Source organism: Thermobia domestica, chromosome 15, assembly GCF_964235325.1.
Source record: "Thermobia domestica chromosome 15, izTheDome1.hap1.1, whole genome shotgun sequence".
In the NCBI taxonomy this organism is placed as follows: Eukaryota; Metazoa; Arthropoda; class Insecta; order Zygentoma; family Lepismatidae; genus Thermobia; species Thermobia domestica.
The window spans coordinates 190,083,144-190,185,875 of NC_137468.1; the positions used below are offsets into that span (position 1 = coordinate 190,083,144).

Here is a 102,732-nt window from a genome sequence, read left to right on the forward strand (position 1 = left end):
TTATCCGTGTCTCTTCGCCTGAGTTGTTAGTCTAACGAGCACCAACCAAGAGTAAGTGAAACTAAAGTAGTAACTTACTAAGAGAGAAGGAAATTGGCAACTTCCAGTTGAGAGTACTGAACTAAAGGAGTAAATTACTACAGAAGTAAAATTTTCATTTACTACTGTAGTAAATTTATTTACTCCACAAGTAGTGGAGAGCACCATCAAAGAGTACACTTAGTAACTTTAGGGGTAAATAAGACCAAAATTTACTCCTAAGCACTAGTAGGAGTAAAGTTAGAGAGTAAGATGAGTTCTTTACTCCTACTAGTGCTTAGGAGTAAATTTTGGTCTTATTTACCCCTAAAGTTACTAAGTGTACTCTTTGATGGTGCTCTCCACTACTTGTGGAGTTAGAGAGTAAGATGAGTTCTTTGGTTTCTGCGTGTTAAATATCGAATTCTATGGATTACCTGGTCTACGAAGAATATAATGAGATGGCAGAAGAGGTACACATCCCAAGAATGAGGCTTTTAATGAAGAGAAGAGAACCATTTGCGATGTATAGCGACAATGATTTCAAAGAACCGTTTGGGTTTCGTACGGAATCTTTCGAGTCGCTGTTTGGTATGCTGGAGCCGTAAATGTAGCATAATTCTGACAGTAACTGTGCTTTGTCTCCTAGCTGCAACTTCTTTTGCGGCTTGCAAATATTTCGCACTGGTATATACTTATTAAATTGTAGCAGGGGATCTCATTAACTGCCGGAAGAGCTTTTAACAGAGTGGTAGACAGTTTTATTGCCTTAAAGCCACTGTATGTATGCATGCCACAAAACCAAGAAAATATATCAACGAACAAAAGGGAATTCTATCGAATTGGTGGATTGCGGAATGTCATAGGGATCATAGATTATGTATATATATACCCATACTTTGTCCTTCTGGAGCACAAGCAGAACTATATAGAAATAGCCAAAATTTCTTTTCTATCAATACACAAATCATTTGTGATGCCAATATGAAATTTTTGAACATGGTAAGCGGTTGGCTGGGTTCTACACATGATGCATGCATTTGGGACAATAGTAGTTGCTGTAGAATTTAATAATGGACAATATGATGGGTTGCTTGTTAAGGAGACAGTGGACATGCTCTCTTCAAACACCTTATGACTCCTGTATTTCTACCCCACATAGGAGCCGAAGGGCGCTAGACCAGAGCCTGTTTTGCTACAAGATATGTAATAGAACGTACATTCGTTGTTGGAAGAAACATTTCCAAATTCTTACTAAAACGATGCGAAATAAGCAGAACACATGTGGGAATGCTGCAGCTCTACACTACTTTGGAATAGAACTGAAAGCGTGTTTCACCTTAATGCTGTGGATGCGAATGACATCAACCAATATGCATTTCATACAGAAGCAGATGCTGCAAGGCAATCTGTCAGAAGGTCTATTATACTTAATTATTTTTAATTAAAATTATACCTAATTTTCTAGTAAAATAACAAGTTAGTGTAAAGACTTTTTTTAAAATGAATAAATAAGGCAATTCTTTTATTTACGTATAATTTTATAGTTATGTTTCTCTGTCTTTCTTTTCTTTTTTGCAATTAGGGAATTAATATTTTCTTTTTATTTCTTACTTCAGTACACAAAGTTATACAATAAAAGTGTTTTGATAATGAAAAACAAAATGTCTACTTTTATAATTTTGCTAACACGAATTAATATTAGAATGTGGTAATTAGAAAAATTAAATGTACTAATATTGAAATAATATACACAAATATTATGTCATGTGGAAAACAAAAACACATAAACCACTAAAAAGTATCAAACATATAAAATATGTTTTATACATATCAAACATATTTATATTTATTTACAAAAACCTAAACTTTTCGAACATATTGCCTGAAGAACCGGGACCTGAAGTTTGCTCCATTTCATTCTTGAACTTTCCATTTAAAGTTATGCTCTTCTTCCATGATTTGTCTTTGTCTTTCAATTAACAACATTTTTGCATCATATTCCTCTCGTATTAAACGCATTTTTAACGAATGAAGCTCGTTTGTTTTTGCCAACAACTTCCTGTCCTTCACTACAACCCCATATTCTCTGTCTTTCTTCATAGGCGCATCTTCCGATAAGCTTCAGGTGCCGATAGAAAACGAAATGCACGTGGCAGCAGTGTGCAGAAATGGCTTACTTCTTTAGTAAAAAGGCGTTACTACTTTAGTTATAACTAAAGAAGTAAATAGAAATTGAGCTCTCCAACAGTTACTAAAAGAGTATATTACTACGGAAGTAATTTACTAAAGTAGTCCAGACTAAAGAAGTAAGAGTTACTACAAGAGTAATTTATACTAGTTTGGTGCTCGCCACCCTAAATTTCATTTTTATATTTACAAACATCAATCGCATCCTGCTAACAATAATCTCTTTCCTCACCAGATTACACTACTGCTGTAACAACATTGATGCTTTTAGTGCCATCTGTGGCCATTCATGAAACTACATAGAAAAAGAGTTACAAATGGAACTTCGTGAACATTGGTGGTATGCTGCAAAACAGATGATGTAATGTAAACAAATCTTTATTTGGTGAAAAGTGGAAATCGTGACTATTCAAGATATTGTACTATGTAAGTTCAAGGCCAGAGTTAGATGCATAAACTTTCTTCTGCCTCGGTTCCACTCACAATCACAGACGATTTTCTCTTTCTTTCTCTCTTGTATTAGAAAAAAGTGGGTAGCATGTCCCTAGGGAAGCATTATTACATCAGTTTCAGTGGTTTTTACTTTTTTACTCTTTTAAGAAAATGGACCAACGTGATGGGCACAGATCCTAGGAGGGGTGAAGACCCCGTTCCCTCTACCAGCGTCATTTCAGATTTTTCTTCGGTGAGGGGTAGTTTTAGGATTTTTATTCAATTTTGGGTGGGCCCGTTCCCTCGCTTATGGATACATATACGCATTTGATTGATTAATGACAGTAGGAAATTACTTTTACAGTTGTGGCTGATGCTATTTGTTAAATAATTATTAGACCAACCCACATTATGCTTTTTTTTTTTGTTTAGTTATGCTTTATTTTTTTTAAAGAAATTATGCTTTATTATTAATTTCAATCATTGTTGTACATTAATCGTGTATAATGTATAATATTTACTATACATTAAATATTCTAAATATATTGATCTATTTATTAATATTTTATGCTGTGTACTATTCATTGTTGGCGGAAAGTTTTCTTCTTCTTCTCCTCATTTTTTTCTTTTCTCCACGTCAAAAGATTAGACCAAAAAGTTTACAGAAATAAAAATAAGCTTTTCATTGTGGAATTGTTATGTTCTCAATGATTTTGCATTGTAAATATTGGTTTTAAAAAATATTAATACAGTATGTTAAACTTGCAGTTAAACAAAATTTTCCAGGAATTGTGCTATATCTTATAATTATGCTTTATTATGCTTTTAAAATTAGTTTCTTCTGGACCCTTAGGCAACTACAACCATGTACAAGATACCAACCATATGTGTAAATAGCTATTATGCCTTTTATGCTTTTGGGTTGCTCTAATAATTATCTACCATTAATATAAATAGTGGAAAATATGTTTACTCTTTATTGTATCTTTTAGCGTTTATATATTTTTCAAAATTTTTGAGTAGGCTTGTGCCTACCCGTGCTACCTGCCAAAGCCACCATTGGGCAAAACCCTACATATCAGTGGATTTTTAGGTTTTTTATTTGTTTATTATTATCATAAAATAAAATTTATATAAATATCAAATTCCCGCTAAATTTATTTGCCCTCTCTCCATCAGTGTCGACGCTTGAGGAGGGCAAGGGGGCGACGTCTCCCCCAATGGCATCATCTATCCCTTTTCCAACTGCTCTTCCAGACCATGTTCGTACCCAGAATTATTTCATTAGAGGCACACCTTCTTATTGGAGACCTACTAAAATTTATTTTCCTGATATAATGAGTCAATGAGTCAGAATGAGTCAAAAGTTCCTTATCACCCCTTATAAAATAAAAATTGAGTGTAGATACCCGGAATTGGTAATTGTAGGGACAGGTTAGACCGAGGAGTAACCTTTATGGTGCGTGTCCGATGAACAGGCACGATCTTGCTGTCCACCATGTTGAATCTCGCTCAAAAAGTTGAAATGGGAAGGGGTCATGTGATATATGAAACAGAGCTAGTATTATAAGGGAAACTCATGGTGTAACCGGATTTCACATAACTGTAATAACTTTTAAGTTATAAACACATAAAACTCAAATTTATCTCTTATTTCCATGTGTTAAACCATGCCATTAGCAAAATCCTTCTTTAGAAAGAGCTTCAAAGTTGGCAAATACTCGGCAGAGCAGCCAATCCAGTTGAGTTGGTTGGTTAATACTCGGCAACGCGGACAATTACAACTTAGGGCCAACGTTCGTAATTAAGTTGGTTGGAAAATGCTGGGCAAGGTGGTCGGTTATAACGTGTGGCCAAAGTTGACAATGAGTTGGTTGGCAAATGCTCGGCAAAGAGGCCAATTATAATGTAGGGCTAACGTTGGCGTTTAGTTGGTTGGCGAATGCACGGCAAAGTGGCCAATTATAATGTAGGGACAGCGTTCCCAGTTGTGTTGGTTGGCAAATACTCGGCAAAGCGGAAAATTACAAAGTAGGGCTAAAGTTGGCTATGAGTTGGTTAGCAAATGTTCGGAAAAGCGGCTAATCACAACGTAGGGCCAACGTTGGCAATTGAATTGGTTGACAAATGTTCGGCAAAGCGGCCAATCATAAGGTAGAGCCAACATTGGCAACTGAGTTGGTTGGCAAATGTTCCACAAAGCGACCAAATTAGAACGTAGGTCAAATGTTGGCACTTGATGATATTCCAGTGTTAACAACCGAATAAGACACGATTTAGAATATGACCAAATGCAATATGGATAGTTTAAATGTTTTGAATAGACCCGTACCGTCGATTGATGGGAACTCAGAAGAAAGTAGATACATTGCGGAGTCAATAATAAAAATTTCAAAAATGAAACGAAATGAAATATTTAAGTTTAATGTCCCACGATTATGTCCGTTTGGCTAATGGAAACGATGATTAAGGCAAGAGAATGATGATGGGAGATTTTTTTGGTATGATAATGTGGAAGGAAACGAAAGTAGCTCGAAAACTCATGGACACGATGTCCACCACGAACTTACTTAGCCGAAGATCGAACCAGGGACCCTATGCACCAGAGAGAAGCGCTCTACCACTGAGCCACCGAGTCCCCCATGATACTTCCATATCCAGCATCAATAAACTATTTGGCGCCAATGTTGGCCTTTTCCTATCAGTGATAGTGATATTTCGCTATAAGTTCATTATTAAAAAAAAAAAGTTTAACGTCCCATGGTCATGCACTGAATCTGAGGGAAATGGTGATAATGAGATGGATGATAACGAATGGAATGGATAAAATGGGAGAAAACGGGAGAACCCAGAAGAAACCTACGTATACGGTGTTTGTCAACCACAAATCCCACAGCTGAGGTCGAACCAGTACCCAAGAAGTGAGCCTTCTACCACTCACTTGCCGCAGTACAACCATACTTTCTTTTGTTTAAAAACTTACGATTAATTTTCGAAGCTAAGGGATACGGTAATAACATGGGCGTCTGAAGGGGGCAGGGTACGCCCTGTTACCCCAGGCTCTCGAAAAAGTATACGTAATGTAGCAAACCACATATATTAAATACCAGAAATACTGGTACCATACGTAATATAGTAACTATGGAGATGGCCCCTCCTAGAAAATTTTTTTCGTGCGCCCCTGGGTAATAATGCTAATGAACGAGATGGTAAAACGAAGAAAGTGTGAAGAAATTGAATAGCCTCGAGAAAGCAATGCACACAGTGTTCTTATACCACAAAGCCCATTCGGCGCGAGTTGGGATCGAAGCACGGACTCCACGCACTTGTGGCAAATGCTTTACCACTGAACCACCGCGGCACATTTTGTCATAGTGTACAGTTATAAGAGTGCCTCACAGAATGATGGTTCCTCTCTAAATATTTTGAATTCAAAAAAAAAAAAAAAACTAAAAATAACAAACTAGTTATATTTCAGAAGAGCTCAGTCTTACCTTGTATCTGTCATGCCTTCTCACATATAGGACCTGGGGCAACTGCCTCACTTCCCCCACTCACGGCCCAAGTTTTCAAAAAAAAAAAAAATACATGAATAAGAAAAGCAGCTAACGAATATCAGTTGAAGAAAATGGTCGGGGCCTTCATCCAGCAGTAAATTTATAACGCTTTAAATAATGCTATTAGGAATTCAATGGGAATAGGAATTGAAGAGTATTCCTTACTAAAAATACAAAAATCAATACCAGAATTTGTAAGTGTGGATTTGAAGTTGTATTTATTTTCATCGGTCTGCACTGATCATGAATTCCTATTCGTTCTAAGTCTTCTAATGTTATATTCCTGTTCGTGTGGAAGTACTGCTTCTATCAAATTGTAATCACAGGACAATTACATTCATAGAAGGAAAGAGAAAGGAAATATCGCAACATCAAACTCGATTTGCGCATGCGTAATAACAGCACAATATTACTGCCTCACTCCAGTTGTTTCATATTCTTGATCCAAGTGAATGTAGAAGTGCGAAGTTATGTAAATGCGTTTTATTTATATGTTACGCTATCATTCATGGGAACCAAAGCTTTAAGTTATTACAAGTTATAAGAATTCCGTGTGTTAGAATCGGTAAGTAACAAGCTTTGACAGTACGTTTTTACATTAGGTTCTTATATTTATGTATTCCTTTCCAACATAGAAATGTCATCCTATTCAGAAAAATTATCTTAATTCGACTGTTATTCTTTTTTTTTTCTGTCTCTTTTCTTATATGGTGCATGCTTCTAAAGCCCATTATCAACAGAATGAGTGAAATGAAGCTGTAAGCACAGTAAGTATGAGTTCCCTATTGGCTATACGGTTACCAAAAACGACTCTGACGCGGGAGTCTCGGGTTCGAATCCTGAGAGAAGCTCATCATATTAGGATCCCACGTTAAGCTGTAAGTCCATATAGCCACAGTGCTAAACTGCATAACAGCATGCTTAGTGATGGGCAGTGGGAATATTCACGGTGGGAAGGAATTTTAAAAATGGGAATATTCCCGGGTTTTTTCCCTGGCATATAAATTCCCAGAAAGGAATTTATTTCCATTCTTTTACTTTATCTTCCAAATTATAAGAATCATATGACTAATTATTTTAATATATTATGATTTACTTCTACACTTTAAATAATTTGGAGGTTAAAAAATTTAAAATTCTTTTAAACTTTATAAAATATATATGATTGTTTCAGTTCCATTTCCATTTGCACTAAAAAGTAGCAAAGAACTAATTTACTCTTTTACTAATGATGAAAAGAAACAAGTTTGTAAAGTAATGTAGAATTATGTAGAAATAGAGATGAAGTACTATTAATAAACCCTGTACCACCGTTAGACCCAGACGTCGGTCTGTCTCCTCTCTCTGACTCGAATTTCTGAAGAGGTAGTCGGACTTCTCTTACATGTGAATTAACGCATGAAATTTCGAGAAATGGGCAGGAAGAAGGCCGTGTGTAAAAATGTTACGTGCAAAATTACAAAGATAATAAAGTATCTTGTAAATATTCTGAGCGCAAATGTTGATAAAATAGTGGGGCATATGTCTTCTGGCAGTTTCCCAACCTAATTTGTTCATAACATTTAAACATTTAATATGTTTATAATATCAGTAGTAGAGTCAAGTTTGGAAAATCCACTTACAGATAAATTTAAACTGTTTAGCGGTTTAAAAGTATGTTGACTTACTATACCATTTTTGACACACATTTACTTTCATAAAACATATTGTCCATTTATGCGTACTCTCTAAATATAATAAAATGTTAATAAAATAACATAATACCGTTCAGAATATACATTTTAAAGACTCCTAGTAATAATTTACTGTGAAATAAAAACGAATTTAATTTAGAAATCATAATATAGTAATAGAATTCATTTTTTGTGATTGTACATAAATTCCCGGAAAAATTCCCATTTTGGGGGATCTTCCCAGGGAATATTTCCGAAAAATATCTTCCCGGGAATATACCCATCACTAAGCATGCTAAACTTCAAAATAATTAAGCTGGATCCTGTATATATATTTGTATGTGTGACTAGGAGCGCAGTCAGAGAGGGTTTTAGGAAGACAAAGCTTTACCTGATGTGTGGAGTGACGCAAAAGGACAAAATTAAGAATGAAGTGATCCGGAAAACAATAAAGGTGAGACCAGTAGTAGAACAACGACAAGAAAGTAGACTGAGATGGTTTTGACATAAGAAAAACACCTTTAGAAATGTAACTTATCGACTGGCTGCTATAGAACTGGGTGGGAAGTGGGCCCGGGGCCGTCCAAAGGGGAAGCAATTAGATTGTGTTAAGAGCGATATTCTGTAGTGTTGGGTCACAGCAAATATGACAAAAGACAGAAACAGGTGGATGACAGCGAGCCAAAAAGCCGACCCCCAGCTGACTGGCGAAAAAATAAAGGCTTAGAAGATGATCATTACCGGACTAAGTGAAAGGCTATCCATGCGTTTGCAACGCGTTTCTATGGCTCATGCGTACGCTTCACGGCTGCATACGCGAAAACATGCGCAGAATATGTCGACTCGAGCGTATTTTGAGCGTTTCAGAACAATAGACCGCCTCCTGTTACAGAATCAGTAAAAGATGTCTAAAGGAAGGGGGAAAAAAGAGAAAGACATGTTGCCAGTGAAATTCGCCGTGCTGTAGTCTTTGTCTATTAATGAGATCTACTTTAAATCTGCATTTTTTTTTTAACATAAGGAGAAACTGCAGCTAAGAGCAATACTTTTTCGATAACCATCATGTCTTCTTACAAGAAACCAACAGAAGCAGGTAATTCTGATTCTACCCTTCCGGCGCGGGAAATAATAATAATAAAAAAAGACCTGGAAACACAGGCTGGCTCACAGTATGATTTATAACTCTGGCGAAAGTAAAATTACCTATTAGCCACCTAGGTCGCGTTCGCTAAGGGGGGGGAAGTAACAGGCCCGTATCCAGGGGGGTCTAGGAGGCTGCCCCCTAAATTTTTACTCCCTAAAATTTTCACGGCAGGCTTGCAAGTGAACTATAATATGGTGATGAACTATAATATAGTTGGATCGCCCCCCCCCCCTAACTTCAGCCGGGCCCCTACATTTTTGGGTTGGCTACCGGCGTGGGGGCTAACGATCGGAAACGGATCCTCGAGTAGGCATAGACTTAAACACGCGCACGAGTCTCAATCTACTCTTACAGGTATCTTGGATACGTTTCTTTCCCCTTTCCAACTTTTCACGTACCTAGTGATGACATGGCACTAATCATGGATAATGTTAAGGAATCACATTGTTATTTGTCTGCTTTGTCAGATGTTCTCTTCCTCTTGAATAACTATTTCTATGAATCCACTGGAAACAAACAGGCCTACAAAAACAGGTTTATGATAGTTGTTCATTTTTTCACGCATGATCTCCTGTTTCATTATTTTTCAATAGTAAAAGAATTATAAATGTCATAGATGAAGTTTCGCTACTACTGCTGCTTTTAGTGTATTTGGAAGGACCACAAATACCGAAAACTCCAACTGCAACGTAAAATGTTCCGTTGCTGGTTGATCGCTCGCTGTCTAGTACAAATTCTAAAATTTTGGTTACTATCTGGTCTATTTTTTAAAATGGATTTTTATTTCACATTTCACTCTCCCTAACACGTTTTTAAATGGTAGATTGATTCTTTTACTTTCATAAGTGAAAAGTTATCTGGATATAGATCATGCTTTGAGTTTCATTGACATTTTTCTAATCGTCATATAGTAATGTTTCGTAAAATTTGCAGATACAATTGTACAACTTCTTGCTTTGGTAGTTTTGTGGCTTTCTTTGTTTCTTGTAACCATGTATTGAATGTTCATATCTCTTGTGGGTGTTATTTCGTCACTTCGTACAATTTTGATACACATTATATTTATTATCAGAGGTTTAAACGTAATAAAGACAGCTACTTGTAATTTTGCCGTGTACAGCAGACTATAACCCACGCATATAAATAACATATGCACATTATTTATAGACTATATGAAAAAAATATTCAAAATTAAGTTACCGAATAGCGAATTAATTAGAACAAGGAATTGGTGTACGTTGGCATGCGCTTAACCACAATAACCATACATAATTGTGAAAAAAATAATTTAAATAGATTGACTATTATTATTATTATTATTATTATTATTATTATTATTATTATTATTATTATTATTATTATTATTATTATTATTATTATTATATGTGATAGATAGACACTTTTTCTTGTTTAGTCACAGTGGATTTGCAACTTGTACTGCAAGTTCAAGGTTACAAGACCTCTGTTTGCTTTTATAGTAGATAACATTTGCAATGTCATGTTTGCGTCATTGCAGCAAAATTCACAGTCACTAAAGTTTTTAAAAACACGCCAAAATAATTTTTCTATAATTTTTGTCTTTGTTGTATTTTTCTTGTTCTGCTGAAACACCTGGTTATTTCTTTCTGGTGCAAAGCAGTGCACATGTCTTTATTTTAAGCATATTTCAATTATTTTCATGAGACTTTGTTTTAAATGTAACTGACTTTTCTGGTACCACTGAGATCGAACCAAGCCCCAGACATTAGCGCTCTGCAACTTGAGTCACTATGCACTGCTTTTAAACCTGAGTAGAAAAAATGAAAACAATCAAGTCTGCTTGTTCTACGTCTCATGTTCATGAGTGCCCGCATAGTTTTTTTTTTTTTTTTTTTTTTTTTTTTTTTTTTTTTTAGGGTGGGAGAGGGACAATTTTTGATTGGAAATAGCACAACCAAATTTTAACTATAGAGAGTGTTTCAAAACAACAACAACAACGTTTGGGAGATGATTTCTGACACCAAGATAACACAAAAAGTATAGACCAACTTGGGTGCACAAATGCTTCCTTTCGGAGTTATAGGCTGCCGAAACATGAAAAAAATAATCTTTAAAGGTCCATAGCTCCAAAACTATGGGACCTACCGTAGTCACGTCAAGACTTCACTTAGAAACTAATATGTTCCCTATCCAAATATCCATGTTTTAGAATTTTAAGGTACTCACGCAACAATTTTTATAGAGTGGGTTTGGTTACGGGCATATAATTTGAAGTACTCACGAACTACCTCTATAAAAATTGTTGCGGAAGTGCCACAGGATTTTGAAACATGGATATTTGGATAGGGCACATACTAGGTCTTAAGTGAAGTTTTGACCCGAATACGGTAGTTTCCATAGTTTTGGAGCTATGGACCTTTAAAGTTCATTTTTCCATGTTTTCAACAGCCTATCAGACGTGCCGGCTCAGACGATGCTCGGTTGTTTTTCGGCTTCATTGAGTTCATATGATGAAGATACGTATGGGTAGATCCTCTATTTTATAACATCCTTGGAAAAAATGCTGTTCCCACAAGCGGCAATGGATGTTTCTGCTTAGTAAATGTGACTTCAACACATATAACAGAAATTGTTTGGACTGCATTGACGATGCATGTTGCTCTTTTTAATCATTCAGCACCCTTGAATATACCTGAAAGGAAACAAGAAAACCATCATTATAAAAACAATTTGTGGGTTGTCACTTTAGTTACACATTACTACATTTCAGTATACTTAAAACATTATTATTATTTTTAACTGACGGGACCAAGAATAATGACGTCACAATATGCAACTAACAATATGTGATTAATACGATTTAACAATATGTGACTAAACTCATTTCAGAAACATTTTTGCAGTTGATGGTGTAATTAGTTAAAATCGAGACAGACTGTACCAATCAACACCTCCAGCGGTGCAATAATGTTCTGTGCTATATAAAGTCCATTATAAAAAGTAATAGGTATCACTATTAGAATAGATATTATTATTATTTATAATAAAAATATCAAACAAAGGGTTAACTACCGCAGATGGCGGCCCCCAAACACAAAATTTACGGAGAAATGAACAGAATCATACGAAATGTGATATATATATATATATATATATATATATATATATATATATATATATATATATATGTGTGTGTGTGTGTGTGTGTGTGTGTGTGAATGTGTGTGTGTGTGTGGGTGTGTGTGTATAAGCGATGTTCAAAATATTTATGAAGTTGAAAAACAATGCAGTGAAGAATCAGGGAAGCAGAATTGTCTTCAGTGGCGTATTTAGGAGGCTATCGGGCTCAAGCTCCCCCCGAAATAAATTTGTTACTTTTTCACATTCCACGTACAACAATAATCCTTCTTACCATTTCTAAGAATTTCATTGACTTCCCATTCTCCTTTCCATTCCACTTTCCATTCCATTGACTTCTTATGCTGTTTGTTCAGAAATAATACTGTATTTGTCAAATTTCATTCCATGTAAGAACTTCGTGTTTTTTTCTTTCTTTCGTCCTTTCTATTTTTCTGTTTCTTTTTCTTGACGTTACTTTATTTCCTTTCGCCTATCATATACTTTATCGTCCGTTGTCAGTTGTGATCCAAGTCGGCCGTCATCTGTAACACAAAAACTAAGAGGAGTTGATAAGCGAAACTGGTGTTCCACACCACTTGCGCGGATATCAGCATAACGGGACTTTTATTATAGCAAAGGAAAAAACTACATCGTTTAGTTATTTTAAAAACAAGGAAATATTTGAATGAAAGAAAATCAAAACAGGGGAATAATTAGCCCGAAAATTAGGTAGGCCAAGAAGGTGCTTCCTTTTTCTTTAATGAAAAGAATAAAAGGTTAGATTCACTCCTTTTTTTTTTTTTTTTTTGATTATATCATATAGGATTTATCGGTCTGCAATTCTTGCCATTAAAACTTCAATTTATGCATAAATTAAAATACATTTAATTCTCAAACTCAGGTGGGCAATTGCCCACTTCCTTCCCTATGCTTGGCATTGTCCCTCGAAACAAAATCCTAAATACACCACTGATTGTCTTCAACATTGGGAGGTAGGCAGATTTGAGACTTATTCCAGAGAAGGGAGATGAAACTCATATTACGGTAAAGGCGCCGCGGTGGCTCAGTTGACAGGAGAACCCCGAGGAAACCCTCACACACGGTGTTTGTCCACCAAGAGGAGGAGTTAAGATTTCACATCAGATTACGTCACTCACAGTCGCATTCTTTCATTTTCATTAAAAATGGGAATGCCAAGATAAATCAATTTCATCTCACTTTCCTTTGTGGCAGTCGGAAACAAATATCACATTAAATCCAAAAAGCACTTTTCATGTCAGATTATTGGGTTAGACAAGTTTGGGGGAACATGACCCCCTCATCCCCCCGGGATTTGCATCAGTGAGGTTAACAAATGTTAGAAAGGTCATCGCTGTAAGGTGATTCATAAGGGAGAAAACTTAAATTATGGACTGTATGTGTTCGCGGATTGATGCGATATGAGGCGAGGTGGCAATAAAGCGTAAAATGACAGTGTTTCAAACCCACTGTTATTAACTAACTTACAATATGTATGCTGTTGTATTATCATGGGAGTCAAGGTGGAACAAAAAGATCCCTGCGGGACTTCTAAACCCGTTCGCTCGCTGACGCTTGCTCAGCTACGTTTCGTAACGTAAGTAATTCACTTTTTTTATCAATAAAGTTGTGTTCAAAGTAGACTAAATATCACGTGACATTGGTAGCGCAACTTCATGGAAAATTTAACCTCACCCTTTGGGAAGACATATTTAATCGGTCGCATTGTAGTTTGCAGCACTTAACAGTACCAAGGTATTAATTTTGTGCAATAATACTATACTGATGTATACAGGTGTAGGAACGATCAAAAGAAGCGTGAAAATAATAATATATTTCTGATTAATAATAGTGACTAGTGAAGGCCAGAAATGAAACCAGGGTAATTGTAGGTAAGATATATAAAAGTAAGAACAGTTAAGTTGTAATATAACGTTGAAAACAGATTTATGTGGCTTTTATCCGTGGCAGTTTAGTCCAAATTAATGTGTCGCGAAATCCTGGATGTTCAGTAAAATATCGTCAGTCAAAAAAGGTTGAGAACCACTGCACTGGACTTAGTTGGGTATATGCTGTATGCTCCTGTATACACATTGTTGTACCATCACATCACTGATGATGGTATTCGTGCGGCTTTATTTCCCTTACACACTCATTTATGCGTGGACAATTAGTTCTTTCTTATTTTCTTCAACGTAGTAACATAAATAGAAACTCAGTTGATTTTTTGGACTATTAAATTTGAACAGCAAAATTTCGAAAATTCATTCCGTTTAATGGCAAATGCGTACCCAACTTTCTTATGACTTATCTACATAAAGTATGAATTAGATTACGTAATACTTCCACGCCATATGTTGCAACATGATGCAATTCAATAGGTATACAAATAAAACTACACGTGTTATATAGTTTTCGAGATCCCGCAAGGAAAAAACATATTAGTCCAAATGAAATTATGATCAGAGGTTCGCGCCAGAAACAGAAACAAAAAATCATTTCTTTTAGGAAGAGAGGAAGAAGAAAACGAAGGTGCTATGTTGAAGTTGATTATACACAATTTTAGAACTCAGTGCCTCTAGCGCTTTTGTTGTAATAAGTGTTCTGGATATTACACTGTACGCAATTAACACGAATAATTACGTAACACAGTAAGTTCTAAATTCTTTATTGCCTTAAATAGAATAAAAATAGGTAAAATGTCTGTCAAGTAAGGTTGCCAACCACGGACGGCGCCAGAAGCGCCTGATAGGGTGGGCGGAAAGAGGCGGACCTATTTGCTGGGTGGGCGGACAATGAAAATGAGAACTGGGCAGTGTAGACATGTTTTTAACAATAATTAAGTTTCATTTTTATACTCTTTAGTTAGCTAAGGCTCAAACCGAAATAGGGGAGGAACAAGGATGTGGAAAACAGCTGTCTTGGCCTTATAGAAGGTACAATTCCGGCATTCACCTGGTGGAACTGAAGAAATGCAGGACTTAGGATGGGCTGCGGGAGTACGTGGCTATATGCTCGACCTACCGAATTTCGTCTGGCAGACACGCTATCTCTATTTCCAGTTAGTAACGTTGTGTACTGTGTAGTCGATGAAGTTCAAGACAGCTTTATCTCCTCTCCCTCCTAGAATGCACATGAATGCATAGAGATAAAAGAAGATTCAAACAACACAGACTAACAGATAATACTCCACCTTTCGTTAATAAAATAAAATACACAAGTAGGTAAAGTAAAACAAGATTTTTTGACGTGATCTCTATATGCAGCAGCAAAGACCTATGTTACTAAAAGAATAGGGAAATTCGACAGCATGATTGTTTGATCATAGCTTACATAGATATCTTTGAAACTAAAACTCAAGTTAGCAAAATAATAATAATAATAATAATAATAATAATAATAATAATAATAATAATAATAATAATAATAATAATAATAATAATAATAATAATAATAATAATAATAATAATTTTAAAAAAATGAATAAACAAGTGAATAGCAAATTTACAAAACTTCTTCATGATCCACAGAAAGAATTTATGCATTAATGTATTTTAATGTATTTTAAACTATGAAGGACTGATCACATGGTACGAACAGGCTTACAATAAACTTTCATACCTGCACTTTAATGAAGAGCAATGTGTCGATCTTTATGTCCAGCATCGAATGCATTACCACATCCTCTACAGCAATATTCATTACAATTTTTCTTTCTACTGAGAGGAAACAAAGATCGCTTAGGCGACCGTTTGCCATTCGATTTTTTAGATGTTTTAACCCTCTAAGACACGAGAAAGAACGCTCACATGGTGAACTAGATACAGGAATGGTGACAACAATTACGGCTAATTTGTGAATTTCATGAAAGCCATTTTCAAACGATCCATTCCTTCAGTAAACTGAGAAACGGAGGTAATTTTGCATTGCTTTTCCTCCTCATAACGTTTCAACATTTTAGGAAGAAGTTTCAGTTTCACCTCTACACTATCGACATCACATCCATAATGATGTGCAAGTGGTTCAATTTTCTCAAATGAAAGTGTTCATTTTTAGGGTGAAGACAGATTATCCCACATAGAATACCTGTGTTTTCTATAAAACGCCTACTCATTTCTGCAAATATTCTGTCGAGTACAGGAAGAAATATTCTAAGTTTGTAGTCTTCTTGGGATTGGATATCTTCTTCCTCAACCGGTATTTGCTCGTCAGTCATAATATACTGACGTAAATGATGGGGCAGTGATCGTGTTCTGGACATTGGACCCATTAGAGATATACAGTTAATTTCAGCAAGATTCAAAGACTCATTCCAAATTTTTTCGAACTCCTCGACTGAGTTTCGAATTTCGGTAAAATAACCCACTACACCCTTTGTAACTAAAACAGCATTGGCCAGTGTGCTCTCCTTACTTTGTAGATGATCTGACAATCTCTGACAATCTTTTCAACTTTCCAAGAAAAAGTGTGAACAAGTTGAGTTCGAACACAAACTGAAAATTAATTTCACTCAATAGACGTCTTTCTTCAGAAGAGCGACTGCAATTTTCATTACTTATCTCAGCAAGTGTTAGAGTAACTTCAATAAACGTTCTCTTTATAGCCACAGAAGCTGCAACCTAAGATAAACGAGTAAAAAATATTTTGTTAGTAGTTCAGAAGACACTTAATGCCATAAATAATACTATATATTGAATATCATACAAAGATAGTACAGGGTGTCCGAGAAGTCCTTCCCTAATTACAGAAATTGATAACTCAGGCTAGAAATAAGATAGAAATATGAAACTGGTGTTGAATTGTTTACAAACTATAAAAGTTTTTGTCTGTGTTAGGTTTGTTCTGTTTTACCAAGTCTCATTTTTTTTTGTTTTTTTGTTTTTTTGTTTTAGGTTTGTAGTACGTAAGTAAGAAGCCCAAGAAGCCATGCCAACCAACCAGGAGAGGCACAGTGTGTCCTGTGGTACCATGAGACACGATCACCAACCACGGTGCAGAGACAGTTCCAGACAACATTTGGGAGGACTCCACCTGATGTCAAGAGCATTAAAGCCTGGTATGAGAAGTTCAAGAACACAGGGTCGGTTGCTGACCTTCCGAGGTCTGGTCGACTAAGAACCTCAGCAGACACGGTGGAGGCTGTGCGGCAGTCGCCTAGATGTGCTACGTGCTACCAAGGGTGCTCATGTGGAAGTGTACTGATGTGACCAAAACTTTTATAGTTTGTAAACAATTCGACACCAGTTTCATATTTCTATCTTATTTCTAGCCTGAGTTATCACTTTCTGTAATCAGGGAAGGACTTCTCGGACACCCTGTACATTAGAAGCCGTCATTTTCTGTGTAGTATCACTGACGACACCTCAGCAATATACAAAGGACGCGATGACCGATTAGTGGAAGCTCATTATGATGATGCAGTGTCCTGTCCGAAAGTCGATCTTTGAAATCCCTGGGCAAAGTGAACAAATGATGGCATGGCATAACCTTCCATGGAACACTGATAACGTCTTAAGAACGGGACCTAGAGTAGGATTCAAATAACTTATATTTCCACTGGGAATCGAATCTAGAACTCAGCGGGAACACTGGAAGGTCAATAGAAGTAGCATTATTTCGCATCTGTTTATTTTCATGGTAACTGTTCGGACAAAATGTGGACCAGTAATAATTTTCGATAACTACAGCGGGAAGCGCGCGATAATCCGAATATTTGCTTGAGCTTTTCGGGTTATTAAATTGTTTGGCGTAAAAAGGGAGTTTTCAAAAGTCACAAATCCAGTTACATTTGGCAAGGTTTAGTTCTAATCCAAAACATGTACAGTACCGTATATGTAGTTAAACATTCAAAAGTCATTTGAAACAGTCTTGTATTCAAGAAAAGTCCAAAGGCACGTACGCTAACCGCTTAGCCACGGAGGAGCTTAATTTTGTTCTATATGTGACCATACAAATAGCATTTTAATGTCGATTCTTTTAATATCAGCAATTAAATGGGTTGAATTTGTTAATGATAGATTTTCTTTTATTACTCTTAAAAGTCGATGGTGTAATATTATTGTTTTAAATATACGTACATGCTCCAACAGAAGATAAGGATGACGATATAAAAGACACTTTTTAAGATATATCACGGGTATTCAACCAAGTCCCGCGATACCATGTGAAAATTCTATTAGAGGATTTCAATGCGAAGGTAGGACGACAGAATATTTTCAAACCGGTCATAGGGAAAGTCTGCATAAGGAAAGAAATGACAACGGCGTTAGTTTCGTGAACTTTGAAATATTCAAAAACCTTATCATGAAGAATACAAAATTCCATATCGCGATGTTCATAAATAGAGATGGACCTCGCTAGATGAAAGAACACAGAATCAAATTGATCACGTTTTAGTAGATAGAAGAAGACAGTCTAGCATAATTGATGTTCGCTTGTTCAGAGGACCCGACTGTCACATTGACCACTATCTGGTGGTAGCGATAACAAGAGAGAGAGAGAGATTATCGTTGAATAAAGAGAATACTCAACATCTGATAACGGAGAGGTTTAGTTTAAAGAAATTAGAGGAAAGCCAAGCGAGTGGGGGAATACCAGATTGAAGTGTAATAGATTATCGTTTTTAGAAAGTTTTAAGACCACTAATGTTGAGGATACTACGGTTCAAATTAGGGATAGCATTAAAATTTCAGCAAGATTAAATTGAGGCACGCAGAAATAGGTAGGAACAAGTCATAGTTCGACCAGACATGCACCAAACTAATGGAGAAGGGAAAATAGGAGAAATGCGTTGGCTACAAAATCCGAACGATATAACTACACTAAATTTCTTTGACATTAGACAAGAAACTTCCAAAATGTTTAGGAGAGAGAAACGAGATTTTTGAAAGCTTAAATTAATAAACATGAAGATAATAGTAAACGAAAAATCGATACATGTTCAAGAGTATCAAACCTCGCGTGTATATATTAAAGAGAGACGACGGAACAATTCTTACTGATACAGTTAGCATCATGAATAGATGGAATTTGCTTAACACGCAGCCAAAAACTAATGTTCGTGGGGAAAGGGAAATGCACAGCAGAACAAATTTCAGAGCTTAGCCGAACAGAAGTAGAACTTGCTATAAATGAATTAAAGGAACACAAATCTCCGGGCATAGATGAAATTCCGGCTGAGTTAATTTTAGCTAGAGGGAAAAATTGTTGATCAAGATACATAAACTCATTCTCCTTATCTGGAACAAGGAGAATTTACCAGAGACGTCTGTAGAAAATTTCGCAAGGGGATCAAAAAGATTAGCTTGCTTTATATGATTTTTGTCTTGTTAGAATTCAGATTACACAAACTCCAAGGCCTATAAAGATCAATATGTTGCATGCATTCCAGATTATTATTATTATTATTATTATTATTATTATTATTATTATTATTATTATTATTATTATTATTATTATTATTATTATTATTATTAGAAAGATAAAAATCGAATTAATTGTGGTCCGGAGGATTGAGAAAGATATTTAACCATTTAATGTGCTCCCGCATTTTCGAAAAAGAAGTCACGACCTCCTTTCAGAGGCGTCGTTTAGGGGGCAGAGGGCAATTTCCCCTCCCTCAGTTTGAGAAACAATATACTTTACTCAACTATCTACTAATATACTAGTAAAACTCCTGAAAATCTTATGTCGATGGGGGCTTTCCCCTCCCCCCAAGCTAAATCTGAAATGATCTAAAATGACACCCCCTGCTTCCTTCCCTGCTGAATAAAGTAGCATTTTCCCTTTTCTATTACTACAAAACATGAAAATATTTATTTTGATGATACTATTATTATTGTAAAACTACGAAAGACAACAAATACGAAATAAAATTAGATGACAAAACGGATTACTAAAATTAATCTACATACATTGTACAGCAAGATTGTACAGTCTACTTCAAAATTTTTGTAGCACAACCTTTCCCAGAGTCCTCTTCTAAAATATTTCTTTCTTTCTCTTGTCATTTAACAAATCAATATGACATATGCACTTCGAATCAAATGGAAATACGTTTTATTCATATAAGAGCAACATGAACTTTTATCAACGCTGAACAGAAAATTTAAAAGAAAAAAGTATATATTACTTACCAATAGCAGGAGAGACCATATTCAGGATTATCACACTAAAGATCACTATCAGTCTGCCAACGTCCTCATATTTCTGGTAACTAAAACCATTTTAGATTTCACTCGTACAACTAAATTGTTTACTAAGTTTGATTTGAAGTACGAATTTTTATCCTTTATTAGTCATTTTGCGAATCACAGTTAACGAAATACTACTAATGCAGAAATTTTGCATATCTAGGAAGTTTGTTTGATAACGGCTCTTTTCAAAGTCACGTGGTTAATTAAAAGCACTAAATTTGCTTCACCTAAATTACTTTAATAAATATTAAAACAAGATTCACATAGCACACGAATAATAACCAATCTATACTTTATATGAGTTACTTTTTGAACAAAAATTGTACACGTCTTGGCTCATTTCCGAAGGCATCCGACCCAGCAGATATAAATTCTGTTTTGTTCTTTTGTACAGTTTCTCGGTGGAGACTTGTCATGCATAATTCTGTTAATAGTTCTTCAGACATTGTAGATCTCACGTCATCATTCGTATCAAGGAGCCGAACCTCTCTTGTGTCAGTTAGTGTGCTAGCTAAGACCAAGTGTTGCAATACGCATTTGTGAGCTAAAGCATACATACAGCACTTAGAGGGTGGACGGAAGTTTTCACTTTCGAAGGGCAAACTTGCTTTTTGAACCTCATCATCATCTTTTCATTCATTTTCATCTTCCTTTGGGCTTCGGCCCCAGGCTATTCCATAGTGATGGCGGACTCTGGCAATGCTAACGGACAATCGGTTCTCGGTCGACATACAGGACTACCAGTTTCTCTTCCGACAAATATGGGCACTTCGCGTGCCCAAGCTGCACCCACTGGTACTACTACTCGCACTCGACATTTTTCATGGGGTAGCCAACCTGCAGCGAGTACGTCTAAAGAAAGACATCCATCTACTGACTCAACCCAATCTGCAAAGAGATTTCGCGGTGGATCTCAATCTTCTAACGTCCAAAAAATGGACATTGGATCGCTACCTTCAGAATCATCCTCTGTAATTCCAGAACCTGTTTACAATTTTCTCCTTACCGATTTTGACACGAAATACACCCATCCTAAGATGATCTTTCTCCAGATCATTAAATACGTTCCTCGCGCTAATGTTGAACAAATAGTCCAGACTAGAAATGGACACATTATAAAATCAAAAGATCCTAATTTCGGAACCTATTTACGTAATAAAGCATCTTACGAAATCTTTAGGAAAAACGCAAAACTAACAAAAAAGTCAGACTCTAGGCCGAAACAACCACCACCTCCTAAGAAATCGCCAATGTTATCTGTCGTTATTCGTGGTGTTCTCCCAGAGTTCACGAACGACGAAGTGCGCGAAGAGCTTATTCAAGAGGGCATCAACATTGAGAAATGCATACGCATAAAAAACAATAACGGACCGACATATATGGTTCGCGTTTTATCACAAAAACCAACAGGCTATTGATTACCTTCTGGCGCATGGTGCCCCTATTTATAAGAAAATCCATAGAGTTGAGCCTTCTAAAACTCCTGGGCCAGTACCTCTTAGGTGCGAGAGATGTCAATCCTACAACTCTCATTTTACTAACAACTGTCCTAATCAACCGCGATGCGAATATTGTGGCAACCAACATGAAACTAGGTTGTGTCAAAATCAACAACAACCTCCCAAGTGTTCCACTTGCGGAGAGGCGCACCCCACTTACAGCTACCGTTGCAAGGCTAAGCCCTCAGCAGAACCTACTCGCCCGGAGTTTACTACACCTATTCGAAGTAGCGATAAAACAACACCTCCAACCCAATCTATCCTACATCCGCTCAGTATCGAAGATTTTCTTCGCTATTTCACCATAGTGCTCCAGAACGTGATGCCATTTCAACGCGATCATATACTTCGCACCATTACTGCCACTGCAAAATCGTTTTTTAACATCAATATGCATGGTACATATTCAAGATAATATGCTCATTTTCAAATCGCGCCTCTTGAAACTATTGCTTAAATCTATGTTGTTATTGCTTGTAGTTATGAATTTCTTATTTATTAATATACGATCTTTCCAGCAACACAAACTCCTCTTAGAGCATCTTTTACTCGAGGAACAAATTGATATTTTTGCTCTTAATGAAACTTCCCTCAAACCTGATATCGCAGCACGCCTCACAGGTTATCTCCTTCACCGACATGACTATAGAGAAGCTGCTGCCAGAGCTCAAGGTGGAGTTGCAATAGGTTTCTCACCAAAATTACCATTCAGACAATATCACTTACAGGCTTGTGTCAATCATCCAGAACATCTTCTTTTCTCCGTTTACTTTCCCTCCATCGTCATAAACGTTGCTACAATTTATATTCGGCCGAGACATCCAATCCCATTTGATTTTTTTTTAATTATATTGCCCAAAACTTTCGAAATGTCGTCATTATGGCTGATATCAATATCCATAGTCGAAGCGACCGGGAAAAACAACATTTTATGAACTACGTAACTCAACAGTTACATTTGCATATCCATGACTTACCTAGTCATACCCGGCCGAGTAGTCAAACAACACTTGATGTTGTAATTACATTACTTAATCTAGTCGGTGACTGTACAATATAGGTTCTTGACACGATCGGTAGTGATCACTGTCCAGTAAAACTAACACTCAACAAGGGACATCGTTGTCACACTGCTCCAGTGTTTCGGACTGTTAAATGTTATGATAAAGCTGATTGGAATACATATAGAACAACTATTGAAAAAGACATCAGACCTCTCACAGCATCAACTACCGAACCTGAATTGTATCACACTATTTCACGACTTACAGATACCTTAACTACAAATGCTCAAGTATCCATTCCTGAGGACAAAATCTACCCACACAGGCCAAAGTTGCCGCCTCAATATCTGGCCATTGTAAAACGTGCAAGGCAGCACATTCGAGAGTATCATCGTACTGGAAACGAGGTACATCTTCATTGTCACAGACAATGGCAACGGGCAATTAAAAACTATCTCATTGCCTATAAACGGAGGCACTGGATAAGTGCGTGTAATAAGCTGAGAGACCAGGAACATCCTACCCGCTACTGGAAGAAATTTAATCAATTAACGGGAAAAAGCACTGTTACAACATATCCGCTCCATGTCAATAATATTCCGCTTCTTTCAGATGCAGATAAAGCGAATGCTTTCGCAGACGAACTGCAAACAGTTTTCACTCCAACCGAGTCTCCATGCCAGAGCGAACGCATTGATATTTCAAGAATACATTCTTTACAACCTTTTACATCACATCAAACAGACATTAATCATCCTCTTACCAGACCAATCACTGCTCTCGAATTACATTCCGCTCTCCGACGGAAACGTAACACAGCACCAGGAATTGATAGTGTCTCGTATAGGATGCTGAAAGAATCTCCACCTCTATTTATTTCTTTGTCAGTATCTATTTATAATTTCATACTCAACACTGGTTATTATCCAGTACATTGGAAAGTCTCAAAGGTTTGCATGTTTCATAAACCAAACAAGCCTATTCATGATGTTTCTTCCTACAGGCCCATTCAGTTAACTTCTGTCTTCAGTAAATTATTTGAAAAGATTCTCGTCAACAGACTACATGTTTATCTTAAAGAACACGAATTATTACCAATACATCAAGCAGGTTTCAGGCCTACCTTTTCTATTAACGACCAATTGCTACGCCTAACTACTGTCCTTACTAATCAGTACAATAAAGCTCTTCCATCATGTCTAGTCCTCATGGATTTAGAAAAAGCTTTTGATAAGGTATGGCACTATGGCTTGCTGCGCAAACTACAGTCACTCCAACTACCCACTTGTTACATCCGTCTCATTTACTCTTTTCTAAGTAATTGCATAGCGTATGTTTCAATAGGAAGTGCCCTCTCTAGACCTATTTTTCCTCATACAGGCGTACCTCAGGGCTCCGCACTTAGTTCATTATTATATATCATATATGCCTCAGATATGCCAAGGCCACCGCCTAATTCTATATTTTCCAATATGCTGACGACACAGCATTTTTATCACTTGGGAAAACAATGCTTCAGATCAGCAGAAGCCTACAATTCACACTCGACAATTTTCTTATCTGGTGCAGGAAGTGGAAATTAACTGTAAATTCGGAGAAAACACAAGCCCTTGTTTTCCTTGCACCTAAACGTAGAAGTAAAAGTACGCAGAAATCCTACTAATCTTTGTGTATCAGTTGACGGGCATTTTCTTCGACCAACCGCCTCTGCAACATATCTTGGTGTGGTATTCGATACGAAACTCACCTGGAAACCTCCCTTTAAAAAACTGGCGCAAAAAGCATCAACTCGATTAAATCTTCTACGCCGCCTTACTGGCACGACCTGGGGACTAAGTGCGGGTGTCTTACTAAAGACATACAAAGGTTTTCTTCGACCTCTTCTCACATTTGCTCACATTGCCTGGTATCATGCTTCACCTAAACTCTACGAGAAGTTAGCAATTATGGAACGCCATGTTATTCGCCTGGCATATCGTATTCGACTACCATATCCAAATTACATGACCTACGAACATATAGACTTTCCAACTATTTTCGAGCATATTGCTACACTCCGGACAAGATACATTCAATCCCGCGTTACAAATGCTCATCCACTCTATCTTGATACGTTAAGAGTTGATGCCCGTACAGATGCTCCATCTCGATATCAGCACTCACCGCTCAACATCCTGACCACACTTTATGTTCAGACAACAAATTTGGACGCCGCAGAGAGAGCAATATTTGACATTTACATCGTCAGAGATCATCTACCTCATATTTTTCCATCTTAGCACATGTTCTTCACTCATCACTAACATTGGGCTATCATTACGTCTTACATCAGTCTCGAGTCGCCCCGAGACAGAAGATTTCACCTTCATGTGTCTTAACTAATGTTCCCAATGTGATTGCGACGTCAATGCACTTCATATCATTATCATACCTGTTTAAATATGATATATCCAATTACGTTTATTCTTTAATTATATATATATTTGTAAATTTGCACCTTAATATGATACCTTGCACTGTATTATATATTGTTCTTTTCTTCAGACTAATTTTACGTGTTTTTTTCAATTTCTTGTTGGTTTTGCACTGCACTTAGACCACCTATTGTATATGTATTAGCACCACCAACATGTTTTGAAAACCTTTGCCAACGAGAGGGCGTAACCCTCTAATGGCTGGGGTTAGTTTGTTTTAATATGAAACCAAATATGATGGAATAAACAGAATAGATAATTAAAGAAATTTCACAAACCTAATCCCTTACCTTATTTTTAAAAAAATGTAGATCTTAACCAAGTTTTAACACGTCTTAATGTACTAAAACTGCTTTCAACAGTACAAGTTGTAACAGGAAGTGTAATAGAAATTTGAATTGCCTCTTGTATTGCTGGGTAAAATGTAGATTGGTCCATCAAGTTGAAAAGAGTGACTTTTTCTAAATTGGTAGAGTCCAGATTTGTATGTCTCCACAAATCAAATCAGCATTCTGCCCGAGAAATGAAATTTTCTATCTTGTACGTTCGGTTTACTTCTTCCATCTTCTGCAAGAATTGAGACATAGAAAGATTTCGGATGGATGTAATGCGAACAGACAGAAATCTGGCCTATTATCTTCAGAAAATCTGTTATTTAGTGACTGTAAACGAGAATCGATATATGGAACAAAAATTGCTCTGCTATAATATTCTTCTGTGCAAGTAGAACGGGCATTAACACGATGAACTTGTCGAGACGAAGTTCTTGGAACTGTTAAGTGAATATGAAGTTCATTCGCTACACTATTGCACTTTTTGAAAATCGCTTGAAAAGTTTCTTCTGCGTTTACTCTGTGATTTCTAAATATACCAGTCAACTCATTGATATGAGACTTTGCTGCCATTAAGTTCAATTGGATTCCTTGTAAAATTTCCGTCACTGACTCAAGGTAGGAAGAATAATTACTGATAATTATCAAGGAAACTATGAAACTACCTGTAGATCCTGTACAGAAAAGGCGATAAGTATTGCTTCTTATATGTGAAACAGGAGAATTTATAAGTCTTCTAATGCACGCATTATTTGAAGGAAGTGTTCAGAAAATATTCTTATGCTATTGTATTTAGAAGTCCATCTAGTATCAGAAAGGAATGGGATGCTAGGATTAAGTTTCCTTCTCAATGGGCTTTCACGAAAGAAAGTAATGATTTCTTTAACAGTGTCGACGGTGTTGCGTATGTCGGAAACGAAACACAATTTGTTAACAACAAGATTTAGCTTGTGAAGCGCAGTGGTAAAAAAAAATGCTTTTGGACATTTTCTCCTAATAATATTTTGTACTCCATTACTACACCCTGCTATGGTAGAACAACCATCAAAGCCTTGTCCAACAAGTTCACATTCAGATAAATCAGTCTCCTCTAAAACCTTTAGAATTGCCATAGCAATGTGTTCGGCATTGAACTCATCTAATGGAATGAATCCGATGAAGTCTTGAAAGACTTAGTACTTCGAAGACGTAATCTTAGGTTTTATATAATTTCGGAATAAAAACATTACCAGCAATTGATATAAGCTCATTCTGAATACGTACTAACACATACTTGCCGTTTTCAGTGGCAGTCTCAAAGTGCTGTTTTAATAAACGATCGCCAGAATCCACCCTAAATTGGAGAAGATCATAGAAATTACCAGAAATGAAATGCTTCCCTCTCAAAGATAAGTCATGTGTTGCACAAAATACAATTGACTCAATAATAGATGATAGCTTTTTCCTGTTCTCCTCAACTTGTTTCTAAGCTGCTTCGTTTACTTTCTGTTCAACAGGTAAATTTTTGTTAATCATAACGTTTGAAAAAGCTTGAACACGTTCTGTGAATGCGATGTGCCATTCAGATTTTTCGTGTGAACGAGCACAGGCAAAAGTCTTTGTACCTTTGGAATGGAGTTACAATAAAAGACCCCTGAAATCCCCTTTTTATAGATGGCCGAAATAAAACACAATACCTACATAGCCCTCCCTGTAGCTTTCTAGAGTATGAAAGCCAAGGAAACTGACTAAACCATTTGTATAGAAAAGGACGCTTATCAGTCACAGCATCTTGTTTAAAATTATACGTTTGGAGAGACTGCAATGGAGATACTAGATCATAACTGTCCGTGTCCGACAAACATGCCTGGGAATTTAAATCAACATAATTCCCAATATCTTTGGGATCATAGCTGATCGCTTGAAACACTATCAGAAAATGTGGAATCAAATTTGGGACATTTGGAGGAAAATGCACTCACTTCGCTGTCATTTGATAACTCCACTTTTCCACTACCACTTAACTCCACTTTTGCACCAACACTTACTGCAGAAGAAGTATCCGTAGAAAAGGTAGTTTCTTTTAAGAATATATCAATCTCTTTGTTTTTCTCTTTTCCTGTCCATTGTCGGAGGAGAGAAAAAAACTACTATTAGTTTAATTAGTTTAATTAAAGTAAATTGGAAACAAATATCAACAAGCGATTTCCACACAGTTAAGAACTCAACTGAACTAACTTGACCTCTTTTATTTGAAACATTGACTAGCTACCACAAATAGAAATTTATAATGCCTAACTGGCAACAGATGGTGTATTTCATTAGCATCCCTTATTTATCAGCCGAAAATAACATTCCATACAAATGAAGTTTGGTAGGCAGGTTATTTACCCAACCTTGAAATATGGATTAGCGAGTAGTCATTATTGGTGACAAGTAGCAGGTCATAGCTTTATGGATCTTTCTTTTAAATCCGGGTAAGGGGGAGGAGAGAGGGAGGCAATAAATACCGCCTCTTTCCTTGTTTCAAAAAAACAACAACAACAACAACAACAACACCGGTTTCCTTGAAAGGCTTTAGCCAATGACGAATAGTTTTTGCTGTAGGTGGTTCACCACTATACTGACGTCTAAAATTACGTTGCACTATTATAACTGACTCAGTTTTCACAAGCCAAATAACACACTGCGCTTTCTGTTGCGGAGTACACATTGTTGCTGAGTTGCTCTGCACTACACGCCTGTCTGGACTGAACTGAGGAAACAGAGGGAAAAACAGCACTGGTGCCGTCTCAAGGTCAAGCAGACCTGCCATTATTGGCGAGACAGTTGCTACAACCGACAAACTTCCATGCTCCACGGTCTTCCGCTTAACCTCTTCGCCTTCACGTACGATTTTCCTGTTTTAATATCGTCCGTAAATTGTGGCCTCCTTCGCTCCCTCCCTCTCCTTCCTTCCGCCATACCTTCTTGCACCTCCCTCATGACACAGTTCCTTCCTAGCCAATGTCACAGCCAGTTTCTCTTTCTCTTTCCAATAATATCTAAACCCTTTCTTTTCTTCGATACCATTTCTAACATCCTCTCATTCGTTTCCCGCTCGACCCAACTAATTCTCTCCACTGTGTGTGCGGACCTGTTTATATGTCATGAAAGTAAATAAAACACAATATCGAAAACTACAACTGAAAATGTGGAACAATAACGGTGCTAGACATAATTAAGAAGAAATCATAAATTTGTACCTCACTCCGAAAAAAAACTGTCTTCAATAACTTCTGTTCAGTGACTGACAAGATAGCGTCGTTAGCTACGATATTTAATGTTATTATGTCAAGAGAGCATCAAGTATCAGGCACAAGTCTGTGAGTGTAGTTTCTGAGAAACCTAGGTGATACCCATTCCCCACTGATCATCATTACACCCGTCTCCCCTATATCATTCATAAGTATAAGTATTTATTAGCTCATTATGTTCTGACAAGTTGCAAAATTCATAGCCATTTACATTTCCTTTTGCAGATCTGTGATTGGAATTTCTGGTTATTGTGATATCTAAGTCAATTCGAAGAATGGGTGACAGTGTAATAAATTTCTATACGTTATTAACAGTGATAATAACTCTGGTAATTATAGCAATCTACAGATACTACACAGCTTTCTTTACACATTGGAGAAAAAAAGGTGTATTTTATCTGGAGCCTACCTTCTTCTTCGGCAACCTCAAAGACCGAATGTTTTTCAGGACTTCATTCCATGAGTTTCAATTAGAGCTGTACGAAAAATGCAAAGGACAAAAAATAGCTGGCTTTTTCCAAGGAAGATGGCCCATTTTGTTAGTGCTAGATCCAGAAATTGTTAAGCACATTATGGTGAAAGATTTCGAACATTTTGTTGATCGCCCAACCTTCCAACTAAGGCCTCAGCCTTATATAGACAATATGTTGTTGAACATAAAAGGTCAAAAATGGAAACAGGTCAGGGCGACGATGACTCCGGCTTTTACTTCAGGAAAGATGAAAAATATGAGTGATCTTGTGCACGAATGTGCTCAACAGTTAGTGGAATTCCTTCAGGAAAAGAAACAGGGCGAGGAGTTGGAAATGAAGACATTATTTGGACGATATACTCTGGATGTGATTGCTTCATGTGCTTTTGGAATTCAGTGCAATTCTTTGAAAGATTCTGAGGCAGAATTTGTTAAAAAGGCTTCGAAATTTAACGATTTAGGATTGTTCACTAGAATTGCACTTCTCATAATATTATTCTCTGACGCAAGGAAGATAGCAAAGATTTTACCGCTTCAGTTTCTCAACATGGAGGTTGTTGAATTTCTTGCTCATGTGGTGAAGAGTACCCAGAAGGAACGGGATTTGTTGGGAGTGAAAAGGAATGATTTCCTACAATTACTTCTTGATGCTCGGAACGAAGAATTGCAGAACGGAGATGTCACAGAACCTAAAAAGATAACCAAGGATCTTTCAGATATAGGTAAGGATATTTCTATCTTTGTCCATCTATGTAACAACGAGGCATCATAAATTAACTAATTAATTTATTTATTTTGTAATGATTTTGGTAGAGTCAATAATGGACCGAGATTTATCCCCTTCACCAATTTATTATAAAAATGTGTAAAATACAAAACGTCTTTGATTACAAAGAGTAAATAGTGTCTATCTCGTTATATCCAGATGAACGGAAGTAGGTGTTTGCACGGTGCCCCTCCTCTCAAGGCAGTCTCCAAGGCATCTGCCGGTTCTGGTGAGTCTTGAAGGATAGCCCCCTCAGCTCAAGGCAGCTTCGCGAGGCTTGGTTGTAGAAAGGACCCCTAGTCCAGTGCGACCTCGGGAAGGATAGATGTATCCCTAGTTCAGTGCGACCTCAGGGCGGTGTAGGTGATTTGATCAGTTGGACGACTGATGCTGGGTCTCTCGGTGGTCCTCCTTTTATTTGTCGTCTTCGGGTCTTTCCGTGAGGTCCGTCTTCTTTCGGTATTCCTCGGTGCCTTTCGTGTCGGCTTTTCTTCTGCTCTTCTGTTTATAATCAATGGCACGTGTTATGTTGCCATGTGCTCTTGTCCTGTTATGGGGATCCTTACAATATGATAACCAGATGAGGGAATAAGAGTTATATCCTAGTGGTAAATTAAAAAAAAGTTACCAAACACATGCACACGAAAAGTGGGAGGAAGGGTTGCCGATTTAGAGCCAGTTCACATGAACTGAAAAGTCTGAAGCAGACGCGCAGCAGAGTCACGTTTTCTTCCATATCCTTATTGTTTTACGCAATGACGAAGAAACGTTATTTTCGCTGAGCAATACCGCGTTTGATGTGCTCTTAAAAAAATAAGTGATATATTAAAGCTGAGGGTACTATCATGAGACTGGCAATACAGATATTTAAACTGTAAGTCTACGACCTACGTATTAACAGTGCAAAAAAAAAAAAAAAAAAAAAAAACTAATTGCTGCGTTGCATCCCTAAAATTAGAAATTGATACATGTTTATGTCACATTTATCTTGGAATGAACATTGCACATAAGTACTCTGTATTGTGTGTGTCTCATTTCTTCGTAACGTAATATTGAGGTGAAGGACGTACGCAGGGGGTGGGTCCTGGGGATCTGGATTCTTCTCCCGTAATGCGACCTTTTCTGTAGATTTAGCTCCCTATCTCACGCTTCTTCTTTCTGTCTCAATACTGTTTATGTTTTAAATTCTATATCTCGGGATATTTTTGAATTTCATTTGTTAAGTTTTACATGGATTTCTTTAGTTTCCATTTCTGTGGGCTCGGGAAGTTTGCACATAATGGCTTGACAGATTGTTAGTAGGGATGCGCACGAGACGAGTCGAGACAAGATTTTCCTGACAAAATTCGAGTCGAGACACGGTTCTTGCAATAGAGAAATATACATTTTTCGAATCGAGACGTCACTTTTACAGCATATTTTCGAGACGAGACAGCCACGAATCTTGTCTCGTGCGCATCCCTAATTGTTAGCAATGGTTTGGCGACACACAAAACCTGTACAGACTAGTTGTGAGCCAACAGTCCACACAACTTTTTGTCTGCTTCTGACTCGTAGAGTCGTCCGTGTTTGCAGTTACCTGTGGCCTGAACGATAGGAACCAACTGAATGTATTTCCCGCCCATGCGAGTCTCCAGCAAAGAAATCTTACGCTGAATTTTAAACTCGTGTGAACCGGCGCATATCCCCAATAAACGTTGATTGAACTCGAAAGAGTATCAGGTATCAATCCTGTAACCGTCTTCCGGCATTTGCATGCAATGACAGAAGTAAACAGGGCTGGGAAGTGGGTTCTGATGGAAAATCAGAAAATGCAACGAGTTAACATTTTTGTGAGCCCCCTTTGTCTGAATACAAAAGGGTTCTCTTCTGAATAGAACCATTAAAAGACGACGGTTATCACCCAAGACACCGAAAGATCGGAAGAAACCTTATCGTTTACAAAAAAATTTGTAATTAGACTGTTTAAGCACTTCTGAGGAAAGAAATGAATCTATTACTGCACAATACACGCTTGCATGCCTCACGAAACAGCAGAAGTTTAGGAAATTTGACTGAGAAGGCTGCTTCACTCCCAATAGTGTCATCTAAAATATTACTGTGCTAGTTGGGGGAGGGACAGGATGCTTCATCAACATAAGAGTTTTAGTTTTTTATGACTATTTTAGTGCACAATTGATTAAAACGTATGTACTTCTCAAACTCAGTGGGGCAATTGCCCCTTGCTCTCTCCTAATTTGCCTGTTCACTCCTCTTATAGCTCAGACAGAGCGCAAGATAGTTAATTTGTTTCCTGCAACCATAAGCGGCGCCAGGATTTTGGTAATGTGGGTGCAAGCTAGGATGGAACAATACTTCCTAACATTGTTGCCAGAACGCTCTGCACTATTGAGCTTTAAGATCTCAAAAATAATCCCTAAGTTTTACTTAAAAAATACTAGAAAAACACGGTATGATAGCAAGTAACTTGTAAGAGACTTAAGAAAGAAGTCACTGAAATATATCCAAACAGGAAACAAAAAATATACAAAATAGAAAGGATTATTGTACGAAATCTGTAAATCAAAGTTAATGTGAGTGCAGCTGCACCCACTGTTGCGCCGCCTATGCCTGCAACAATTCTTACTTGTGAAACGCTTCCCAACATACAAGAATGTCAAACTATTTGGATCTCTTCGTCTTATTACTAAATGGTATTGACAACCTGATTTCTAGATAGGAAAAGGTAGTAGATAATGACCGTCAGTGATTGTATTAAGCGATTATGTCAACCCTCTGCGTGTGATGAGTCTCCATAAGTGATTCTAAAAACGACAGACTTTTAAAAATGACCTGATAGATGCAGATCGAAGGAAGTAGGATTGAACTCCAATTCTGAATGAAATTTCGCTGAGTTTTTGTCATCCACAATTATTACTATACTTTTGGTATATTTGAAATTACTTTGGGCACTCTCAAGAGAACAGTTGAATAGTAGGGTGGGAAACGTACTAAATATATATAGGCCCTACTGTGTGCAAAGAAAGCAACATTTGAAAGGAATAGGTCACAGCAACATTTGATATATTGTGCATGTAAAGCTAGCAATTCATATTTTAATTTTCTTCTCTCTTTCTCTTTTCAGTTCTTACTGACGATATACTCGTAGCCCAATCAGTTCTATTTCTGATCGCTGGGTTTGAGACTTCAAGCACTCTTCTTTCATTCGCTTGCTACGAGTTGGCTTTGAACCCTGACATTCAAGACAGAGTTCGGGAGGAAATAGCAATAGTGTTGGCCAAACATGAAGGAAAATGTTCGTATGAAGCTCTGCAAGAAATGAATTATCTTGACATGGTACTTTATGGTAAGTTAATCTTAATTAGTTTTTAACCCGTCAACGCCCAGTGTCACGACACTACTTTAAAGGCGTCTTCTTCCTTGTATACACAACTCCAAAAGTGCATTACCACCTGCAATTCTCGTTTTCCTGCAATAGCAGGCAACCCAAAAAGCTCGGCGGTTGGGTTGGTTCCGAATTCGAAAGGCGTTGGACCAAACCTCAATTCTGTTAAAAATATATCAGTGTGGCAAACTGAAAAATAAAGAAATAAAATAAATTGTTAAGAATGACAATTTTATTATCGTGACGGAGTTGGATGACATAAAAAGTTACAAAATGATCCTACTTAAGCACCTCAAAAAAGATGAATGGCAAAAGACACATATCAGAAAAAACATTTTTCTCCTTCTCCCCCAAAAAAAGAATTTTAAAAAAAGGTAAATAAAGTAAAGGTTTAATATAAAAGCCTCACCCAAAATTTTGAAAATTGACACTCGAAAGGCAAGAATAACTGAACCGAAGTGAATAAAATTGTGCACAGATATTGCAGACGTAAAATGTGGGAATACAGGCTTCATATTTTCCTGAAAAAAAAAACGATAGGGTGGGGCACGGACTCCTCCAAACCCTTGATCACGAAATATATAAAAAATGCTAGTAACAGTATGTGAGATGTGTGTAAAGGACATGAAGAATTGTAACGAAACTTTTTCTATGGACAACTCGCAAAAAATAAAGGAATACGAGTTTTTAATGTTCTGCGCAAAAGTTTTAGGGGGCAAAAGCCCCCACGAAAAATTTTGAACTTTGACGCCCGAAAGGTAAGAAGAAGTGAACCGAACTGAATGAAATTCTGCACAGATATTATAAACAAAAAATGAGGGAATACGGGTTTCTTATTTTCCTTTAAAAAACGGCTGGGTGGGGCACGGACCCCTCCAAACATTTGATCACGAAATATCAAAATGCTAGTAACAGTATGTGAGATGTGTGTAAAGAACATGAAGAATTGCAACAAAACTTAGTGTATGGATAATATGCAAAAGACATACGAATAATGTTTTTTTATTTTCTGCGTAAAAATGGTTTTACGGGGAATAGCACCCACCCAAAATTTTGAAAGTTGACGAACGAAAAGCAAAGTCAAGTGAATCGAAATGAATGAACTTGTGCACACATATTGTAGGCGTAAAATGAGTGAATACGGCTTTCGTATTTTCCTGAAAAAAAAACTGTTGGAAAGGGCACGAACCCCTCCAAAGTTTTGATCACGAAATATCAAAAGTACTAATAACAGTATGTGAGGTGTGTGTGTAAAGGAAATGAAGAATTGCAACGAAACATTTTGTATGGAAAATAACCATAAAATAAATCAATACGAGTTTCTTATTTCCTGCGGAAAAACTGTTTTAGGGGTCAAAAGCTCCCACCCAAAATTTTGAAAGTTGACACCCGAAAGACAAGAAGAAATGAGCCGAAGTGAATGAAATTTGCATAAGTACTGCAGACGTAAAATGAGGATAAGAGTTTCGTATTTTCCTAGAGAAAACAGTTGGGTGGGGCGCCGACCCCCCAAACGTTTGATAACGAAAAATCAAAAATACTATTAATAGTATGTGAGATGTGTGTAAAGGAAATGAAGACTTTCAACGAAATTTTTAATGGGAAATGCGCTGAAAACAAAAAATACGGGTTTTTCATTTTTACGGAAAAACGGTTTTATGGGGCAAAAGACCCCATCCCAAAATTTTGAAATTTGGCGCCAAAAGGAAAGAACAAGTGAACCGAAGTGAATAAAATTTTGCGCAAATATTGTAGACATAAAATGAGGGTATACGGGTTTCGCATTTACCTGAAAAAACGGTTAAGTGTGGCACGGAGTCCTCCGAATCTTTGATCACGAAATTTCATAAGCGTTAGTAACAGTATGTCATATGTCTGTAAAGGACATGAAGAATTGCAATGAAACATTGTGTATGGAGAATACGCAAAAAGAAAATGAATACTTGTTTCTCATTTTATGCGGAAAAATTATTTTGCGGGCAAAAGAACCCACCCCAAAATTTTGAAAGTTGGCGCCCGAAAGGTAAGAAGAATTGAGCCGAAGTGAACGAAATTGTGCACATATACTGTAGACATAAAATGAGGGAGTACGGGTTTCGTATTTTCCTTGAGAAAACGGAAGCGTGAGGCGCCGACCCCTCCAAACCTTTGATAACCAAATATCAAAAGTGCAAGTAACAGTATCTGAGATGTGTGTAAAGGACATGAAGAATTGCAACATATCTTTTTGTATGGACAATACGCAAAAAATAAAGGAATACGGGTTTTTTGTTTTCTGCGGAAAGACTTTTATGGGGCAAAAGAACCCACCCAAAAATTTTTAATTTGAAGCTGGAAAGGTCAGAACAAGTGAACCGAAATGAGTGAAATATTGCACAGATATTGAAGGCTTAAAACGAGGGAATACGGGCTACGTATTTTCCTGGAAAAATGGCTTGGGTGAGGCACGGACTCCTTCAAACATTTTGATCACGAAATATCAAAAGTACTAGTAACAGTATTTGAGATGTATGTAAAGGACACGAAGAATTGCAACATAACTTTTTGTATGGACAATACGCAAAAAATAAAGCAATATGAGTTTCTAATGTTCTGCGAAAAAACGGTTTTAGGGGACAAAAGACCCTATCCAAAATTTTGAAAGTTGACTCCTGAAAGGTAAAAAGACATTAGCCGAAGTGAATGAAATTCTGCACAGATATTACAGACGTAAAATGAAGATATGAGTTTCGTATTTTGCTGAAGAAAAAGGTTGGGTGAGGCGCCGACCCCTCCAAACCTTTGATCACGAAATATCAAAAGCGCTAGTAACAGTATGTCAGATGTGTGTAAAGAACATGAAGAATTGCAACGAAACATTGTGTATGGAAAATAATAAAAAAATAAATGAATACTAGTTTCTTATTTTCTGCGGAAAACTGTTTTAGGGGTCAAAATCTCCCACCCAAAATTTTGAAGTTGACACCCGAAAGAAAAGAAGAAATGAGCCGAAGTGAATGAAATTTGCACAGATATTGCAGACGTAAAATGAGGATACGCGTTTCGTATTTTCCTAGAGAAAACAGTCGGGTGGGGTGCCGACCCCTCCAAACGTTTGATAACGAAAAATCAAAAGTGCTACTAACAGTATGTCAGATGTGTGTATAGGACATGAAGAACTGCACTGAAACTTTTGTATGGACAATGCGCTGAAAACAAAGGAATACGGGTTTTTCATTTTTACGGAAAAACGGTTTTATGGGGCAAAAGACCCCATCCCAAAATTTTGAAATTTGACGCCAAAAAGTAAGAAAAAGTGAAGTGAATGGAATTTTGCACAAATATTGTAGACATAAAACGAGGGAATACGAGTTTCGTATTTACCTTTAAAAAACCGGTTAGTTGGGGCCCGGACTCTTCTGAACTTTTGATCACGAAATATCGAGAGTGATATTAACAGATTGTCAGGTGTGTGTGAAGACCAACAAGAATTCCAAAGAAACTTTCTGTATGGACAATACGCAAAAAATAAAGGAATACTTTTTTTTATTTTCTGCGGAGAAACAGTTGTAGGGGGCAAAAGAGCCCACCCAAAGTTTTGAAAGTTGATGCCCGAAAGCCAAGAAAAAGTGAGCCGAAGTGAATTAAATTGTGCACAGATATTGTAGACATAAAATGAGGGAATACGAGTTTCGTATTTTCCTGGGGAAAACGGAAGCGTGGGGCGCCGACCCCTTCAAACCTTTGATCACGAAATATGAAAAGTGCTAGTATGTCAGATGTGTGTAAAGGACATGAAGAATTGCAACACAACTTTTTGTATGGACAATACGCAAAAAATAAAGGAATATGGGTTTTTTATGGTCTGCGGGAAAACGGTTTTAGGCGGCAAGAGACCCACCCAAAATTTTAAAAGTTGACGCCCGAAAGATGGCAAGAAGTGAACCAAATTGAATCAAATATTGCACAGATATTGTAGGTTTAAATTGAGGGCATACGGGTTTCGTATTTTCCTGAGAAAAACGGTTAGGAGGTAGGGACCCCTCCAAACCTTTGATCACGAAATATAAAAAATGCTGGTAACAGTATGTCATATGTGTATAAAGACCACGAAGAATTCCAATGAAACTTTTTGTATGGACAAATACGCAAAAAAGAATAAATTAATACTTTTTTATTTTCTGCAGAAAACCAGTTTTAGGGGGCAAAAGAACCCACACCAAAGTTTTGAAAGTTGACGCCCGAAAGGTAAGAAGAAGTGAACCGAAGTGAATCAAATATTGCACAGAGTTTGTAGGTTTAAATTGAGGGCATACGGGTTTCGTATTTTCCTGAGAAAAACGGTTAGGGGGCACGGACCCCTCCAAATCTTTGATCACGAAATATAAAAAATGCTGGTAACAGTATGTCATATGTGTGTAAAGGCCACGACGAATTCCAACGAAACTTTTTGTATGGACAAATACACAAAAAAATAAAGGAATACTTTTTCTTCTTTTCTGCGGAAAGACGGTTTTATGGGGCAAAAGAACTCACCCCAAATTTTTGGAAGTTGACTCCCGAAAGGTACATGTCTCAAAGGTCGAGGGCATTCTTTATTGCTATTTTGAGGCAAAAATTTTCAAAGTCCAGCTTCGGGTAGCTTCGGAGAAAAGTAAACCAGGTTCGAACCTCGAAGCCAATCTTTGTAATCGGGAGAAATTTTGCAGATGTGTTTTTCTTCTTTTAAATATAATAAGACATGTTATTAATTGTAGAAAAAAGCAACATTGATTGAAATACTTAATAATACAATATTTCGAAACTTTGTATTAATATCAGCATATGCTTGTTTGTCATTTAGCTCTCCATACGTAATGAAACATTTAGATACGTGAACGAATATTTCCATATGTGAAAGAATGCAGAAAATTAAGACATAGAACACAATTCTCGCCTGAGTACTAAAATAAAAGTCAAAGTAGAACAAAAACAGCGTTTGCAGTGGATATGAATCAGAGACCTGCACGGGCTGGGCGTGTCCTGTTCGGCCCGGACACAAATGCTATAGGGCCGAACCGGGTGTATGTATTTCCGGGCCGAGCCACGCCGGCCCGGCTCGGCACGGGCACACAAAGACGGGTTGGAAACTAATGTTGTCATTTTTTTCCTTAAATGTCCTCCACTACCCCTGCCTTTGCCGTGTTCGTACGGTCTTACTGTCAGTCTATGTTAATCGTAGTGTGTTTGGGAAACTGACTCTTTATTCAAGACTGCAAAGTACTTTAATACTACTAATATTACTACTTCTATTACTACTACTTCTATTATTACTACTACGACAACAGTTAATACTACTATAACTGCTACGATTTCGCGTCAGAGTTGACATGTCTGGTGGTACAGAATTTACCTTCTAAGTTCAGTATTTTATAACAAGACGTTTCAAACATTGTGAAATATCCCTATTTTCATTTTCCAACCATTTTTGACCATACATCGACTTTTGCGAGGTGAAAAAGGAAGATACGACAGAAGGAAAACAACATTATTGTAAAAGCATTATCATCAATATTTTGCATTCCAAAATACGAAATGTTTCTTAAAAAAACATAACTTTAAAAGAAATATCTTCTAAAATGAAAGAACAAATCATGTCATTTTAGGCGTGTGCGTAACAGTAATATACAAAATAAATAAATAAATATTACAATACTTTTGAGGGTCTAGATCATTTAGATTATATATTGGTATTCCAAAGGTAAACAAATAAAATGTTTTTTTTTTTTACTTTTGACTGAAAACGTGATTTTGAATTTATATATATATATATATATATATATATATATATATATATATATATATATATATATATATAGACTGTTCCATAATTCGTGTAATTTTCTACAGCACTGGGAGAAGATGAAGTTTTCACACCATTAATATAAAATTTGGCACTCTTATTGAGAAATATCTGAATTTTTCGAATTTTTAAAGGAAATAGGAGAAAATTGCTGTTTAGCCCCCCTTTTGCGAGTGTAAACACAGAAGTTCATTTTCCTTATGGGAGATGCAATGTTAAATTTTGGAAGCAGTTTTCTCCAATAATTATTCGTAAAGATTTTGGGGCAAATGAGTTGTATTTGTTACGAAATGCAAAAACACTCATTCACAAAGCTAGTGAAGCCGTCTCAAACATTATTTTGGGAAGCCCCCCTTTCGGGGGGCAAGGGGCGTAAAAAGATGGTGGGTGATGTGTTACCAAAATCCCAAAATTTATTTTCGGAGTGCCAGTAAACGTCAGATTAATCACGAATGTCACAGAATCAATGCTCCAATGCTCCTTACATGTAAGAGTGACTGATAATGGGGCTACAGCCCCCTTTCAAAAGTAAGAAAATCACCATAAATATCCTTAGTAGGGACACACGAGAAGAAGTTATTTTTTGTTAATTAATGTGCAATTTGGCGTCATTGTAGCAAAAGAGTATGCATTTTTGAAATCTGGAATGCTATTTTGGTAACGCACCGCCTTAGGGGGCACAGGGGACGAAGCATTAGATGATGTACCTTTATAAAAATTCAAAGTTTTGTTCCGGAAATGCCAGTGAGTGTCAGATTTTTCACAAATGTCACAGAATTAATATTCTAATGCTCCTTGCATGTGCCAGTAACTTATGTGGGGCTATAGCCCCCTTTCAAAAATAAAAAAATCACCATTTATATCCCTAGTAGAGATACGAGAAGAAGGTATTTTTAGTCAATTAATGTGAAATTTGGCGTCGTTGTAGCAAAAAAGTATGCATTTTTCATATCTGGAATGTTATTTTGGTAACCACCACCTTATTGGGGCACAGGGGGCGAAGCATCTGATGATTGATCTTTATAAAAATTCAAAATTTTGTTCCGGAAATGCCAGTGAGCGTCAGATTATTCACAAATGTCACAGAATTAATATTCTAATGCTCCTTGCATGTGCCAGTGACTTATATGGGGCTATAGCCCCCTTTCAAAAATAAAAAAATAATCATAAATATCCTTAGTATTGACATACGGGAACAATGATTTTTTCTCAATTAATGTGGAACTCGGCGTCGAATTAGCAAAAAGTTATGCGTTTACCAAATCTGGAATATTATTTTGGTAATGTACTGGCTTAGGGGGCACAGGGGGTAAAGCATAAGCTATTGGATCTTTTTAAAGTTTCAAATTTTATTTTGGAAAATCCAGCGTGTGTCAGATTGATCGTAAATAATACAAAATTAATATTCCGATGCTCTTTGCATGTGCCAGTGACTGATATTGAGCTACAGCCCTTTTCAACAATTACATTAAAAATTTATAATAAATATCCTTAGCAGGAACATACGGATGAAGCTATATTTTGTCAATTAATGTGAAATTAGGCGTTGTGCTAGTAAAAATCTGGAATATTATTTTGGGAATAGGAGGCACAGGGCACGGAGGGTAATTTGGTACTTTTGGGGATCATAGGAAGGGGGCTGATAGAAATTCCAAATTTTATTTTGGGAGTGCTCATGAGTGTCAAATTAGTTGCAAGATGCGCAGAATTAATACTCCGTAGTGCTTTTATGTGCCAGTGACTAATATGTTACTACAGCTATCTTTGAAAAGCATCATAAATTCAATATGATTATTCTTACGCAAAGACCTACTGGCAGAAGCATTTCTTTTTTTTTTCCCGTGAAATTTGGCATTATTTTTTAGAAAATGAACCTTTGTAACAATAAGATAATACCCATATGTGGATTTCTTTTAGGGGCGTGGACTCAGAATTTCTTTTGCCTAATGGGAGTGTGACATAGGTAAATTTGCATTTTTAGTTAGAAAATACAATACCACTTTTTCGCTTGTATCTATGATGGTGCATGTGTCTGGAATTTTATTACGTCCATTCCTCCTTATTGGGCAACATAAAACAAAGAATTGTCCAGAGCGTAGTCATCCAGATATGTTGGAGAAGGTGTTCACAGTGGCTCTAGTAAATCGCATTAATTCATTCATGTCTTGCTCGTTTACGAGAGCATGCCGAATAAAGTAAGTTCATTTTATCTGTCTTACACTTAGATTAATGAAATATTTAAGCAATTTAGTTAATGACAACGGAGCCAAAGAAAAGTGTTGTTTTTAGAAAGGGACAATATGTTTTCTTGGATTTATGGTATAGCTTGACTCAACCTAATCCTTATCAATCGCGAGACATTTGTTTTTACTATAACCATGTGCCCATAGTATACGATTTCCTGACGTGCTTACATGTGCAGTATACGAGTAGGCTAGTACGTGGAAAGTGGGATCATAAAGTTATTGTAGAAGAAGTAGGGAAAAGATACGCTTTTTCTATGAATAAAGAAAACAATATTTTAATTTTTAAAATATTACTTCTCTTTTCGTTCGTGGTACCTGCGGCATTTTCCATTGTCATTTTGTGTTCTATTTCGAGCTGGTTTGCTTAAGTGTGCAAAAAATGTGCTGGTAACTTTATGTATGATTTTATGCTATAAGAAGAGACCAATTTAGTTTTTAAAAACGCAAAATTCTTTGATTATATTCCACTGATGCCAAAAAAAATGAAGCTATATCCTCAATCTGTTACACTGACAGACGATATTCATTAACACTAGATTCGAAATTTAAAAAGAAATTAAAACATTTTTCTACAATAATGACAAATTGCACATTAATTGTAAAGCATATTTACCTCCTTCCCGTACGTTCCTACTAAGGATATTTACCGTAAATTATGTGATTTTTGGAATGGTGGCTGTAGCCCAATATCAGTCACTGGCACACGCAACGAGCATCGGAATATTAATTTTGTATTATTTGTGATCAATCTGACACACATTGGATTTTCCAAAATAAAATTTGAAACTTTAAAAAGATCCAATAACTTATGCTTCACCTCCTGTGCCCCCTAAGGCGGTACATTACCAAAACAAATATTACAGATTTGATAAATACATAACTCTTTGTTAACCCGACGCCGAGTTTCACATTAATTGAGAAAAATCATTCTTCTCGTATGTCTCTACTAGGGATATAAATGGTGATTTTTTTATTTTTGAAAGGGGGCTATAGCCCCACATAAGTTACTGGCACATGCAAGGAGCATTAGAATATTAATTCTGTGACATTTGTGAAAAATCTGACGCTCACTGGCATTTCCGGAACAAAATTTTGAATTTTTATAAAGATACATCATCTAATGCTTCGTCCCCTGTGCCCCCTAAGGCGGTGCGTTACCAAAATAGCATTCCAGATTTCAAAAATGCATACTCTTTTGCTACAATGACGCCAAATTGCACATTAATTAACAAAAAATAACTTCTTCCCTTATGTCTCTACTAAGGATTTTTATGTTGATTTTCTTACTTTTGAAAGGGGGCTGTAGCCCCATTATCAGTCACTCTTACATGTAAGGAGCATTGGAGCATTGATTCTGTGACATTCGTGATTAATCTGACGTTTACTGGCACTCCGAAAATAAATTTTGGGATTTTGGTAACACATCACCCACCATGTTTTTACGCCCCTTGCCCCCCAAAAGGGGGGCTTCCCAAAATAATGTTTGAGACGGCTTCACTAGCTTTGTGAATGAGTGTTTTTGCATTTCGTAACAAATACAACTCATTTGCCCCAAAATCTTTACGAATAATTATTGGAGAAAACTGCTTCCAAAATTTAACATTGCATCTCCCATAAGGAAAAATGAACTTTTGTGTTTACACCCCCAAAAGGAGGGGTAAACAGCAATTTTCTCCTATTTCCTTTAAAAATTCGAAAAATTCAGATATTTCTCAATAAGAGTGCCAAATTTTATATTAAAGGTGTGAAAACTTCATCCTCTCCCAGTGCTGTAGAAAATTACACGAATTATGGAACAGTATGGCCTGTATATATATATATATATATATATATATATATATATATATATATATATATACCCTCCATTCCAAAAGAAACCGAACGTTTTAAAAAAACAAAAAAGCAATGTACATTTTGGAACAAATCATTTTTATTAATCAATGTATTCCCCTTCTGCATCGATACACATATTTGCACGCTCCAACAAGTTGTCAAACGACTTCTCCATGTCCTTTATTGGAATGGTCTTTAGGACGGCGGTCGTCGCCTTCTCAATGGCATCAATCGATGCGTGCCACTTTCCTTTCATCGCCAAATGCAGTTTCGGGAACAGATAGAAATAGCACGGAGCGAGATCTGGTGAATAGGGCGGATGATGCAACCGAATAATGTGATTTTTTACCAAAAATTCAGTTACAAGTCGCGAACGATGTGATGGTGCATTATCGTCCAAAAGAGTCCAACTGCCGATTTCGCGATATTCGGGCCGAATACGACGAATTCTTGCCAGCAAACGCTTCATGACGCCCAAGTAAAACTCTCCAGTGACTGTCTGGCCGGGCTGAACAAATTCTTTGTGGATAATTCCTTTTGAATCGTAAAAACAAATCAGCATCACATTAACTTTTGACTTCACCAAGTGACTTTTTTTGGGTGCTCCTTCATCCGGCGCTCTCCATTCAGCACTTTGCCGCTTTGTTTCGGGCTTATATTCAAAACACCACGTCTCGTCACCAGTTACAATCGATTTCAAGAAGTTTCGATCCTGCCGAGCACTTTTAACGATGTCTTTGCAATACGCAATTCGATCAACCTTTTGGTCTTCGGTGAGTTTGTGTGGTACAAACCGCGAATTAACCTTCTTAAGGCCCAAAACTTTGGTCAAAATGCGGTATGCGGTTGTTTGAGGAATGCCTAATTCCATTTCAATAACTTTCACCGACGATTTTTTGTTATGTTTGATGAATTCACGCACTTTTTCGATGTTTTCTTCCGATAATCCGGTTCTGGGACGGCCTGATCTTTCGTCATCATCCAGCGTCTCTCTACCCGATTTGAATCGCCTGAACCACTCGTAAACTTGCGTACGGGATAGACACTCATCACCATATGCATTTTGTAGCATTTGGTGCGTTTCACTAAAAGTTTTACCCAGTTTAACACAAAACTCAATTGCAGCTCGTTGTTTGAAACTCATTTTCCGACCGATGTACACAACACACTGACAATTGAAACGCAATAACTTTGTTGCCGTGCATCCAAATGTCATGACATTTATACCAGTTGTCAATGAGGGACTACGCCATCTACCGGTAAAATATTACAACAGATGGCACTAGTGGTACTATTTGTTTTCAAAAGTTCGGTTTCTTTTGGAATGGAGGGTATATATATATATATATATATATATATATATATATATATATATATATATATATATATATATATATATATATATATATATATGTGTGTGTGTGTGTGTGTGTGTGTGTGTGTGTGTGTGTTATAGTATTTTGACTCAGTTTTCTGATCAACGTTACGTTACTTCTTAGGAATCTACAATTGCGTCACTTTTGAACAAAGAGACGTTTATTCTTGTTTTCCCTATGTAGTTCATAACACTTCATAATTTTAGAGAAAAATACCTGTAATGTGTATCACTTCTACTCTGCTGATTTACATAAAGAACCAATTATCGGTTGGTCGCAAACTGGAATTATTATTTTCCGCTGAGGAATCTTAAACTCTCAATCACATTTGGCCGACACATGAAAAGTAATGGCCTTGTCGCAGAGGAATGATCACAAATTGCATGAAATCAATAAAAGTATATCCACAGAAAGCTATATTGGTCCGTTTATCCACTCAAATTTGTTGATGATTTGCGAATGAAACATCGCAACCAAAATCTCACGGCCCAGAATCTTGCCTGGCGAAAATCTCACATAAAGAAAATCTTGCCAGACGAAATCTAGCCTGGCTAGATCCTCGAGGTATAAAACTTAGCCATCTAAACTCTCGCGGGACCAAACCTTGCAGTAGCGATTTCTTCTGTATAGAATGTTTAAAATATATATTTAAAATATTCACTGTACACTTTGAAAATAATAATAATTATTATAAATAAACTACAAGACAGAACATAAGTGATTTTATTAATTTTTAAAAGAGGAAAAGAAAGATAAGTAGTTACTTCCCGGTTTATTAACACTTGCGTCGAAAATAGATCTTTACATTTCACGCTCACCAAACAATTTAATTAAATAGAGAGACAGACAAGAATTCGGTGGCCACTTGTTTTGGAAAATTTACGGATAAAACCCGTCAACTCAAAAACGAAGAACTTATTTATGTAAGCGGATAACTTGTAACTCATGTAACTGAGATACAGCACTAGAAAGTTTGTTCCATCACCATGATATTGTTCTATATGAACAATGCAATGAACATACGTATTTAGTAAAATTATGAAGTGTAACTTGTATTTATGGACTAAAAATTATGAAAAAATCTTTTGATCAGTGGCGTATTTAGGGGCTATCGGGCTAATACCCACAGAAATAATTTCATTATTACGTTTTCGCATCATACGTACAACACAAATGATGGTACAAAAGCAATGAAGAGCATTTACCTACGTTTAAAATTGTCATTACACAATAATAAATGTGGTTTAAATGTTCTTATGTCACACTATTCGTGGAACAATCGTGACGCGGAACGGTTGTGAAAACTTCTAATTGAAATTAAGAAAAAGTAAGACATAAATTTTTTAAACATAAATTAACAAAACTCAGCAATAAAATTTCGAGACAAGAGCGAAAAAAGTCTTCAATGATCGAGACTAGTCTAGGCCTATTAAACATAGGAGACGAGACGAGAAAACCTTACTTCTCGTCTCGTCTCATGAGGAACATTATCTGAACGAAGCAGATATCATTCTTGCTTGTAGTGACTAGCTGAAAGATGTTGGTGCATTTTTTTTGCATGAATAGTCGATTTTATGGCATATCAATTTCCAAGCATATCATCAATCTGTACGCTATTATTGGTTATTAGCCAAGAATAGAACGCTGTAGAATGCATTAGGTTATTATATAGAAATGAAATGAATTTTTTTAGTTTTACATCCCACTCTTATACCGGATACACTAAAGGAGACTCTGATGATGAGAATGAACACGAAATGCTGTAATGAAGAAAGTGAGAGAAACGTGAGGACCCCAAGAAAACCCACACACATGGCGTTTGTCCACCACAAAGCTTACTTGGCGCGAGCTGAAATCGAACGTGGAGCCTCATACACCAGAGGTGAGCACTCTACCACTGAGCCACTATGGTCCCCGTTATTATTCAGGGCATAATAACTGATGCAAAAAGAATTCTTGAAATTCCCATATCCTTAATCTGCACGAAAATAGATTTAATGAATAATATTTCTTCTTTCTGTGTTTATTATGCTTCCAAACTATGTTATGCATAAGTATTGGAAGTCTAATAGAACGGCTCTGCCTGTTGACAGGTATCAGACCAAAAGCGGTAAAAAAAAATATTGAGAAGGATTTTCCGGAATAGATTTAGCGTCATAAGAATAGGTTCTATCTCCTCCGTCAATTTTCTATATAAATCGGAAGTTATAGAGATCGACTACTTGCGGGTCATAATAGCTAGCGACAAGCAAGTTTAGGGAATCGATTCAATGTCCCTCAAAAATGTGCCATTTCTACCCCTATCTTTCTATCAAAACCGGAACTGGTAGAAATTTACTACTACTTCCAGTTTCAATATTGATTTCCATAGAGCAAAGACGATAAGATATATCGAGAAGCAGTTTTCTGGAATCCATTCAGCATCCCAAGAATAGGTTCCGTGTCCGTCTCCTCCAACAACCTTATATTTAAACCGTAAGTGGTAAAAATCGACTACAACCAGTTTCAACATTAATGGCCATAAATCAAAGACGGACATAACTAGGGACGAGAGGATTTCGGAAATCGATCAAACGTCAAGAAAATGTACCACCTATACCGTATCTCATCATTAAAACCGGAAGTGGTAGAAATTTACTACTATTTCCGGTCTCAATATTCAGTTTCATAGAGTAAAAACTGTCAGAGAGGTCGAGAAGTGTTCGGGAATTCAAACAACGTCTCAAGAATAACCTTTCTTTCTTCCGTTAATCCTGCATTGAAATCAGAAGTGGTAGGAATAAACCGTTTCTGTTTTTAACATTGATCGCCATAAAAATAAATTGGTAGTAGATAGCGACAGTTTTCGAAAATCGATTGAGCATCTCAAGAAAAATACCATCTTCACCTATTTCTCTCTACTGAAACCGGAAATGGTAAAACAATTTTACTCTTCCAGTTTAAATATTGATCCCTATAGCTCCATTGAGCTCCCTCAGGCCTATGTGGGTAGCATACGCGTCTTTGGCGCGGGAAACCCGGGTTCGATTTCCGGTGGGTTCGTATTCCCTCGCTGGAGGTCCATGTCTTATATAGCCTCCCTGCTGAACGGTACTCGAAGCTGAAATCAAATTAAAATCAAATCCATAGATCCATAGATCTATAGATCCATAAAGCAAAATCAATAAGTGATATCAAGAAGCAATTTTTTTTATTATTATTAAAGTTCACCCACAATTTTCTTCTGTCCCACCAGGCGAATATCACCACGATGATGTAAATGAAATCTTTGAGTTTTACGTCCCACGGATATGCCGATTAGGCTAAAGGAGACGGTGATGATGAGTAATGAATGAAATGGTGAAATAAAGAAAGTGGGAGGAAACGGGAGAACCCCGAGAAAACCCACGCACACGGTGTTTGTCCACCACAAAGTTCACTTGGCGGGGGCTGGGATCGAACCCGGGACCCCAAGCACCAGAGGTGAACGCTCTACCACTGAGCCACCGCGGCCCCCAGAATGATGTACTCCGCACATATGCTCTGCCTGATTTCCATATTTCTTTGCCTTCGTTATTAATGTTTCGGCATAAAATGACCTTTCGGCTCCATTTGACATTTCGTTTTCTAAAATAAATATTAATTAATGCATTTAAATTTACTCCCCAGTTGTGTGTGTGTCTAACACAGCAGCGGTCTATTTCTCAAAACTACTCGTCTTGTAATGTTTTTTGAGAATCCATCAAATATCATGACGCAGAAATACTAGAATTTTACAGTATATACAAGTGTAAAATATTTGATTTTGAGAAGTTTCACTAGCATTACAAGACTAGTAGTTTTGAGACGTAGGCCCCTGTAGTCTCAAGTTTGATTTTTAAAAAAGTAAAAGAATTGGGTTCTCGATGTCATTCAAAACGCAGATATGTAAATAAAATATATATAGTAAAAGAATCGTACGGACCGTTCTTTATTTTTTACTCATTTCTAGATTTATTAGACAATTTTGATATAAATATACCTAACAGACAGTAAGTACCAGCATTTAGTATGTCGTCCGTTTTTCCTAAGACTTCTCTTTGATCTGTGTGTAAACTTTTGTCAGTCGATGCGTCAAATAAGCGAGTTTGCTCTACGCTCTACACTTCGAAACTCATAAGATGAATAGACTTCCCTCACTTGAAAACAACATAGACAGATTTTCTGAAACTGTCGTACCCTGTTAGCTGCAATATTCTTGTACAGGTAATTATTCGCGGAGATGTTTACGTAGTTTTTATAAAATTTTGGAAAGAAATATGCTATGTTATTATATATATAATGTTCCCCTCGCGTTCCCCCTCAGTTTTACCCCTACCAGGCACGTAGCCAAGGGGGGGTCCGGGGGGTCCGGACCCCCCCTTCGAGACCAGAAATGAAAGAATTATGGAAGGATAAAACAAAATGAAATGACAAAAAGAAGGATCAGCGTTAAAAATTAAAAAGAAAACTACAGGAATCTTTTGCTTACTCTTTCTTATGAGGACCTTTGTATTACTTGGAATATGGTGGCGAGGTAAGCGAGGTATTCTGGAGGAGTCAGGGAATTTGAAATTTCAAGAAAAGTTATAGAATTCTCAGAATTCCTGCTACTAGTCAGGGAGAGTTCAAGCTTTCGAAAGCATAAGTGCCGTTGTGTAACAGCGTGGACATTTTAAATCATAACTTTTCGTCATCGCATCCTTGCAGTATCAAACATGTTATTTCAAGGACAATTTTCTGTTGATCCTTTAACCTGTCATTTGGAACCGACAGTAGTTGACGGAATAATAAAAACAAAAAATATGTTGAAACAAAGTTTTGTTAGCATTTGATTCAACAGAGAAAGGAACGCATATATTGTAAAACTAGTTGAATATACACATGCTTCGCACAGGGGCTGTATTTGGAAGTCAACGCCTGTGGGAGTATCACCATTGATCTCAGCGACCGCGAAAACTATGTATTTGATACTAATATCGGTCATTTTGGGCTATTTCTTTACATGTGTCGGTATCCACCCCCCGCTGACTCCCGGCCCCCATACTTGCAAGTCATTGCTAATGGAATTGTCACCATTGATTTCAGCGACCGCGAAAACTATGGGTTTGACACTAATATCGGTCATTTTGGATTACTTTTACATGTCTTGGTATCTCACCCCCCTCCGGTGACCCCCGGCCCGGAGCCGCATAGCGTGAATTTAGAAGTTAATGCGACTGGAGTTTCACCATTGATTTCAGCGACCGCGAAAATATGAATTCGACACTAATAGCTCAAGTGGTAGAGCGTTGGCTTCGCATTCGGGAGGTCGTGGCTTCGAATCCCGCTGCCTACCATCCTGACAGGTTTTCCAGAGTTTCCCTCAATCCCACCAGGCAAATGCCGGGATGGCACCTACTAAACAGGCCCTGGTCGATACCTTCCCAAATCCTTTCCATTGTGATTGTTGTTGGATATTCAATGTAAAATAAATAAATAAATATCGGTCATTTTCTACTACTTTTACATGTCCCGGTAAACGTCCCCCTGAGACCCCCCTGGTTTGAATTTGGACAAAAACGTTTAACTCTGGTCTGGAGCCTGGACCAAGGTATTCGTGACTAAAATTTGGTAACTCTCGGACAATTTGTCTGGTTCCCAAGCCGGTTCCGGTAAACGCTCCCCCTGATACCCCACTGTTTCGAAATTTAAAAAAAACGCTTCGTCTTGATCTGGGGCCTGGGCCAAGGTTCCCCTGACCAAAATTTGGTAATTCTCGGTCCACTCGCCTGGTCCCCAGGTCGAACACAGGCAGACAGACATACAAACGCACAAACAAACTCTTTATTTTATTTACATTAGAAGATAGTTTACAAGACAGTATTCAGTGTGTACTTTTTATACTAATTGAGGTCATAACGAAAGGAAAATTGTTAAATTTGAATAAACAGGAGAAGGTCGTAAATATTGCAAAATCTTTTTCAATCCCTTTTTTTATTATTATTTTGCTCGTAATTTCTTCATAGTTTGTTATTAAAATACTTGCCAATATATCCTCATTTTATTGCCCTAACAAAACAATATATGTTGATAGTAAAGTAGTTTAGATTGATCGAGCTCCTGGGCCTTCAGAATTTCATGCCACTCCCCCTCCCCCCCGTTACGAAATCCTGGCTAAACGAACCAATATATGTTCCAGTACAATAGTTTAGAGTGATCGAGCCCCTTTTGTGATGACCACAGTATTTCATGTCACGGACCCCCCCCCGTTACGAAATCCTTGCTACGTGCCTGCCCCTACTATATATGAGAATTAACATTTCCCTTTATACTTATTATGGAAATAACAAAATGGATACTCAGAACAGTTTTGGTTTAATGCCAAGAAGCAAGCATATCTCCATGAAACAAGCATATCGCTTTGTTTGTTTATTTCTTTCTTGACTCCTCTAGTCGATCGCCTGAAAGCAAAACATCGTACAGCAAACAAGCTGATTCGACACGTGCCAACGACAGAACAAAAGTCTTGATTTTAGTGCTTTAGTACACTCAGGCAAAAAAAAAGCAAAATGCCTGCAGGCTTCTGTGCCTTGTAACATTGTGCTAAAAAAACAGACAGAAGGTCAGTTGTGAGTTCCTTACTTCTTTCTAAAACACCTAATAAGACTTTTATACAAATCGTTGTTGTTTGAAGCCTCTTTATTCCTCATAAAAACAATACATCCAGATTCGCGAAAGCCCACAGGGATTGTATTAGAAAGTTAAAAAATATATTTATCATTCAGATCCTTTATTATTATTATTATTATTATTATTATTATTAGTAGTAGTAGTAGTAGTAGTAGTAGTACCATATGATATTTTTCGTTAGTCCTTACAGCAATTAATACTTAGCACCAGAGGTAAAAGTGCTTGGGAATGCAGGGGACGCTGTCCCCCACCTCCAAAAATGTGTACAGCGTTCCTAAGAAATTACAATGGGCAAAGATAGGCATGGGGGACGGCGTGACGTCATGCCGCTACCTACCGTTCCCCTACCTTTTCAGATTCATTTTATCTTTGCTTAGCAGGAAATCGATACAAGAGTTAGCAGGACAGCTACTCTTTATTGATAAAAATCGTAATTTGGAGGTTATTAAAAACAATATTTCTGTGTCTAGAGGTAGAAGAGAGGGGACCATGGAAGTTACTATTGCCACGTACAAAAATGAAACCTGTATTCAACACTGACTACGTATAATTCAAGGATTTTTTTTAAAAAAAAGCAAAATTCTTACACCTTTTCAAAAGTAAAATTAAAATAATTACTAAGAAATACATTCATTGAAAAACTCCGCTCAATTCCGCTTGAGGAGCCGCGGCGGCTCAGTGGTAGAGCGTTCACCTCTGGTGCTCGGGGTCCCGGGTTCGATCTCAGCCCCCGCCAAGTGAACTTTGTGGTGGGCAAACACAGTGTGCGTGGGTTTTCTCGGGGTTCTCCCGTTTCCTCTCACTTTCTTCATTCCAGGCGTCTTTTCTCCAGGAGTAGAGTTAAGCAAACATTAAGTTTAGTTATTTTTTTTGTTTTTTGTTCGTTTTATCTTTATTTTTTGTCCAATCCCTTGTTTTGGTTTCACGTCCTTTTCCCCTTCCCTTTCCTTCTTCAAAATTATGAAATAAATAAACCCAAAAGAGAAATCATTCGCAAAGATGATACTTCGCCAGTTTTGAATGCTCAAGGCACCGGCTGACAGTAACGCGGCTGAGCGAATGAAAAAAAAACTTTCTTCATTCCACCATTTCATTCATTACTCATCATCACCGTCTCCTTTAGCTTAACCGGCATAACCGTGGGACGTAAAACTCAAAGATTTCATTTCATTTTTTTTCAAATCCGCTTGAGAGCGCTCGAGTCCAAATTCAATAAAGTTAACACATGGAAGACCTAGGTTCGATTCCCGGTGGGAGTTCATGTGATTCGGATTCGACGTTAATTAGTAGGTCCACGTTTCATATAGCTTCGCTGCTGAAAGGGACGTTAAGCTCAAAATCAACTCAAGAAATGTTATAACAATGAGAATGTTTTCTACTGTTTTGGCGTATGCAATTCTGTGTTAAATAAAACTACATACATTATTTGATAATGGAAGCATTGTCAGAAATACAGTATCCAATAAATCAAACTTTTCGAGGAAGGTTTATCTGAAGATACATACAAATATTGAAAATAGTTTAAGAAGGTGCATAATACAGAAATACTATTTTATCGCGTATGAACTTGAGGCTTCTAGAACAGCAGCAGATATTAACACCGCGGAACCAGAATATGATCAAAGGATGGACTAAACCATAGTTTCCAACTTTACCCAGTGTAAATAAAGTAGGATTGAAACCCACTCTATCCAGTATATACCTGAGCGTCATGGGGGGGGGCTGTAGACCCTATAAAATTCCTCTTGGATCCGCGCCTGTTGAAACCAATTCATATTTCATAACTTCATACACGGCACAATCAAGCACTGAATCTATTGAAATCTTACTATGTAAAATAATTATCGAGTGTCTACACTTTTTCTATTAAAGCTCATAGTATATTCTATCATAACATAAATTGTCACTCATGTAGTGTGTGCTAATGTAACTAGGGATGCGCACGAGACAAGATTTGTGGCTGTCTCGTCTCGAAAATGTGCTGTACAAGTGATGTCTCGACTCGAAAAATGTATATTTCTCTATTGGAAGTGCCGTGTCTCGACTCGAATTTTGTCAGGAAAATCCTGTCTCGATTCGTCTCGTGCGCATCCCTAAATGTAACTCATGACAAAAATGTTTCGTTTTAAAACAAAATGAAACGGTTGAGGTGGACTCTGCCGAGTAGAAGACATCCAATTTATTAAATCGCCTCGCAACCCACTTGGCCGCACACTTAGGTTACAGTCTTCACCTTTTTCCCATGCTATCTAAAGTATTGGCTAATCTTAAATTCGCATTGCCGACTCGGGTTTTCTAACAAAAATTATTATGTTCCAACTTAATTTGGATGTGAAATCCTTACTAAATTAGCATTTAAAAACTTCGCAGTGTGCATTAAAATCATGACAGAAATATAGTTAAATCTCTGTTTTAATTTTCATGTCCACCTTGCATCCAAATACTTGTGCTGTCATTTCTTTCAATGTTGGTAAGAGCCGAAAGTTTCAATTGATCCCAATATTTCGCTTTAATTCCCTCTATTTGTTCATACAATTTTAAAGAAATATTATTATTAACAAGCAACACTTCTGAAATGTAACACTCCGATTTTGATAAAATTTGGAAGGTAGATACTACACATGAAATAAACGAATACGTGTTTCTTATTTTCTGCGGAAAAACGGTTTTAAGTCGCAGAAGACCCCACCCACAATTTTGAAACTTGACACCCCAAAGGCAAAAACCAAGGAAACCGAAGTAAACGAAATTTTACACACATATTGCAGACATAAAATGAGGGAACACGTGTTTCGTATTTTCCTGGAAAAAACTGTTAGGTGGGGATCGGACCCCTCCAAAACTTTCATCACGAAATATTGAAAGTGATAATAACAATATGACAAATGTGTGTAAAGGACACAAAGAAATGCAACGAAACTTTGTGTATGAAGAACATAAAGGAACACGGGTTTTTTATTTTGTGCTGAAAAACGGTTTCAGGGGGCAAAAGCTATCACCCAAAATTTTGAAAGTTAAGGCCCGAAGGCCAGAGGAAGTGAACAGAAGTGAATGAAATTGTGCACAGATATTGTAGACATAAAATGAGGGAATACGTTTTTCTTATTTTCCAGAAAAAAAGAAAACCATTTAGGTGGGACACACACACCTCCAGAACTTTGATCGTGAAAAATCAAAACTGCTAATAACAGAAGTGTTTGAAGGACATGACGAATTAGAACGACACACTGTGTACAATACGCAAAAAATAAACGAATACGGTTTTTCTTTTATTTTCTGCGGAAAAAACGGTTTTAGGGGGCAAAAGTCCCCACCCCAAATTTTGAAATTTGAGGCCAAAAATGCAAGAAGGAGTGCACCGAATTTAATGAAATTGTGCGCAGATATTGTAGACGAAAAATGAGATAATTGGGTTTCGTATTTTCTTGGGAAAAGCGGTTGAGTGAGCACGGTCCTTCTAACCGTTGATTACGGAATATCAAAAGTGCAAATAAGCATACGCAAAAGTTCCTAAAGAATATGGAGAATTGCAACGAAACTTCGTAAAGGGACTATTTGCAAAACAGTATATGAAACATGTTTTAAGTTTTGCGGAAAAACAGTGTTGGGGCCTAGGTCCCATCCGAAAAAAAGAAAATATTACCGTAATACCTCAGAAAGGAATGGACCCAAGCAAATCAAATTGTGTGTAGATATTATATGTAAAATAAGGGCTCTCGTGTTTCTCAAGTGTTCCTATCCGTTTTGCTTCAAATTTGGCATATCAATAGCAAACTGAAAATAAATCGACACGTGTTTTTCTTTATGCTGAAAAAACATTGCAAGGATTAAAGGTGCCCCTGAAATACTATAAAAGACGCTTTACTGTTTGTGTTTATTGTTACTTGATCTGCCAAATTTGAAAAAATCGGATGGAGACACGTTACTTGTGAAACACGGAAGGCCATATTTTACGTATCCAATATCTACATACAATTGCTTTTGCTTCGGTCCACTTCTCCCGCAACTCAACGCCTCGGTTCACTCACATTTTTTTTCCTTCAGGAAAATACGAAACAAGTATTCCCTCACCTTACCTCTACAATATTAATGCACATTTCATTCACTTCGGTCCACTCCTTCTTGTCTTTTGGGGTCAAATTCCAAAATTGTAGACGGGGGCTTTTGCCAACCAAAACCGTTTTTAACCAAAATTTAAAAATGTATTCGTTTATTTTTTGCGTATTGTCCACACACGCAGTTTGATGTAATTCCTTATGTCCGTTACACACATCTAATATACTGTTACTAGATATTTTGATATTCAGTGATGAAGGGTTTGGAGGGGTCCGTGCCCCACCTAACCGTTTTTTCCAGGAAAATACGAAAACCATATTCTCTAATTTTGTGTCTACAATATCTATATAAATTTCATTCACTTCAATTCACTTCTTCTTACCTTTCGCGCGTCAACTTTCAAAATTTTGGTTTTGGGTTCTTTTGCCCCTAAAACCGTCTTTCCGCAAAAAAGAAAAAACATATTCCTTTATTTTTTGTCCATACAAAAAGTTTTGTTGCAATTCTTCATGTCTTTTACACACATCTGACATATTGTTACTAGCATTTTTCATTTTTTGTGATCAAAGGTTTGGAGGGGTAGGTGCCCCACCCAACCGATTTCTCCAGGAAAATACGAAACCCGTATTCACTCACTTTATGTCTACAATATCTGTGCACAATTTCACTCCCTTCGGTTCGCTTCTTTTTGCCTTTCGAGAGTCAACATTCAAAATTTTGTTTGGGAGGTTTTGCCCCCCAAAAACTGTTTTCTCGCAGAACATAAAAAAACCGTATTCATTTACTTTCTGCGTATTGTCCATACACAAAGTTAGGTTGCAATTCTTCATTTCCTTTACACACATCTGACATACTGTTACTATTACTTTTGATTTTCGTGATAAAAGGTCTGGAGGGGTCTGTGCACCACCCTACTTTTTTCCCAGGAAAGTACAAAACTCGTATTCTCATTTCACGTCTGCAATATCTGTACACAATTTCATTCACTTCGGCTCACTTCTTCTTGCCTTTCGGACGTCAACTTTCAAAATTTCGGGTGGTGGCTTTTGCCCCTGAAGCCGTTTTTCCGCAGAACAAAAAAAAAGTATTCTTTTTTTGTGCATTGTTAATACACAAAGTTATGTTAGAATTCTTCATGTTGTTTGCACACATCTGACACACTGTTGGTAGCACTTTTAATATTTCGTGATCACAGGTTTTGAGGTTTCCATGCAGCACCCAACCCTTTTTTCCAGGAAAATAGGAAACCGTATTCCCTCATTTTACGTAGAAATTCATTCACTTCGATTCATTTCTTTTTGCTTTTCGGACGTCAATTTTCAAAATTTTGTGTGGGAGCATTTGCCCCCTAATACCATTTTTCAGCAGAACATAAAAGAACCCGTATTGCTTTATTTCTGGCGTATTATCCATACATAAATTTCATTGCAATTCTTCATGTCCTTTATACACTTTCTACATACTGTTATTAGCATTTTATTTTTTTGTTATGAAAGGTTAGGAGGGGTCCGTGCCCCACACGTCCATTTTCTCCAGTAAAATATAAAACTCGTATCCTCATTTTATGTCTACAATATATGTGCACATTTGCACTCACTTCGGTTCACTTCTTTTTGCCTTTCCGGCGCCAACTTTCATAATTTTGTGTCAGAGCTTTTGCTCCTAAAACCGTTTTGCCGCAGAAAAAACCCTTCTACATTTTTTGCGTATTGCCCGTACATAAAGTTTCATTGGAATTCTTCATGTCCTTTACACAAATCTGATATACTGTTACTAGCACTTTTGATATTTCCTGAGCAAATGTTTGGAGGGGTCCGTGCCCCACCTAACAGTTTTATTTTCAGGAAATACGGAACTAGTATTCCCACATTTTATTTTCACAATATGTGTGCAAAATTTCATTCACTTCGGTTAATTTCTTCTTGCTTTCCCGGCGTCAAATTTCAAACTTTTGGGGTGGGTTTTTTGTCCCCTAAAACCGTTTTCCTGCAGAACATTAAAAAACGTATTCTTTTATTTTTTGCGTATTGTTCATACACAAAGTTTCGTTGCAATTCTTCATGTCCTTTACACACATTTGACATATTGTTACTAGAATTTTTTTTTCATGGTCAAATGTTTGGAGGGGTCCGTGCCCCACGCGGCCGTTTTTTCCAAGTAAATACGAAACTCGTATCCTCATTTTACGTATGCAATATCTGTGAAAATTTTTATTCACTTAGGTTTACTTCTGCCTTTCAGGGGCCGCGGTGGCTCAGTGGTAGAGTTCACCTCTGGTGCTTGGGGTCCCGGGTTCGATCCAAGCCCCCGCCAAGTGAACCTTGTGGTGAACAAACACCGTGTGTGTGGGTTTTCTCGGGGTTCTCCGTTTCCTCCCACTTTCTTCATTCCACCATTTCATTCATTACTCATCATCACCGTCTCCTTTATTCTAACCGGCATAACCGTGCGACGTAAAACTCAAAGATTTCATTTTTTCTTCTGCCTTTCGGGCGTCAACTTCCAAAATTTTGTGTGGGAGCTTTTTCCCTCTAAAACCGTTTTTCCGCGGGAAATAAAAAAACAATATTCATTTATTTTTTTGTCCATACATAAAGTTTCGTTGCAATTCTTCATGTCCTTTACATACATCTCAGATACGGTTCCTAGCACTTTTGATATTTCGTGATCAAAGGTTTGGAGGGGTTAGTGCCCCACCTAATCGTTTCTTCCAGAAAAATACTAAACCCGTATTCCTACATTTTATATCTACAATACCTGAGAAAAATTTCTTTCACTTCAGTTCACTTCTTCTTACCTTTCGGGCGTCAAATTTCAAAATTTTGAGGTTGCCCCCTAAAACCGTCTTTGCGAAGAACATAGAAAATCCTGTGTTCCTTTATTTTTTGTGTATTATCCATACAAGAAGTTTCGTTTCAATATTTCATGTTTTTTACACACATCTGACTGACATCCTGTTACTAGCCTTTTCACTTTTCGTGATCAAATATTTGGAGGGATGGGCGCCCCACTCAACCGTTCTTTCCAGGAAAATACGAAACGCGGATTCCCCGTTTTGTCTACAATATCTGTGCACAATTTCATTCACTTCGGTTCACTTCCTTTTGCATTTCGGGCGTCAACTTTCAAAATTTTGGGTTTGAGCTTTTTCCCCTTAAAACCGTTTTTTCACAGAAAATTTAAATAAATGTTTTCTTTTATTTTTTGCGTATTGTCCATACACGCAGTTTGATTAAATTCTTCATGTCCTTTACACACATCTGACATGCTGTTACCAGAACATTTGATTTTCCGTGATCAAAGGTTTGGAGGGGTCCGCGCCCCACTCAACCGTTTTTTCGAGAAAAATACAAAAGTCGTATCCTCATGTTACGTTTGCAACATCTGCCTTAATTTCGTTCACTTCGGTTCACTTCTTGTTGCCTTTCGGACGTTAAGTTTCAAAATTTTGGGTGGGACCTTTTGCCCCTAAATCCGTTTTTCCGCAGAAAATTTAAAAAGCCCGTATTCCTTTAGTTTTTGCGTATTTTCAATACAAAAAGTTCCGTTGCAATTCTTCATGTCTTTTACACACTTCTGACATACTGTTACTAGCAGTTATGATATTTCGTGATCAAAGGTTTGGAGGGGTCCGTGCCCCACCCAGCCGTTATTTCCAGGAAAATACGAAACTCGTATTCCCTCCTTTTACGTCTAGAATATCTGTGCACAATTTCATTGACTTTGGTTCAGTTGTTCTTGCGTTTTGGGTGCCAACTTTCACAATATAGAGTGGGACTTTTATATTAAAACTTACGTAACTTTATGTAACTTTTTCTTTTTTATGAGATTCTTTTTTTGGGAGGTGAGGAGAGAAATGCTTTCCTCTTATATATGTTTCTTGCCATTCATCTTGTTTGAACTGCTTAAGTAAGATCATTTTGTAACTTTTGATGTCATCCATCTCCGTCACGATAATATTATTGTCATTTTTAACAATTTGTTTTATTCCCTTATTTGCAGTTTGCCACACTGATATATTTATTACAGAATTGAGGTTTGGTCCAGCGCCTTTCGAATTCGGAACCAACCGAACCGCCGAGCTTTTTGGGTTGCCTGCTATTGCAGGAAAACGAGAATTGCAGGTGGTAATGCACTTTTGGAGTCGTGTATACAATGCGTCGACTTCGAAACTTTTTTATGTGGTGATGCAACAGGTCCGTTACCCCTCCCCACATTCAAATAGTAGAATATTTTATAGTCGGCTGTTATGTGCGTCTTATGTGCGCTTAAGTGCGCAGAATTTCAGCTTATGTGTGTACATATTTACACACGAAAAGGATAATAGAAAAGTGTACTCCAGGGTAATGCCTGAGTGCGACATTCGAATCCAGACTTTATATTTCTGTGCTAAGTAGTATTTATATATGCGCTTATGTGCGCATAAAATTTCCATTTGTAGACAAAAATGTATAGAAAATTCATGACTTGCTCTAAATCAAAGAATAACAATTTGAGATTTCTGCAACAAGTAATACTCCATATGTGTGCCTAAGTGCACATAATATTTTTAGTGTGCTCATAAACAAACGCAAGATGTATCGTATTGAGAAATGTAAATCAGTGAAGTTCGAAGAACGCAATTAAAGCAATGAAACAAGATAGAAACTTGGAACAACATTTGTTCTTATATGCGTCATATTTGCCCTTAGGTGCGCTCAATATCATTTCTGTGCGCACATACTAACACATGAAAACGATGATAAAAGTGCATTTCATCAGGGAAACGCCTAAGTATATTTGAATTACGACTTCATATTTAGTTGTCAAGTAGAATTCTATATGCGCGCTTAAGTGCACATAAAATTTTCTGTGTGCGCACAAAATAGCGCAATATGTAGCTATGGTAATTGCAAATGCACTTCAGTGTAGTTCAAGGCGCGCACGTAAATCAATAACATAGAAACTGTGAATAAGATGGAGCATCATTTGTTTTTAGGTGAGTCATATGTGCTTTATGTGTGCGTATTATCAACTTATGTGCGCACAATATTAAGCCTTGAAAAACTACTAAAGTACATTCAGTGTAACACTTGAGTGCGACATTCGAATGTAGCCTTCTTACTTATGTACTAATAACCAGTGGTGCCCACCCCCTCATATCCATGACGCACCCCCCCTCAATTGTCTATCCGTAGGTGTTCTTCCATGAAAAAAAAATCTTTTCGATTAATTTTTACACCCCATCAAACATATTTATATAGATTTTAACCCCCCCAAATATTTCAATGACGCAATTTGCGTCATAGCCCCCCTTTGTGGGCACCCGTGCTAATAATTAATATTCCATATGTGCGCATATCGGAAGAAAAAGATACACCTAGAAAGATATTCAGAAAATTCATGACACGAGTAGCAGCTTGAGAGTTGTGGAGCAAGAAGTAATTGCTTGATGTATGCATCATTATATAAGCTTGTCACTAAACATATTGCATTGAACAGTCGCCTACATATTAGTTGTGGGTTAGTTATAAGAAGTAATGGGTCTTATGCAGAGTCGTTCAGATACGTAATTAATACCATACTAAAGAGTTCGACTAACCTATGTTTCTGCAGTAGTCAAGTCTATAGTATGACGCTAATCATACGTCAAAACGACTCCTGCATAAGGCGGCTAGTGTCTAACCCACAACTACTTATCGAGCCGACGATACATAAAGTGTAAATGAATTGAATAGCTTGCTTTACAGGAACCTTGTTGGGTGGTAATTTGTCTTGAAATCAATGCCTTTGATGAAAGTGTGTTGATCGATGCATAACATTCAAGATACAGGAAAAGTATGAAAGGTTTTCCATTATAAAGGATCGCTTGTAAAATAGTGAAAAAAATGTCAATTTGAATTTAACTAAAAATAACTTGCAACTACTGTGTATTCAAAAGTACATAGAACGTATGCCATTTATCTTTGCTTTTACGCAATAACATGAGGATATTTAGTAATAAAATGTAAAGTTGGTTGAATTTCTGGAATAAAGTTGTATGATTCCAAAATAGTAATAATTATACAGATTTCTAGCTCTGTGAAGTCTTTAACATCGTCATGCAGCACACGAAGTAATAATGAAGCCAAATGTACCGTGTTATGCAAAAGTGAACTAAGCGCCAAATTTTGAAAATCCACGTAAATGCAACGATTGGTTCCTGATAAGCATTAGAACGTTTTGCACAATCGAAAAGAGAGAGAAACCAACACCTTTCCAAAAAAAGAAACATAATTTCACTTTTGATTACGGCTACACTAATGCTGGACATCAACCTTTAAACGTAATTTTCTCAAAAGTATGAAAGTGGCGCTTAGTTCGTTTTCGCATGACACGGTACAAATATAGATACCATAGTTATAGTATTTTTAGGATTACTGTTAAATATATTGTATATTAATACTTAATTTACAGTTATTTCGGAGTAACTTCTAGGCATTTACGAATTACCTTTAAGATACAACTTTCACCTTTAACGTGCAAATTTAGCATTGCAATACCTGATAATATCTTAATTACTCTGGTAGTTATTCTTAATGAGCATGCACAGTTCCTTTCGAGTTATTGCTAACCTAAACTATACTGAGTGATAGGTTTTTGCATGCAAAAAATTTGATTGTGAGTAGCTCAGTTTGAAATGAACCACTTATAGACCTTGGAAACATATTTTGTATTTAACATAGACTAATAATAGTGAAAGGTATAACACTTTCGAGTAAAAACATTGTACAAGAAGAAACGTTTCAATACTATAACAGTATCTTCATCAGAAGTAATCACAGTTATAAAAAATATACAAAACTTAACACCTATATATACAGTCGTGGAAGATAATTTAAACTACCGCCAGCCAATCACTTACCACTTTCCATAAAAATATGCATTTTGTGTTCTGACACTAGCTAATCACTTTTCATTTCAAATTAAAAAGTTTGTGTCTTAACATCACTTATTCTTGTTATACAAATAAACAATTCTTTCACCTGTCAATCATTTCAGAAAAAAGTATAAAGAAAAAATTGGAAACGGGTTCCTGGCGCTCACCCAGACGGTTATGGAAATCTTGTACTCGGAGATCCTGATTTCCGGGATCGGGGATCTCGGGGTACTCGGGGATCCTCGTAAATCTTGTACTCGCAGATGAATATGGTAAGGATTTGGTCAACGGATACAAAAGCTTTGAAAACATGGTCAGGCCTGCATCAGGAATCATAAAACTCGTAGTGGCATAGCAAGACGGCAGAGGGATGTAAGGGGGCATCGTCTCCCCTAATTTCAAGTCTCCCCGGGGATTGAATGGCGCCCAACTTTGTGTTTTGCACAAATTAGTAACCATCTGAAAAGTGCAAAGCATTGTCCGAAAGTACAAAATCTAGCAAGTTAAACATGTGAATATTAGTTCACGTTCTTAGGGGAAAAGGAATAGCTCCGGACATTTTAATGTATTGGTAACCTCTTGGTAATAAGATGTAAAATTGTTCCATTATAAGCCTGAAATATTTATTTGGAACATGAAATTTATTGACAAATGGGAGATACTGACATAAATGCAAAAATAATGAGATAAACTAATGATGATACAGATCGCTACATTTCACATATTTGGTATATTGACGGGTACCACCGGACATGTAAGATATTTGAAAAAACATTATATTCTACACTTAGAAGGAACAATAAGAACACCTACCTACGAAGCTAACAGTGATAACATGTGTAATGAATATCAGTTGATTTTATAGAGGTGCAGTTGATGAGCCCAGTTATTGCACCACACCCAACCTTCATTGAACGTTTCACCACAAATTTTATATTCAGTAGTGCTTTCATGTTCGTCTGGTCGTATTTTCTCTTTGTTCATATGGTGGTTCATTAACTTCTTGCGACCTTCCTTTGGTAGTTCGTGTTCTGAAGTCACTTTTCTTTCAATTTGTGTCTTATGTGGTGAAGATATTAATATCGCACTCTCTCCAGTTCTTCTGGTTCGTGACGCTAAATGTCTCTTGCGATTTTCCGGCAATATGATGATAATTGTTCAGCTCACTAATGGAGAGCTGTTTACTAGTTGAAGGACGAGAAGATTTTGATTTCTCAGTCATATGTGGAAAACGTGGATCCACTGCAGACAACGAACAAATAGTAGACCTCTTTTTTCTCAAACGGTGCCGAAGTTGAACGTTGTGGGTCTTCACAGGTAGACATAGAGTAACATCTTGCAACACGAATCACGTTTGCGGACAGATGGCCGATGTCTGTGAATATCTGAGGGTTCAGTGAATATATTCCGGTGCAATCAAATCCATTCGGAGCAATGTCCATGCGACACACCTTTGGATATGCCTCTGAAACAAGTTGCACTACATCATGTTCGGTTATCTTTACTCTTGCATTCTTGAGCATCCACAGTAAAGAAGCTTCATTGCATGCGTCTTTAAACAGTTTCATAAAACACCTGACAGGAGGTTGAGTGGTATGTGAGGGAGTACTGAGCAGTGAATACTTTGATTCCTCGCATATTCCATCACTTTGTCATCACTTTCTGTTCCTCATGGCTGCCATGTCCCTCAACAATTAGCAGAACTAGGTTCTCAGGGGAACAATGACAGAATTTCACAAAGCGTTGCAAGCAAATTAAAAAAAAAAAAAAAAAAGTATCACTCTTTATCGAACCAGTACTTTGTGCTACAGCAATACTCTCGGGTGGAGCATCAACCATCAGTCTCTTAACTCATTCTCTGGCCACTGGATATGGAAACATCACTGCTTGATTCTTCACATACGATTTGGTAATTCAAGTTTGTGCATTACGGGCCGAGAAAAATGCTTGGGACGGGTGGTCTCATACAGTACAACCTGTATACTCCACATAATTTTCACAGAGATGGCTGTAACTAAATAAACTTGTTTTTAGGAATTAGATCAGAGTTTTATATATTTCATTTTAAATTAGATTTCCAACACATTAACTGCATTCACTTTTAGTTTTACGCAGTTAGAAGATGAATACAATCAGTGCATTTGAAACGTAAGCCAAAAATAAAACACGAAAGAAATACCAGGAAATGAGTTTCTTTAATTACAGCACGAGAGTTATTTTTAAATTATTCCTGTTGTACGCATCAGTAATGACGATTAGGAAACACAGCGTTTGTGGGGCCTAGGACAAGAGAAACCGCAGAGTCCGTCGTCATACGATTCTTCACATAATATCAAAAAGTATCGACAACAGAATATCGCCCATCAAAATATCATTAAGCAAATGTAAGTCGATATATTAGGTCGGTGCGATTGAAATGTCCGTAGTATGTATGGTGAAAAACAACACTGTAATGGAACCAAAAGATGGATCGAAGGCACAAACCTATTCAGAAGACAGAGATTAGTGTTATGGGCCCCCAAAGGGGAGCGCACGATGGGGCCCGGCTCCACTGGCTCAAGATAATGTATACGTAATATGCAAACCACGTATATTAAATACCAGAAATACCAGACGCAATTTACCAACCATGGAGATGCCCCCTAGAAAATTTTCTTCGGGCGCCCCTGATTAGTGCCCAGTCATCAAAAAGCAGTCTGTTGTTGAACAGAGTCATGCGAAACTGTAGAATAGAGTTCAATCTGATTTTATTTTACTTTTTCAAACTTGAATATTCTTTAACCCTACATCTAGTCACGAAAAACGTCAACAGTGTATTTTAGTGTTGAACACAACTCTTGATTAAGTTATAAGTACAAGATCTTGGTTAGTGATAAGCACAAGAATCTTGGTTAGTAGTGAGCACAAGAGTCTTATTTAGTGGTTAGTGATGAGCACGAAAAAATGTGGGTCTCGCATGCAAGAACAAGACCAAGACCATAGCGGCAAGACTCGCGTAAGACCAAGATGAACCTGGAAAAGTGTTGCACGCGCACTACTTGACTATTGTTTTAAAAAATGGAAAGAGAAGGATAATCATTATATCCTTCACTTTAATTTCTTGGCTTCAGTAAATGTAAATTGCAAATGTATGTGAATAAATTACGTTTTGTTGAAAGAATGTATGTGTATTTATTTATTGTTATTACTGGTTGGCATTTAATACATAATTCTTTGCTTTACACTCACTTCAGAAGATTCATAAGAAGTACGGATTTAAAATTTGTATACAGTATTAACAAAAATTAAATGTAAAATATAAACATCTAAATTGTACAGGGATTCTTTTCATTTTATACCGTACAATATCCATAATTACCTTTCCGACTTACATGTTTCACTCAATTCAATTCTGCATAATTCATGCCGTGACTTGCTCTCTTTGGATACCCACACTATAATAAAAAACAAAAGTTTCTTTCGAGTGAATAAGACGTAACAGATGGGTGTACTGACCACGAAAACGGTTCGCATTCGGAAGGTTTACATTGGCACATTTGTTCCACAGCAAAGTATCATTCCACAATTTCGGAAAAAAGTTTACTTTCGATCATTTGTTTCTGTCTGCCTGAGCCATAAGTATCATTATTGCTAGTTGTTTGAAGTTGTGAGTCCTTATTAACCCCTTTGGTACCACGTCATGAAAACGTATCCCTTATTAAGGGTCGTATTAATCCTGGAGATGCTGAAATTTGTTAGTGGAGAAAGGAAAGACTTAGTTCTACCATTTCTCCCTAGATGACAGCACCTTACTGACAGAAAAGACAATAAATGTGTTGTCTCAGTAGATGGCAGGCTTAAGGGAGCATTCGATTACGACACACACGTGTTTGTTTTAACGATAAACAATTAGCAATTTCGAGATCGGAAAGGGATAACCTTTGTCTTTGATCTTCGGTCAGTGTTTCCAACCTGAAGCAGCATAAAGTCCCTTCAAAACAGCAGAATTTCCCTTTTACAGTTCAAATGTTCCACAATGCAAATAGTTGTTTTTATCAGTAATGTGAATGCTCTTCTGACTCGCGCAAAATAACTATGTCCTATATAACGGTCTAGACAGTAGGAAAATCAGACGTGGAACACAAGGGGTTGAAAGCAAGCAACAAGAGTAGATGTTAGTCAAATACGATCTCGTTTAGAACTTACCTGGAGAACGGAGAATGGCAATGTAAGGAAGCGAATGCAGGTTTGCCCTTTTTATTTCACGCATTTAAAGATGAAAGCATAACTTCTGGATTTTCCCTTTTGAAATATAGCATCCCTAAACAAGGAGGGCTTACGCAGAGTAAGGAACAGAGATGAAAATACACGTTGTATGTTTATGACAAAAGATCTATTACGTATCAATGCTATTTGTTAATTATAATCGGAAAACATGTTTGCAGTGTTCGTAGCTTTCCGTAAGGAAATTTCCTTCGACTGACAGAAAAATTTCCCCTTTCAAATTTTCCTTAGTTTGTTGAGTGTCCAAATCCTATGACAAGAGTAATGTCATAAGATTAATTTAGCTGTATTAAAGGAAGTGTCGACCACGTTTGTTTCATTCATTGGTTTATGCTTCTACCCTTTCTACAAAATAATAATAATAATAATAATAATAATAATAATAATAATAATAATAATAATAATAATAATAATAATAATAATAATAATAATAATACGAACAAATGCAGCCAGCCAACAATGGGTGCTAATTTTGCTACTTTCAAAAGCACAGATACAAACTATTGTTATTTCTGAAGAACAAAGAAAAATTTAAGCATTTATATTGGTTAATCAGTCAGCACAAGAAATTTTCCCTGGATTTTCAAGTTTTAGAAAAAGTCAATTTTTTCCTTTTTGGTAAATTTACACAAAATTTTTCCTAGACTAGGGAAATTTCCCTCAAATTATGAACACTGCGCTCTTTTCGTTCTCTATTGTTTTCGCCTTTCTCATATTTACTTTCATTACATTCAAAACTAATGAATAATTCAGCTGTTTTTTTCTGTTTCCAGAGACGCTACGGAAACACCCTCCTGTTGCTCGAGTGGACCGACAGTGCACTAGCAACTATATAATTCCTGGGACAGAGGTACAGATTGACAAAGGCTCTGTAATTTCTATTCCTATTATGGGTTTCCACTACGACGAGAACTACTTCCCAAAGCCAACAAAATTTGATCCTGATAGATTTCTTCCAGAAAATAAAGCCAAAAGATCGCCATATGTGTTCTTACCATTTGGAAGTGGACCAAGGAATTGTATTGGTAAATTATTATCTTGCATTGTATGTTACTTATATTGTTTATATAATTTTATTTATTACCAAGGTTAGGATTTTTATAGGCTCACCTTTTTCTATTAGAGTAAACAATGATTCTCATAAAGTACACTGACTGAGCAAAATTCAGCAAGTCACTGATTCGCGGATGGACACCACGTGTACTCAGCGCCATCTGCAAGGCTCCGTGACGGTTTCAGTTGTGTGTAAGACGTTGTGGAAACTAGCTGTGTGAGTCATCCAGTAAAATGCAACGTCATCGTGAGTTGACGGCATTCGAACGTGGCATGGTGGTGGGTGCACGACGCATGGACATTCGATTTCGGAGGTGGTGCAGGAATTCGGCTTCGCACGTTCAACTGTGTCGAGGGTGTACCGAGAATGGGTGAATGAAGGTGCCACAGTCCACAACAGACACCATAACGGGCGTCGTGAGGCCTTCAATGACGGAGACCGGCGACACCTGGGACGAGTGGTCAACAGAGACAGCAGAGCAACTGTGCAACAAATCAAGGGCCAATTCAACACTGGCCGTGCTAGAAATGTCTCCCAGTGGACAATCCGTCGGAACATGCGTGTCCTCGGGTAGGGAAGCCGTCGCCCTACACGTGTGCCACTGCTAACCCAACGTCATCGGACACTCCGGCGTGTATTTGCCACTAAACACCACGAATGGACACTGCAACAGTGGCATAAAGTCATATGGTCCGACGAATTACGTTGTCAACTGTACCATTCCGATGGGAGGCACAGTGTGTGGCGCAGATCGTATGAATCGATGGATCCCCCATGCCAAGAAGGCGTGGTCCAGGCTAGTGGGGTATCAGTCATGGTGTGGGGTGCATTTTCTTGGCATGAGCCCCTTGGTAGTTCTGGAAGACACATTGACTGGTCCGCACTATCGTCAGCTGCTCGGAGACCATTCCTACCCGTTTGTGATGTTTCAACACCCTGACGACATTTCGGTTTTTCAACAGGACAATTCGGGGCACATCGCGCCAATATCGTCCGTGATTGGTTCGACGATCATGCAAGTGAAATCCAACAACTGAGCTCGCCAGCCAGAAGCCCTATGAATCACATTGAGCATATTTGGGATGTCCTGGAACTCAGGCTCCGGGCATTGTATCCTCAACCTACAAATAGGCCACAATTGACTTCGACGTAACACAAGAATAAATTTTAACACATACAAAAGCTCATTTTGCTGGATATTCATCTGTGTTCATCAGTAGGACAATGTCACAATTCTCGGTATCGCGGTCAGAATGTTTCCTGCATCTATTAGCTGAAATAGTTAAAAAGGAAACTAAATGTGACCCCGAGTGACTTAACCACACCTGATTGGACAAATCCTGTAAAAAAGATATTATTATAGCAAGTAAATAACAACTAGGTACCATTCACACCAGCACACAATCTTAAAACTTAAACTGACCCCATCAGGATGCCGCGGTCGGCAAGAGGGATTGCCGCCGTCGACGGTGGCAGGCCGCCGGTAGGCAGCCGGCACCCGTCCGCGGCGGCACGACGATCTACTTGTTCAAAATTGCCGACCTTTTGCCGAGGCGGCAAGCGGTCGAAAATCGTAAAAAATAATGCCCTTTGCCGACTCTTGCCGACCGCCAGAGTCGGCAAAACAGTCGGAAAGACCTCTTTCCGACCCTCTGCCGACTCCTTATGCCGGCCTCTTTTCGACGGCGGCGCCGGCGCATTTAATGCTCATTTCCGGCTGTTTGCCGACTGCTCGGCAAGTCAACTTCTCGACGGCGGCGCCGGCGCATTTAATGCTAATTACCGGCTGTTTGCCGACTGCTCGGCAAGGCAACTTTCCGACGGCGGCGCCGGCGCATTTAATGCTCATTTCCGGCTGTTTACCGACTGCTCGGCAAGTCAACTGTTCGACGGCGGCGCCGGCGCATTTTATGCGCCTTTCCGGCTGTTTGCCGACTGCTCGAAAGGACCTCTTTTCGATGTCGGCTTCCCGATTCTCCCACTGGCGGCATCCGACTTCTTGCCGCCGTCGAAAAGTGGCCCTTTGCCGACTGAAAATCAACGCTTCAGGAAGGCAAAATTTTCATCAGCTTTTACATTAGTCTTGCCTAAGTCTTCCTCCATGCTATGATTTCTCGACAAGGAGCACCCTTGGAAGTTCTTGAAGTATAATACTTGCATTTTTTTTGTGTGTCCCAGTACAAAATTGGTTCTTTTTGCTTTTTTGCAGCACTTTCAGCCAAAAAACAAGAAATTGAATGGGACATGGAAGTATTATATACTTTCAGAACTAGCAATTGTGCCCTTCATGAGAAATCATAGCACGGAGGCAAACTTAGGCAAAGCTACTCTAAAAAGTGGTGAAAATTTTGCCTTCCTGAAGGGTTGATATCCAGTCGGCAAAGGGCTACTTTTCGACTGCGGCAAGAGGTCGAATGCCGCCTGTGGGAGAATTAAGAAGCTGACATCGAAAAGAGGTCCTTTCGAGCAGTCGGCAAACAACCGGAAAGGCGCATAAAATGCGCCAGCGCCGCCGGTGGAAAGTTGCCTTTCCGACCAGTCGACAGACAGCAGAAAAGATGCGTAGCACTGCAATGAAAATCATGGCGGATTCCCACCAGTAATAAAAATGAAATGAAATCTTTAATTTTACGTCCCACGGTTATGCCGGTTAGGCTAAAGGAGACGGTGATGATGAATAATGAATGAAATGGTGGAATGAAGAAAGTGGGAGGAAACGGGAGAACCCCGAGAAAACCCACGCATACGGTGTTTGTCCACCACAAGGTTCACTTGGCGGGAGTAGGGTTTGAACCCGAGACCCCTAACACCAGAGGTGAACGCTCTACCACTGAGCCACCGCGCCCCCCCCCCCACCAGTAATATTGCACTCGGTACATACGCAGTACATTTCTACAATTCTCAGTACGATTTAAGTGCTATATAGAGGAAAAGTATCTGGGAATGACTTACAAATGCTTAAAAGCGAACTAAAAATAACAACTGAGCAGCTAATAATGAACGTTAAGAATAATTCAATTTACATGTCTGTGCGCCTAATGTGAAAAACTTATAACAGTCAGTACATTTTCCCCCTGAAAGCACATCTTTCACTATCACGACCACTAGAAACAACACTGTTCTATGCAATCAAAATTTGCTAGTTGCAAACGCTTTCTTCGAAAAAAAAAAAAAAAAAAAGCCGCAGCAATCCGTCGGAAATACGGTCTTTTTAGGTTGTCGTTTTCCCATCAACTATTGGAAAAGGATTTTAAACGTCAATGATTTTCTAAATTTTTTTAAAGTACAGGGGTCACACTCCCAATGGAAAATGAGATTTAAATAAAAATTAATGAAGTAAAAATTATAAATAAAAATACTGTAATAAAAGGTATGTGGTGGCGGAGAGATTCAAACCGAGCCTACACGCAAAAAAAAAAAGGTTAAAGTAAACAAGAAAAAGGTGGACAGTAACCATGTTAGTTTGTCAATATATGGAAAACAGAGACGTGTACCGGTATCCAAGCAGCCAAGCCAAAATGTCTCTGCATTTGTTGTAACTTTGGTATTAAAAAAAAAAAAAAAAAAAAAAAAAAAAAAAAAAAAAAAAAGTGGCCGGAGCGATCACTTGTCTGCTTACACCCATGACTATATTCGTAGAAACCAAACACTGAAATGCACTAAACACAAATTCTAACGACTAAGCTGTCAGTTCTAACTCTATGCCTTAAATATTTATTTAAATACACTTTAAAAGTGGAAATCATATTAAGATAAAATAACAATTAAGTAGGTAACTAATTGTTCATTTAATGCGTTCCTATATGATTTATACATTAATTGTATACAATGAAACAGAAAAATGTGAGAAAATAATTTATATCGTAAATGAAACAGCCACATGTACAGTATACTCATAGTGCATACCCATTATATAGAGAAAAAAGGTTAATGAAGTCATTTACATAAAAAATGAAGTGTTTTAACATAATACTTTGCAAAGATCCTTTGTTTTAAAGGAATTCTTTAAGAGAATACATGAAGGGAAGATCACAATTTTTTCTGGTCTGTATTAGCACTAAAAACACACCAAATTGTATTAACAAAATACAATGCACATCGTATTAACTTATATACATTAGCCTATGTAATGAACCTTATCATCATTTAGAACAGGGTGCGAATTGGCGGGGGAGATGCCAGGGATTTCCCCCCCTGACAAAAATCTTTCCCACCCTGGAGAAGAAAAATTTTATCCCTGGCAGGGGTAACTGTTTCCCCCTCTGGAGTATTTTTAAGTGGACATAAAGATAAGTAGGTCTACTTTGCGTAGCTAACCTAAATATTACTTGAGTGAAAATTTATGAAAAAAAAAAAAGATCTCACATCTCAACTGTTTTATACTTGTTAGTGTATATATATATATATATATGGAAGGGGAGGACTGGGTGCGCATATGGGTGAAATTCATCCCCCCCTGGGAAAATTTTTCAATTCGCACACTGATTTAGAAGTTATATGTAATATACCTTCGGATGTACTACTACTTTCTTTTTTTAAACAGAAATTTGTAGCATTCCATAACATTGAGTTTTAACACAGATAGCCTTCATACAGTATGTAAAATCAGAAAAGCAAATATATATGAAGTGATTACAATGTTCAAAAAAGCACTATATTATTCTAAAGAATTCCTGCTATCCATATTTTGTCTTGAATAACTCAGCCATTTTTCTTTTTTAGCCCATTGATATATACGAGGAAATCTTCCTCTGTTTCTTTGAGATTTTAAGGGTTTTACTTTTTATTATTTTTCTTCAGGTCTATTTAAATGTCTCTTACTTTGTGGAAATAAAATTCTGTGTTGTATGTTTTTAATATTCATAAATGACATCTAATTTAAATAATAATATACTTATATATACTAAAAGATCATTTTGACAAAGCAAGGGACATTTAAATAGATATTCAGAAGAAATCAGTAAAATCAGAACATCAAAAATTTTATTCATTTCAAAGAAAAGGAAGAATACTTCCCCTACAAATCAATGGGATAGAAAAGAAAGGAGGCGATGGTACTGAACCTCACCGTTAAGGAGCTTGTACTCTGAGAAATATAATTACACTTTCTCTCTTAACTGATTCCACGCAAAAAAAAAAAAAAAAAAAAAAAAAAGTTAAGAACAATATCAAACAACAGTTGTCTTTATAATTGAAGAAAACTTCAAACCTATGAAATAGTAATGTAGAATTTAAATAGCTCAGAATCAGGATTGTGAGAATATAGAGAGATACAGAAAATTTTACAACACTGCATAGAAAAGATGAAGTAATAATAAAAAAAGAATTTAACGACAAAAAATGGAATAGGGAGACTAAGGTAATATTGGCAAAACAAAAATCAATTTCAAAGCCGTAATTCTCAATATTCGCTTCAAAGGTAAGTGATGACCATAATTCCCGTGTGATTTGAAATAAACCGCATTAAAATGGGAAATGTTTTACAAATGTTATGATTGAATGAAATTCACCCGTTCTAAAAGGAAAAAAAAAACTGTAGTCCCACATATATCCTACCACTCTTCACAAATATCTTTAAGGATGTTAGTACATATGATTTTTGTCAATACTCTCCGTTAGTGGCGTAGGGAAGGGGGGCCCAGAGAGGCCGGGCCCCCAAAGAGGTCCGACAATGTAGTTTGATGTTTGTAATTTTTTATATATTTTTTTTATATATTTTTTGTTTGGAATTGTTCCATATGTACCTATAACAGCACTTGCCCCACCAAACACACATCCTGGCTACGCTACTGCTCTCTGTGGGTCTTCTTCCATTGCAACACTTCTGTATTTCTTGAGCAACATTTCCCCTTGCTTCCAGAAATAAATGAACTATCTAAAATAGAACAAATATAATGCTTTGTAAAATATACTCTTCAATGTGTACAGCGTTGGCACATCACGTATATTTATTACACGAAAATATACTTCATCACACCAAAACCAAACCAAACTACACAGTGTAATAGACCTTGTTGCAATGAACCGGCTTCAACGCTATATGTTAGACGCTATATGTTACAAGAAAACCTGTAAGAGTAATGAAAACTATAGTCACTGATGAAGAATTCAATTACGTCGAAACAGTTAACTTTTACTTAACCTTTTGTCACTCGCGCTGTTGGAAAAAAGCAAACAGGTGAGTAAAAACTAATGATTTTTACGAATGGGGTCGCATTAGCGGAGTCGCCCTCACTGCTATTCCTCAAGTGGCTCCTTCCCCTCTTTCACCCTAAAGCTCGCTGACGTGCTGCAGTTGTAGTAGCTTCCAGTACAGGTTGAGGAAATAGTTTCGTCTGCGTTTGCTTTTTTCAAACGCGCGAGTAGTTCCGTGATAACACTAGCAAACATTTATTTTTATGGAGTTTGAAATTTTCCAACGCGCGATCGTTAATGTGATAATTATTGTTTATGAGTGAAGTTTTGTTTTTCTAAGCAACGTCTCGCTTCTTGAATAGAAGTGAGATAGAGAAGTGGCTTGACAATATTACTGATGAGTCTGATGTTAACTATCGAAAATTAGTGGCTGCTGAAAGTGATGCGAATTGAAGTAATGAAAAAGTGAATGAAGATGATATTGATCATGATAGTGAAGCAGATAAGAACAGTGTAGATGCAGATTCAGATGCAAACGATATGGATGTGAATTACAGTTACAGTGAAAATATTGTTTCATTGGGAAAGACAGGAAAACAAAATGTAAATAGTAACTGGCAGCATCAGCAAAGACAAAGTGTAAAAACATTGTGAAAAAGATGCTAGAACCGAAGTTTACTGCTAAGGGTATCACTGAGTAAACAGTTTTTTTTTTTTCGAAATTTATCGATATAGCCGTGATTGATGAAATTGTAAAATGTACTAACAATTATTTGGATAAATTACGAACACGTTTCGGCGAAGAACGCACTGCAACTGTACAGCAACTTCAAGAGCAAAATTAATGACTTTATTTCGACGTCTTTATTTGATTGCCAAAAGAAAGGAGCACGTGATGATGTACGATCACTGTGGACATGTGACGGAACAGGAATTCTAATCGTAAGAGCAGCAATGAGTTACACGAGCTTTTTACTGCTACTCAGGGCATTAGATTCGATGATTTCGAAAGCCGATCTCAGAGAAGAGATATTGAGAAGCTATAGATATACCACATTGACTTGACACTTAGTTTTCTGTTCCAAGCGTTGCTATCGGCTGAAGGAATTCACTCCCTTTCGCCAAGGCTCTCTCGTTTAGCAACAGCTGAACCCTTATTCGCTCAACGCGTGAATGTGTCGATGGTTTGAACTTTAGTTCACATTTTTGCCACGGATCAAGACATTTTGACAGCACTATAGCAACAATTCCAAATATCCTAAGTATTTACTCAACAATTGCATGCATTACTTCAAATAAGTTTACTAAATATATTGTTTGTATCTCAAAATGTCAATGTTGGAAAAAAGCAAACGCGCGAGTAGTTATGTTACTAAATTTGGCGCGAGTGACAAAAGGTTAATCTTTATTACAACAGTACGGTCGCCACCCCAAACGAGAATCAGAAAAGAAAAGAAATCCTGCCGTATATCCAATGGTAGGAATTTGAGTTTCTTAAGAAATCTTTGAAACATTACCTTGAAGCTGCAAGTTAAACAATAAATCCCTAAGTCCCTCACCACACAAAAAGATGTATTAAAATAGAATATTATATTTAGTGAAGATAGCATTATATTACTTTGAAATAGAACTTCGATACGCGTCAGGGTTTTGCGACACTATTGTATTGGCAATTGAGAATTTTGTATTCGGCTGAATACAAAATATTACATCTTAAAATAAAACCTTGTTAATGGAACAAATAAAATGCACATATACTTAAATAAACTACAGGTAAAATCGATCAGGTGGGCAAAAATGATAAAAGTTTCAAAACAAATACATTTTATGTTCTCCTAGGAGTCAATTTGAGTAACATATCTAAAACACAAACCATCTGTAATAAGAATTCAATCGAATGAACATAACTTTGAGAAACGCTATAAAAAAAAAAAATCACAAAACTATAACTTTACATTTCTTCGTTTGTCTGCCGAGCTCCTTTATGGCTGAGCGGTTAGTGTACGCGTCTTAGGCGTGGGTGACCAGGGTCTGCTTCCCGGAGAGAGCTCACGTGGTTCGGATTCCACCTTAATCAGTAGGTCCCGTCTTATATAGCCTCGCTGCTGAAAGGGACGTTAAACACAAAATCAACTCAACTTTCGGCCTTTTAAGTTAAAATTTTCAGAGTACAAGCACAAGACACTCTAAATTCCCTGTTTAGATTTTGGCGGCATACCAACGTAATATATCAAAATGGCGGCCATTTTGTCAAATGAACGAGTATCTACGCTACGAAGCGCAATTTTCAGTCTTTTAAGTTGAAATTTTGACGGTAGAAGCACAAGATATGCTAAATTTGTTGTGTAGATTTTCTCGGCGGTCCAATGTAAAAAAAAAAAAATCAAAATGGCGGCTATTTTTTCAAAACGGCAGTGAGTAGAAAATTGTTGCAAGTTGTGACAATGACAATATTGAAATATAAATCACATTTTAACACTTTTACCCCAAAGACATTGAAATATTTCGAAAAAAAAAAACGATTAAACCCGAAAAAATCCAATTAAACTCGAAAAACACCCGAAAAAATGGGCCCAGGTGGGTTTGGCTTTTTCAAAAAAGCCCGGGTTTTTTCAAACCCTCGTTCATGATGAGCTTTTCTCCTGAAAAAAGTTTTAATAGTAGTCGCTAATGGTTTTCTACAGATGTTAATGTTAAATTGTTAAATTTTTTCAAACTTCCGATGTCCAAGTTTTTGTACCTACACATCGTGAAACAGTGTCAAGAGAAAGGGTTAACACTCGGAAAATGAAAATGAAAATGAAATATTTGAGTTTTACGTCCCACGGTTATGCCGGTTAGGCTAAAGGAGACGGTGATGATGAGAGATGAATGAAAATGGTGGAATGAAGAAAGTGGGAGGAAACGGGAGAATCCCGAGAAAACCCACGCACACGGTGTTTGTCCACCACAAAGTTCACTTGACAGGAGCAGGGTTTGAACCAGGAATCCCATGCACCAGAGATGAACGCTCTACCACTGAGCCACCGCGGCCAGCAAAAAATCAAAATAAGACAGTCTGGTGCAGGTGTAGTTTTGGTGCACTACATTTTGGAAGATTTACAGGTAAAATTCAATACTTTCCATGAAAAGACATGTTTATAAGGAACGAATTTCTACAGGTAACTTAATTACATACAATGTAATACAACTGTATCTTACGTTTACTAATGTTAAACCATTACAAGTGCTTTACGACGAATAAAACAAATGAGTGCATATGAAAAATGGCTCTATTAGATGTTATTTTCCACGGGCGGCTTATTTCTGCACCGTGTACACCGGCATCATATTTCTGCACAGCGTGCAGAACCTGTATTTTGTTTACAAGTGGAGAGTTACTAGTATGAAACAACAACAAGTGTTGTTGAAACTTGTATTATTCTCAAAACGCACTTCCTTCCACTACCCTCACTTCTCCGCATACACACTATCGCAGACGTGCCTGCTCCCTTCGGACGTATTCCAGCGCGGGCCCACCAGCTTCGCCCTATCTGACTCGGTTCGATAGCATTCGTGCTATTTTGTGGCCACCCAGCACAGATTGTTTTGTGCTTTTTGCGCTGTTTTTATGCTAGACATCTGGAAGCCTTATTTATACGCAAATCGTAAAAGAATTATAATTTTTCAACAATTACTTCTAGAGGTCCCCTTGAATTTTATTTATGCCAAGTAAAATATATTCCGCCCATTTGAAACCGACTAGGGGACAATAAAAAAGAAACTGGTGAAAGAATTATAATTTTTCATTTTTTTTTTTTTAGTATTGCGCCACAAGTAAACCTGTACACAAGAGCGTTTAACCACTACCTCATTTCTCCTTTTTTTTTTTTTTTTTTTTTTAATTGGAAGTTTTCGCTCACATGTGAAACAAGTCCTGTAGTATATAATCTAGTGGATCTTATTAGGTTACTAAAGATACACTAAATACTAGAGAATACTAAAGGAACACAAACCTTGTCATGGCACAAGCATTATGAGAAATTGTCCACGTTTCTCTAAGATAATTTAGCACGAGGTGCTAGTTGGCCACTAAAGAGCACGAATTCTATATAACTGAGTCAGAGCAGGGCAACGCTGATGGGCCCGCGCGTAGCGCGGGGGTGTGTCCGAAGGGAACAAGTGCGTCAGCGACGGTGGGTATACGCGTAAGCGAGGGTAGTGAAAACATATGGGCTTTGGTAATCATACATTTTTCAATATCACTTTTTATGGTTTCATACTAGTAACGCTTCAGTTGTAAACATAAAATACAGCTTTCGTACACTGTGCAGAAATACATTGGCGTTGAGTTAGAAGACACTTATCTTAAAAACTAAGACATGTAAACTTTTGCAATTTCAAGAAGAAAATAATGTACTACAGTTTCTTAACTGTCCCTCGTTTTGTAAATAAAAATTAAGTGAAACCTTTCAGTTTTTTGTCCAACGGTTATGCCGGTTAGGCTAAAGAAGACGGTGATGATGAGTAATGAATGAAATGGTGGAATGGAGAAAGTGTAAATAAACGGGAGAACCCCGAGGAAACCCACGCAGACAGTGTTTGTCCATCACAAAGTTCACATGGCGATGGCTGGGATCGAACCCGGGACCCCAAGTACCAGAGGTGAACGTTCTACCACTGAGCCAGCGCGGCCCCTACAATTGTAAACGAGTTCTTGATATACCGGTAACTCTTTACTTTGGGCAAGGCAATGATATCCTGTCAGTACATAGTATTGTCGAACGAGCGTTAGCGAGTGAAGGCGGGTTAGAGCCCCGCGGGGCACTTTGTTTTCTGTCTTTCCTTCTTGGGAACTGTAACTATAATTGCGGGAACCAGTTCAGATGACTTGGTTATTGTCACTGCCTTGCCTAAAGTAATGACTTGCCGATATACCTTAGGGGGTTCGTGAAGGTAAGCAGCAAGGCAACAAATAGAATCGAAGTTAATACACAGGTTGGGCTAGGTAGTACCATTTAAATTACTTTCTTTGATACCCGCCCCCAAAAAATTTTATATGCCAGAAACGCCAGTGCGCGGGAACATACTATAACCGAATCTTTTTCATGCGCAGCAACAATTAACATATGTAACACAACATATAAAATTCATGACAATTTGAAATGTATATGCATAATATTAAATTAACTCACCCCATGTATATGCATAATAAGTGCAATAATATATGCAAATGTATATGAATAATATTAAATTAACTCACCACTCTCTCACTTCATGTTTTCGTGGTATTTGCTTAACCAGCAACTGCGTACAGTTCCAATGAATGAATATTTTTATGATAAACATTACTTTCCCCATTTGTAAACTTATCTCAACGAATTCTTTTTTGAAGAACTTTACCCACACTGCATCACAATGTGACAAATGAAGAACGCGAACCGAACATACAGGCAGCGCAACCAGACTACGATTTCTGCAATCAGGTTCTTCAGCGGCAAAGGCGGCTCGGCGCCTGTCCGAGCATCTTTTCAAGGTCGGTCCATCCGCTGTTTGCCGACCTTCTTTCGGCTCCTTTACTTGTCGGCACGCCGCCAACGTTTCGGCGTCTTTCCGACAATATTTGCCGCGGTCGCCGTCCGCTGTTTGCCGTCTCCTTGCAAAATGTTTGTCAAGGATCCTCTCGTACTTGTCATTTATTTTAAGTATTTACTTCTCATATACCCTTTACGTGCAGTCCCTTTACTACATTTCTTTTCATGCATTTACCTTTTTCGTGGTCGGCACGCCGTCAACGTTTCGACGTCTTTACAACCATCCTTTGACGCTGTCGTTCCGTCCGCTGTATGCCGACTTTCTGCCGACTCCGTTTTCACAAGACATATTTTATGGAATTAGTGCCCACCCACAAGAAAAACCTTCGGACAGTTTCAATTTTTACTTCATCATTAAAGAAGATACAGGCTCTATTCATTTTCAAAAATTCGACTCTTTGCCGCTGGTACGCGTTATTGCAACTTTCGCCGACGTCGTGCCGACGTCGCTTTTCAAGAAATTGCCGGCAGTCTCTTTTTGCAGTCGTCGTCCGACTGTCTGCCGACTGTTTCGAGAAAGCTTTATACGAGGGAAATATAAGCCCTAATTCGTATTTTAAAGCAACAAATTACCTTCTAACTCTCTTTGTTTTCTATTGGTGAACGAATCTCTTTTTGCTCGTCGCGGTCGAAAATCGAGCGGAAAGACGCCGGTGTCCGGCGCCGGCAATCCGACCGCGGCATCTGGTCGGCATGCACAAATTGTCCGACTATAGGCGGCAGGATCCTGATGGGGGAGTGAAGGTGGGTGATTAGAATTACAGATTTTATTTAATGAAATTCCAGAACTGTTAATTTAAAATATTTAATGCAATTCAGATTCCTTCAGAGTAGTTATACAATTAAACAAATTCTTATTAGGTTCTTAATTTCGAAGGTGTTCAAAATTTTAATTGAAAAACCCTTACTCTAACAACTACAGTTACTTTTTGCAAGGCAGAGATCATTTACAATAAATAGATTTTGAATGAGGATAACACAATCAAAACTCTCAATTCATTAAATATTAAACGCTAAATTGAATTCTATAATTCACAAAAAGCAAGGTAACAACCACGTCAATCAATTTTAATCTAACTGTATAAAAAAAGTATCGTGACTTTTGAAGTAGCCTCGTATAATTATTAGCAATTTACCTTCAAACTATTTATCTCTTTATTTCTCTCAGTATTTCTTAATTAAGGAATGTACGCAGTGATTGTGCAACTATGAAACTAATTAACTAACTACAATACTTTTAACTAGCATTACTACTTCACACTTATCGTAATACAGCAGGAAATAATAGTGACAGTATAGCAGAGGTAGTTACCATTTCTCAACTCCAGGTCTTCTTGGGTTTAGAGACTGTTCCTTACAATACCATTCCATACAGTACAGTGCACGCGAATAATTCAAGCATTTAAAAATTAAGCAAAAAATTTATTCGGTCGGAAAGCATATTCTAGATTTAATCAAAATTATTCATTTTACTTCAAAATTACAATTGACACCTAGCCGAGAATTCCAAGAGAACTAAAATAGCAATATATGCATTTAACAGCAATTAATTAATGAATTAGGTAACTAATGACGTTTTCATTAACAGCACTGTAAATTAGTTAACCTATTTCCAAAGCAGGAAATACCAATTTATATTTTACTTTAGTTCTTCAAAACTTTAAGCACGTTATTAGAGACTGTTTTAGATTTTAAATTTAAATAGAACGAAATCAAAAGTAATTAGTAATTTTAATTACCATTAATTACCAACAAAGTTTAGTAATGAATGAAAAGAAGTTATGGAAATCCTTCTTATATTAGTTAACACGCGAGTATGCAATTTAAAAGTGGAATTTTAATACTTGATTTTACGTTTTATTTTTCTTCCCCCATTTAAAGTTACCCAGTTAAATTTCTTACTCGACCTTCAGTGGCACAACGAAAGCAAGAAACGCACTAGACTCGATGACGTAACACACGTGTTCTGTCTCTCACAAAACAGCGTTAGGAATTTAACGTAGTTTTCAGCTTTAAAAGGGTTTAACTACGGAAGTATTATTAAGAGGAAATTTAGACCTTATTAATTTCATTCACTTGCAAGTTACGTCTTCTTTTAACACAACTTCACACACTAGAAACACAAGTAACTTTTTCACCTTTACTTATTTAACTTAACAGAACTTATTTAGACACAATTTAATTTAAATTTATGAAACTCTTAGTAATTTAACACTGAGTTTTAGAATCACAGTTGTAATTAAGACACACTTCACAAGTTTAAACGAGGCACAGCTATAACGAACTCTCGACCACGTTTTTTAAAAAAGAACAATTTTCGGCGCGAAGTAATGATGTCTAATACTTGAGTCCAACCCGTGTTGGCTCAATAAATTACGAAACAGTTATGAGGCGCAGCGGATCAGAATGCCATATATAGGAGCAAGACTCTCGCTACTGCGCAGCGCCCAACTCATTACATACGTCATTCCTGAATACTGCGCTAAACTGAAGTGGTTGTGTATTTAAAAAAAAAAAAAAAAATCAGAATTGATTCTCTGCCGTATAACAAGTATTTCTCAGTTAACATATAAACATATATATATCATTTTAAAGCTTTTTTCACGCTCTTTACAATGAAAGTACTCTCATTTCAATACAACTACATATAACAAAATAATTCTTCAAAAACAAAAACAATAAACTTCTTACTTTTTTAAAAAAAGAAAACAAAAAAAGTAATTTTCCATAATGAAACTATGAACCAAAATGTAACGATTTTGCAATCGTTACAACAATCACACTGTAAGGTGCAGCAGTAATCAGTCATCATATGAGTGTCTCATCGGCTTTGATATATTTGTTCCATCACCTTTAGGTCTTGGTGGAACCGCTCAACGTGTTCCTCACTGTAATCGCCAAGGTTGTCGGGAAATATGTCCAATTGGCTATGGAAGTAATGTATGTTGATACTCATATTAGCACCTATGTTTATGAAAGCTGTAAACATATTTAGAACTGGTTCCTCATAGTTGTTTGATTTTTGGTTCCCGAAGAAGTTCTTCACTACAGAAACGAAATTGCATCATGCAGCGGCTTCCGTATCGTTTATGATAGTTACAAATTTCGCATCATGCATAAGCTTACGGAGTCAGAGCCATCAAATATTCCTGTCTTTAGTTTTTCCATACTTTTAACTGGGATGTACAAATGTATCGGAAACATTAGCATCCTTGTCCAAAGTCCGAACTTATTGTTTTACAACTCCCAGCTTGATATGTAAAAATGGGAGAATGATTCTGTCCCTGGCAACCAACGGCTCGTTAATGATGTTTCCTGCACCTATTAACATATTTTCTCTTAATGGTCATGTGTCTTGCTCCCAATGCAGATGTTTACTGTAGTTGGAGTATCCCACATGCAGATAAAACAAGGAGATTTGGTGTACCCACTTTGATGTCCTAACAATAAATTTACCATTTTAAGGTCTGCATAGATACATAGCACTGGTGTTCATTATAACATAGCATTCGTAAGATCTGCTTAATGATTGCATACTCTTCTTTAAGTTTTGTCAAGCACCCAACCAAGGCCGGCGCGAGGGGGGGTCGAGCCGTGCCATCGCCCAGGGCGGCAAGTCTAATGGACGACAAAATTTGAAAAAGAAAAGAATACTATCAATATGTAATGCTTCATAATAGGCCTACATGGAAAAATAAAATTGTGTTCACCGAGAATGTAACCGATCTTACTTCACTCACATTCAGAAAAATACTCAGGAAATTCAGAGCATTTCCCCTCATTTTCAATTATCAAACTACTAGCCACAGGTATCTCGTTCGATATTTCTTTTCAGCGGTGTTGATAAGATTTTCAGCTAGAGTGGATAAAAATATAAAGCTGTCTTTTATATTTCTTCTATTCAGCAATGTTCTAACGCTCCACTCCAAGTATGCAAAAGGTACACTCCCACTTGAAACAGACCGTTCTAGCCTACAGCATCTAGAGACATTTAGGTTCTAGCAGCGAGTTGTTAACCAATTTACAGAGCAAAAGACAATAATCGTTTGGTTCGTACAAATTACATACAGTAATGGAGAATGTGTTCTAAAAATTTGCGAACAGTTTCTTGATTTCGTACCGGTAACAGATACCACTGGTCTAGGACTGACAGAAGTAATAATTAAACAGCTAAAGGAAATGAACATTCTTATCGAATATATGAGGGGCTAAGGATATAACAATGGTTCCAATATGAAAGGTAAACATTCAGGTATTCAGAAGAGAATTTAGAAATAAATTCCCGAGCCTCTTATACTCCTTACAGTAGTCATTCACTAAACTGTGTCGTTAACGATGCAACACAGCATCTCAGTATTCCGTTTCATTTTTTGTATAGTTAAAAAAAATATGACTTTTTTCTGCGTTAGTTCAACGTTGGGCCATATTAAAGGAACATATTAGCAGTCTCACTTTAAAACCATTACGCATCACAAGATGAGAGAGCCGTATTGATACTCTGACTCCACTTAGATATCAAATAGGGGAGGTTTAGGCTATGATGCCTTACGTCAAATAAGTAACGATAATAGAACAGATAGAATGGTCGTCCACGATGCTCAGTGTAACAATAACTTATATACATTTTCTCACTCGTTATTTGGTATGGCTTTTTATTCCACACAAACATAGTAAGCTAAAGCATTGATTCTCATGTGTTGGATGCAGTCGGGTTTCTTGAAAATTTATCTGAGTACTTTGAAAGGAGAAGAAATGATTCAAAGTTTCAATCTTACTTAGTTGATGAGATGGAATTGGTATCAGCATTAGATATGGATGATCCACGAATATGTAATACAGTGCATGCTCAAAGTCGAAAGAAGAAGAGACAGTTTCAGTACAAGGCAGAGGATGAAGCTATCGAAGATCCACAAACAAGATACAAGATCGATTTTTATTACAAAGTTCTAGATGTGATTGTGTTAGCTTTAAGAGAAAGGATTGAGCAACTTAAACATCGCAATTTCTTTTTTTTCTTTTCTTTTCTTTCTTTCTTTCTTTTTTTTCTTTTTTTTTACGATATTTCGATTTTCTTTACGATATAAGTCATCTTAAAGATATACTGTTAGATTAAATTGCTTAATTGGAAATCTTTATATAGTATCTAGATCACTTCGTTTGTATCAATCATACTACAACAGTAATCTACACAAAATCAATACTTATTCAATCTTCTTGAATCTTGTTTATTCTTTATCTGTACCTTTATCCTACTTGCATATAAATCTCTTAAAACATATTACTCATCATTATCCTATCTTCTTGTAATCTTGAAATCATAAATCATATCTTTCATAACATCAAAGATCTAAATCTTCATTATATATTGTAACTTTCTATTTGCACATACTCATGCCCAAATTACCTTAGGAACGGCTAGTGCACATTTTTAAAAACTTTTTATCTATGTATTCTTATATTCTAACATATACCACCTGAACTTTTGTCTGGAAAGTGTACTAAACTTGTCAGTATTTTAACACACGAAGAATCTAAAGATATTAACCCCAGTGACTGAAAGACGAACCGAAAGTGTTATGCACTATAATTAAGCCTAAGTGTTCACCAAAAGAGATTTTAAAATTACTTTGCTCCCAATGTCAGTGTTGCACTAAGGATTTTGTTAACCTTACCAGTAATAGTGGCAAGTTGAGAAAGAAGTTTTTCGAAACTTAAGCTTATTAAAAATTATCTAAGTTCTTCCATGCCTGAAACACGCTTGAGTAGTCTGGCGATGATATCAACAGAGCACGAAATGGCTGGAACATTGGACTACGCGAACGTGATAAAGGAATTTGCTAATATCAAAACAAGAAAAAATTAAGGTATCTTAAATTTATGTATCTCTATTGTGATTTAGTACATTATAAAGCTTAGGCTAATCAGTTTTTCCGTAAAAATCTCATTCAGTATTCATGCTCCATACTCTATTGGGAACACCTTTTGGTATAAAATAGGCTTAAAAATTAAAATTCTTAATCGTGACTATTGACTAAAACATACTTTTTAAATTTTATTTTCTGCATACGCTGCTGTATATCACAGACATACAGCATATTGAATATTGTGTCATGTACGGAGAAGTTTAAATATTACGTAAACATTCGAGAGAGGTAGTTCAATTTTTAGTTTACTTTTCCATTTCATACATGTTTTTAAATGGAGATGTTACTTTTTCGTGACACTTGAACGTCTTCTATCAAAATAAGGTTTGCGGATTAAAGGGGCGGCATGTGAAAGTACTGCCCAGGGCGGCAAAACTGCTAGCACCGGCCCTGCACCCAACAGATACAGATGTATTGGCATTGTGCAATAACACACATTTGAAGCTTCTTGAGGAACTGTCTATGAAGAACCGCCAATCTTCTGGTTGATATTCGGGTAATCCTAATTGAAAAAGAAACTACGGAATGTTGTTACAGTACACTTCGTCTTCATCTTTCAATTAAATATGGGAGAAAGTCTGCCTCTCTTGTTCGATAAATTGTTATTTTGGTTTCGGGGCTCAGACAGTTCTTTTCCTTCATCCTAGATGCAAGAAGTTCTGATTGCTTTTCTGACAGACTGAGTTCTCGTATAAGACCATTGAGTTTATTTTGCGAGTACTGTCCATTTTGCGCCTTTTTGTCGTCTAATTCAGTTGGTATCACTTACTGACTGGCTTTCTTCAACATCGAACAATGGACACTGGAATGTCCTCACTGTGAGGCACTGATCTTCTCACTGATTCTAAGTCAGGATATTCCCATAGGCTTTTCACGTTTATGGCAAGAAAATAACAATCATCATAGTGATTCTTCTGTTCTCCTCATACCATAAGCACAGAGAATTTCAATCCTGTTCTTCTACCTTTTGTCCAATATCGTAAGCACTCGACACAAGACTTGTAAATCTTATGGGCTGCTGAACTTTTGTCTTGGTTCCCAATCTTTATACCGAAATATGCACAATATGCTTCCTTGACGAAGTCAGTAATGTTCCTCCTTTGTTTTGGTTGACAGTATTCGTCATAGATGTAGCAAAAGCATCTGGGTCATTTCTGCAGCCTCTTCGTGAAGAACTCATCTTGCACTGAAAGAAATGAAGAAACAAATAGTATTTAGTAACAGAAATGGAAGAATTTACAAACTAACGCAAATATGGTACTTGTACCGATTATGGCTCGGGTCCCTAATATGGCCCACCTACCATATCTCTGCAGATTTACTTTGATGCTACTAGATGACAATATAAACTATGTCCTCTGAGCCGCGGAAATATGTTTACGCTTGTCATGAGGACATAGTTTATATTGCCATCTAGTAGCACCAACGTAAATCTGCAGAGATATGATGGGTGGGCCATAATAGGGACCCCGGGCCATAATCGGTACAAGTACCATATTATTAATGACCAATCAAATTCGTCACAAATTTATGTCTACAATTTCACAACTTTTACCGCATAGTATATAATAACATATATGTCATATTTTATTCACGATACATTTATATCCTCTTCAGTCCATAGGTACACATATGTGTACCTCTGGTTTTTATCTTTTGCTTCTATTCTGAGGTATGCTTCGTAGTAAAAACTGCTTTGTAACGTTTGTGTACTTCCCACCTGTGTTTATTACTAATCTTGTTCATTAGATGGCATCAACAATCATGATATTTCAAGCAATAGTTACAAAAAGAAAATGTGGACCGCTTAAAGGTTATTGATGCTCATTATCTCAAACCTAGAGCCAATTTGGCAAAACTTACGATATTTTTGGATTCAGCGTCCACAATATACTTAGAATCCATTAAAATATTACCTGCCGCACACTTTTTTCTTTTTGGGGGTTGACCAGTCTTATCAATCATTTGTCTTAATGATCCGTCTTCTAAGCCTCAAGGGCATAATCGTAAACTGAAAGACTTAATTTCATTTTCTAAGTTACTTATAAACTAAGTTGTATGAAACTACTACTCCTACATACAATCTAACCTAAAGGCTGTCATCTTCCTACAACAGACCTACAACATACTATCTTCTACCCTGGGGACGCAGTGGCTCAGTAGTAGAGCGTTCACCTCCGGTGCTTGAGGTCCCTGGTTCGATCCCAGCTCGCGCCGTGTGGACTTCGTGATGGACAAAGACCGTGCTCGTGGGTTTTCTCGGGGTTCTCCCGTTTCCTCCACTTTCTTCATTCCACCATTTCACTAATTTCTCATTATCACCGTCTCCCTTAGCCTAACCGGCATAACCGTGGAACGTAAAAACTTAAAGATGTGAAAAATATCTTTTACCCTACTTGAGTTTAACAATTTTACTTACCTTTGGAAATACCAGTACTCCAATGTTAATCCGGAATGAAAATTCTTCTTGGTCTAAGTGTTGAATGACATCTCTTCATCTTCCTGTTAAAGAGAAAAATCTCTTAGTGAAATATATTATTCAATTGCATGTTCTTCAATCTAATAATATATCTTAAAGAAGCAGCCTATCTAAAAATACACTAATTCAATATTATTGGATTTGACAGTTTTTTTCCTTAATAACCTTATTTTATATACAATTTTTCAAAATTATAAATCTAAATTATTTGTTTACCTAATACATACTTATATGTGTGATACGTTGATGCTAAAATCCTGATCAGCATTACTCATGGTTTAGTGCCCACCGTGTGTTGTAATATTAAGATGTTCTTATTAAAAGTCGACATTATAGAACCAACAAAACCAAATTTTTTCACGGACATTATCGCGAATAGCAGCACTGGGCCTTATCTTAGACGATGACTACAGAGGGGAATTTAGAAGGTGAAAACAAGGTAGGGGGGCAGCTGCAATCCAGACTATGCTAGGTATATCATGAGTTTACCATTAACTTCCAAAAATAGATTATATATATAATAGTTTAAATTATTTTTTGTTACTGCAAAAAATTGAGGCCCCCCCAGCCCCAGCCTAAAAACCCCACTGGATAACTAGCATCACTAACGAAGCGATACTTTTAAATAATATCTTCTGTTTCCGAAGATTGATCTGGGAGAGAAATAACATAGAAAGTTATAATCTCATAAATGAATCATTATCTTAATAAGAGATGACTACACTGGTGTTAGAATAAATGCATGATACAGTATATGAAACGTATACTGCTCAGCAAAGGCGCCGATCCTGGGGGACCGAGGGGGCCCAGGACCCCCAAAGCTCATGTGGGCCCCTATTGTATTTATGAATATACAATATTTTGCATAATTTGAGCGCATTTTGTATTAAAATCTTCATATATATATACCTTCTGCATCTGAATTCCCCCCCCCCCAAAAAAAAAATTACAGAGAAATCGGCGCCCTTGCTGCCCAGCCATGATACAATGGCTGAGAAAGGCTTCTATTACAGTTGTTATAGTTAATTTTCCTTTTTCTTTACTTTGTAGGTATGCGTTTCGCAATGATGAGTTCCAAAATGGGTTTAGTATCTCTTTTGCGTGATTACAAAGTGAAACCCTGTCAGCGAACGGAAGTGCCTTACAAATATGACCGATTTTCCATGCTGCTCAAGGCCAAAGATGGAATATGGCTAACGATAGAAAAAGTCTCTTGAACTCGCACCCTTGAGGCTAGTAATCAAATATGGCGTTGTATATATGTTATTTACACAATGTAAAATGTATAAATACTTCTTAACTTGTAATCAATAAAGTTTTGTTTTTGTAATAAACATAAAATGTTATATCTTTTTCTTAAAGAATCACTGCTATAAGTATTGAAAGAACTCTATCTTTGATATACAGAGTGAGTCAAAATTAGTTTATCACTCAAATAGTAGAAATTTACCATTTATCAAATGTGATAAAACAATTTACATGACCAGGGGCCGCGGTGGCTCAATGGTAGAGCGTTCATCTCTGGTGCTTGGGGTCCCGGGTTCGATCCCAGCCCCCGCCAAGTGAACTTTGTGGTGGGCAAACACCGTGTGCGTGGGTTTTCTTGGGGTTCTCCCGTTTCCTCCCACTTTCTTCATTCCACCATTTCATTCATTTCTCATAATCACCGTCTCCTTTAGCCTAACCGGCATAACCGTGGGACGTAAAACTCAAAGATTTTACCCATTTTTCAATTTACATGACCGTCTCAACCTATTCGCCATCATGTTCAACACACAAAATTCAAGGATACGAGTAGCATTTAAAGTCGGTACACACATTTCCTGGAGAATGGATTATATCCTGTATTCGATCCTTTAAGTTATTGGTATCGCGCAACACACGCTTCTTTATCCTACCTCACAACTAGGAATCACAAGATATCAAGATTGGGGATTCTGGATAATAGCGCATTGGTCTACCACAACCAATTAGGCTAGCAGAAATTGGCCAAATTTGGGCCCTACCTTGCGTGGAGGTATGCTCAATGTTTTTTCGCTGTTTCTGATAGTTCAAAGTCCATAGAATCGAAATTTGGAAAGTGCCGGCTTGGCATTGTTGGCTTAATATTTATCTTACATCATAACGAAAAACAGTGCTCTCATTGTTAACTTGTTTCTCAACAAATATAGTATACTAGCATCAGAGCCGTAGCTAGAGATTTCGGCGCCCGGGGCGAAGCAGAATTCGGCGCCCCCTACACTCAACTTACCAATAATTATATATATATATATATATATATAAGCAAAACAGCTTTTGTTGTTATGCTATGTTGAATTTTTATTAATCTTCTTGGGAAGACCATTGCAAGAAACAAACGCGATCATTATGTACCTTTTTCAAATAAGAGCTGTTTTCAAGAGTGTTATTTTGGACTTTTTTGTTAAACTTGTTAAAACTACCTTTGGTTGTATACAAATTCACTAGGAGAACAGTTATCGGAAGTTACTACTATTTACAACGCTTCGTACTAACGATAAGAAATGAAATTTCAATACATTTAGACTATGTTCTTTTAATTGTTCGAAATGAGTGACAGTATTAATTGCCAGTAATAATTGTAAACTATTTAATTTTATTCTGTATGTGACGACATCAATAGCATATTAATTTCGATCTTTTTACGGTAAAAAATATTTTGTGAAATGTAATGGAAATTCAGAAGGTGCCTTCTTTGTGAATTTCTAAATATTGATCGATATAGGTGAAGAATATGTTCAATGTTTGTATTTAAAATCCAAAATACAGGGTTTTCATAAAGTCTGGACGGATTTAATTTGCTTATAATTTTCATAAAAATGATCATAATAAAATCAAATAAAGTGCAAGCGGTAGCGGAAGGATTAAATTTTTAGTTGGCAACACTGTTAGATAAGCGGCAACTCTGAACACGTTGAGAGAGGGAGAGGGAGGGCAAGGGTCAGTTTCTTACCAAATTCCATCCATTGTTGTTTTCATTGTTGTTTCAATGTTGACTTAAAAGTAAGTTGAAAGCTGTATTGGAGTGTGTGTCTTTTAAAGAAATAAATAAATGAAAAACTCCTTTGAGATGACTATTTTTTACCGTATCAATGTGTGGACGTAAATGTGTGTGGACGTAAATGTACCGGACGTAAATGTACCGTAATATGTGGACGTAAATGGCGCCCAGTTGGAGGTGTGGCGGTGAATGAACTGAGCTGGTGCAGATTACAGGTAAAAATTTAATCCTTCCGCTACCGTTAACACTTTATTTGATTCATATGAGAAAATTATAAGCAAATTAAATCCGTCCATACTTTATGAAAACCCTGTATATATTTGACTACTACATATACCTGAAATTAAAGTAATTATTTAGTACTTAATTTCTTAATGAATGAAAGTTCCGAATTTAAGGTACTTATTATTAATTGACATATTAAAATACACTAACACGTACATATATAAAGAATGTGTGTATGTAGATAGATAAAAACATCACACAACTAGACACGTATGCACAAAATAATATGCTGGCCATATAAAAAGTTGATAAAAAAATGACCCCAATGAATTCCTCCAAATTGGAAGCATTTGATATGTCAATGGAATTTTAAAATAAATCATAGATAGTGACTAGTGTCTGAAAAAGTCGAACTCCGTTGGGCTAAGTTCTGATCCCTTAAGCCCCTATTCTACAACTGCTTGAAGTTCGAAAATGTTATTGTTCCCCTTGTTTACCTTTATTTTTAATACTCCACGCAAACAGCATCTTGAATGTCCCTTCACTCTTCTCACTTTCATACCTTCATTCTCACCGTCGCACCAAAGTGGGTCCAAACGCGGCAATTCTGAGCAAAAACTCGAAAAATGAAGTAAAAGATTGACTCGATATGATTTGTTATAATGAAAGCTTAATAGTGAACACATAAGATAGTGTGCAGGAAAAGAAGTGATAGCAGTTTACAATGAACTCATGGGATGTGTATATGTGGTTATCCGCCGAAGCCGGAGAGGCGCTGCTTAGTGACAGAAGATAGGAAATTGACTTTGAATGCGTGTAGATATTCAGTGGCTGGTAAACATGGTGACACGACCGACATGTATGTATCGTTTTGTATATTTAGAATGTTGATGTGATGTGTAGTCAATAGTCATATTTGCAATGATGCTAATATCATTATCATATCCCTATGATAATCTCCTACTTAATATCATATTTGGAAAATGCTGTGATACTGAAAGCATATAAACTATGGTCAAACGATAGAATGGCATTTTAGTAGAAAATATGGCATAATAAGTCTGTGATTTTTTAATATGTCGTAGCGGAAACATTGTTCTTACTGTATGCAAAGAGAAAACCTGCACATATTCGCACTTTTGGGAAGTATAGCACATGAAAATGTTTGAAGAAAACCGCATTCTGGATGCAATGCTGCTTTTGAATTTAGCTGGGATGAATGTGAGAGTAAGTGTTAGATTATTAGACGTGTGATCCCCATGCACGCAGTGACGAAGTTGAATATAGGTCGATTCTGAGAATTTTGCCCCCAGACCTCGTTGGGGGTTTCGCCTTCAGGACCCATCTTGTTTCCAACATCTAGTCATACTTCTCTGGCATTCACCAACAGAACTAAACTCTAGTCAAATATATTTGATTAATGGTGGCAGGCACGTAGCCAAGGGGTGGGTCCGGGGGGTCCGGACCCCCCCCTTCGAGACCAGAAATAAAAAATTAAGGAAGGACGAAACAAAAAGAAACAAGAAATAGGAAGAATCGGCGTTAAAAATAAGGATAGAATATAAAGATAAAAATAAAGATAAAAATAATTTTTTATCATCGCTTCCCTGTAGTATCAAACATATTATTTCAGAAACGGTTTTCTACTGGTCCTTTAACTTGTCATGTGGAACAGAAAGTAGTTGACGGAATAATAAAACAAAAAAGTTATGTGGAAAGCAAGACCTGTTAACATTTGATTCAACAGAAAAAGGAACACAGATATAAAATATTTTGCAAGACATTATTGGATACGTACTTTTTTTTTAATAGTTGAGGTCATAATGAAAGGAAAATTGTTATATTTGGATGAACAAAAGAAGGAACGTAGATATTGTAAGTTTTTAAAAATATTTTTATAAATATTCTTTCATTCGAGATTTCTTCATAGTTTGTTACTAAAATACTTACTAACATGCATGGGTGCCTATTCTGGGGGGCCGAGGGCGCCCTGCCTCCCCATGTTGTATTTATGAATATACAATATATTGGCATAATTTGAACGCAATTTGTCTTAAAATCCTCATATATGCCTTCTGCATCTGAATAGACCCCCCCAAATTTACAGAGAAATCGGCGCACTTGCTAACATGTCCTAATTTTAAAGTCTTAACAAACCAACATATGTTGCTAGTAAAATAGTTTAAATTGATCAAGCCCGTGGTGTGATAACCACAATATTTCATATCAAACTCTCCTCCCTCCCCCCCATTACGAAATCCAGACTAAACAAACCAATATATGTTACCAGTAAAATAGTTTAGAATAATCGAACTCTGGTGTGATAACCACAGTATTTCATGTCTCGGACCCCCCCTATTACGAAATTCTGGCTACGTGCCTGAATGGTGGTGACATTTTGAAACGCCAATGCTAAACAATCTATGGACCATAACGTAGAACCATATTAAAAATGGTGTTGATCAATTTGGTATTGTGTTTTTTGTGATTCGTGCACAGAAGTGACATTGGAATCAACTGTAATGAGCCTCCGCTCACTCCAGCTGAGAATGTTCCAATCAAGCCCTGAAATGAGCTCACGTAATGCACGATGCAATATATAAAACAACCTGGACAGGTTACTGATGCTTGTAAATCATATGTTTAATATATCTGATAATATATTCATATCGAGAACTTCTGATGAGTTAATTTTTATGTATTGAAGCGTCCTTGCATCTTCATTGTCATAATGAATCCTCCACAACTTTGAAATAATTTTGAGAAGCAAGAACTTTTCTTCAATTTTATTACTCTTCAGTTGTAAAATGAATAATTACACTTTTTCCTTTCATGCGTAAGAATATAAGCCAATCATAAATTGCCAAATGAAAGCATATTGCCCACGCGTTTCTTTATGCCAATCACATAATCTGTTATATAATTTAGGCGCGAATATAAGGAATAGACCTATTTCATTTTGTGATGTAAAACTCTATGCTTTTGATGAAATAATGTCGAAATAACATTATTGTAGCCACTGCACACACCAAACTAATTTGTTTTCTTTCAATTTTCTGCTTCATATTGCGAATTCTTATTTTTGCCAAGAATTCAGTGCCTTGGCTCCACTGTGCGTCGTGATTAATCCGATTGGATAGATAAAGAAAAACGTTTTGAACTAAGCAAACTCATCACTGTTAAAACGCCGACTTTGATCGTTTCTGATTTTAAAAATGCTCCTGCATCAGTGGCGTATTTAAGGGGGCTTCGGGGCTTAACCCCCCCCCCGAAATCTTATTTACTATAGTAAAGTATATGAAATATCTTGCAGAATTTTCACATTTTCAGGCAAAGCCCCCCCGAAAGTTAGCAAAGCCCCTCCCGAAACAAAATCGTAAATACGCCACTATCCTGCATACACTATAAGTCATTACTCGGGACCTTGTATACCACATGTCATTAAGAAATCATCTATAATAAACTCTTTAAGTAATAAGTAAAAACTTGTTTTGACTTATTTAAACTCTTGGATTGCGAGCGAAGCGAGCAAGAAAATTTTTAAGAAATCTGCGTATTTCATTGATAACCGACGGCAACATTGATCTAATAGTGCGCCAATACTTTCTGGGGGCGACTCGTATTTTACTCATGTCCAACACCACTTTTTCTTTCTCCTTGCTGGTTCGGCGCCCCCTTGCTATCAGCGCCCGGGGCGGGCGCCCCGCTGTCCCCCCCTTAGCTACGGCTCTGACTAGCATATATTACCCGCTTCGCTGGGTTGAAATAAATAATTTAAATACACACTGATATTGCTCATTTTGGATTATTTTAATGTATTTCATCTTTCCTCATCCCCTAAGTGTCAGGGCTGAAAATGGACTTAAACAGCATCAGAAGTGTCACTGTTCATTTCGGCGACTGCAAGAACTATAGATTCAACAGTAGTATATGTCATTTTTGACCATATATATATTTCCCCCACCCCCATGTTGCGGGCCGTGGCATCGGAAGTGTCACCGTTCATCTCAGCGACCTCAAAAAATATGGATTCAGCACTAATATCCGTTATTTTCGATGATTTTTAAATCTTTCTCCCCCTCCCCCAAGTTGTGGGTTTGAATTTGGATTTAAACGTGATCGGTAGTACCACTGTTTATCTAAGGGATCCAGAAAACTATAAATTCGACACTGATAGTGGTCATTTTCGATCCTTATTATATATAGCTCCCCCTTCCCCTCTCCTTGCTGCGACACACGGCATCAAAATTGTCACTGTTAATCTCAGCTACTCCTAAAACTAAGGATTCGACACTAATATTAGTCATTTTCGATCATTTTTAAATGTTTATCCGCCTCCCCTACGTTGTACCCTCCCTCCCCAACTATCAGGGCTGAACTTGGATTCAAAACAGCATCAAAAGTGTCACTGTTTTTCTCATCGACCCCGAAAACTATGGATTAAACACTAATGTCGGTCATTTTTGATCATTTTGAAATTTCTCTCCCTCTCCCAGGGGCGTGTAGTGCATATTACCGCTGTTACCGGCGGTAACGGTATAAATATGACAGTTTTCCGTTGTTTTCATATGTCTTGAAATTTCATCATCAGCATGCGAAGATGTTTACATATTTTCCTTTTCTTTCATTTTTTTTTAAAAAGAAAGTTCGGACGCTCTATGCCGCATTTACAATGTGAATGAACACAACATGCTAGCACCAAACAGGAACAGACTGTTGTTGATACCGCAGATTTCAGAGGTAACGAGAACCCCGATAGCGGTCATTCACTCCAGTAGCACCTTTCAGCGTACCAGCCAGAAGCATCCTGGGCGCTCGTATTTGGACTTTCGGAATGGCCCTTTATGTTACCGTTCGGCTGAGTGGATCAGGAAAAAATAGGAACGTTCCCTGTCAAACCAAGGAGAATCTAGAATATCATCAGCATGTTTATTCTATCGCTCTCCTCGCTATAGAGAATCGAGCTGAGCTGACATGAAAACTTGGCTGTAATTTACGTTTTCATTCTCTTGACAGTACCGTATACAATTTCAAATAAAAGTAGCAGGTTTTTCATAGTAATAGAATTAAACATCTACTGTGAGACTGTATGTTCCGAAATGCATTATTTATAAAATATCGTTTTCGCATGACTGTATGTTAATACGTTATCTTTAAATTTGAATAATATAGGCCTACCAACAGAGAACAAGAACATATTCAATAGGATATTCTAACAAAAAAATTTAATATACAACAGGTTTGCTTTGATTCAATAGTTTCTTACTGACTGTTAATTTGATCTATGGGAATTTATTATTATTATTATTGTTATTATTATTATTATTATTATTATTATTATTATTATTATTATTATTATTATTATTATTATTATTATTGAGATTTTATTTCTGTTTAAATGGTAGAAAAAATTAAATGGCAGTTGTTTCGCGCCTAAAAGAGCAAAGAGTCAATCTCTGAAGTGTGTCTAAATATACAGGAATGCCCATCGATGAAACACATTGTGCTATATGTGAACTGTTTCAAGAGCAAGTGGGGAATAGTAATGATAATTAGGGAGAGGTAAAAGTGTTTCCCGGTGCTCTTTCTAATTCGAATACTTATTATTATTTAGGATTTATGCTAATCAAGTTGAAAATATTTTGTTCATAATTTAGCATAGAATACTTTCGATTCAGTAAATTTCCAGCTCTAGCCTCTAGCCTAGTAGTTGAATACACTTTGATGCAGTTTGATGTGTTGAAAAAGAACTGTGCAATCGTTTTCACCATACCGTAGTTTGACTCTCTCAAGTTGTGTTTGACTGTCTGATTAATTTTCAATACGGAAAACTTGTTGCTCAAACGTACGATGGAGCTTCAGTTATGGTTGGTGAAGAAGCTGCAGCCTCTTGTTAAACAGAGATATAAAGAAGACTAATTTTTTCATTGTTATGCCCATATGCTTAATTAGTTTTTCCGTTGACTATACAAAAAGGTGTAAGTTGTGATTTGCTTTTTTTTTCTCAGTCTTCAAAAAGAACAGATGCTTTGAACTACGTAGTCAACAAAAGTATCCCAACAGCCTCAAACACAAGGTGGAACTATAGAAGTAGGATAAATGATGTGATGTATAGCTTTAAAGATGAACTGTTAGTACTCTTTAAATTTATGACGAAAACATCGACGAATGGGATTCTCAAACCAGAGTTTGCGCAGCAAAATACTATCAGACCCTTCAAAGTTTTAACTTCAATTTTTTATTTGAACTGTTTTATTCTATAGGATCAAGATAAGAAATCTTATTCAATATCTTACAAAAGAAAATTATAGTGTAAGTTACTGCAGAAAGAAAATAGATTACTTTGAAGAATATCTAAGATCATTGAGAGACAGTTTCGATTATATTTAGTAAAAAAAAAAAAAAAAAAGGAAGAATCTGAAGAGCCACACCTTTCAGAAAGATCAAGGTAATTGAAGTGGGATTTGACCCCCCCCCCTAAAAATCGTTGCCAATGCCTATAGTTTAAAATGATATTAATAAAAACGCTGAAAAAAATACTAGATTTTCTAATATTGAAAAATTGGAGATACGTACTTGTAATATCAACAACCGGTAACAATCGTCAAAGTGTCACGACACGCCACTGCCCTCTCCCCTACGTTGCATCGTCAAACTGAATAGCCTAAAGCAATCCCTCCGCCGAAACTCATGCATGTTGAAAATTTGATTGAGATCGGTCGGGTGGTTCAAAAGTGATGAAGTCACAAAGGCAGTCATTTTTATTTTTTACATATATATCTCCCCCTCCGCCTCCACTACGTTGGCTCGTCAAAGTGAAACGATCAAAAACTCCCAAGATTGGTTGGGTGGTTCAAAAGTTATTAGTTTTTATTTATATGTGCCCCTCCCCTAGGATCTACCGTTAAAGTGAAATTGCAAATATATTTTCAGATCTGAACCTCATGTATCTTGAAAATTAGATCGAGATCGGTAGGGTGGTTCAAGAGTTAAGTTTTATTCATTTTCATATATTTCCCCTTCTCCCCTGCCCCTACCCTAAAATCTGAAATAAAATGAAATCTTTGAGTTTTACGTCCCACGGTTATGCCAAAGGAGACGATGATGATGAGTAATGAATGAAATGGTGGAATGAAGAAAGTGGGAGGAAACGAGAGAACCCCGAGGAAACCCACGCGCACGGTGTTTGTCCACCAGAAAGTTCACTTGGCGGGGGCCCCTAAAATCTACTGTCAAAATGAAATGATAGAAAACTTCCCAGGTTTGAACTTCATATATGTTGAAAATTTGATTGAGATCGATCGGGTGGTTCAAGAGTTATTAATTTACAAACATTGTCACTTGTATTTTTGTTTATTGATTTTTATATATTTCCCCTCCACCTCCTCCCCTACGTTGCTCCGTCAAAATGAAATGATAAAAATCATCCCAGTCTCAAACCTCATCTACACTAAAAATTTGATAAAGATCGGTCTGGTGGTTTAAGAATTATTGTTTTATTTATTTTTTTCTATGTCCCTCTCCTTCCCCTCCCCTAAGATCTACTGTCAAAGTAAATAGCTAAAAACACTCCTAGGCCAGAACCGCATCTGCGTTGGAAATTTGATTGAGATCGGTCGGGCGGTTCAAGAGATTGAGTCACAAACATAGTCACTTTCAATTTTATAATATAGATAAAATAAGAAAGTGTCCTCTTCTTGGGGGAGGGGAGATCGGGCGATCCCCCTGGTTGTGATACATTTCTCCTACTTCCTGTTTTTGTAGGAAAACAAGTGAGTTTCGTTTCACAGTGTAAAACTACAGTAGACTTCTAATCTATGCGAATTGAATACTCAAACTTCAGTAAAACAAGTAGCACAACTAAAACTCCTGTTTGGAATAGATTAATAACATCAAAGATAGAATCTCTTCCTCGGATGCTGAATCCGTATTAAAAAGCCATTATTAGCTATCACTTATCGTTTTTGTTCTATGGCGATAAAGATTGAAAGCAGGAATCCATTCTTAGGACGCTAAATCGATTTCAGAAAAACCTCTTCTCGATATCTTTTATGGTTTTTGCTCTATGAATATAAGTATTGGAACCGAAAATATTAGTACATTTCAAGCATTAGCGGTTACAAAACAGTGATGCAGGTTATGACGATATGTTCTCTTAAAATCTTTAATTGATTCCAGAAAATTGCTTGTCGCTATCTATTACAATTTTTGTTCTATTGCGACAAGTGTTAAAACCGGAAATGGAACAATGATTAATCTGAACATTTTCGGTTCAAATAAAGTGTCAACGAAGAAGATGGAATCTATTCTTGGGATGCTGGATTGATTTTTTTAAAAAATGCATCTCGATCTCTCTCACCGATTTTGCTCTATGGAAATTAATATTACTTATAAAATCAAAAATAGTAATAAACTTCAACCATTTCTGCCTTTGTGGAGTGTTGCGGATTGTAATGGTATTTCCTCTTGAGACCATGAATCGATTGTAGGTGAACCACTTGTCGTCATCTATTACCAATTTTGTTCTGTAGCGATAAATGTTGAAACTTGTAATCGTTAATTTGAACCACTTCTGGTGTGAATAGAGATCAAGGGAGAAGGTAGGGCCTATTCTTAGAACGCTTAGTCGATCGCGAAAAACCGCATCACGATTTCTCCAAGTTTTTGCTTTATAAAAATCAGTATTGAAAGCAATATACTGGTAAATTCAGCCACTTTCGGTTTCGATAGTATTGTGGGTTGTGATGATATATAGCTTATATACTCTTGAGACGCTGTATCGATTCGATTGAAAAAAAGAACACTTGTGGTTATCTATTACTATTTTTCAGGGTTGGCAAAAACCATGGTTTTTATTGAAAAAATCAAAAAACCAGGTTTTTGGTTTAAACCCGTTTTTTTTTTTTTTTTTTTTTGGTTTAAACCTAGTTTTTTGGTTTAAATAATTTGATTTATTATATTTATATTACATATGGACAGAAACAAGTTTGTTTCGCCTTGGTGTTATTATGCAGCAACAAGGTTGTGCAGGAAGGAGTCACATAAGCGTAAAGCGGAATCCAAACCGCTTCTCGGCTTACATTCGAGAGAAATTATTCTCCATTTGGACTCAAAACCGGGACTATTGGCCACAAATGCGATGAGTCTGCCGACTCACTCACGAAGGACTCCTGATAAAAATACGTTGTACTGATCTTGACATACTTGTTAAGATAATTGTCAAGAGTCATTTCAGGACAAAAAGATACACAGTTGCACAAATGAAACCATTATACAGAATTATATATAAATCGGGAAACTCCCGCCTTAGACATTGAGAAAATCCTGTGTCAATGCAAAGCAGTAACGGAAAAGTCTCGCTATTGCTTGGCATGTAGGCCTAAAAGTTTATGGTCAATGTATCATAATCAGTATGCTAAAACTGAGGTATCAAATTGCAAATTTAGTCTGTAGATATCATTCAATTAAATTAAAACTGAAAGTCCAATCAAAGCTAATGTTGGAAGCTACATAGGCAGTCGATAAATTTTGCTAATTTCTATCAATGTATTTATGCAACCGCGGCTTCTTCATAAAACAAAAGCCCATTCGGACATACAATTTGATTTCGTTTCGTGTGTTTAGGCTTAACATTCTTATGTAATGCCGAGATGAGAAGAAGACTTTCGCTTAAAGTGACATCCGAATCGCTACTTGGTTTACACTTGAAAGAAGGATTGTGGTTCAACCGAGAATTAAACATGGGACGCCTTGATTAAAAGGTGAAAAGGAGATACAACTAATGCAGATGGTATGTTATGTGGAAACGTCACCATGAAGCTCATACAATTTAAAGCATTTTTTTTTAAACCACCTTGGTTTAAACCAGCCAACCCTTGTATTTTTGTTCTATATCGATCAATGTTGAAACCGAAAATGGCTATTTTAAACAACTTCCGATCTGAATAGAGGATTAATGGGAAACATAGACCTATTTCTTGGAAGCTGAGTCGATTGCAAAAATCTACATCTCGATATCTCGTAATTCAGTATTGAAACCGAAAATAATAGTGAATATACAAGATTTCTGATTTTGATTGAGTGTTGTGGATAGTTATATGTTGTCTTAAGACGCTAAATTGTTTGCAATAAATCGCTTCTCGCTATCTATTGCTCTTTTCGTCCTATAGCGATAAAAGTTGAAACTAAAAAAGGGTATTTGAACCACTTACGGCTTGAATGGAGGGGGTATGGAGGATATTTAATCTATTTTAGGGGCTCTAAATCGACCGCAAGAAACGACTTCTCAATATCTGTTACTGCTTTTCCTCTGACACCTGTCGACAGACAGACGGACAAAACCATTCTAAAGACTTCCGACACTTATGCATAGCTTAAGCTGGAAGTGTAATAAGGGTGAATACTGAGTATATTCTTGGGACACTGAATTGGTTCTGGAAAACCGCGTCTTTCTATATATTACCGTTTGTGTTCTGTGATCAGTGGCGTAGCGTGACACTTTCACAATTGTTACCGGTTGTTGATATTACAAGTATCTCTAGTTTTTCAATATCAGAAAATCTAGTACGTACTTTTCTTCTTTTAGCGCAGCCCTGCCCACGGCGAGCAGATAGTGGAAACTCTCCTCGTGAACGCTCACGAGCATTCTACGGGCAAATACCATTGTTCGTGCTTCGTGGATCTTCGGGTTTCGTCGTTAGAGGAGCGGAAGTGTTGTCAACCTTAGCGGTAATCACTAGCTTACCAAAAAAAAAAAAGTATGTATGGTAACTGATTGCCATTTAGTGTAAAGTGTTTTTTTACAATGTGGTAACCGTTAACTATAGACAATACAAACTTGTAACAGCAATCAAATGATAAACTATGTACGTTCCTTTTCTTCTTTTTTTATTTCCTTTTGTTAAAGAAGGATGTGGGTTTGTTATATCCGAGTGTGGGTTTGTTATATTATGTTGTTTCGCTTTTTAGGAAAAGAGATAATCTGTTGATACGAAAAAAAACTGTAGCACTTGTTTGTAATTATCTAAGTATTATCTCCAGAAAATTAGCTTATGCATGTATGTGTGTACGAATAGGCTTAGCAAGGGGTTGGTTGTGGAGATTAGAAGCCACTATTACACTATCAATAGGAAGAATAGTATTTCTTACTCCACTTTTAAAGTTACTTTGATCGCGAAGAATCAAACAAAATATTAAGAGAGCCAAAGAGATTTTCCATTTTTAAGAGTGACCGTTAGTGACTGCAATTAGTTTTTTTTTTTTTTTTTTTTTTTTTTTAACAAGGAGTGTCTTTTTAATAAGGAAAAATGTATTGTCCCTGGCTGGTTGCTTGCCGGTGGCTTGTTAAAAGTGAAAAAGAATGTTAAATCATTTCAACGACTGAAGCTACACGCTTGTCTTTCTTCGATAGTTACTGACTGATTTTGAAAGTCACAATGTTGTAGGCCTACTGTAATAGCGTAAATTCGGAAGGAAACGTTCCAACTGAATGATACGAACAATTATTCCCAATGTCTTGAACATGAAACGTGGGTTGCACGGATAACGCTTAAAGTAGGCTGGACTGCACTGGAATTTCCTTCCGGCAAATTAGTGTTTGGTCGGAACTCAGTTCTTCTGTGTAATTGT

At 37.0% G+C, this 102,732-nt stretch overlaps 1 protein-coding gene across 2 annotated transcripts; it reads left to right on the plus strand.

The window, feature by feature from the left end:
- The first annotated feature begins 6,607 nt into the window (after positions 1–6,607).
- LOC145671416 (cytochrome P450 6k1-like) lies at positions 6,608–89,201 on the plus strand. 2 transcript variants are annotated; one of them, XM_081740586.1, is made up of 5 exons: positions 6,608–6,762; positions 29,136–30,104; positions 33,273–33,494; positions 67,469–67,720; positions 88,911–89,201. In XM_081740586.1, exons 2-5 carry the CDS (start codon positions 29,186–29,188, stop codon positions 89,075–89,077), a joined length of 1,560 nt encoding a protein of 519 aa, XP_081596712.1. In that variant the 5' UTR covers positions 6,608–6,762; positions 29,136–29,185; the 3' UTR covers positions 89,078–89,201. The 2 variants fall into 2 exon arrangements, with proteins under 2 accessions (XP_081596712.1, XP_081596713.1); XM_081740587.1 differs by lacking the exon at positions 6,608–6,762 and adding an exon at positions 13,925–14,023.
- The last annotated feature ends 13,531 nt before the right edge of the window (positions 89,202–102,732 follow it).

Coding starts and splice junctions, on each gene's coding strand:
- LOC145671416 (XM_081740586.1), top strand. CDS start 29,186: ATGGGTGACAGTGTAATAAATTTCTATACGTTATTAACAGTGATAATA. Junction 33,495..67,468: donor TCTTGACATGGTACTTTATG/GTAAGTTAATCT, acceptor TTCTGTTTCCAG/AGACGCTACGGAAACACCCT. Junction 67,721..88,910: donor TGGACCAAGGAATTGTATTG/GTAAATTATTAT, acceptor TTTACTTTGTAG/GTATGCGTTTCGCAATGATG.